Below are 131,211 nucleotides of genomic sequence, written 5' to 3' on the forward strand. Positions count from 1 at the left end.
TGTTTGCCACCATAATTATTATCATTTTCATATTCTTTCACCTTAGCTGTGCTTGTTTCTTACTATTCTGCTATATTAACTGCCATAACATATAAATCATATTCCCATTACAATAGATATTATTATAGTTACTGGAAGTGTGTCCGTCTCTGTGTCTTTCTTTGTCTCTCTCTGTCCATCAGTCTGTCTTTTCTCTCTTTCTCTCTTCTTTTCTTCCTCCCCAACCGGTCAAGACAGATGGACGTCCTCCACAGAGCTGGGTTTGTCCGACGTTCATGCCTGTTATAGGGAAGGTTTTTGATGCCACCGTACTCTACAGGGGAATTGTTGGGTCAATGTAAATCATAAATAAGTTATAGTGTAGAGTGTGGTCTATACCTAGTCTGTAAAGTGTCCTGAGATAACTTTTGTTATGATTTGGCACTATAAATAAAATTGCATTGAAGTGAATTAAATTGGGTAGTGAAGTAACAAGAAAGTCAAGTCTCTGAATAGTCAAAGGCAAATGCCAAGTCTTTATTATAGTAATGTTAATGTACCTGGGCCATTAAATGATGATATTTGGCTGACAGTGTGATGTGTAATTTTTTAGATCATTTCTAGATCATAACGTGTGACCTGTTCTCTTGAACACCCTATTTTGTTGCTCAACACTTCCTGTCATGTGGGTGGAGTCTCACCATCTAGAAAATGCTCAACACCACAGCCAACCACACGCATCTTTCTCTTACTGGTAAGTTTGCTTTTATAACTAAATAGTTACTCTTATAACGCTCTTTATTTTCTTTTTGATATTCTTATATAAAAAGTGATGTGTTTAAAACAAGTCTGATGGACAAAATACATTTTTATTTTAAATCATCAAAAGTCTTGTGAAGAACTTTATTTTATTTTATAGTTTCTTGTCAGAGAAGTCAGACTACAATATTGTAAAACAAAGAGTATGTAGCAACACGGCTGCTTTCTGACTGGGCGTTTGTATTAAGCATCATGAGGAAGACAAGCTTCTTGTTTTCTGAGAGGAAGTTGAAGACTGCTATAACGGCTCTCAGACACATTTGATGTACCATGAATTGTATTTTCAATACGATTTCTGATTCCAAAACAGTTTAATATTTCATGAATTGAATGTTTAACTCATGTAAGCTACATGCCATATCAGGCACGACAGGCAGGAAATAAATCTATTGGCATATAAAAAAAATTCCAATTTTAAATATGTATATAGAATATAAACTCAGTGTTTATATGATGTGAGCAAGATGTGAAATTTAATGATGCTGTGAATTTAGGTGTATATAGCTTTTTTATTTTTGATTAAATATATACTGTGTATATATATATATATATATATATTACACCTTTTCCATGAAGTACAAATTCAAAAAGAGAACTGGCACTTCTCTATGCCCCTCTGCTTTCACTTTAATGAGAAAGTAACAAAGTCTCCAAATATATCTGTTTCTTGACTAACCCAGCAGCTGCTCCTTTATTTAGAAGAATATATAACTAGTGGTAAGAGAATTGAGATAGTTAATTTGGTTAAAAATAGCAATGCCTTTTTGTAAATAAAAATCCAATATTTCAGTATTTAGTAAAATTGTTTTTAAAATGGATTAGAATTAACTGACTTATAAGGGCATTGTGTTCTGTTTTACAACGTAATCTCAAGGTCTCAAAATCTATAGTTTAAAGACCTTGATTATTACATACTCTCACATCCATACATACATATACTAATGTGTTAAATTAGATTGCTATACAGTAAACCTGTAAGACTCTTAATACCAGATTATTTTTCTCAACACAGCTTGACTCCAGCCCTCAGCTGAGTTGTTGCCACGCTGGGTCTCTCAAAACCACACCTAGAAGGAAAAAAAACGACTACTCTTCCCATACTGTATGTAAGCTCATCAATTATTTTTTTTTTTTTTTAATGTCTAATGAAAATGGAAAATGATGCTATCTTTTCTTCTATCTGGTACTTTCATACTTGAGTAATATACTTGAACACTAAGGGCAAATGTTTCTGTCTTTTTTCTTTCAAATAGCCCTGTCTTGATGTAGCAACAGCGGTATAATTAATAAAGAGCTTATGAGCACTTTTTTAGCAGAAAAGGGAAATGTACTGATGAAACGGCATTGTTCCCTTTTACCTTTTATGGTGCTGACAGTGTTGATACAGAGAGGAAAGCAAGCTTCTGTGAACAGGAAATCGTCAGTATAACAGTGTGTAGCCTGAGCTCTTACTGTGGGTGGAGGTTTCACACATACCAACAGAATAATAGTCATTTCCATATGCAATTTTATAATCACATTCTGTTTCAAGAACCTGTGATATTTTAGCATTAACATGACGTCATGTTTTTTTTTATAGGTGTAGTGAGTCACTTTTCATTGGTTAACCAGCTTTCCAAAGCACGGTTTTTGTTTTTTGATTAAACCATTGTATTTAAATGAGTGTTATGAGCAGTGGCAGCTGGCCCATAGAGGGTGCTAGTTTGTCGCCCCTCCTGCTTTACATCGAGATAATTTTTTTTTATTGATTTTATTTATTCATTATTTTCATCCTATGATTACAATTGTGTGGTCAATGAGAAGCTTATAATGCATTTTCTCCAATAATAACAGCAACGACTGCGTTGAAATATTTATTTGATCTCTCATCTCTTTCTGCTCAGCTGAGACGAGTCGGTTCTGAAGGGAGGAAAGCTGGTCTTGTGAGTTTACAGGTCTCAGACGAGATTGAGGGCGATTTTTGGAGCGCCCGTTGGTTCCACATGCACACTCATTAAGAGGCTTGCTGTGCTCTATGGACGATAAATGGGACCGAACCACTCCCTTAATCTCTCCCCAAGTCTCGCCTATTGTGTTTCTGATGGGTGATTGACAGCCTACATGTGACCTATGTGTCTGTTTACATTATATTGACACACAATCTTCTCACTGTTTCTGGCCGGGGCAGATTCAATTTTTCTGAGAGATTCCACTTTATTTATGGCAAAGCCCCCCCTGAAATAAATTCCACCAGCCGCCACTGATTATGAGTTTTTAACTCTTGCAGCAAATGTCCAAGATCTATTTCTTTATTTATTACATGCTTGGGGACTTTTGAGAGCTGCTGTTTTCTTCCGGGTATGATGTTTTTTTATGAAAACAGCTTACGGGGACGTGAAACTTCAAAATAAAGTTCCCCGACCCGGTTGTGTCCGTTCCTCGTCCTGGTGCCGCTGGAGGCAATGTGAGCAAGAGACAGCAGGCAGGCTTACCAGAACAAAGAAACACAGCAGGACAAGAAAACAAAAAATCAGGCATAACAGACCATTGCAGAAGAAACAACCACATCATGGACTGGGACAGGGGAAAAATCATTACATCAGAAACAAACAGATACAGAAGATAGATAAAGGAGGCCATAGAAATAAGGAGGCGTGAGGGCAACACCATGAACAGGGACGAGGGGACATACTTGCTCCCACACACCTGGGACACCATTCTCTGCCAGCGGCACCAGGGTGAGGAACCAATACTAGCCAGCTATCCCCAGAGCACAAGCCCTTTTTTCCAAAATAAATATATATATTTTTTTTTTTAAAAACATACAATTCCCCTCCATCAGGTCTCAGTCCTTCACACATACACACAGTTACTGTATATTCATCAGTTAGTGTATCTTACAGTAAATTTAGTCCAGAATATTGCGACATTACAAAAATAAAATTTAAATCAAATATTACAATGTGGATGTTTTGGTGAAGATTAACATCTGCAAAGGAAATGGAAAATGGAATGGAAACAAAAATTAAGTGCAACTTTAATAAAAATTTTAATAAAGCCCTTTATAACAGGGTGATGTGAAATTTCAAAATAAAAGTAGTTGGCTGTAGAAAAGGACAATACTTAAAGTCAGTCCAACAGTCCTGTGACTGCCAATAAAAATGCATCCTCTAGAAAGGTCAAATATAACTGAAAGCATAAAACACCTGATCTGCAAAATAACACTAGATTTAAAAAAAAACATCCTGGCAGGTGATGAACATCCAACCTGAGCACCGCATATCTGCTTGTTTGGAACAAGGACCACAACCAGATGTTTACAAAGAATACAGAATCATGCAAACCATGCTGCATCCAACACTCACACACACGCATTTATAAAATTGTATTTAAATTACCTACATCCAGTACGTACTGAAGCATAAACACTAATGTATGGTTTCATACATGGTTTCTACTCAATAATTTAAAGATGTGTAAGTAGTGTGCCACCTACAAGTTGAAAGATGTCCAACCCACAGAACAGTAGAAAGCTCTGATTGACTAAACATACGTAACAGATGGCCAATCTGAATGCTTCAAATGAAAGCTTAACTTATCAATATTTTTACATTAATAATAAATTACTATATGTAATGTGAAAGGTCAGTTAATTTTAAAGGAATCACAAAATGGAAACTGTAAATGTTAAAGCAGACAAATTGTGAGATGGTGCAGAGTTTGATCAGCAGACACATTAGTATGGATTAACAAAGTTTAATTTAATAGCCTTTTAATATTCATTTTGTGGTCCAATTTTGGAATTCAATAATCAATAATCATCTAGGCAACAATACATAAAACAGATATTTTGTCACTATTTTTACATCGATTTTAATGAGGCAAAGTTAATCAACCAGTTTGTAATCTCATCTCTCATCTCATCTTCATCCGCTTATCCGGGGTCGGGTCGCGGGGGCAGCAGCTTTAGCAGGGGAACCCAAACTTCCCTTTCCCGGGCCACATTAACCAGCTCTAACTGGGGGATCCCGAGGCGTTCCCAGGCCAGTGTGGAGATATAATCTCTCCACCTAGTCCTGGGTCTTCCCCGAGGCCTCCTCCCAGCTGGACGTGCCTGGAACACCTCCCTAGGGAGGCGCCCAGGGGGCATCCTTACTAGATGCCCGAACCACCTCAACTGGCTCCTTTCAACGCTAAGGAGCAGCGGCTCTACTCCGAGTTCCTCATGGATGAACTTCTCACCCTATCTCTAATGGAGACTCCAGCCACCCTCCTGAGAAAACCCATTTCAGCCGCTTGTACCCGCGACCTCGTTCTTTCGGTCATGACCCAGCTCTCATGACCATAGGTGAGGGTAGGAACGAAGATTGACCGGTAGATCGAGAGCTTTGCCTTCCGGCTCAGCTCTCTTTTCGTCACAACGGTGCGGTAGAGCGACTGCAACACCGCCCCCGCTGCTCCGATTCTCCGGCCAAACTCACGCTCCATCGTCCCCTCACTTGTGAACATGATCCTGAGGTACTTGAACTCCTTCACTTGGGGTAAGGACTCATTCCCTACCTGGAGTAAGCAATCCACCGGTTTCCTGCTAAGAGCCATGGCCTCAGATTTAGAGGTGCTGATCCTCATCCCAGCCGTTTCACACTCGGCTCTGAACCGATCCAGTGAGTGCTGAAGGTCACTGACCGACGATGCCATCAGGACCACATCATCTGCGAAAAGCAGAGACGAGATCCTCAGCCCACCGAACTGCAACCCCTCCCCACCATGACTACGCCTTGATATCCTGTCTATGAAAATCACGAACAGGATGGTGACAAAGCGCACCCCTGGCGGCGGCCAACCCCCACTGGAAACGAATCTGACTGACTGCCGAGGATCCGGACACAGCTCTCGCTTTGGGTGTACAGAGATTGGATGGCCCACAGAAGTGACCCCCTCACCCCATACTCCCGCAGCACCTCCCACAGTATCTCCCGAGGAACCCGGTCATATGCCTTCTCCAGATCCACAAAACACATGTAGACTGGATGAGCATACTCCCAGGCCCCCTCCAGGATACTTGCGAGAACGAAGAGCTGGTCCGTTGTTCCACGTCCAGGACGGAATCCACATTATTCCTCTTCAATCTGAGGTTCGACTATAGGACGAACCCTCCTTTCCAGCACTTTGGAGTAGACTTTACCAGGGAGGCTGAGTAGTGTGATACCCCTGTAGTTGGCACACACCCTCTGGTCCCCCTTTTTAAAAAAAGGAACCACCATCCCGGTCTGCCACTCCCTTGGCACTGTCCCAGACTTCCACGCAATGTTGAAGAGGCGTGTCAACCAAGACCGCCCCTCCAAACCCAAAGCTTTCAGCATTTTCTGGACGAATCTCATCAACCCCTGGGGTTGTACCAGTTTGTAATAGCTTTTTTTATTTCATCTATTTAATTGGTAATAATTAAACATCAAAAAAGTCTTTATGGCACACTGAAACCATTCTGGACAGAATTCCGAGACTTTTTGCAGCAGGATGGATCAAACAATGATGTTGTTTGCTTGTTATTTATTAAGGCGGTGGCTTTTCATCAAAAGCTGCTAGTTAGCTCGTAGTTAGCAACATTATCAACATAGCAAAGCTTACTTAATTTCCGCGTACTTTCTGGTATTATACATCACTTCCGTCAAGCCAGGGGCTTGTGTCAAGTGAAGGTCAGGGAACTTTCTTTTGAAGTTTCCCGGCCCGGTCAGCTGTTTTCATAAAACACGTCATACCTGAAGAAAACAGCAGCTCTGAGGAAGGCTGAAGTACAGCCGAAACTGTCAGCTAAGAAAAGGTAAGAGGACATCCTTACCACACGAAGAAACTTTCAAAATTGAATTGAATTGAATTGAATTGAATTGAATTGAATTGAATTGGGTAGTGAAGTCAAAAGAAAGTCAAGCCTCTGAATAGTAGTGATAAAAATGTACATATTTCATTGTTTTCAGAGTTGGGTGTGGCAAGCTGGCTTTCTAGCGCCCACTAGATTACTTAGACTTTAAACTCTTAGCTAAATAAATACAGAAAGTATAAAAAAAACAATAAACAGTAAGCAATAAACTCTAGAAAATTAAATCAGATAAGTTAAATGTATAGGAAATGTATAAGATCAAATATGTATGACTGTATATGACAGAAATGAGCTGCAAGATAAAACTATTGCACTTAAGTGGTTGATAAAGTTATTGCACAAAGAAGAAGAAGAAGAAGAAGATAAGTGTCCAGGTGTGTAGGAGTAGATTATTAATTGCACAGTGAGTGGCTCCTACTCCTTCCCTTCTGTCCTCTTTATTTCCTTCTCCCCCCGAGGGAGGAGTTGTAGAGGATGATGGCCTGATGGACAAAGGAGTTATTGAGCCTGTTAGTCCTACACATGGACAGGAGCAGCCTTCCTCTGAACAGGCTCTTTTGGCTGCTGATGACAGTGTGCAGGGGGTGGCTGGCATTGTCCATAATGTCCAGCAGTTTGTCCAGTGTCCTCCTCTCTGCCACCGTCACCAGCGAGTCTAGTTTCATGCTGACCACAGGGCCGGCCCGCCTGATCAGTTTATCCAGTCTGAAGGTGTCTTCATGGATATGCTGCCCCCACCTCCCTCCCTGCACACCACAGTGTAGAAGAGGACACTGGTGACCACAGACTGGTAAAACATCCACAGCAGTTTGCTGCAGATGTTGAAGGACCACAGTCTCCTCAGGAAGTACAACCTGCTTTGTTTCTTCCTGTACAGGTGGCTGGTGTGTGTTGTCCGACAGTGGACAGTTTATTGTCCAGCCACTGCCCAATTTGCCCGAGTCCACAGCCTCCACCTCAGCTCCGTCTAGCAGGACTGGTCGAGGTCTTGGTCTGGACCTCCCAAAATCAATGACCAGCTTCTTTGTCTTGGAGGTGTTGAGCTCTAGGTGGTTAGTGTGGCACCACAGAGCAAAGTAAAGCCCCTACTCCCAAATTAATTTAAATTAATGAAAATCAGTAGGCATGTATAACACATCCAGGCTTACAAAAAGTATCTTGGAGCAATATCCTTAACCTAAGAGGAAGTCGGTCACTATGAATTTTACCGGCATTTTCCAACAATTGTACATTGATTGATTGATAGATTGATGAACTCCTAGAGATTTCACCCGATTGACTTAATAATCAGTCAGTTCCATCTAAAGACCTTGGTGATCAAAAGTTACTCAAATCTTTCATTTTCTTTCTAACATGTGGTCGTGGCCGTGGAAATTGGTGTCTCGCCATAAAACAGAGAGTAGCTCTAACTTCAACATACATGTTTCAATCAACTCCAAATGTCTTATGCTTATGGCCTGAACACAGCCCCCATTCTGAACTTGGGGCTTATTTGAGGATATGCAAGGGCATCAAATGCAGAAATCTTTTGTAGGATGAAGACATAATACAACACTAGCCGCAGTTCCATTGACAATATTTCTTCAACTCGATTGAAATCATTCTGATTACAGATACCCACTTAACTGTTTACATGGTTGCTAAATTAAGGGATCAGATAAGATTTACCTAAGAGCATTTAATCAGAAAATAACTTTTTTGGCTTGCCGTGCACAGCTTTAACCAAATTAGCTTTAAGTTGGTTATTCGACAGATATTCCCTCAATTCCTTCAATTGCGACTTTACTGAGGATCGCCCAGGAGGAGGAGGAGGACAGTTATCACCTCCCAGATCCTCATACTGAATCACTGGTAACTGATTTAGGGGCCATCATTAAATAAGTTGACATAAATATATGAATACAAAAGAATCAGTTTTTTTCAATACCTTCCATGTCATGTGACCCACTGACTCCAAACCAGCATCAAATTTATTACTAAACTGGACAAATAAAATGTCCCACTTTTTATTGTATTTTAGTGCTTCCTCTATTTGACTTGCATCATAAGTTGTATTTTTTAAGAAGAGGTAGATTAGGCTGATTAATGGTATTTTGGTAAGTCCTATTTGGATACATTTTAAGGAGTTTTCGGGAACCATCACCTTATCGTGGTGGAGAGGTTTGTGTGTCCCTATGAAGCTGAGGGCTGTGTTGTCTGGAGCCTGGTGCTCCTGGTAGGGTCAACCATGGCAGGTGGTCTCAGGAGAGGGGCCGGACTAAGAATGGTTCGCAAAGACTCTATGGACGAACAAGGAAGAGGAAAAGAGACCCTGCCTGGAGGAAGCCCGGGGCCCCCGTGTGGAGCCAGGCCCAGATGGTGGACTCGCCAGCGAGCGCCTGGTGGCCAGGTTTGCCACGGAGCCCCCCCGGGTACAGCCCAAAAAAGTTATGTGGCACCTCCCCCCTCTCCATCCTGTGGGTCCACCACACACAGGAGGAACCGCTGGCTGGCTCTGGGGAGGTGGAATGGCGATCAGAGCCCAGAGAACCGGTGGACACTGTGGACGGTGCTGCAGTCAAGCACATCACAGACCTGCTTCAAAACTCCAAGCTCGAATGGCCAGATGTGCTCGATTATCTCTGTCCCAAAACGTCCTTTTCTCCCTGACTCTGCTCTCTGAGCGTGTCAGCTACCACTCTGTGTCCCGTCGCTTCCACCTGGAGAAAGGAAACATCCACGGGTTCTTCTTTTCTTTGGTGAAGAGATGCACATCCGGTGGCCGGTTGGCAGAGAGGCTGCAGACGCCCTTTTCCCACTCTGCAGAGTAGAGGAGGAGGAGCAGTAAGGTGTCCCTCGGGTTCTGGGAGTGTTTGGACACACCCACATCCTTATCCGCCTGCCTGTAGGGAAACATGACATGGAAAGCACCATGCCTGAGGTGAAGAGGATGAAGAAGGAGGTCCATCCCGACTGCTGGCTGAACTTGGAGCTCACATGCGACCGTGAGGGCTGGTTCCTACACTGCAGAATCAGTAATCGATTGGACTTGGACAGAGGCAGCGCTCTGAGGGACAAATTTATGCAGCATCCTGACTTGTTTTGAATTGTTAGAATTGTTGGGTCTATGTAAATCATAAATAAGCCATAGAGTGTGGTCTATACCTAGTCTTTAAAGTGTCCTGAGATAACTTTTGTTATGATTTGGCACTGCAAATAAAATTTAATTGAATTGAGTTGTTGCCTTCTGGCTCCTGCCTCGTGGCCAGAGCCGGCTACCTGCTAATGGCTCAGATTTTGAGTCCATACTCAGGAAGACAAGGACCGAGAGAGGTGCTCTTCAACAACATGCTGGAAGAAAATGTTCACATCCTGGATCAGGACATCCCCAACCTGAGAGGCAGATTTCAAAGGTTCAGGTATCTGGATATCGGAAACTATGATCGAGCAAGAGCTGATGTGCTGACCGCCTGCGTGTTGCACAATGTGGTTTTGGACATGGGACAAGAGGTGCGAGGAGAAGTTGAGAAAGAGGAAGCCCTAATCCAAGAAGCACATGATGTTCTTCAATGTAAATGTAAAGTTTTGTAAAATAAAGGTTTATTTTACCAGAGTCTCTGTCGTCTAGGTCTGTCTGTACAGATAAAATGCTCGTTATTAGAAAAAATATAGGATATGTTTGCTGTTAAAGCTTTTCAACTGTGGGATTTAACTGCAGTAAATCTTGGTTATCCAGTTAGTTATCACTCTGATTTACCAGAAGAAGAGATGACAAATTATGATATTGGCAGAAGACTACATTTTTCCAGAACAGTTTCAACCTGTTTTACATTTTACAAATTTAAAATAAAAATGTAATTACATAAAATACACTCTATAACTGTAGATGTATACTGTATGAGTGACAGTGTATTTTCTAGTGGAGAAAAGAAAAAAAAAGGAACTGAAATGTCACCTATCCGGAGGGGAAGGAGCTGGAGCTTGTGCGGGAGGTGGAGCGCTACCAGATAGATCTGGTGGGGCTTACCTCAATGCACAGTCTCAGTTCTGGAACCGTACACCTGGATTGGTTGGACCCTATTCTTCTCTGGAGTTTCCCAGGTTGTGAGGCGCTGGGCGGGTTCAGGGATAATCACAAATCCCCGGCTGAGCGCCACAGTGTTGGAGTTTACCCCGTTGGATGAGAGGGTCGCCTCCTTACGCCTGCGGGTGGTAGGGGGGAAAACTCTCACTGTTTTTTTTTGCATATGAGTAATCAGCCTTTTTGGAGACCCTAAATGGAGTCCAGCATGGGGCTCCAGTAGGGGACTCCATAGTTCTGCTGGGAGACTTCAACGCCCCCGTGGGCAATGATAGACACACCTGGAGAGGTGTGAGTGGGAGGAACGGCCTCCCTGCTGTAAATCCGAGCGGTCATCGGTTATTAGACTTCTGTGCTAGTCACGGATTGTCCATAACAAACACCATGTTCGAACATTAGGATGCTCATAAGTGTACTTGTTACTAGAGCACCCTAGGCCAAAGGTCAATGATCGATTTTGTGATCGTATCATCTGATCTGAGGCCGTATGTTTTGGACACCCGAGTGAAGAGAGGGGCAGAGCTGTCAACTGATCACCATCTGGTGATGAGTTGGGTCAGAGGATAGGGGAAGATTCTGGACGCACCAGGTAAGCCCAAACTAGTAGTGCAGGTGAACTGGGAACGTCTGGAGAACTCCAACCTAGGCTGAGCTTTTCTGGCGTCCCTGTGGAGGTTCGATGCATTGAACCGGAGTGGTCAAAGCTTCCATTGCTGAAGCTGGGGCGGTGAGTTGTGGCCTTAAGGTCTTAGGTGCGTCAAGGGGCGGTAACTCCCGAACACCGTGGTGGACACTGGTGGTCAGGTAAGCTGTCCAACTGAAGAAGGAGGTCCGAAGGGCTGCAGCCTCTGCCGTGTCAGAGGCAAAGCAGCAGGTGTGGGAGAACTTCAGAGAAGTAATGGAGAAGGACATTCGGGCGGCACCAAGGTTCTTCTGGAAAACCATTCGGCACCTCAGGAGGGGGAAACGGGGAACCATCCAAGCTGTTTACAGTAAGGACGGAACGCTGGTGATCTCAGCTGATGAGGTAATCGGGCAGTGGAAGGAGCACTTTGAGGAACTCTTTAATCGGACCAACATGCCCTCTTTTGTAGAGGCAGAGCTGGAGGCTGATGGGGGGGTCATTGGCAGAAGTCACTGAGGTAGTCAAACAACTCCACAGTGGCAAAGCCCCAGGGATTGATGAGATTCATTCAGAATTAAATGTGAATTAACTCAACTCGTTAAACTTTAGGATTTCTTTTACCTCGAAGTAGGGCACCACACCAAAATAAGACAGGATGTTTATTAAACTTTGGTGAAGGTTAAATACATTTATTTGGTTAACTAGCCAGGATAATACAGAATAGTGCGAAACTGAATAGATGAGTGACAAAGGGTAAAATGTGGATATAGAAAGTTTAAGACCAGAGTGATTCAGACCTAAGGGGCTGGGTTATAATATTACTGGCAGACTTAAACTGGCTCTTATTAGCCTATCAACAGAACTCGGATCAGAACTTAATTACCACCAACATTTTTAACCAGGAGTTGTAGTAAAAGGCCAACTGTCATGATCTACATCTTGGCAGTCCCTCCTCTCCATTGTGTCTGCTCTTTATTTGTTTTGATCCTCGTCTCTCCCTTTCCCTGTCAGTGTTGTGCATGGGCGTGGTCTTCTCTCTCCTGCAGGTGGAGCCAGGTGCCTCTCATCCCACTAATCAACCCCTCTATATATCCTCCGGATTTCCAGCCACTCGTTGCCAGTTCATACTCTCAGCCTGAGCGTTAAACTGGCTTGCCCGCCTGCCTGCTTGCTTCCATGCCTGTTCGTCTTCTCCTGCCACTGCCAGTCACTACAGCCACCCGACCTCCATCTTGATCACCTCGTTTTCACCCAGCATCACCAGCACTCCTTGTGGGACCCCGGGACCCCTCCTTGCACGCCATTACTTCTTCCTAGACCGTGGTATTGTCACCGGATCACAATAAATATCACCTTTAACTGAATCTCCTGAATTGAGTCTTGCATTTGGGTTCAGCCTGTGTTGTGCACCATAACACCAACCTTTCTTTGCCGTTGATATTACAGTCGCCCGGGTGTCTTACAGGACAGTTGCAAGGTCCCTAGGTCCGAGTCCCGGTGCTTGGCGGACCTGATGTCTGGTCTGTAGACTGGGTCGACTGCGCAATTGGGTCAGCGGGGCTTGTCTGCTCCCGTCCCGGCTTGGATTCCGGCTCTTCCAGTGGCTGCAGCTCTTCATGTGACTTGCCTCTGGCTGTTGTTTTGTGGTCAAAAAGAAGTTCTGACCGATTCTGTTGCTGATGTCGAGCAGAGTTCAATGTACCTTGCCGACCGAGCAACGTAACAAAGAACAGCACGAGGAGTTTTACTTATAATTATAAAAAGATAAAAACATATCGTGGAAAACTTATAAAGTTGCGAGATAAAAACAGATTAATAAACGAAAATACTTTAGTAAGGAAACAAAATATAACGTAATGTTTCTTGTGAACTCTTGAGAAACGAAGTTGAACAAAGGAAACAAAATCGGAAGATAACTGAATAGATAGGTGCGCAGCAAAAGCAGAAGAGAGGGAGATGAGGTAAGAGCAGAGTAAGAGAGTACACAGAGTAAGAGCAGTAAGAGAGTTGACACCTCTCTCTGTGATCCTTTATTCCCAGGGGCGCGGAAAGGGGGGTCTTGGGCTGCCCAACCCTCTGTGTTTGGAGTGAATTAACTGCTTTATATTCCAGCATTCTAACAGGGAAGATTAAACTATCTCTGGGTGATTTTCCGTTATTAATCTTTCTGATATCCAATTTAACCAAAATCTTTGACAGGCAGTTTTAACAGATAACCTTACTGAGTGAAGGGAAGTATTATTAAAACACAGAATATTCAGGAATTAGACAGATACTTTGCACTTCTGAAACCCCATAAATATAATTACAAACAAGATACAAATAATGCATACACAGTTACACATTTGAAAGAATGTCTTTGAACAGCCAGTTGCGATGAAACAGCGAACTTTAACTGTTTTTCCAACTTTCAAAGTTCTGTTTCTTGTCCTTACCACTGGATATCACTCTGTCTCCTGGGTGAAAAACCGACACTTGGTTCAATTTGCAGTCATAGGCCCAGTTGATTTACAAAGGGAGGGAGTCCTGGAGTGCTGGGTTTTAATAACCCTAGTAGGTGTTGAGGTTGTAGAACTTCCTTATCTTACATTGAAACAAGTACAAAAACGTCTTATCTCACACTCCCCTCCTTTGACGCTTAGCAGATGGTCAGAAGGGAGGATCAGAAATGCGTGTCCCAAAAAGGAGCAATTCACCTCGAGGTTCCTACACCAGGGTGGTGGTTTCCCTGTTACAAAACGGGGGACCCGGATAGTGTGTGACAATTACAGGGGTATCACACTACTCAGCATCCTCCCTCTACTCCAAGGTGCTGGAAAGGAGGGTTTGTCCTTAAGTTGAACATCAGATTGAAGAGGAACAATGCAGATTCCATCCTGGACGTGGAACAACAGACCAGCTCTTCACTCTCGCAAGGATCCTGGAGGGGGCCAGTATACATGTGCTTTGTGGATCTGGAGAAGGCATATGACCGGGTCCCTCGAGAGATACTGTGGGAGGTGCTGCGGGAGTATGGGGTAAGGGGGTCACTTCTGTGGCCATCCAATCTCTGTACACACAAAGGGAGAGAGTCAGATTTCGTTGCCGGTGGGGGTTGGCCCCTTGTCAGGGGTGCACTTTGTCACCAATCCTGTTTGAGATTTTCATGGACAGGATATCGAGGCGTAGTCGTGGTGGGGAGGAGTTGCAGTTCGGTGGGCTGAGGATCTTGTCTCTGCTTTTGAAGATGATTTGGTACTGATGGCATCGTCGGTCAGTGACCTTCAGCACTCACTGGATCAGTTTGCAGTCGAGTGTGAAACGGCTGGGATAAGGATCATGGCATGTCCAGCTGAGAGGAGGCCTCTGGGAAGACCCAGGACCAGGTGGAGAAATCATATCCCACTGGCCTGGGAACGCCTCGGGATCCCCTATTTAGAGCTGGTTAATGTGGCCCGGGAAAGTGAAGTTTGGGGTCCCCTGCTAGAGCTGCTGCCCCGCGACCTGACCCTAGATAAGTGGTTGAAGATGAGTGATGAGAGAGTGAGAGTTTTACCCACTGAAATCATTTACCATATTACTACCCATGAATTATTCAGTAATTCACCCCAAATCTGAGGTTGATATTATAAAAGTGTCAAGGTCAAGGCAAATTGCACTTTATCTAATATTGGTGTACAAATTTGAAATGACAAACATTTCTTATTCTGATTCAATATTGCTCTAGAGGAAAAACATGTCTGCATTTCTTTTTTTGTCAACAGAAAATGGATCAATGTGTACTGTTTCTTCTGCTCCTGCTTATGGGTCGAAATGGTAAGTTTTTACAAGTTAACGTCATAATATTTATATGAAAATCTTGAAACCCCAGCCCGCAAACTGGCGACTGGGCATGTATTCGCCCAGGAGTGTGTCGCATAGGTGTCAAGTAAGTACAAATACTTTGTTACCTTATTTAAGTTGAAATTTGGGGTATTTATACTTTACTGGAGTAATTAGTTTTCAGATGACTTTTTACTTCTACTCATTACATTTCCACGCAATAATCTGTACTTTCTACTCCTTACATTTTAAAAATCGCCTCGTTACTAGGGATTGCTATCGAAACCTGGTTCTAAATTTGCCCCGGGGCAAGATTTTAAAATACTGTACTATCGACAGGCTCTGGCATTATCGTTCCTGCTTAACTGTCCTCGCAATCCTCCTGAACAGACTCTGTGTTAGTCAGAGCCCTGTGCTCCTGTGCCGGGGGCAGGCCGGGGTCTCACTCACACACTGCATGTCTGACTCTCTCTCACACACAGCGCTAAAGAGATGGTGGAGAGGACTAAGCGGACTAAAGTGAGGCTTTATTTTACCAAAACTGACACATGTAGTGATGCTAATAAGTGCAACAAGGTTTTGCATGTAAAGAGACACGAGCAGCCTCTCAAAACATCTAAAAGTACATAATATTGAGACGGATAAACGCACCGTTTTATGACAGCCTAGCTTGCAACTCTCTGTTTCCCCATCCAACTCAGGTATGTTCAATTATGCTAGTGGTACATTATGCTAGTTTTTATACAGTCTATGGTCAGAGCCCATTATAAAAACACGGGAATAATAATGTGATGCCCATGTTACCACTTTATATTTTTGTTATGATTACATGTGAATTGTTAAACATGGCTGTTGATTTATGACATCATACTGATACTTCTTCAAAACTGTGCTGTTTTTTCTCTAAAAGACAACCGTTAAGTAGTACCTTTTAAAGTACTGGATCGATAAGCAGTATTGTTAGAAGTAGCAGTATTGTTTAAATCTTAACAATACCCATCCCTACTCATTACGCCTATTTCTTTTCTGCTTGTTTTCATCATGACTTGTCATCGTTCAAAAAACACACACATACAAAAAACCCCAACCAAGCACCAGCCAGAAGGAGCAGCCAACTCTTCTACAACCCTGGCCATACTTTGAAGAACTTTTTGAACTCCTTTCGAATGTGCTTCAAGCTCTGCACCCAAGTACAACGAGCTAATGGCTTTCAAAAATTCACCAACTTTAATATTAACATTTTAATATAACATGATAGTCATTATGGCCTTTAGAAAAATGTTTTTAGGGAGGTGGGGTAGTGCACTATAGACCCCTGTGGTGTGGCCTAAGCATTTGTCCTTAATAGCATTTTTTCCCCTTACATTACTTTTATACTTTAAATAGTTTTGAAACCATTCTACTTCTACAGAGTTATTTTTAAACCCTAGTATCTAAACTTGTAATGAACTTGAATGCTTTTGACAACTCTGGGCGGCGGCGCCTCTCCAGCCAAATGCATTTGTATTTTTGTAGCATTTAGTGAAGCATATTGTGCATGAAAAAACATGTGTCAACATCAAAATACAACCAATAGCAGACTTGATAAGTTCTGAGGTTTTAATCCTGAAGCACTATGTAGCATAGCCTACAAACACGAAAATGTGTCAGTGTTGTGATACACATTCAGTTACTTTCTGAACCTGTTTTTAAAACGCAGAGTAGAATGTAATTTATTTGTAACCTACTGCTGGACTGTGGCTGTAAAATTCAGACAATAGCAAGTTGTTATGATGATTTTAAAGCATACCATAATATCTTGACTGCATTACATGTACATCTATCATTTCTGTTCTAACGTTTCTTCCCATGCCTGTCCACTGGAGGAGAGCTGAACACCGGATTACCATGAGAAGTGTGTCTGAGCTGCTGCACAGACTGTAATACTGCCAGTCCATATTCATACTTTGGTGTAATGCTTTTGAAGTGCATTCAAATATTTGCTTCTGTATATGGTGGATTGTTCTCTAAGCCTTCTTATGTTATGGTGATGTTACATTGTCGCTTATTTCTTCCTCACCATGGATATCCCGGTGCTCTCACTTTGAAGTCTGGCCACAAATCTATGTTGTTCAACCTGTCAATGATATCACTTGTCCAGTCCTGGTTTTTATCAACATCCACTCTGGTTCAACCCTCGGTAACAACGGGGTATTTGATACGTAGAACTACCTTTATACTAGGGATGAGCGAGTACAGCATTATCTGTATCTGAGAGAGAGAGAGAGAGAGAGAGAGAGAGAGAGAGAAATACAAAATATATTGTGAAATGAGTGTGACTGTGAAGTAGACACAAATAAGATATATTTTAATTATTTGTTTTGACAGCACATTTTTTTAGTTTTAGATATTGTGCTTTATTAGTTTTAGCAATTATGCTGCTATTGCAATCTTCTGTGACTTGGATTTAGAGTCTGTTCTTTTCTTTTCAGGATTGTGTCAACAAGAGGAAGTTTGCTCAAAGTCAGTGATCATCTCCTGTGATGACTGTATAAGATCTGGGCCTTACTGTGTCTGGTGCCAACAGCTGGTGAGAAACAAAGTTTATATAAATGTCCCTATTGTCCCATGCTGGGATTTCCAAAGTGAGACACTGACTGAGGCTGGATGAAGTACATGTGCAGTCACACACACATACATACACACACACACACACACACATGTAGTTCCACTTTAATAACCAACATAACAGTCTTGTCTTACAGTGTCTTACAGTCTTGTAGTCTACATTATTAGGGGTGGGGGAGATCTGGAGTGAGTAAATTCCCTGCGAGATGATGATTCAAAATCTAATAGAATATAATTGTTTGGAACTGGATATTTAATTTTGCCAACTTTTGAAAGTCCAAGTATTAACAACTACTTTTTGAGACAGAAAACCAAACAAGCCACAAGACCTTAGCCAAAATGAAAATTGGGAAACTATTGATGAAGCCAATGTCAGCACAGCCAGCACACTTGAGCCTGCACTTTGGGAAGTGACCTCTGAGTGATCTCTGATATTACGGCCAATATCTCCAAAGTAATGTGAAGAAATTGACAGCGATGCAGAGGGGATTTCTGAAGCAGAAACAAGAATTTCAGCACGAGAGGATACTGCAGAACTGGTCCAGGGTAAGCTGAGAGCACTGGCAAGACAGGTGCTTGACATGAACAATCATATTGATCTGGAAAATCATGGAATAGGAAAGAACAGATTTCCAGACGAGCAGAGAGCGTTAATTCGACACAGTTCTGTGAATCCTGGACTCACACAAAAAGCACAAAATCCTCAACAGTCAAACTTAGAGGGACCAATCGTTCAGCAGCTCCAAAGCACCCCCCTTCAGCTAGACCACAACCCATTCTGGTAAAATTCCACAGCTTTTAGGACAAACAACGTGTGTTAAACACCTTGAGGGAGATGGGTAAAAACAACCCAGGCGCTAAACTATGGGCCAATGACTGTGATGATTTTCAAGACTTCTCAGCATCTGTTCTTTGCGAGCGGAAAAGCTTGCTTTGATATGGTGAAAACACGAATAAGGACCCTTGGTGCAAAATACAGCCAGCTCTACCCGGCGCTGCTTAAAGTCACCCACTGCGCTCCACCAAGAAGTTTCAGGACCCAGCTGCAGTAAAGGAATACATGGAGTCAATACATCAATGTATGATCCCTTGTTTGCTTGAAAATAGGTTTAATTTTATCAAAATAATATTTCCTGGTCATGGAGTGTCTTTAAATAGTGTGTTTTCTGTAAACCAATCTTGACCTTTGTAACCGACAATGACAAAAAGCATACAGCTAAACAAATGTGGCTGTTATCCCTGTTCAGGGATCAGTTTCCGACCAGACACTCTGCCCTAAATTGTGGGTCACAACCTGTTTAAAGCTCACGCTGAGGCCTGCCATCTCTCCAATGACAAGTACCGGGTCAAACAAAACGGAATTATGTCCATTACCATCAATTCTGACCGGTCAGAACCTAGAAATCCCTATAAGCAGGAAATATTAATGCACTCATACATTGAGTTTGAGCATGTTTTTCGCCGAAAAGTGTAACACCGCCGCTGCAGCAAAAGAGAGGGAGACGGCGTGGGAGAACATTGCTGTGGTAGCCTATGAATTTATTTCATTTAGGTGCATTCCCGTGGGGGAGAAGCGCACTTGGCAGCAGCTTAAGATGAAACATAAAAACATTGTTCAAACAGGTAAAACCTCGGCACATCTCATGGTGATACCTCATTTTTACAATGTAAAGTAAATATTACCGTAAGTGGCTGTTTTATACGTTGTATAAAAAACTCCCATTTGCAAAAAAACACATCTGCTGGGATGTTAGAGCATGACTCCGGTTGTTAATGTTGGAAATGTAAGGACGGATGAGGTTGTGTATGTAAATGATGGACTGTGACGTGAAATGAAACCGCTCAAAAATATTAATTGTCTGGAAAAGCAAGAACATCTATGCGCGGTCTGACAATCATCTCCCGACGAATATTTAATTCTCTGCGCAGTAATCCTGCACCTTCCTCTACGGGATCATTATCAAAGGGACATGCCATGCTAGTGAAAATAGTCACCATCTGATATAACTTCTAATGTAGGGCTACTGACTGATTATTGCAATGATTTTCTCAGAAAACAGACGGAGCTATAGCAGAACTTTACTATGTCAAAACTTGCCTGCTGACTGAATGAATGAGGAAATCAAATACTGTGTGTGGCTGAAAGAGGGTGGAGACAGAGAGAACATACTCGCGACCAGGTTAGGTTCATAGAGTATGTTACCATGGTAACTGACTAACTCTGGGAAACAGGCTAGAGTTACCCCTTTTTCTCTGGTTTGAGTTACCTTCCTTTATAAAACGGAAAACTCAGAGTTTCACTCATTTCAGGGTTAACAGACTCAGAGTTTTCACTAAACCTGCTTTGTGAAACGGACCCCAGAGCCGCCCAAATGTCTCAATCTTTTAATTGGCAGCCATTTGCTAAAATCATTTAAGTGGATTTTTGTCTTCATTAATGTACACACAGCACTCCATTTTGACAAAAATATGACATGGCCATAAGTATTCAGAGCCTTTGCTGTGACACTCGTATATTTAACTCAGGTGCTGTGCCTTTCCTTTTGATCATCCTTGAGATGGTTCTACACCTTAATTGGAGTCCAGCTGTGTTTAATTGAATTGATTGGACTTCATTGAGAAAGGTCTATTTATCTATTCATACTTGAATATATCTCTTGATTATTTAATCCAGCCATGATTATTGTGTGCTACATTCTAAAGATAATGTAGGGCAAATTATAACACTAATGATAATAAATTAACAGTTTTTATAAAAATCCACAGTTTCATGTGTTTTTGTCCATGCTAAATTTCTCAAACATGGTTTCATAAAATGGATTTTGTGCATACATTTTCAAGATAGCCAACTTCCTGTCAGTCGAAGGAAGGTAGCAGATAATTATCCTCTTCACCAAACAATTGGCAAGGGAAAATATTTAGAAGTGCACGAAAACCCCGCCATTCTACAATGAATGCGGAATCCGCTTCACAGAAGACCGGACATAAGCACCAGGCTTCAGGGGACAGCAGGGCTTCATTGACAGAAAGCACATCGTGGAAAAGGCGACATGTCTACCAGTTCTCTACTCATACCTGCAACAACCCTTCCTAAAAGGTACTTGAAGTGTTTAGCTACTAAAAACAGTTTGTCTTCCAAATCCAAAAGGTTATTGTAAATTTAATTCGATTAATTCAGCAAAAAAATTAAAGGGGAAAGAAAAGCAAATTTGGTCAAAGAACTATTCTCATATAATAGAAAGTTAAACTGGAGTGCAGAACATAAGGAAAAGATCAGTATTCTGCTATCGCGGTTAAATGAACATCGGAAACATACATAAGAGCCAGAGCCAAGTGGATTGAGGATGGAGAAAAAAAGATGTCCTATTTCTGTAACTTAGAAAAACATATAAAAGCGCGGTGCACTGAATGGCATACTGCTTAAAATAAGACCTACATAGAAAACGTACACCAACAACATAGTTAGTGAACTCAGAGTTTATTAAGAAAAGCTGTTTCACAAGCCTGTGCCTTACCAGTAGGTCCATGTTGACAGGTGTCTATTTCTAAGGTATAATAAAACAACATATTGAAAACAGTCATAATGTCATATGAAATCCTTTGGGAAATCACTATGTCCTGTGGTTTAACTGGTTTAAAGAGCTTCTCAATGGTGCTGTTCTGCATGTATGTAGTGGCCATAATGGAGAAAGGATCCTGAAAATTATCCAATGCAGCCAGTGTCTCCATATTTAAAAGCGATGTATGGTAATCTGTGCCAAACTGACACCAAAACAACCAGTCTCTATTGAAGATAGAGAAGAAGACATCTGTATTAACCTGTATAGACTGTATAAAAAATGGACATAGCCTATCCGTTGAGGTCTATTCTCTCAACTTGATCCAATCGTATACTCGCCTATGGGAGCTATCTTGTCAGGGCATTGACAAGATAGCTAGGCTAACAAACCACACTACTAGATAAACGGAAGTGGGAGTCAATGCTAATTTTTTTTTTCCGGGACTGGAAGGGAACGGGAGTCATTTTTCATTTTCACCATTTCACCATTTTTTTAGAGGGTAGAGACTGACACGTTTCCTGGAGTTAAGTGCAGGCAGCCAGCATTTATAATATATGATTTAAACTAATATTCAACACTTTACCATGCAAGCTTGATTCCTCAACACTAGTTGAGAGAAAACCACACAGCAGGAGCAGATCCAAGTAGATTCATTCATGTCTTCTTCTGGACGTACAGTACTTACTGGCAGATCCCCAGCACGCTTGAAAACAACAAAGAATTCACGCTCCCACTTTGAATTCAATTCAATTCAATTAAATTTTATTCATAGTGCCAAATCATAACAAAAGTTATCTCGGGACACTTTACAGAGTAGGTAAAGACCACACTCTATGACTTATTTATGATTTACATAGACCCCGTAGAGTTTGGTGGCAACGAAAACCTTCCCTATAACAGACAGGAATGTCGGACAGACCCAGCCCTTTGGAGGACGGCCATCTGTCTTGACCGGTTGGGTCGGATGAAAAGAAGAGAGAAAGAGAGAAAAGACGGACAGATGGACAGAGAGAGAGACAAGGACAGACACGAAGATGGAGAGACAGACACACTTCCAGAGATGCAAGCAACCAAAGAGTAACAGTAACTATAATAATATCTATAGTAATGCAGTTAATACAACAGAATAGTAGAAACAAGCACAGCTAAGGTGATAGAATATGACAATGATAACAATTGTGGAGGCAAACATGATTGATGATGAGTAGTGGCATAAGCAGCTACGATACAGCAAGACAAACCACTGATGGTGTTTTTATGGCTGCAAATTTTATAGTTTATTAGACTAGTGATAGTTTATATGACTAATAGTTATAGTAGTAGCAGGAAGCGTCATGCAGGACCATGGCATCAGGCACCAACACCACAACTCCGGGGAAGAAGTTGAATTAGTAACATGCATTGATGAGACATGAATGATACTGACAAGAGAGGAGTGAAGCTCAGAGTAGCTGGAAAAGGATTATCCCCCGGCAGATTAGGCCTATAGCAGCATCATTAAGCAGAACAAAATCATTTTAAAAATAGCAACATTGTTAAGGGATTGTAAACCCTAGCTGTAAGCTTTTCAAAAAGGAAAGTTTTAAGTTCACTCTTAAATATGGGGACAGTGTCTGCCTCCCGAAAATTACTTGGGAGTTGCTTCCAGTGGATAGGAGCTTGGTAGCTGAAGGCTCTGCCTCCAATTCTACTTTTGGAGACTAGGAAAAACAAGTAGCTCTGCATTCTCAAAGCGCAGCAATCTAGTCGGGTAATACGGTACTATGAGCTCTTTAAGATACGACAGAGCCTGACCAATAAGAGCTTTGTAGGTAAGAAGAAGGATTTTAAATTATATTCTAGATTTTACAGGTAGCCAGTGCAAAGAGGCTAATACAGGAGAAATATGTTCTCTTCCATTTGTTTTAGTTAGTACATGAGCTGCAGCATTTTAGACCAGCTGGAGACTCTTAACAGATTTATTGGAGCAGCCTGATAATAAGGAGTTGCAATATTCCAGCCTAGAAGTAACAAATGCATGGACTAGTTTTTCTGCATCTTTCTGAGACACAATGTTCCTAATTTCCACAATATAACGCGGGTGAAAATATGCAGTCCTTGTTGTTAGTTTTATGTGAGAATCGAAGGACATATCCTGATCAAAAATAGCACCCAGATTCCTTACTGTGGTGCTGGAGGACAACACAACATCATCCAGAGTAACAATATCTTTAGCTATTGAGTTTTAGAGGCCTTTGGGGCCAAGTACAATAACTTCAGTTTTTTCTGAGTTTAACATCAGAAAATCGCACGTCATCCAGCTTTTTATTTCCTTAATGCTCATTAAAGTTTAGATAACTGATCGGTTTCTTCTGGTTTGATCGACAAATACAATTGTGTATCATCAGCATAACAATGAAAATTTATGGAGTTCTTCCTTATAATATTTCCTAAGGGAAGCATATATAAGGTGAATAGAATTTTGTCTTCAAGCTTAAGTTTGCGACGAAGCCTTACGTTAAATACCAGTAGTCTATCCCCCACCTCCAGGATAGATGGAATCACCCGCTTATCAAAGCGGACCTTGTTCCTCTCCATGGATCGTGCAGCATTCCTTGCAGCAAGCTGATTTCTCTCCTGAAATCTTGATTCTAGACATATTGGCTGTGTGATGAGTCTGAAGTGGGGACAGTGGCAACCCAAATGCCAGATCTACCAAACATCAGCTCGTAGGGAGTAAACCCTGTTACTTTGTTGCTGGTGCAATTGCATGCATGCACTAAGAGCTTCACATACTCTTTCCACTTTGGCTTCTACTTGTGTTCAGACATCACCAGCATGCTCAGGACAGTCCGGTTAAGGCATTCCACAGGATTACCACAAGGGTTGTACGGTGTTATATGTGTCTTCTTAATGCCGGTAAGTTCACAGAGTTCTTTGATCAACCGGGATTCAAAGTTGCGACCTTGGTCTGCACAAAGACATTCTGGAATGTCATACTACACAATAAACTGTTCTGACAAGCACTTGGCTACAGTCTTTGCCTTTTGATTGGCCGTTACCATGGCCACATCAATCTTGGTGAAGTGATCCGTAAGAACCAGGATATCTTGTGTTGCTGGTGTCTGGTTTGAGTGACAGGAAATCCATACAAAACAGTTCCAATGGACGAGTGGTCCTGATGTTAACCAATGGAGCAGCCTTTTCAGGCAGGGCTTTCTGCTGAACACAACGCTCACAAGGTTGACGTTAGCCTCTACATCAGCAGCCATTCGAGGCCAGGTCTGTGTGAGATCGAGTGTCAGTTCAATCCCTAGAGATGACCCATGTCATTGTGAAGGAACGTCAAGACTGTTGGTCGTAGCTTTGTTGGCAACACCAGCTGAAATTAGACCTGCTCATCATCCTGTCTCCTCCGATACAAAACACCAACCTGGAGTCCCAAGGCAGTTCCACTCTCTGAGAAGATGAGCAACTACTGGAAGTGCCTCATTGTTGGGGGAGCTTTCTCCCCGGTCTCCAGCTGATGAATGACCTCTTGTATGCTGGGTCTGACCTCTGTTTGTCCTTGAGGTCCTGATGAGACAAAGATGAGATGACTGGCAGGCCATGTTGAGTCTCCGTAGCGTAGCCCACTAGTATGGCATCAGCAGAGGCTGAATCAAATGAGAGGTGGATTTGCACCTGACAACTCTGGCAGATGGCTTCCACCACGTCAGGTGCAACTTCCTCCAGATCACCAGGTTCAATAAGGTGTTGCTGAGTTAACTGGTGAATCAAGTCTGGTTAATTCTGGAACATCATCAAAGTAACTGCCATGTGGCCGGCGAGGTAGTGCATCGGCATCCATGTTCTGTTTGCCAGAACAATACTGCAACTTAAAGAGTATGTTGAAAGGGCAGCTAACCACTGGTGACTGGTAGCGTCCAACTTGGCTGTTGTGAGAATATATGCCAAAGGATTATTATCTGTGACAACAGTGAACATGGCTCCATACAAGTCATCATGGAACTTTTCTGTAACCGACCATTTAGATGCAAGGAACTCCAACTTATCCAGATACAGGAAATATTTCCTGCCACATGCCATCACACTGTACGATAACAGTTAAACTGTTCAGAACATTACAATCAGAAGCACCTTATGTTTTTTTTCTCACGATCTTTCCACTGCACCTTTTATTATTATATGTTTACATTTGCACTACAATCAGTCCGCTTATTTACACATTTTATTTTTAGGTATCTTCTATATTGTATTTTTATATTACTGCTTTGATGTGTGTGTGTGTGTGTGTGTGTGTGTGTGTGTGTGTGTGTGTGTGTGTGTGTGTGTGTGTGTGTGTGTGTGTGTGTGTGTGTGTGTGTGTGTGTGTGTGTGTAATGCTGCTGTTACACTGCAATTTCCCAGCTTGGGATCAATAAAGTATTTCTATTCTATTCTATTTTATTTGTGTGCTGGGTACCTGGTTTTGCTCATTGTCAGACCTTGGCTGGCGTAGGCTATCATTCTTAACCTCCCCTCCTGTTCCAGGTACAAAGCAGCACCTACCCCTGTAGTACTTGCATCAGTATGGAGGATATAGGACTGCTTCTGCAGGAGCAGAAGTGAGCTTTTTGATTAGTGCCTCAAATGCTTGCTGTCGCTCCTCAGTCCATCGTTTTCCAAACTGCATCTTGGGGTGGAAGATGTTTGCTTTGCTGGAGACAACTATTTTGGATTTCCGAGTGGCTGCATAACCTTAAGGGAGCTGGTTGAGCGGTTAGGCCAGGTTGGCGTAATTCCTGATGAAGCGTAGATAATATCCTGCAAATCCCTGAAAAGACCTCAATTCTTTCAGGTTAGTAGGAACTGGCCAGGAATTTTAGCCATTGAACTTTTCTGGGTCTGTCTCAATACCTTTCTCAGATACCACATGACCCAAGTATTGAGCAACGTTTGGAAGAATTTACACTTTACAGGATAAAGCTTGAGACCAAACTCCTTCAACCTGTGTAGAACTCTCAGTAGCCACCGTTGTTCCAGGGTGTCCGAGAATATGATCAGGTCATTGAGAAAAACAAGCACTTTCTTCAGGTTCAAATCACCTATGCGTTTTTCCATCAGATGTTGGAATGTTGCTGGGAGCATTCGTAATACCTTGCAGCATCCTGTTAAACTCCAAGAATCCGAGGGGTGTCACAAAAGCTGTCTTGGTCTTGTCCGCTTCATTCATTTCAAAATGGTAGTAGTCAGATTTTAAATCCAATACACTGAACCACAGAGTACCTGTCAATGCTGAAAATGACTCTTCCAGGTTGGGAAGGGCGTAGGCGTCTTTTATTATTTAGTCTGGAGACTTAACTTCCGGTAGTCAATACAAAGACAAACTTCATTGTTCTTCTTCTGAACAACACATCACGCAGAACAACAGGAACAGATCTAAGTGGCTGATCTTGAAGCGTTATCACACAGTTCACAACACAAAGGCAACCAGGCAGAGGGGTTTGCGGGGTGTACAACAATCACAATGTGGCCTTCAGAAGATGGTGGGATTTCAGCTGTGACATCCATGACAACCGTTTGACCAACAGGGATTGCCACAGGGGCTTGGTTGGCTAGTCTGACAACTCCCTTTGGGTTCTGCTGGTGACGTATTTGCAACAGCTTCAACTCTGACTCTGGCCGAACATCTGGAATGACAAGGCAAGGGTGGAGACAGTATACTCTGTATCCAGGAAACTTTGTGGAAAAGTTATGGCTGTTTCGATGTACCCAATGTATGGAACAGCTTGACCGGCTGTGCCTTCCACTTGGTGTGGTTGGATCGGTTGATCCAAGAAGGGCAGGTTGTAGTATGAGACTGGGATAGTAGTTACTTGTGATCCGGTGTCCAGGAGACATTGACACTATTGGCCAGCCATGTTCACAACGGCAGTACACCGCAAGCCAACTAGTCCATCAGGCAGGTGTGACACATACGAGGATGACTGGTTCAGCTCTGCACACTCCATAGTTTGGGACATTGTCTGTCCTCAATGGTGCCTGTTTGGCCCTTAACAGGAACCGCAGTTAGACTTAGACTTAGACTTCTCTTTATTCAACCTTTTGGATGACTCCCGCAAGGAAATTACGTTTCCAGCAGCTTACAAAAACACAAGGGAGGTATAAAAAATACAGTATAGGATAACCAATAAACTCTTGGCTAAATGAATACAGAAAGTATAAAAAAACGATAAACAGTAAGCAATAAACTCTTAGTCAAATATATATGAGGTAGATGTAAGAATACAGGTCAAATAAAATTCACAGAATGTTAAATCAGATAAGTTAAATGTAGAGGAATTGCATAAGATAAAAGATAAAGTATGTATGAATGTATATGACAGAAATGAGCAGTAAGATTAAATTATTGCACTTAAGTGGTGGATAAAGTAAAAAAAAGAAGATAAGTGTCCAGGTATGTAAGAGTAGATTATTAATTGCACAGTGAGTGGCTCCCACTCCTTCCCTTCTGTCCTCTTTATTTCCTCCTCCCCCCTGAGTGAGGTGTTGTAGAGGATGATGGCCCGAGGGACAAAGGAGTTCTTGAGCCTGCTGGTCCTACACTTGGGCAGGACCAGCCTTCCACTGAACAGGCTCCTCTGGTTGCACCACAGTGTAGAAGAGGACACTGGTGACCACAGACTGGTAAAACATCCACAGCAGTTTGCTGCAGATGTTGAAGGACCGCAGTCTCCTCAGGAAGCACAACCTGCTTCGTGTCTTCCTGTACAGGTGGCTGGTGTGTGTTGTCCAGTCCACTTTATGGTCCAGCCACAGCCTGAGGTATTTGTATGAGAACACAGCCTCCACCTCAGCTCCCTCTAGCAGGACTGGTCGGGGTCTTGGTCTAGATCTCCCAAAATCAATGACCAGCTCCTTCGTCTTGGAGGTGTTGAGCTGTAGGTGGTTAATGTGGCACCATAGAGCAAAGTCCCCCATCAGACTCCCATACTCCTCTCTGTCACCCCTGATACATCCCACAATGGCTGTGTCATCGGCTTACTTCTTTATGTGACACAGCTCCGAGTTGTAACTAGTGTTGTTTTGACAGCCTGTTTTACTTTTAGTTTTAGTCTAGTCTTTGTGTCAAGCTGTCATTTTAATTGCTGTTAGTTTTAGTCACGGTTATCTTCTTTTTAGTCTCGTCAAGTTTCAGTCGACTAAAAGTCTGAGCATTTTAGTCAGAATTGTCCATGATTATTTTCGTCTAGTTTAGTCCACGAAAACGTATGACATTTCAGTCTAGTTTTAGTCAAAGAAAATTGTATATTAGTCTCTTTTTAATAATGCAATTGCAATCAATATAATAAAAGTACCTAGTAGTATTGAAGAAACCAACATTTTCTTTTAGCCAAACCCATGCAAATATCTTTTGCTTACATGCATGTACGGGTCTAGAATATGTTATTTAAAGTCATGTTAAATCTTCAAGATGGCGCCGCGGATGGCTGCCCCGATTTGTTGGTGCGCTTTGTTTTGTCTTGTTTTGTTTGTAAACAGTGTTTTTTGTCTGGATTCACGGCTGTCTTTCACCAGAGAACCGCTCATGAACATTCGGGTAACAACTCCGCGGGATTTGTTTCCCGAATTTCTGGCTCCAACATCGGTTCTGGTGAACTTTTAGTCCAAGGTGCCCTCGCCTCTACAACTTTACGCCGTTGCAGGGGGAAACGAGCCGGTGCGCTCGTGCACCTTCGCCAGAGGGGAAGACGCACGCCGCTACATGGAATATTTCTCTCTAACGTGCGCTCACTGGGCAATAAAATGGACGAACTTCAGCTTCTGTTGAGGAGAGACAAGGACTTTAATTCATCCTCTGTTTTGTGCTTCACCGAGTCATGGCTGTGTGAGAACATCCCGGACCCTGCGCTACAGCTGGATGGATTCCAGCTTCACCGAGGGGACCGTGACACGCGGCTCTCTGGCAAAACAAAGGGTGGAGGTATTTGTTTCTACATCAACAGCGGCTGGTGCAACGACGTAACGGTGATACAGCGGCACTGTTCTCCCCTTACATTCCACATGTGGCCAACGTGCAGGACGCACAGCGCACGCTCGCCGACCAGATACTAGAAGTGGAGCAGACCAACCCTGACTCCTTAGTTATTGTCCTCAGGGATTTTAACAAAGGTAACCTCAGTCACGAATTGCCCAAATACAGACAGTTTATAAAATGTGCAACCAGGGAGGGGAACACTCTGGATCACTGTTACGCAACAGTCAGTAACGCCTATCACAACATCACCTGCGCTGGACTGGGACACTCTGACCACAACATGGTCCACCTGATTCCTGCCTACATACAAAGACTAAAACTCTCTAAACCTGTGGTGAGGACATCAAAGAAGTGGACCAGTGAAGCTGCAGAGGACTTAAAGGCGTGTCTGGACTGTACTGACTGGGTAGTTTTCAGGACTGCTTCCACCAGTCTGGATGAGTAAACAGAAGCTGTGACCTCATACATCAGCTTCTGTGAGGACTGCTGTGTACCAACACGCACCAGGGTGACTTATAACAATGACAAGCCCTGGTTCACACCCAGACTGCAACAGTTGAGGTCTGACAAGGAAAGGGCTTTCAAAAGTGGCAACAGAGCAGAGTACAAAGAGGCCAAGTACAGGTTTAGCAGGGCGGTGAGGGACGCTAAACAGCTGTACTCCAAGAAGCTACAACATCATTTCTCCTCTAACGACTCTGCCTCTGTCTGGAGGGGGCTCAGGCAGATCACCAACTACAAGCCAAGAGCCCCCCCTGCTGCTAATGATCAACGACTTGCCAAAAACCTCAACGACTTCTACTGTCGCTTTGAAGATCACCTGGACAGTACTCACACCACCCCCCACCACACTACCCACCAGCTCCAGCCCATCAGCCCTTCTCCCCCCACCACCACAATAGAGACTGTAAACCTCCTACCACCACAGCTGCCCCTCCCCACCCCCCTCCACCAACACCTCTGTCTGTCCTTGAGAGAGACGTTATCAGGCTCTTCAAGAGACAGAACCCCCGCAAAGCTGCTGGGCTAGATTCCATGTCGCCATCCTGCCTGAAGCCCTGTGCAGACCAGCTGTCTCCTCTGTTCACGGACATCTTCAACACCTCACTGGAGACATGCCGTGTGCCAGCTTGCTTCAAGGCCTCCACCATCATACCAGTCCCCAAAAAACCAGGACCCACTGGATTAAACGACTACAGACCTGTCGCCCTGACCTCTGTGGTCATGAAATCCTTTGAGCGCCTGGTTTTGTCCCACCTCAAATCCATCACAGACTCACTCCTGGACCCCCTGCAGTTTGCCTACAGAGCCAACAAGTCTGTAGACGATGCTGTTAACATGGCTACACACTTCATCCTCCAGCATCTAGACTCTGCAGGATCCTACGTCAGGATCCTGTTTGTGGACTTCAGCTCTGCATTCAACACAATCATCCCGGCTCGTCTGCAGGACAAGCTTTCTCAACTCAACGTGCCAGACTCCACCTGCAGGTGGATCACCGACTTTCTGACGGACAGGAAGCAGCATGTGAGGCTGGGAAGCCTCACCTCGGACTCCAGGACGATCAGCACCGGCTCTCCCCAGGGCTGTGTTCTTTCTCCCCTGCTCTTCTCCCTGTACACTAATAACTGCACCTCCAGTCACCAGTCCGTCAAGCTCCTTAAGTTCACGGATGACACCACCCTCATTGGACTCATCTCTGGTGGGGATGAGTCTGCCTACAGATGGGAGATCGACCAACCGGTGACTTGGTGCAGGGAGAACAACCTGGAGCTAAATGCTTCAAAAACAGTGGAGATGACTATAGACTTCAGGAAGAGCACAGCCCCACCCTCCCCCATCATCCTGTGTGACTCTCCAGTGGACACTGTGGAGTCCTTCCGCTTCCTGGGAACCATCATCTCCCAGGACCTCAGGTGGGAGCCAAACATCAGCTCCCTCATCAAGAAGATTCAGCAGAGGATGTACTTCCTGAGGCAGCTGAAGAAGTTCAATCTACCGCGGACAATGCTGGTCCATTTCTACACTGCCATCATCGAGTCCATCCTCACCTCCTCCTTCACCGCCTGGCACGCTGCTGCCTCTGCCAAGGACAGGTGCAGACTGCAGCGTATCATACGTTCTGCAAAAAAAAAGGTGATTGGCTGCAACCTTCCTTTCTGTCCCAGAACTCTACTCTTCAAGGACCCTGAGGAGAGCAGAGAAGATAGCTGCTGATCCCTCCCATCCTGGACACTATCTGTTTGAACCCCTCCCCTCTGGCCGGAGGCTGCGGTCCATCAGGACCAAAACCTCCCGCCACAAGAACAGTTTCTTCCCCTCTGCCATCAGGCTTTGGAATTCTGTTAAAGACACTTAACTGTCATTCGTTATATTAAGGTCATCTGGAACTCATACATTATATTAACGTACCCAAATCACAGGTATTATATAACCCCCCCCCCCCCCCCCCCGTTTTTCACTGGACACTTTAACTTGCACATTACTACCTGCACTGGTCATACAAATACAGTCACTTGTATTTCATGTATATAATTCAATGCCATATGTTTAATCTTGCTTGTGTTCATGTTTATATTTATGTGGGCACTGTCAAATCAAGTCAAATTCCTTGCAATGAAAAATGTCTGGCAATAAACCTGATTCTGATTCTGATTCTGATGTTGATGCCAAATTCAGTTCAGTATGATTGCTATGTGAATAACGAAACTATTGAAAGTATTTGGCCAACAAAGGATGCTTAGTGCACTTATAGAGTGAGTCAATCAGGTAGGAACTAAAAACCCACTTTACACTCTCACACGCGTTAACCCAGGTTACACTCTCTCACAAACAAATATACATACACGCGCTAGTCACACACATTTGTTCTCAGCTCGAGTGGCTAACCTCTAAATCTAGCATTAAAATCCGACACATTAACCGTAGCCTCATGAGTTGGCATGCGCATGAGCTTTCTAAAACAGAAAGTATCGTTACTTTATTGTCTTGACTTACCTAAATTTCATTATGGAATGCCCTTAGATTTCTCTTAGGATTCGTGGTGTTTTTTCCTGTGATATTGTGGCTGCATTTCTCCCCATCTTTTTCCACAACACTTTCAGTTTTCTTTTCCACGTCGATGTAATGAAAGTGTGTCCAAATGTCGTTTCTTCTTTTTCTCCCAAAGACAATTGGGGTCAGGCCGGCCATCGGCCCCTTTTCTCGGTGTCAGACTTTGTTTTCATTTTTCTTTCTTAGTTGGCATTAACGCTAACCCACAGCAGCTGCATCTTCTGAATCTAATAATGCCGTGTGTAGGGATTGAGGAAGTGACGTCGCCCAGACGCGACACACAGGAAACAGAAAAACTGAAAAATAATAATAATAACGTGACTAAACGAGACGAAACAACGTTATTTCGCCTTGTTTTGGTCAACGAAAATGAAGAGACATTTTAGCATAGTTTTTATTTTGTAAACCACATTTTGTCTAGTTTTTATTCGTCAACAACATTGTATTATATATTTAATTATAGTTATCGTCACATGACCAGAATTTACGTTCCATCTTCGTTGATGACAATATTTTGTCATAGTTTTCATTGACGAAAGCAACACTAGTTGTAACAGGGTGACGAGAAGAGGGGCCAGCACTGTGCCCTGAGGGGTTCCAGTGCTGCTGACCACAGTGTCAAACGTGGTGTCCTTCAGCCTGACGTACTGTGGCTTGTCAGTGAGGTAGTCTCTGACCCAGTCAACCAGATAGGGGTGTACTCCAATCCTTTTCCATTTGTCCTGAAGTATAGGGGGCTGGATGGTATTAAAGGCACTGGAGAAGTCATCCAAGAAGAGAATCCTCACTGTGCCACTTCCCTTATCTACCTGGGAGTGGACTCATGTAGAGGATGCAGCATGTAGAGGATGACATCCTCCACATCTAAATCTGGCTGGTACGCATACTGCAACCGCGGTCCTGGGCATGTTGTACCTGGGGTCTGAGGAAGCTGAGGAAGAGCCACTCCAACGTCTTCATCAGGTTTGAAGTGAATGCCACCAGTCGGAAGTCATTCAGCTCGCTTGGCCTGTTCTTCTTGGGAACCGGAGCGTTGCAGGATGTCTTCCACAGGTCTTCAGTAGTCTCGGACACACTTTGACTCGGTCTGTGGTGATGTGAGGCGGGGATTGTGTTGAGATGGAGGAGGATGGGGGTGAAGTTGTGGTTGGAGGGGGGGGGGTGTAGAGGGGAGAAGGAGAGATGGCTGCAGTGAGGGTGGGGGGGGGGGCAAGGGCTGGTTAAACCTGTTGAAGAAATCATTCAGCTTGTTCGCCCTTTCCATTGTCCCCCCTGTAGCTCTGGTCTTTGTATTGTATCCTCACACCTTCCCATACCTCCCTCATTTTGTTCTCCCTTAGCTTCTGCTCCACCTTTCTCCTGTAGCTGTCCATAGCTTTCCTCACATAGTGTTTAACCTCCTGCTGTGCTGCCTTCATGGCCTCCCTGTCCCTGCTCCTGAGGGCAGCCTTCTTCTTGTTGAGGACAGCCTTAATGTCCCGCTTTACCCATGGCTTGTTATTATGGTAACGGACAGTCTTGACAGGGGAGACCACGTCTGCGCAGAAGTTCAGGTACTCCGTCAGACAATGTGTCATCCCCTCTATGTCCTCACCGTGCGGGTTGATCAGCACATCCCAGACTGTGGTGTTGTAACAGTCTCTCAGGGCACTTTCCACCTCAGGGGACCACCTCCAAGTTGTCACAGTAAAGAGTAAAAAGTAGAAAGAAAGAGGTCAAAATAGGGTAAAAGAGCTCAAAACCGGGGAGCTACTGGAGAGGAAGCCGTCTCCTACAGCACCAGTGTGCTTTGTTAGTTTAAATGCTGAGTCCAATAAGGGGAAAGCCTGCATCTCTGCTGTCTTTCTGTAAATGCTTTTCTTTTTCTTGCGACAAGAGCTGGGTTGGGGGGGATTGTTGCACTGGAGTTTTATGTGATCATCTTCACCACAATGGAAACAGTAGCCAGGCTTTGGTCAAGAAGGCTAGTTTTGGGCTGATGGCATATCATTGGCTTACCAGTCTTTAGACCTCCATCTGATCTAGTGCTATTAGTGGCTTTTGGAACAGCAGGCTTTGTTTGACTTGCCTTGGCAGCAGTTAAAGTGGAAAACTGTAGTTGGATCTCAGCCAGCTGCTTTGTGAGTTGCTGGGTGATTGTGGTAATTGCAGAACACACACCTTTCTCTTCACTGTCGCTGACAGCATACTGGGGTTGTGCGCTGGCTTTTGGCTTGTTGGGGCCCAGATGCTGCTTCATCCTCAGCACTTTAGCAGCTTTGCCGTCTTCCTCAGTGCGAAGCAAGAGCAGCAACTCTGAGAATGAAGTTGGGTTCAACTTCCCCTGCTTGAGCTGCAGTTGAGCAATGAGAGCCATTTCAGCAGCCTCTGCAAAACTGATTGAGCAGATGCTGGCTGACCTCAGCCTCCAGGATCCCTTCCCGTTTATCAACCATCTTCAGTGCAACATGAAGTCTCTGAAGGTACACAGATTGTTTCTCTCCAGTATTTTGGAATTTGTCAATTCATTTTGCATAAAGTTCATCTCTGTCTTGCACTGCTCCATACGCAGAATCTACTGTTTTCAGATAGATGGCTGGTGATGTGTCAGGTTGGAGGTGCTTAACCATGCCAGCAGCAGGTGGCAGCAGACTTCTCCTTGAGCGGTGGCGATCAGAAACAGAAGGGTCTTGCAGATGCAGATCCACACCAGAGTGCCATGTGTCATAGTCGGTTTCATTCTGTGGCCGTGGCACCTTACCAGAGAAAGATCTGAGTCTCTGTGCCCAGTGGTGGAAGCCATTATCTTCATTCTTGACGATGTGCTCAATAGCATAGTGTTGTGCTTCTGGGGGATTGATCTCATGAGGAGCCATAGCGGGTGTAGCTGATCTAGGTCTGGCTCACGTTAGAAACTGTGGGCTCCTCCTTCCTGCTGGGAAAGGTGGTGGTGGGCAAAGTGAAGGTTGCAGCTGGTGGTGACGCCTAAGACACAGGAAGTGAAGAGACGGCGGAGACTTCTTCTCACCAGTAGGGAGGGGCTGCAGCCTAATGACAGAGTGACCAAGGTCAGACATTGCACTGGTTAAAACATCTGCAAAGTCCCTCCCCGTAAGCTTCGCAAGCTTGTCCAACTCCGGCAGGTAAGAATTAGTTGTCGCCTGCCCTACCTGTACAGAATATCGTCAAATCACAAATTTCATACGCTACCTTCGAGTCACCGTGTAGTGAGAGTAGGCTAAAATGCTTTGCAACACACTTACCGCAGCCCCAGAACTGAATTCTAAAACTGAGTGTTTGATTGAATGGGGAGTAGGGTTCATCTATTGTTACCATTTAGGAAATAGACCCATATTGTTTCAGAAAATCAATTACTTCTTCATCAGTTTCGGTATTTGTCATGCCTTCAAACATTACTGCATTAGGAACCTTAATCCCATCTTTATCAAAAATATCCATGATGAATGATTCTGATTGTCAAACAAAAAATAAATGTGTGTGTTCCAATACCTTACCAAAACCTCCTGGCTAGCTCATCAAATGATGTAGCATATGGTCATGAAAGCTGGTTTTCTCAGGAGGGTGGCTGGAGTCTCCCTTAGAAATAGGGTGAGAAGTTCAGCCATCCGTGAGGAACTCGGAGTAGAGCTGCTGCTCCTTTGCGTTGAAAGGAGCCAGTTGAGGTGGTTCGGGCATCTAGTAAGGATGCCCCCTGTTCCAGGCACGTCCAGCTTGGAGGAGGCCTCGGGGAAGACCCAGGACTAGGTGGAGAGATTATATTTGGCCTGGGAACGCCTCAGGATCCCCCAGTTAGAGCTGGTTAATGTGGCCCGGGAAAGGGAAGTTAGGGGTCCCCTGCTAAAGCTGCTGCCCCCGCGACCTGACCCCGGATAAGCAGTTGAAGATGAGATGAGATGAGATATATAAATGAACAGATTAAGTTAGGCTATGTAAAAAAGAAGATTTTAAATTCGACTCAAAAAGGAAATGGTGGAATGGAAACAACACACAGAGACAAAGTAGTTTGTTTAAATAGGCACCATGTATTAGAGAACAAATAAGGAAAACACAAAATTGCTATTAAATTAACTTTAAGAAAATATATAATTGTATTCAATTGAAAATAAATACTTAACTACTAGAGTTGGGGGAAAAAAGAAATGAAAATAACTCAAAAATTAACCCAATACCATGGGTTAATACCAGGGTTTGTACAGTTCAGCACTCGATGCTAAGTCCAATTGAGTCCATGTTGCCAGGGAATGTGACAGGGGGATGTGCTTTTGTGATAAGGAACAGAGGAGGAGATAGTATGTGGGAAGTGTGCGTTGCAAGGGTTCCTGGCTGACCCCAAGGAGCCTCCTACCCGACCCGGCAGGAGCAGAGTGAACTGGGGGGATCGCTGATCAGGTTTTCGGTCAAGACTCTTTGGTAGCTCACCACCACAATCAAATCCTCAGCATCATCTTCTTCATTGACACCTGGCCTACACAAAACAGGACCAGAGCAATAATAAATCCCATGTGTACACATCTCTATTATACTAATGTGGCAAAGTGTAACTACATTCAAATTAATACTAAATACTTAAGAAGTAAAGTGCATAAACAATTAATCAAAATCAATGCAGATACAGGCACCTTTTGTCAGCTCACCATAACAACCCTAATTATACATACATGCATAATTACACCATTTATCAACATTATCACAATCATCAACAGTCGGACTCGCCCCTGAAAGACTTAAGACTTGACTCAGACTCCAGATTTGAGACTTGTGCACAATCTTTTTATTGATGTACTTTTTGGAGCATTAACATCTGGAGCAGAATGTCATTCTCTCCCACAGAGATGTTTGAGAGAACATCACCTGCTGCTGCTGATGACAGGGGTGAAGTTAGCTCCGAGATGGCTATTCAGCGGCCCCACCCTGGTCCCAGCCTATCCACATATCCAACTAAAAGCTAACTTCACCCCAGTCTGCTGCTGCAGTTCCATTACCATTTGTCATATTGTTTGGCTTTAATGACTTCAGGCACAGCCCAAACAAAAGTATCACTGAAACTAATAACTGTTTTAAGCTCATTTATAATCTATCAACGTTATCTTGCTACTAATGTTAGCTTTGTGAGAGGTTAACTTTTAGATTGGTGTTTGTTAAATTACATATTCCTGAAAAGTGTTTTCTAACCGGTGCTAAACCGGCAGAAAACATGTTCATTATTAATGTCAGCTAAAGGCAAGTTTACGTTACAGGTTTATTGTAACCACATAATGTTAATGTTACTACGTTATTAACATTAACAATTACACTGCATTTGAGAGACCAGAGGAATTTTTATTTTTTTTAACAGGAAGAGCTCACTGACATTAAAAATCTCTTTTTTTCAGAGTGTCCTGGCCAAGACAACGTTTCTGACAAACACAATGAGCAGCCAATACATAATACATGACTATACTACAATAAAAAATATATCAAATAAGTGAAAACAGCAAATTTACATCAAAATCCACCACACAGTCAGATATATCTGCCTCCAAGTTATTTCAAACTTCTTTAATAGAATTCAATAGCAAAGAGCAGGACCTGGAGTTTCAGGTCTGTCTGTAATTAGTTCAAGTAAAGGGAGCAGCAGACCTTGTTTATTTACACTAGATTATAAGATATCTTTAGTTGGAACTTTGTGTAATTATATAATACGGTTGCACTTCAACTCTATATTATTACTTATTCAAACCATAAAAGGGTAGATTAGGACTTGCTGCTGCCCTCAGAGACTTGAGACTTGACTTCCCCTCAAATACTCCAGACTTGACTTGTACTTGCAAAAAGTGACTTGTGACCATGCTTGGAAATGCACAGTTGTCTTGCCCAGAGTCTTGCCAACACCGCCTGACCTTGGTCGGCACTTATTGGGGCCCTTGCTGCTTGCATCTTTAATTCACATTATTATGCGCCACAATATAAAATGTGGCATACAGTTTGTAAAAAAATGAAATTAACTTAAATAAAATTGAAAATTAGATTTTTTTGGAGCATATTAATCATTTGGATTAATCAATTAAATAGTCGATAATAGATTATAATACTTATTTAAAAAAAGACATTGGTGGCAGCCCTAAACTTTGTTACAACACAAATTTGATGTCTGTGAAGATCTTGGTACAGCATGGGCACGGACATAAAAACCTACAGTAACATTATACAGTATACACTCAGCTTTATTTAGTGTGTCCCACATCATACAGAATTACGTATAATCATGCCACTGAGGAGGAGGCAAAACAACCTGTAACCAGTGATGTTGAGGTATTCAATGCAGTGAGTCCCAGGGACATTCAGGGGATTCCCAATATATATAAATATATAAGTATATATATATATATATACTATTATATATATATATATATATATATATATATATATATATATCTGTGTATATATAGGTCATATATATATACTGTATATATATTTGATGTGTTAAACTCCCATTTGGTGTTATATGGTTTTAATTATGGTTATATACATATTAATGAAAATTAGACAAAATATTAAAAAAAAAATTGAAAATAAATTAAAATATTATACAAATGCCTGAGTTGCTTATAGATAACTCCAAAAGTTATCACTGAGTTACAACTCAGTACTAGAGACAGAAATATCTCTTCTCTCACCTGCCTCTCACCTGACTCTCAAGTGCACTGCATCCTGTGAAATATATATAAAAAATATTCCAATGTATATTGAGTGTATATATATATATATATATATAGTTGTGTGTGTGTGTGAGTGTGAGTGTGAGTGTGAGTGTGAGTGTGAGTGTGAGTGTGAGTGTGAGTGTGTGTGTGTGTGTGTGTGTGTGTGTGTGTGTGTGTGTGTGTGTGTGTGTGTGGTGTGCGCAACAATTGTAAATGTAATAGTTCAACTTTTTGGGAAATGTGCTTATTCTCTTTACTTCTGAGCTCAGAGGAGCAACTTCTAAAATGAGAACAGCTGGGCCAGCTTATAGGTCAGTCCACCTTAAGTGAGGCCTGGACAATAGTTGTTGCAACCTTTTGGGCTAACCCCCCTTCACACTAATGAGCAAGTGGCAATCTAGACAGAGGAACTTGGCTTGGGTCTTGAAGCGCTGTAACATTTATTCTACTCTCTCTCTCTCTCTCTCTCTCTCTCCTCTCTCTCTCTCTCTCTCTCTCTCTCTCTCTCTCTCTCTTCTTCTCTCTCTCTCTCTCTCTCTCTCTCTCTTCTCTCTCCTCTCTCTCTCTTCTCTCTCTCTCTCTCTCTCTTGCTCGCTCTCAGAATTTCACCAAAGCAGGAGAGCAGGAAGCAGTACGCTGTGACACCCAAGCTCAGTGATAGAAAGAGGATGCAAGATGGATGAAATCATCTCCCCAAAGAAACAACCTAACCATTGTCAAGAAAGATCCACTGTCTGTGTCATTCAACCAACAGGAGCCTGTCCAGCTGAGTCCACAGAAGATTAGTCTGAGACTGCGACCCGGTTAGTGGGATCAATTAATAGTTAATGCTGACCTTTAACAACTGAAGGAATGTATTGTTTGGTTTCCACATCAGAATAAAACTAATGAAGTGACCTGTTGGTTCCAGGGTCATTGTCTGGATTTGTCATTGGAATGTTTGCAATTTAAAAAATAGTCAGACATTTAAAAAAAAAATTACAATGTTTTCATGTATTTCAATATAGAATAGTATATAGTATTTAAAAATGACTGCTATGATTCATTAATTTTATCTAGCATGATTTTCCCACATAGAAAGTTTAAAAAAAAAAGAAGATGGGACTGGAAGCATTTCTGAACGGAATATGCATACATTAGCATTGTATCTTTTCTTTCTTTTGTGTTTACAGGGCTTCCTACTACATTCAGTGTTTCTTTTAAAAGAGTTCAAGGTTATCCAGTTGATCTCTACTACCTGATGGACCTGTCTAACTCTATGAAAGATGACTTGGAAAATGTCAAAGAACTGGGACAAGATCTTTTTGCAGCTTTGAATAAAATCACTGAACATGCTGAAATAGGTAATGAGACTGCAATCTTAATCCTGATTAATTGAATGATCTAAAATTCTTATATTTTTTATAACCCTTTAGAATACAGCCACAGCTTATAGTGCAATTATCTTTAACAAATCAAGTAGGTATTTTAAGTTTTTATAAATCTTAAGCATCAATTTAGTTATTGCTAGCGGGGTATGGTAGTAGTTTTATAACAAGAGAGCAAAAGTGGGAAAAATAGTGTGACAGTACTGTTTTATTGAAATTTGTTATTGTATACAGTGGTGATCTAAATTAGAGAACAAATTATTAATTCTTGATTTATTCTGAAATACTGTTTTTGTTTTTAGTCCATAATTCTATAGAATATCAGATGTGGTTATACCACTAGCATGGTTCTGGCATGTTTTGTAAATAACCAAGGCACTTCAACAAAAACCTTTTGTGAAAAAAAACAGTGAGCAAAATACAGAGAACAGTAACCATTGTTTCAGAAGAGAAGATTTCAAAAATGTTTTCTTCGGGCTATAGGTGTCAAGAGTCGGTTCTGTCAGTACCCTCCTCTCTCCCTTTTTGTGTGAGTTTGTCTCCCTCTGTCTGTCTTTCCCTGCATGTGTCTCCCTCTTGTTGTCGTCTAGGTCCGGTAGGCGTGTTTCCCCCAAGCTGCAGCTAGTTACACTAAATCACCTAAGGACTACTTAAACCCAGAGCTGACAGGCATGCAGCGCCTGACTGTTGTATTCCTTCAATGGTAAACTATTCCCCCCGGATTGTCATTCCTAACTCGTTTGTGGTTTTCACGCTCCCCGTCGATAAGTATATTTAATCGTTGTTTGTATTTTGTTTCTCCATAGTTTCCCGTGTTCCTGTTTCCTCGTCCGTCTCCCTGATCATCCATCGTCTCCTCGTTCCTGTTTTTCCTCGACCGTCTCGTTATTAGTATTCCTGTTACCCTGTAGTGTTTTACGTTTTTTTTGTAGTTATTATTAACTTTTGTTTGTACTTTTATTCCGTGTCCATGTCTGCATTCGGTCCAGTCTTTTTGTGTTATCTCTGTACCGTTCATGACGGAACGGTCCTGCCATAACATGGACCCCGTGGACATTGATCCCCCGGGTTTTTCCGTTCGTCACGCGGTCACCTCCCAGGGAGTACTGCTTGGTAAACATTCACTGACGCTGCAAGGAATCATGGAGAGTCTTGGTCAGTTAACGGCCTGCTTAACTCGTTTGGAGACACAGGTAGGACCTCTCCTTGCTGCTCCGGTGAATGCTGAGTCACCCGCTACTACTGTGAGTACTCTCCTCCCTCGTGAGCCCTATGTTCTGGCACCAGAGCGTTATTGTGGTACACTGGGTGAATGCAGGATTCTTCTGTTCCAATGCTCTCTGGTTTTTGGTCAGCAGCCTCTCACATATGCTAACGATAGCACCAAGATAGCCTATGTGCTTGGTTTGTTGTCCGGTAGGGCTCGAGTCTGGGGAGCTGCGTTTTGGAATAATCCCCTGACTCGGCAGGCCACTTTCCAACAGTTCTCCAGTGAGATTATGTCTGTTTATGATCATCCTGTCTCTAATTGCAATTCCGGCAATCAGTTGCTGGACCTACGCCAGGGGTTCGCTTGTGCTGCAGATTACTCTGTTGAATTTCGTACTCTAGCGGCAGAATTAGGATGGCTCTTCAGAGTGTATTCTTTAAGGGGATAAATGAGGAGGTTAAGGACAGTTAAGTGGGAAGATCTGAGACTGCTAACCTTCAGGAGCTTATTAGCCTCGCCATTAAGATTGACAACCGTCGCCGTGAGAGGCGCCGTGAGAGGCGCCGTGAGAGGCGCCGTGAGAGGCGCCGTGAGAGACGGTCAGGTCCCCCAGTTACGCCAGGTTCCCTCATTAGTTCCCCTGTGTCTACTCCCTATGTACCTGTGAGCAACCGGGTTCCCCTGTCCTCTGCTCCAGTCCAGGAGGAACCCATGCAGCTAGGTCGTAGCCATTTGACTGAACGTGAGCGGCGCTTTAGAGGTAGATTATGTATTTACTGTGGAGCTTTGACTCATCAGATAGCCAACTGTCCTATGAAACTGCCAGACTCACCAGTCTCAGACGGGGTTCTGGTGAGTCGTTCAGTTGTTCCTAATATTTCCCGTCAACTTATTAACCTGGACGTAGTATTGAGTTGTGAGGGCGGGGAATTTTCCCTTCAAGCATTAATTAAATCTAGGGCTGACACTAACATTATTGACTCGGAATTTGTGAGATCCAGTGCTATCCCTGTGAACCAGCTCGAGACACCATTAATGGTAAATAGTCTCAGTGGGAGCGATCTCGCTCAGATCTCCGCGGAGACTTTGCCTTTAATCATGTCTCTTGCTCGGAGTCAATTGCCTTCCACATTATGCCGTCAACTAATGCCCCGTGGTTCTTGGTCTCCCCTGGCTTATCACTCCCAACCTGGTTATTGACTGGTTAACTGGTAGGGTTGTGAGTTGGAGCAGCAATTGCCATTCTTCTTGTCTTCGTTCAGCTCCTCCTAGATGTCCCAGTAACCCCAGTTCCTCACTACCTGAACCTGCTGACTTGTCTTCCGTGCCTCCCGTGTATCACGATATCGCAGAGGTATTTAGCAAGGCTAAGGCGTTATCCTTACCTCCCCACCGTCCTTATGATTGTCCCATTGAATTGCTGCCCGGGTCAACTTTTCCTACAAGTCGTCTCTATAACCTCTCAGGTTCACGTTCGTCAGGTTCTCCAGCGTCGCTAGGAAAATCGTCTCTATGTTAAGGCCAAGAAATGAGAGTTCCACGTTTCCTCTGTGACATTTTTGGGGTATATCCCGGGTATATATCTATATATATGGGCATATATATCGTTCATGACAATAGGATTCAAAAATGAATAGGAAGTGTAGAGCACACAGCTTTGAATGACTCCAACACATCTGTGCCCACAGGACATCACTAGTTTCTCACACTGCTCTGTTTCCCACACAACATGCAAAGGCAAGTCTAGCCTTTTTATTCTTTCCGCTGATGAGAGGTTTGGTCACTGCAGAGTGGGCTTTCAGTCCAAAAAGTCTTAAACAGTGAGACACTGTGTGCAGAGACAGATCTTTGCCCTGTTCAGCACTGAACCTAAGACCATCTCCAGCTGCAGCGTTGAACTGACTCCCCATTGAGAGTCTTGCATAATCCTTTCCTCTCGTACACTTGTTTTACGTGGATGACCGGCCTTTTTGAGGGGCTTAAAGGAATCTGTGTCCTTGTAAAGTTTCACTATTCTTGAAGTCAAGGACTGTGGACGCTCAACCTCTCTCCGATGGCTGAGAGGATCATCCCTTTGGTCTTCATCTGGACAACCTGCTGTCTCAGGTTTTCAGTCACCTTAGCTTGCCATCTTGCAAAGTAAGTAGGAGAGATGCCAGGTAAATAGGATGTGTCCAACAATGAAGTAAATTGTCACCAGGTGCTAGATTAACACCAATAACTAGGAGGGATCTAAAAGTGTTCTCTAATTTTGCTCACTGTTTTTTTTTCACAAAATAAAGGTTTTGGTTGGTTATTTGCTTGGTTACTTAAAAACATGCTTGTGCAGCAGTGGTATAGCCATGGCTGATATTCTATCAAATTCTGAACAATAAAAAATAACAGTAGTTCAGAATAAATCAAGTATTAATAATTAGTTCTCTAATTTTGATCTCCAGTGTGTGTTCCCCTCTTTCACTCATGTTCCCACATCACCAGTTTTCTTGTGAATGATGTGATTTTATCTGCCAGCTGTAGAAGGGGTGTGTTGCTGCCCTGCATCTGGAGATTTAGTTCATTGAGTTTCTGAAACATGTGGTAGGCAAGTTTCATGAGCAAGTTATTAGTTCAGGAACTCGTTCATATTTTGGGCGAATGTGAACTGAACGTACTTTATTACTGCCTGATGAACGTTACTGTGAACACGTTCATTCTGCTAACCTTTTAAGGTTTGTGCGAGCAAATAAAAAATCAAGTCCCAAATCTCATTAGTTCGTACAGTAGCAGCTCGGTTAAACCTGGCAGTGCAGTATATTGTCAGAGACCTGCAGCCTTTGAGTAAAGTGGATAGCCTAGCTTTCATAAACTTAATTAAGGGGTTGCAACCATTCAAAAAGGTGCCATCGTTTATAAGTTAAAACTGTTAAAATAATTGTTGTCTGTGGTTCTATATGTGCCGTGGCAATCATTTTGAAAAAGAATAGCTCGCAGCAACATATTAAAAAAAAGAACTATGAACTAGTTAATTTTTAAATTTGTGAACTGAACTTTGAACTAGTTCATGTAGAGAGTAAACTTTCCCAACACTGGGCGGATCCCATTTTCTGGGATTTGACAGGTCTTGTTTAAATCTAGTTTACAGTAGCAATGATGTCCTTTATAATATCATTCAGCTCAGGACTCAGCTGTATAGATGCTAGCGCCTCTCTGTGAATCATACAGTGGATCCACTGAACATTGGGGGAGAAATGCTTGATTAGTGCTTGCAGCCCTCTCCGTTTCCCAGCCATTCATTTGCAGTGGCTCTGGTAGATACGCGTTTGCAAAAACGCAAATCCTCCCTCAAATCTTGGCCATCAATAAATCTGATGAATGTTATGAATATACAGTCTTTGTTACTGTGTGTAGCTTTATCCATCTGTAGAGCAAAATGGTTGTCTCGTATTTTGTCATTAAACTGCTCCTCTATGTCTCTTGACATGTCAATGCACCTAGCAAGTATTGTCTTGAATAGTCTTTAGTTTGCTGGTTGTTGTGTCAACTATCATAGTTGAGGCTATATCAATAGCGACAGGTAGTATTAATTCCTTAGCTATTTTTGCAGTTTTTTAAACTGAGCAACTCTGTAAGAGGCATGTTGAGCATTTGCAGGCAAAGAAGCTGCTTTAGTAAAGCAACTCTGTTGAGCATGACAGTTGACTAGTTTTTTCTGAAGAAATCAATGGCCTTCTCTTTGTTTTTGGGATGTGAAGTCTCCAATAGCATCTTAACTTGTTCAGCTTCATACTCTCACAAGCTAATTACACAGCACAACGCAGTCTCTTATGCAATGTACTGTACATCTGGTGTGGATTCATATTCCGCTTTACGTTTACCTGGCAGTACCTCAACAAACTTGTCCATGATTTGCTAGTGCAGAAAAATGCATAATTTATATATAGTCGATTTGTTCTAGTCAGCACACGAGCTGCAGCATTTTGGACATATTGGCATATAATGCTGTAACACATCATCTGAAAAAAGACACACATAAGATTAAATTAAACTGACCACATCCAAACACTGGGAATCAATCATGCAGAAAAAATTGTCAAGTCTAGACTTTTCAGAAATCTGCAGTAGTTCTTGGACAACAGGACTCTACAGCCCAACAACAAAGTCGACATCAGACAATGTTGAAGCGGCCAGAGTCACAGGGGGACCTGCACTGAACAAAACACCTGACAAGCCTGTGCGTCATCAATGATTTCAGCACAACAGAACATATTCTCTAGAAACCTTGTCCTTTACTACATTGTTGTGGCTGTAACATGCTTGCCGAGCAAAACTGTGAATAGGCAACAACATCAACTTCTTTTCTCCTAGACAGAAAATTTTACCTTTTTGTCGTCTTTATGTCTTCATGGCAGTTTTGTCAAACCCCAGACATGTCTTGTTTTGCAAAGCTTGAAATGGAAATTACAGACATATCAAGCATATCAGCAGTGGTTTACAACAGTGGGATTTTGCACATTGGAATGGCTTAGGGAAACTGAGTTATGGAGCACAAAGTCGTGAAAACAAATCACCTGCTTTAGAGTTTTGCAAAGAACTAACACAAACAGCTCACTGACAACTGGATTTGGGTACATGACTAAGGAGAGATGGTCTGATTCATTCACGCTTTTTCTTTCAAAAAGTAACCAGTGGAGATTTTTACAATTTCTTCCCCTGAGACAACAGCATCAAAAAGAGGATGTGGAGACTGATCACATTTTTGCCCATCAATAAGATGCTTGAATAACATAAATAGCCAGAGCCAGAGGAGAAGCAACAGGAAAGAACCATCAGAGCTGGAGAAGAAGCAACAGGTGGGGAGATGTTAAACAATCAGAACTCCTGCTTTCCCCTCTCAGACATTATGCAATAGCACAAACAGAAAACATCTCCAGATATCTCCACTCCAAATCTTCCGGATGTTAAGAAAGAATCCCATTAGGACTGACTAGCACTTTGCCCCCAGCCAAAATGAAATGTACCCCTTTAATGGGAAACTGTGGACTATCTCCTACCACTACGTGCCCCTTAACCAAACCTGAGTCAAGGTGAATAGCATGGACAGGTACCCCCACAAACTGCAATATAAACCCCCAGACCAATGCATGAGAGTTAACAGGACTTTTCTGACAATAGCAACACACACCACCCAGGATTACTGACTGTGAGGCTGCAGAGTCTCTCAGGATGGTAACAGGGATTTTGGGGTCTCCATCTGTCAGAATACAGAACCTTTCAAAATAAAATAGACCATATACAGAAAGTTCAGGCTTAAATGAAATGGGCTGAATGGAGAACATAAGTTGACAGGGCACAGTTTCTGTTTTTAACAGGCTAACTGACTTAATTTTTATTCAAGGCTAAACAGTTAATCACACTTTTTTGCAGTATCTTTTGTTGGCAACCACACTGCCTAATTAAGGTGCTCTTCCAGGACGAGGCATATGGTAATATGAACGCAAAAAAAAGACTGTCCAGCTTAGTAAATTTAATAGTTATTAATAGTAATTCTGATGGTCTTAGTAAGTCTGATGGTCTTAGTAAGTCTGCCATTGCACACCTTTAACTTCCATCAGACTTACTCAGCAATTTTTCCTAACCTGTATTTTTGTTTTATTTTGCCTAACAATGTTGTAATGGTAAAATGATGATTTTATCTGCAGCTTAGCAGCTTGGTATATATATATGAATAAGAACAACTATATAATAAGCCTGTGAATATTCTCATTTGTCCAGGTCATTGTTATCCCCAAAGCAATTCCAGTCAAAAGCCAGGCTGGGACTGGTCTAACTAGGGAGATCCAGGTATTTCACCTTTCACAAGGCTGATGATGTCACTTGAATCCTTTGTGCTCCAAGTGCCAACGGCCGTCGTTAGAGTGACAGTCTTTGGCAGGAAGTAGGTTTCGACTTTGTTAGTGCTCTATTGGGTCACGAGTCGTTGGAGTCACAGGAAGCCACACCAGATAGTTGGACCAGTCCAGGCCCGGTCAGATGCCTACATGAACTGATGAAGCCTCTTGGCTGAGAGGTGAAACGTCTTACTAGACAAATAACCAAGTCCAGTTGCTTTTGACTGAAATTGCTTTGGAGATGCCAATGACCTGGACAAATGAGAACATTCACAGGCTTATTGCATGCCAATTTGGGTCGGCAAACCTTAAAATGGTTTGGTAACATGAAAGGTTGGCTCAGAAAATTGCAGATTACAGAAACCACCTACGGTTTACTCTGAGATGCAAACAACAAAGGCTTACACAAATTATTCTATGCTTGAATTCCACTATGAGAGGGCATAGCGTGGAGATTATCATAGAAAAGGCTCAAAACCAACTTCCCAATGAGCGAATACGACAGATCAATTTCACTATTGAAGGGCTAAAATAGAAAACGGACCTCTCACTACAGAAACTGTATCTGTTTCTATCATGGAGAAAAGTTGTGGATTTCACCCAGAAAGCCCAACTACCTGAACACAACAAGAGAAAAGAAAGACAAACAAACAAATTTCACAATTTGCAATCCCAGAATATTTGCAAAAACACAGAAATACTCATTTGGAGGCAAAAACCTGACACTCCAGCACAGAAAGACACACATAACAGATGGGTTAAGAATTTGTTGTACAGATCTTACACACCCAGAGAGGTCTTAGCCGCTGGCTTGAACTTTGCCATGTCTCCAAAAGAGCTGCCCATAGTGGAGTTGATTACAGATACAGTATATGCAATAAAGAAAAACTACCCTACTGGAACTGAGGCTGAACAGCTAAGGTTAAAAGTGTCAGCAACCTTGTCCAAAGCTAAGGTCCCCCCGCCCAACCTTACCATCAAGGAGAGAAAAGCAGTAACAACACTAAGCAAAGACCACAACATCACAATCCTTCCAGCAGACAAGGGTAGATGCACAGTTGTTCTCATTGACTGATTACAAGGCAAGATCTCTGCACTACTTAGTGCCTAGAACACTTACAAAACTCTGAAACGTGACCCTAACAGCAACTACAAAAATAAGGGGTCATTGACAAATCACAATATTACAGGCTCTATCCCCAGGATTAACCCCCTGCTTATAGGGACTCCCAAAAATCCATACAGAAGGGACTCCACTCAGGCCCATTGTCAGCAGCATAAACTCGGTCACTTACAACATTGCACATAGCCAATATCCTGGCCCCCCTGGTGGGTAACACCCCACACCACATCCAAAACTCCATAGACTTTGTGAACAAAGTCTGAGACTTAAAAATGGATTCAGATGAAACCATGGTATCCACTTTTATCCCAACCATGGAGGCTCTGGCCACAGTAAGAGAGTGACTCACACAGGACAATTCCTTACACAACCGACCAAATCTCAAACCAGGCCACGTTTGCCAACTTCTGGATTTTTGCCTGATCACCACATATTTCCAGTTTAATGGCCCTTTTACAGACAAAAACACGGCTGTGCCATGGGTTCACCAGTATCCCCTATTGTGGCAAATCTATACATGGAGGAGGAAGAGGGCAAGGCTTTGAACTCCTTCAAAGGAATAACACTGAGCCATTGATTCAGATATGTGGATGACACATGGGTTAAAATCAAATCCAAAGATGTGCAAACTTTTACCGAACATATAAACTCAGTGGACAGACACATCAAGTTCATCAGAAAAGAAGTCAAGGACAACAGTTTGTCTTTCTTAGACTGTGATGTCCATATGGAGAATGACAGGAGTCTCCACATTGGGGTATACAGAAAACCAACTCACACAGATCAATATCTACTGTTTGACTCCCACCACCCCCTGGAACACAAGCTTGGAGTTATCAGAACCCTTCAACACAGAGCTGATAACGTACCCACCAGCTCACAGGTCTAAGGGAAAGAATGCAAGCACCTGAGAGGCGCCCTCATAACTTGTGGTTACCCCAGCTGGACCTGGAAAAACGGCCGCTGCTTCCAGGAAAACAACCAAAGTGGTTGAAAAAAACAAAAAACAAGAGAAACAACATAGTTATCCCGTATGTGGCTGGGGTATCAGAGAAACTCAGGAGGATCTTCAACAAACACTGCATCCCTGTGTATTTCAAACCCAGTAACACACTAAGACAGAGACTAGTACATCCCAAAGACAGAACACCAGACACCCACAAAGCAATCTGGTTCATGCTGCCCAATGCAACAAGGAATGCAAAGATCTCTACATTGGAGAAACAAAACAACCACTGCATAAACGCATGGACTCTGCTGGCCACTTACATCTCAAGGAGAAAGCCCACTCCTTTGATGAAAACAATGTCCACATCCTGGACAGAGAGGACAGATGGTTTGAAAGATGAGTAAAAGAAGCCACTAGGCAAAAGTAGAGAAACCATCGTTAAACAGAGGAGGAGGTCTGAGACACCACTTATCTCCAATTTACAATGCTGCCATTTCATCCCTTTCCAGGAGATTCAACAATCTAACCTCAAAGAACAATTGTTCACAAATAGCCTCCTGTGACTCCAACGACGTGTTGTTATGACCCAATAGATCAATAACAAAGTTAAAACTTCCCAGCAACAACTGTCAATCCAATGGCGGTCATTTGCACGTGGAGCATAAAGGGTTCCAGTGACATCATAGGCCTTGTGAAAGGTGTGAAATACCTGGATCTCCACACCAGATAGTTGGACCAGGCCCAGCCTGGTCAGATGTGTAAATTAACTGATGAAGCCTCTTGGATGAGAGGTGAAATGTTTTCCTAGACAAATAACCAAGTCCAGTTGCATTTCACTGAAATTGCTTTGGGGATAACTATATAATAAATTCTGCCTGACGCAATTCCAGTATAGACAGGAGGAAACTGAATGGAGGGCTAGGCCACTTCCCTCCATCCATCGCTTTCCACCGCCTCAGTAAATGTGTAAAGTCAGAAACAAATTAAATGTATTGTTGTTGATTCAAAGTCAATAGTCAATAAATAAAGGCATTCAGATACATTCACAAGAGAATTACACTTCAGACACACAAGTTGCTCCGCCGAAACTAGCCCAGATGTGAAAAGACCCTGTGTACAATGGCCGTTATTACCACTACTCCCTCCTATGTACTTACCAGTAAGTATTTTGTTGCCATCCGTTTCAATAACTACAGGGTTTGGTGCCTTTGTTGACAAGACAGTCCTTCCTTACACCAACACTAACAAGGAGAAACTGCTGAAGCCATGTGATGAAAAGGACCAGCAGTGCCAGGCTGCTTTTGGCTACCGACATGTCCTTAGTATGACACCAAGAGAAGATGAATTCCAAAAAAAAGTGACTGAGCAGTTCATTTCTGGGAACTTGGACTCCCCAGAAGGAAGTCTTGATGCCATGATGCAGGCTGCTGTGTGTGGGGTAAGGACTCGACCAAAGATATTACTATGTACTGTGAGTAACACAAGGAAAGCAAGCATAGGTTGTTTTGTTTTTTTTAAAGATTATTTTTTTTGGCAGTTTTCAAGCCTTTATTAAATAGGACAGACAGGAAATGGGTCGAGAGAGAAAGAGGGGGAGACATGCAGCCACAGACCACAGACCGCTGCTTCAAAGACCTTCAGCCTCTTTACATGGGGCAACTGCTCTAACTACTGTGCCACTGGCTGCCCCTTGTTTTATTTTTTAATGTAATGGATGCTCAGAGCATGTTTTATGTCAACATAAGGAGAAAAACTATATATTGAACATAACATATTTCACCTGCTTTTCCAACAATATCTGTTCTTATCACCTAAAGCTTTTTTAAGGTCCTGTTTAAGTTTGTTTACGGTTAGGGATAAGTAGTTGTCCTAATCTGGCTAAATATGTTTGGATGTTAACTGTTTAAAATTAAATTTCTTTTTTTTTCCAGCCCTGAACCTAATAACATACATGTTTAACTAATCAAAATGTGTAATGGTCAATCTTTCTTAATGCCAAATACACATGAGTAATAAGTCTGAAAGTAACAGTGTACTGAGTTTTAAGCCTAGTATTAGCAAATACATGAAATGTAGCCACATGGCTTCAATTCTAGTAGCATGAGCACACTGAGAATGCTAATGAAGCAAGCTAACTACCGTCACCGTTTGATAAGATCTATTGGTTTGTTATATTATGCTAGCAGGAGTTAGCAAACGTCTATACGGTATCAGTGAAGTGAGTGCCCTCGCTCCCCTCTCCTTGCCCGTATCATTGTTTTCTTACTTCATGGTACTTTTCGCTAATGAAGCAAGCTAACTACGTCACCATTTAGTAAGATTGATTTGTTTGTTATATTATGCTAGCAGGATTTAGCACGTGTTGATACGGTATCAGTGAAGTGAGTGCTCTCACCCCCCACCCCACTGTGTCATTGTCACACAGTGGGGCCAGAAATTTAAGTTGATGTCGGCATTTCTCTGGGCTGGACTGCTCGGCAGTGCAAACTTTGGATCCTTGGGTGATTTCCACACTTGTCCAGGTTTACAATCTCCAATACCCGGCCCGGGTCAAGAAAATGACCCGGCAAAAAAACCTATCCCTAGTTCAGGAGTTATGTGCTCTCCTGACCAGAGGTGCAATCGAGCCTGTGGACCCCCTGCTTAAGCCGGGGGGGTTCTATTCAACTTACTTCCTGGTCACAAAGAAATGCGCCGGGCTTCAGCCAGTCCCTCGATCTAATGGGACTCAACAAGTTTCTAAAAATCTTGCCGTTTTACGTTTCGCACAGCAGATGTCCTTCATGACCTTGCTGAAGGAGACTGGTTCACCTCAGTCGACTTGAAGGATGCATATTTTCATGTTTCTATTGTGCCTCATCACAGGAAGTTTCTGCGTTTTGCTTTCCAAGGCAGTCATTTTCAGTTCAGGATACTCCTGTTCGGACTCTGTCTCCCCACAGGTATTCACCAGGTGCATCGCGGCAGCTCTTTCGCCTCTACAATTGAAGATCCTGCCATACCTCAACAATTGGTTAATTTGTGCGCCGACCCGGCTTCAGGCCGCCTAGGACACAGCTTGCCTTCTCTCTCATGTGTCTCAGCTCGGTCTGAGGGTGCACTGGGAGAAGAGCTCTTTGATTCCCTCACAGACCATAACCTTCATCGGTGTGGATCTGGACACTGGACACAAATTGGTGGCCGCCTTGACTGTTAATCCCTTGGGCTTGCTGTCACTACGCCCACTGCAGAGATGGAGATGGATGAACAGCTTCCATTTGTACGCCAAGTGGCACAGACACAGGAGGCATAGAGTGTCAGAGCAGTGCCTTCATGCCCTATTGCCATGGAGGGATGAGTCATACTTGACGAGAGGTGTGCCCATGGGCTCTGTTCCATTTTGTTGCAAACTCGTCATGATGGATGCCTGCTTCTCCGGATGGGGCGCGGTCTGGTGGTCTGCTCAAGACTGCACAGAGCATGCCAATGAGCTAGAGCTACAGGCTGTGCTCCTAGAACACAAGCACTTCCTGCCATATCTGAGGGACAAGCATGTGCTTGTCCGGTCGGACAACACTGTGGCGGTTTTTCATATAAACCATCAAGGGGCACCAGATTACTGCAGGTGTCCCAGGCTCTTCTAAAATGGGCAGCCCCTTGCCTGACCAGCCTACGAGTGGCGTATTTACCGGGAGATCGGAATCAGCTCGCGGACTTCCTCTCCCGTCGCAGGCCTCCTTTAGGAGAGTGGCGGCTTCATCCAGAGGTGGCGCACAACATTTGGGGTCTCTTCGTCAGAGCAGAGGTGGACCTCTTTGCCTCGGAGGAGTCAGCCCACTGCCTATTCTGGTTCTCCTTAATGGAAGCGACTAGCCCTCTGGGTCAGGATGCTCTGGCCCATGCATGGGGTTATAGCCTTCTCTATGCCTTCCCACCGCTCACCCTGATCTTCCAAACGCTTCTCAGGGTGCTTCATCAGTTCATCATTCAATGCTTCCTGTGATCAGTGGCCCCATTCTGGCCTGCCAGGACCTAGTTTCCCCGGCTCCACAAACTTCAATGCAGGACAACCTGGTGCCTCTTGTCGCAGCTGGGGGGACAGATTTGGCATCCCAACCCTTGCCTCCTTCAGCTGTGGGATTGGGCCTTGTAGGGCCCAATCTGCTGCTAAGCGATTGCATAGAGCCTGTCAGGAAAATTATTTTGAGCGCCAGAGCGCCCTCTACCCATCTGCAGTGTCAGAAAAGGCGGAAACTATTTTCTAACTGGTGTTCAGTTGAGAATGTTCATCCAGTGCACTGCTCTGTGCCTACCATTCTTAAGTTTTTGCAATCGCTCCTAGATGATGATCGGTCTCCTTCTACACTGAGGGCGTACTCACACTGTCCTTCTGGCCGGGGCCAAAACCGTTTTTTCAGCTAGAGCCTAGTACCTTTAAGCAGTGTGAGTGCACCCGTTCCGCGCATAACTGCGGCCAGCGGGCCGTCCACGTGTACGAGCACGAGCACGAGCACGAGCCCTACGGCAGTAGCGTTATGTCCGCCTGTTCGGAAATGTAAATAGAAGGACGGACCATGCGCGGACATTTAACAACAACAACAATGGCGTGAAAGGTTCACGTTGGTGTGATGCAGAGGTGGAGTGTTTACTGCAGATTTGGTCGGATGAAAATATTCAAAAACAGTCGACAAGACGCACAAAAACTCAGAGGTCTGTGGAAAGATTTGTAAACAAAGCCACACACACACACGATCATTGCGTGTGATGTGTTACGGCGTGATGACATATGGACAGCAAGAAGCATTGGCCGGCCCTGGCAGTGTGAGTACAAACGGGGCTGGGGCACGGGGGGAGAGGGAGGGGGGACAAGTACCCTAAAGCCCGGGTCGCGGTGCGGAAGGACAGTGTGAGTACGCTCTGAGGGTGTATGTTGCTGCTATTTCGTCGCAGCACGCCAGAATTGACAATGACACAGTGGGAAGCCACAGGCTGGTGTCCCTTTTCTTGAAAGGGGGACTGAGATTACGCCCTCCTAGCGCCCCTAGAGCTCCTGCATGGGACCTTCCCCTGGTGTTGGACGCCCTATGCTTAACACCTTTTGACCGTTGGCACAGGCAGAGCTGAGGTCATTGTTTGCCAAAACTGCCTTCCTACTGGCCATCACTTCAGCGAAGCATGTAGGTGAGCTGCACGCCTTGTTTGTGAGCAATTCATGCTTGAGGTGGAACTCAGATGGCTCTGGCGTTACTTTGTGGCCAAACATGGCTTTTCTTCCTTAAGTGCTGGCATGCTCGCACCTCAACCAGCCTATCCGACTGGCATGATTTGAACCCCATCACCCCATTAGGTGAGGGGGGTGATTACTCTGAGCTCCTGTGCCTGGTTCGGGCCCTTAGAGCCTATGTAGACGGTACTATAGGCAAGAGGCTGTCCGATCAGCTCTTTATCTGTCACAGTAGACCTAGGAAGTTGGCAATAGAATCACACAGTAATCCTTGATTTTTAGTCATCATCATCATCATTATATTTCAAGTGAAGTGTAGAAAATCTTATGCATTTAATGTCCTGGTGAAGGAAACAACACTTATTCAGTGAGAATGGCTTGACGTTTTCTTGCTTAAAATGTCCCTTAAACATATTTTTGTTAAGGACAAAATCGGTTGGCGGAACAGCAGCACTAGACTGATTGTACTGACCACTGATGCTGGATTCCACATGGCTGGCGATGGAAAATTAGCTGGAATATTGGAACCCAATAATGAACAGTGCCATATGGAAAACAATCTTTACACCAAGAGCAATGAAATGGTATGTATGAAATCACATTAAAAAAAAAAGTCAATAGTCATAAGGTTTGCATTGCCATGTCATCGTAACGATGGGTTTTCATTGTCGGCGTTTATATATATTTATATATATATTGCGATATATATATATATATATATATCTCAATATATATATAAATATATATAAATATATATAAATCAAGATTCCTGCACTAACGTTAGTTTCTCTGAAATTGATCACCTTGTTGACAGTGTTGCAGGCTCACTACGAACAACACCCGACTCTGTTGCTCCTTTAAATAAGAAGATAATGAAACAGAGGAAGTTGTATAACTCCGTGGTATAACTCACAAACCTGTGAATTAAAACAAGTATCGCAAAAATTGGAAAGTAAATGGTGCCCTGCTAAATTGGAGGAATCTCGCTTAGTTTGGCATGAAAGTCTAAAAATATATAGGAAGGCTCTCCGTAATGCAGCCTATTACTCATCTTTAATAGAGGAGAACAATCCTAGATTTCTTTTCAGCACTGTAGCCAGGTTGACACAGCTCTATTGAGTCATGTAATTCCTATAACCCTCAGTAGTAACGACTTCATGACCTAATGACTAATGACTAATGACCTAATGACCTAATGACCTAATGACCTAATGACAAAAAAACTATTAAAGACAAAATCAACTCGCTTGGCACCAATTTTTCTTCAAACCCAGGAACCTAAGAAACAACTGTACGACCACATATATTCTTGGACTGCTTTTCTATAGTTGACCTTAAGAAATTAACCTCTACTATTTCAGCATCAAAACCTTCTACTTGTCTCCTAGACTCTATTCCAATTAGGTTACTTAAAGAAGTGTTACCTTTAGTTAGCACTCCTGTATTAGATATGATTAACATTTCTTTATCAGCAGGTTATGTACCACAGTCTTTTAAAGTAGCTGTAATTAAACCTCTTCTTAAAAAGCCTAGTCTTGATCCTGAGGTACTAGCCAACTACTGCATAAATCTTACCTTCCTTTTCTCTCTAAGATCCCCAAGAAATTAGTCGCCAATCAGCTGAGTGACATTTTACATAATGATGAGTTATTTGAGGACTTCCAGTCAGGTTTTAGAGCAAATTGTAGCACTGAAACAACACTGGTAAAATTACTAACAACCTTCTAATAGCTTCAGACAAAGGACTTGTCTCTGCACTTGTTTTACTAGATCTTACTGCGGCCTTCAACACTATTGACCTTCGCATCCTGCTACAGAAACTGGAGCATCTAATTTCCATTAAGGGAACCGCATTAAGATGTTTCAAGTCTTATTTATCTGATGGAGCTCAGTTTGTACATGTTAACGACAAATCCTCCATGCACACTAAGGTTAGTCACGGAGTCCCACAGGGTTCTGTCCTTGGACCGATTCTATTCACCTTATATATGCTTCCCTTAGGAAATATTATAAGGAAGCACACATGCTGATGAAACACAATTGTATTTGTTGATCAAACCAGAAGAAACCAATCAGTTAGCTAAACTTCAAATGTGCATTAAGGAAATAAAAAACCTAGATGACCGGCAATTATCTGATGTTAAACTCAAATAAAACTTAAGTTATCATACTTGGCCCCGAAGGCCTCCAAAACTCAATAGCTAAAGATATTGTTACTCTGGATGATGTTGTGTTGTCCTCCAGCCCCACAGTAAGGAATCAGGGTGTTATTTTTGATCAGGCTATGTCCTTCGATTCTCACATAAAACTAACAACAATGACTGCATATTTTCACCTGCATAATATTGCAAAAATTAGGAACATTGGCCCTCATTTATCAATCTTGCGTGAAATCGGGGGCAGATCGGAGCGCAGAATTGGTCGTACTACAGGACCCACGTGTGATTTATGAAACATTCGTATCAGACCAATCTCAGCGTATGAATGAGCGGGCCTTGATAAATGAGGTGGCTGAATTCGATCGTCATTAACATGTTACACCCTTAAATATTCCTGGTTCAGAGGCCTCGCCCACTGAGGTCAAACGTGGAAAGTAGAAACACTGGTAAGAAAAGAAACTTTTCCGACACACAGATCGGCATCCTGACATCCGAGATGGAGCAAAATAAAGATGTGCTTTTGGCAGTCTTAAGAGTGGAATAAAAGGGGCCCATAAAAACGCTGGGCCCCACTGAGACCCGTGTGCGTGTGTGCGCACTGCTGAACCTGCGCTCCTGCTCTGTAGCGGGGTTTGCCAGCGGGGTTATTAGGTATTCCGTGAGAGGATAACCTTTGTCCCCTAGAAGAACCATACCAAAATGTTAATCATCTGATACCTTGTTTCATTTAATGCAATTTATCGAGGGTAGCCACTAACCGAGGAGCTAGCTTTGGCTTTGCAGTGCGCCTTGCTGCAGCCGCGAGCCAACACATTCATTAATTCATTCATCTTCAACCGTTTGTCCCTGTCGGGTTCGCGGGGGGCTGGAGCCGAGCTGTTTTGAAATAGAAAAAAATCGTGAAATTTGCTCAGACCAGACGTGAGATTTGATCTTAGCTCCCGCTCACGTCCAAATTGATAAATGCCGAAGTTTGCCAGGAAATGGTCGTATGCGTGTTTTTCTGCTGTACGTTCGTTTGATAAATGAGGGCCATTGTGTCTCAGAAAGATGCAGAAAAACTAGTCCATGCATTTGTTACTTCTAGGCTGGACTACTGTAACTCCTTATTATCAGGCTGCTCCAATAACTCTGTTGAGAGTGTCCAGTTGGTCCAAAATGCTGCAGCTCGTGTACTAACTAGAAACAAATCGAAGAGATTTCTCCTGTATTAGCTTCTTTGCACTGGCTACCTGTAAAATCTAGAATATAATTTAAAATTCTTCTCCTTACCTACAAAGCTCCAAAAGTAGAATGGGAGGCAGAGCCTTCAGCTACCAAGCTCCTCTCCTGTTGAACCAACTCCCAAGTGTTATTCGGGAGGTAGACACTGTCCCCATTTAAGAGTAAACTTAAACTTAAACTTAAACTTTGGACTTTGTACTGAATTTGATTGCTTTGTGGACTGATTTGACCCTGTTTCTTTCGTCCTATCTGTGAAACCTGATTTTAGAGGCGTAACCTGGTCTTTTACAAAATGTCAGTGATTTCTCTGATTGTGTGCAGGACTACCCATCTGTTGGACAACTAGCTATGCAGTTGGAAAAAAACAATATTCAACCCATATTTGCAGTGACAAAAAATGTGGAGATTGTGTACAAAGTAAGTAAAATCTCCCTTTAATTTCTGTACCTTATTTTATTTATTTATAGAGAAGACATTATATTCTTTCTCAAATGGATTATAGGTTAACATTGTGTTTTATTCCAGCAACTCTCTCAAATGATTCCAAAATCAGAGGTGGGAGTTCTGTCTTCAGATTCTAAAAATGTTGTTGAATTGATTGAGAGCGCCTATAACGTAAGTTTGTGACTGACAAATGTTGCTACTTTCTTCCCTGTATGTCTATACTGTATGTATGTGAAACTGTCTTTTGTGTCCAATAGCTTTTTTTCTCACAATTTTGTAATATTTTTGTTTATATTTCACAACTCTCTTAAATGTGTAATCCATGACAGAGGTTGTCCTCCAAAGTAACCTTGACCCATGACAATCTCCCAGACAATGTAAGAGTTGTCTACACCCCTAAATGTGATCACGTAGGACCAGCAGGTGACGGGGTTTGTGACAATGTACGAGTGGGACAAGAGGTCAGTTCTTTTTGAATTTAAAAAAAAAATGTTTCATGGTGAATTTCATATATTGGATGCAAAAGGCTATCCCAGTATTACGTTTTCACTGTTTTTTGACCTCAGATTCAGGAAATGATGCACTAAAATTAGTACGGGGGGGGGGGGGGGGGTTGTGAAGAATGTTGATGTCATTTTTACCTCTGATCCAAGTTTTTCTCTACTGTTGGATTTACCTTTTATCACCTCTGACTCTTCAACCCTAACTCCTCTTTCCAGATTACTTTTGATGTCACAGTGAAAGCTGACTTATGCATGGAGGACAAGTCTTTCACTATTAGACCATTGGGCATTAAGGACACGTTGACAGTGACCTTATCCACAGATTGTGAGTGTCAGTGTAAAGACCCACAGAACATTAGCCATCCACACTGCAAGGGCAAGGGAAGAGTCAGCTGTGGTATTTGCAGGTGAGCTTTACATCTTTTAGTTTTTTATCTTGAGTCACAATTATCCTTAGCAAATATTTAAAGAAGGATTTAAGGAGCCATCAATGGCTACCTAACCTCAACAAACCGTACTATGGTTGCATGCGTGTTTTTTTTCATTGTCAAGTTTGTTTATATAGCCCAAAATCGCATGAAATTAACTGATGGGCTTCACAAACCAATATTGAAGATTGAAGTGGGCAATCATATCAACATAGTAAAAGTGGGTTTAAAAAGAGTGTATAGAGCATCATCAGGAGTAACAGTAAGACTGTTACTTATAAGAGCCAGCAGCGGGTCCCAAGTTTTGTGGAATTTTGTCAAAGATCCCCTCTGTGAAAACCTTAACTTCTCTAACCGTAGACATTGTAAAATTTCACATATCCAACTATTGAGTCGGTGGAGACACATTTTTCCATTTAAGGAGAATGTCAGGTCTGGCGAACAGGGTGGTAAGGGCCACGACATGTTGTGTAGTAATTGGCAGATTTTTAGACGGAGGAAAACCAAAAAGAGCAATCAGGGAATTGGGTTCCAAATTTAAGAGCCCGTGTGAGGGTTTGAAATATATCGGACCAATATTCATTTAGCGTGGTCGGCTGGGGATAGCGGTTACAAGCATCACTGTGACTAGGATATATCTTAGCCAATTTACCATTGGTGAAATGGGCTCTATGAAGCACATTCCACTAATAGGCCGTACCTGGCACAAATCGAGGATGAGTGGACCAGTTTTAGAATGTCCCTCCACTGGTTCTCAGTAATGTCTATCCCCAAATCCTTTAACCATGCATTTTAGGCGATACAGTGGGGACTGGGCTCAGAAGAGCAATCTTATTATAAATGACAGATATCAGTCGTTTGTGTTGTACGTTGAGAGCCATTGGTCCATCTCAGCTTCATGGGGGCGATTTGGAAAATGTGGGAATTGCCTTTGGACAAAATGTCTCATTTAAAGGTAACAAAAGAAGTGGTTATCAGGCAGGCTGTATTTGTCTAACATAAATGCAAAGGATGCAAAAACACCTTCGTCATACAGGTCTTTTAGCGTTTTGAGGCCCTTATCCGGCCATATGCGGTATGCAGGGTCAGTACAGGAAGGGAGAAAGTTATTCAAAACTGCGGCAAGGATTGAATTACTTTGCAAGCCATACTGCTTCCTGAACTGGATCCAAATATTAATAGTATTGGTGACAACCGGATTAGGTGAGATCTTATGAGTGAGCTGTGAGCAAATCGTAGAGTGCAAAGAGCAGGAGGAACATGTTATCTAAGTATGCCAATATAAAATGTTATTAATGTTGCAGGCCCAGAAGTAGTGGTGAAAATTACATATTGCTAGTCCCCCTTCAGGTTTATGGAGTTTAAGAATATGTTTTTTTATACGGGCTGGTTTATTCTGCCAAATAAAAGCGTTAAGCTGTTGATCTTGATTAGTAAAATATGATTTATTAAGACAAATCGGGAGGTGTTGAAAAAGATACAGGGTCTGCCCATCTAGACAAGTCTGACTTGCATTTTTCTTATAGCTGGAAGTTCTTTCAGAGAAGGTTCCTGAAGGAACTGGTGATAAACACCCCCAAATACTTGAACCCCTTGTCAGCTGTTTAAAGGGGAATATGGATTGTGGGAGTGATCTTGATCTCTTCTCACTTTTCTGAATATTCAACTTATACCCCGATAGGTGCCCAAACTGATCCTGAACTGATAAAACGGGGGGAGGGAGGATGTGGCGTTTGAAATAAATAAGGTCATCGGCATATAAGGAAAGTTTGTGGACTAGACCAAAAATTCAAAAATTCTAAATTCCTCCAAAATGAAAAAAAGAAAGCCCCTCTCCACCCGGTCAAAGGCTTTCTTTGCATCTTGTGTGGGAGTGTCCAACCTCGGTGAGAATATGATGTTGACAAGCCTTCTAGTGTTGAAGATCGGGTGTCTCCCTAATGTGAAGCCTGTCTGGTCCAGTGAAATTATTGATGACATCACACTTTGGAGGCGTAGGGTGAGGACCTTAGCAAGGATCTTACAATCTACGTTTAAATGTGAGTCCGGTCTGTAGCTGCCACATAAGGTTGAATCCCTGTCTTTTTTCAGGAGCAATGAAATAGATGCCTCATACAAGGTTGCTGGCAGGCTGCCTTCAGTAAATGAGTCATTGAACATTCTCACAAGGACGGGAGCCAATAGCATCAAGTATGCCTTAAAGAACTCGACTATAAAACCATGGGGACCAGGAGATTTCCTGTTTTGCATGGATTGATCGCTTCATGCCCCTCCAACAGAGAGATGGGTCTGCCGAGTTTCCTAGAGATATTTATATCAATCTGAGGGTAGGTTAAACAGTTCAAAGGATTAGGGGTCGCTGAAGTAATTGGGCTGCATTCAGAAGTTTAAAGTGCGGTGTAGAAGTCAGAAAAATACTTATTGATAATCATTGGATCAGAAGTGTGGCTACCGTCCGAGAGTTGAATTTTAGAGATCAGTCTAGATGGTAGCTGCGCAGACCTGCTGTGCCAGGAGTCCCCCTGCCTTATCTTCCTGCTCAAAAACGCTTTGGTTGGATTGTCGCAGCTGTCTTTTCACTTTGCGTGTCATTAAGAGGCCGTATTCTTAATGCAGTAGTAGCCGGTAAAGAGGTGGAGTAAGTTCCATCTAGTTTTACCAGTTCCTCTGCAATTTCCACCAGCCTAGCCCATTCAGCTCTTCTCATTTGAGAAATATAGGATATCACCCATTCCCGAAAAGTAGCTTTAAGGGCTTCCCACAAAATGCCACTGCTCACATCAGGGGTGTCATTAAACTCTACGTAAGAGCGGATTTGAGTCGGAACAAAATCTTTAAACTTACTATTCAACAGTACGTGTGAGCTGAACCTCCATGGTGAACGTGGAATTGTATCCTGTGGAAAACTAATGTCCACTGTAGTAAGAGCATGGTCAGAAGTGACTATTAACTAACTAACGATAAAACGTTAATTCAAAAACATCAGAAAATATCAGAAAACACCAGATCTCGAGTAAACATGTCCACAGTGTGTTAAAATGTCCACTTAGCGATTTCTGTCCAAAACTCTTAGCAGACAGAACATCAGCAGCCCATCAGGACTTTAACTGCTAGTGCTGCGATCCAAAAATAAACTCAGGCCAGTCCGGAGCTGGTTAAAGCACAGCTATACAGTTGGCACCACACCACCTCACGGTTATCCAGATAGCATGACAGTGGCTCGTTTGTGATGAAATCAGCAGCCTCCCGCGCTCATCAGGTCTCTTCTGTGCGGGTGGATGTTATAAAGGCTTTCACCTCGGTGACCAAAGAGAGCCTTTTCCTCCCTCTGTCCTTCATCACGATGTCCTTCAGCCCCCTGATCTTTTACAGTCTGCCTGGTTGCATAATGACATATTTAGGCGGTGTATCCGTCTAACAGGACAATATTACTATTTGTCGTGACTTTCGGGATCTTGTGTGAAAATATTATTAAAAGTTGTGGGAGCGAGACTCAGCGTGTGTCTACTCCATCTCAGCCAAACCGGAAGTCCATAATTTGTAACTTTAAAGAACGTCGTGTGAATTACTAAAAAAGTGGGAAATGTGAAGTGATGGATGAGAAAATAAGTTTGGGCTCACAAAATGTTCTATAATAAAATGCATCATAGGTAGAATAGAGGGGACGTTTTCATTGTGGTCTGGTTACAGTTTATACTTTTCTTTGCTAATTCTAGTTTTTATCGAACTTGTCCTTATTCAGTTGCAGTGAAGGCTCCATTGGTCAGTTCTGCGAGTGCTCTATTGGCGATAAAGACGAGCGTACCCTGCGAGCATCCTGTCAGAGGCAGAATGGGACTGAGTGTGAGGGTCGAGGAGACTGTGTGTGTGGCAGGTGCCTGTGCCACACCACAGAGAGTGGAAGCAGTTACCATGGAGACTTCTGCGAATGTGATGATGAACACTGTGAGAAGTTCCAAAACAAACTATGTGGAGGTAAAGTCTTTTTCAAAATATCTGCATTTTAAAATGTTAAGCATGAAACACACTGCCGGTGATGCTGGGATTGTGGGTCATACAGCTCCGGGTATTTTGCCACACACAGGATCAACACGGAGCAAAAGTGACAGCAAGAGGTGAAAAGAGGAAATATCTCCAGCATGGGGCCAGAGTATAATGGGAGCGAATGGGGATTTTCAGCTAAAAAAACTATTTTTCCCATCATGGTTTAGCAGATTAATTGTTTTTTCGCCAAATCAGTCTGTATATTTAAGATATGACATACAGGTTAAATGCATTTTCTACATTTGTAAAGCATTATATCATTATATTTTGAAACCTGCTTTGTCTACATACATGTTCACTAGCTAACTCATTCTATCTTGCCTTGCAGAGTGATTGCTATGTAACAAAGGGATAGGGAGGGGTACCTTTTATTATTGTTTGTGGATTGTAAATGAGAGAAAATTCTGTTTGCTCCAGCTGTCAGTGTATTAGACTTATACAGAACAGAATGAGGTATAAACAAACAATATGTATTTAATAGAATATTGTCTGACATCAACACCTGTTTAGAAGAAGTAGTCTAGACTGAGTCATAATTTCGTTATCACACAATGACTGACATATTGTCACATTATAATCATCTTTCTCTCAAAATAGACTAAATAATGTTATTGGAACTAAATAAATTATAATGTATTGCATAGTTGATGTTATAGGTCCCTTTTAAAATCATGTAATATCTTATAATTATATCACATTATAATACAAAGATGTCTGGTAAAAAGCAATTAAGCATCCTCTCGTTCACTCCTTTTTAAATGGGAGACCACACCACAAATGATGACACCAGTCAATCTCTCTCTCTCTCTCTCTCTCTTTCTCTCTCTCTCTCTCTCGCACTCTTTCTCTCTCTATATATATATATATCTTTCACTTACTCTCACTCACACATATGTGTACACTTATAACATTATTCATTATTGGTATGCGAGAAAGGCTGCAGAGATACAAATATGAGCCCACACAAAATGAGCAACCAAGTCTACAGAATAAAATGTTGACATTGTATGTCTCTGCAAACCAAAGATATGTTTCAATATGAATGTTACTGAACCACTGTATTCTCCCGTTCTCCCATATGACATTTTTGACATAGGCCACCAGGAAGCTCTTAGTATTTTTTATTCTATGAATTCTCATTCATTTTGTGAAATCTGTATTTCTTAGTATCTGCTTTCAAAATTAGTTGACACCCACCATGTCTGCAAAGAAAGTGGAAATATGTGGAGGAATGACCTAAAACGTTATCACAACTAATAATATATTTGGCAAATACCTTTATTGATAAGCCTTTTACTGATTACGAGAAAATCCGAAGAGAACAACCTACATGTCGATATTATGAATTTCAATCAAATTTTACTGTTTCCATAAGACATTTTTTCATTCAATATTACTTATTCTCATAAAAACCATGGATGGAAAAACCATCATGGATGGAAACATGACTTCTGTCTCTCTCTGTCTCTCAACGCCTACTTACACTTGGCATTCGCACCGTGCCCAAGCACAAGTCACAGCTAAGGTCTAGTCAATTTAACGAGTATAGGTATGACCACAAGCAATTGTCCTGGCATTAATTTATATACAACTGTTCCCTGTGACAGATTTGGGTTTGCGGAAATGCAAGGTTTACTGCAGATTTGGTGCAGCGTCGCATTGCAATGACATCAATCAGTACATGTGCCGTGTTATGACATTGTGACTCATATGCAAGAAGCAATCGTGCCTTAGCCCGGACCTTTTGAGACCGTGTCAGTGCAGGCTGGGCTGGGCAGTGGAGGAGGAGGGAGGAGCAACATCAAAAATGTGTTTGTTTATTTATATGTAAATTCTACCCTTTGTTCCTTTTCAGTAAAATGATCTGTGACCTTGTCGTACTAACTAGGTGTCTTTTCTAGGGACTTGACCAATGTTCTCTCAATGGCCAGCAGAGCTAGGCTGCTTAAATAGCCTTGTCTTGTGTTGCGGGTGTAAGACTTGAGCCGCTTTAAACAGGAGAAGCTCCTCTCTACACCTGCAGATGTAGAGACTGTTTCATTATGTTTTGCTACTTGAATGCGAGCACCTTCATTTATTGCATGTTCAACCTTGACTACGTGTATGTGCTGCGTCTTCCTCGTTGGCGAAGGTGCACGAGCGCGCCAGCTCATTTCCCCTTGCGTCGGCGTGAGGCCACAAAGGTTAGCGCACCTTTGGCCAGAATATCCATTAAAATAGCCGTGGGTGAAAGAAACTCAGGAAACAAACTTCCTGGGATTGTTCCCCTAACGTTTATGAGCTCCTCTTTGGTGAGAGTGAGCCTTGTAGCGGAGCAAAAAACAGTGGCCCTCATTTATCAATCTTGCGTGAAAACGGGTGCAGATCTGAGTGCAGAATCGGTCGTACGACAGGACACACGTGGGATTTATGAAACATTCATATCTGACCAATCTAAGCGTACGAATGAGCGGGCCTTGATAAATGCGGCGGCTGAATTTGATTGTCATTAACATGTTACGCCCTTAAATATTCCTGGTTAGGAGGCCTCGCCCACTGAGGTCAAACATGGAGAGAAGAATCACTGGTAAGAAAATAAACTTTTCCGACACAGAGATCGGCATCCTGACATCCGAGATGGAGCAAAATAAAGATTTGCTTTTTGGCAGTCTTAAGAGGGGCCCATAAAAACGCTGTATGGAAAAGAATAACGGAGGCAGTCAACCCGAAGCAGCGCTCCAATGTGACCCGTGTGCGTGTGTGCGCACTGTTGAACCTGCGCTCCTGCTATGTAGCAGGGTTTGCCAGCGGGATTATTAGGTATTCCGTTAGAGGATAACCTTTGTCACCAAGAAGAACCATACCAAAATGTTAATCATCTGATACCTTGTTTGATTTAATGCAATTTATCGAGGGTAGCCACTTACCAAGGATATGACTTTTGGCTCTGCAGTGCAGTCATTAATTAATTCATTCATCTTCAACCGCTTGTCCCTGTCGGGGTCACAGGGGGCTGGAGCCAAGCTGTTTTGAAATACAAAAGAATTGTGTGTCCCCACCTGGCCACCACATTTAACAGCAATAGCTTGGCATCACAAATCATCTGTACATTTATCGAGTGGTAGTTTTTGCGATTGATGAATGCGTAATCATTCATGGATGGTGCCTTCAGACGCACATGAGTACAATCAATTGCTCCAACCACAATTTTTTTTTAAAATTCGTTTTAAGAATCCATTTTGATCTGTTCTTAATATATGACTGCTTATGCTTAATGACAGCTGAGGTTTGTTAATTATTTGCAGCCAGATTTTGCTGTGCTGCACTGCAAATCCACAGGCTCAAATTTGCATACACGATCTCAGACCTGACGTGAGATTTGATCGTAGCTCCCGCTCACGTCCAAATTGATAAATGCCGAAGTTTGCGTGGAAATGGTCGTACGCACGTTTTTCTGCCGTACCTTCATTTGATAAATGAGGGCCAGTGTTTGTACACAAAACAAGACAAAACAATGCGCACCAACAAATCGAGCCGGCCGTCCGTGGCGAAATCTTGGTATCTTAACCACTGGAAATAAATTAAAAAATAATGTAGTCAAACACAAGGGCCCTATATGCATGCAGTTTATAATGTGTTTGTTCATACTGTTATAGAGATGATTCAACTTTATTGCTTGTTATTTATGAGTCTGCAGGTGAATTGCATTTTGTACTACAGAGGTGTTTATAAGTCCAGTTTTAGCTGAGATGGGTTCATAGCATTATATGTCTGACATTATTATATTATCATTGAGGTCAGAGGGACTAGTGGCGTTGTATCTGACTGCATTATACTCAGTGCTGTTATTTTACTCTTATGTTACATCATATGAGTGTAGTGGATATAATGTATCTGTTTACTATGTACAGTTAACAGTTCATGCTAGATATCAGAGTAAATGGACATTATGGACACAATGTTCTGAATCTACAACACTGTAGCTCTATAACTTTAGGTGCATCTGATCCTACATTAACGTTACCGGCAGTTTCTCCATAAACCTTATAAACTGACGTTAACACACTAACATTGCTGTAACAACGTTGCTTGCCTGATATCTCCGTTTTAACTGACTCTGATGACAAATGGTTAAATTGAATGTAAAACTACAGAAAAAAGAAACAGATTCAGGAAAACTAAAACTGTTCAAACCTACAACTTCTTATGATTATACAGTGGACAGCGAGAACGACTCTCTTCTCATACGTAATAAGAAGCGTTTGATGTTGATGATGATGTTGAAAAAAATAGTTTTTTTAGAAGTGATGCTCAAACACTTTCACCTCCTATTTCTGCCCATATGTTTTGTACAACATAAAAAATCCTGCATTAACTTTTCAAAAGGTCTTTTAAGAGATAAGTTAAATGTAAATTTATCTAAAAAAATTAACCTGCAAGTTGCACTTTAAACCCGGCACAGATCAATTGGACCAAATGTGAGTGTTCCCTCTCTCCCCCCCTACAGGTTAAGGTTAGATGGCCACCCACCATAGTCTTGAGCTGTGCTGTCAAAATAAAGGCAAAAATGCCAAAAACATAACCTTAAAAATAAATATCCCTCTTTAGCTTATCTTTCAGTTGCTGACCCTATTCAGAGGCTCAGGAGCCACTTGCAGATACTTTATATCAATTCCTGACGCTACCCTGCATATGCAGGTAGTGTGCACACACAATTTGAAGTTAGCAAGTTTATCTCAACTCTAACTCTCCTCTCCATTCCTCACAACTTGTAGGAAACGGTAAATGCAACTGTGGAAGATGTGAATGCAATGCAGACTACGAGGGCTCAGCCTGTCAGTGTAGGGTGTCTGAGGAGGGCTGTCGTACCCTAAACGACACTGTGTGCTATGGTAGAGGCTCCTGCAGGTGTAACCGCTGTGAGTGTAAAGAGGGATACCAGCATCCACGATGCCAGACATGCCTCGGCTGCCCAGACCCTTGTCGAACCAAACTGTAAGGAGTCCAAACTTATAGACAACTATTACTTTCAAATTGTTGGTGGAGTCGTGATTGATTTTTCCCTTTGTGTCTAAGGAAGTTTGTGAAATATTTTATTATTTTGGGCTACTTTACCTATTTATTTATTTATTTACCTATGTTTTAACATCTTAAATCACATTTCCTATCACTGTATTAATGATGTAACATCACTGTTCCTTTACTTGATTATTTTTTATTGTGTCCAGTCTAAGGTTGTAACTATTTTCTTTCGTCATTTAGTTTGTTGTTTGTTTCATTTTTGTGGTGTATATTATTGTGGAGTAGTTAGTTTAGGACCCCCTTGAAAACAAGATGATACATCTTAAGGGGTTAATCCTGAGGTAATATATTTTCTGAGTTTTCATCAAATAATTTTTATGTGTTCATAAATCAACAAAGAAGTTCCACTTCTAACCAAAATATAATCGTAATCTTGTTTGCAGGAGCTGCATTGAATGCCTTGGCTTTGACACAGGTCCCTTTAAAAAAAACTGCAGTGTGGCTTGCAGCATGAGCATTTATCATGATATGGTAGATCAGCTCACCATACAAAGCAAGAAGTGCCAGCAGAGGGACACGGAGGGCTGCTGGATCAAATTTAATCTGGAACAGTTGGTCGGGGAGGACAAGTATAAAGCTGAAATTCTGAAACAGAGAGGTAAGCTTCTGAGGAAATACAGAAAACTTTTCAGAGCTGTTAAACGCTTCAATTTAAGAACAATTTCTTCAATGCTGTTTACAATGGTTCTGCCATTTGGAAACAATGAACAGGACTAAGACTCTGCTAGGAGCTTTTTGAGGCTGTCCTTCAACAGCTGTGCATTGAGCTAAATGCTAAAACCGGCATCTTAGGGCGCACTCACTGTCCATTCATACTGTACCATGCCCAAGGACGCTTCACGGCTAAAATCTAGTTTGTTTGACCAGTGTGAGTACAACTGTATCGCGCCCAGGCAAGGCACGCTTAGAGAGGTGGGCTTTTGTAAAGCACAGATGCACATGCATGAGTGTCTGTACGTGTACAAGCACCAGCGTGAGTATTGAGGGCAGTCCTGAGACTATTAATATGTATCTGTTCTCTGCGATGGACATAAAAAAATATGCCGCCAAACGGTTGACTGGATTGATGCGGAGGTGGAGTGTTTACTGCAGATCTGTTCAGATGAAAATATTAAAAAACAAAACAAAATCTCCAAGGGCTGATGACGTATAAACAGAAGGCATTCGAGCCGGGGGGTTGGGGACAATCACCCAAGTCCCCAACACAGCGACTTCCAGGTTGATCCAATACAGAACTGCCAATAACTGCAGTTCTCAGAGTGTCCACTAGTAGTAGTTTGCACAATAGAGCAATTTCTCGTTGACCCCCATGTTAAACAGGTTATTCAAAGCATAATTAAACCTATTTAAGGCCTGGTACAAAAAAACATTCTAGTCTGTATGTTTAGACATTCTAGTCCGTATGTTAGCATATTTATTAGCATGCTAATTCCATCATCACTGTGGTCATTCGTGTGGTGTTGTTTCCATAAGTGACTAGATGGTTTGCTCTTAGATCAACTGTACCAACAGATGGTTTAGGAATCAGAATCAGAAAACAACGTGTTAGCTCTTTTATGCTAATTAAATAGTTTAGTTTACGTTAATAAACATGCACAATGAATTGCAGTATAGCCTACCATCGATGGCACATACACTAGATGCTAATCTGGAGCAGCAGGAGGATTAGGGCCGTTTTACAGTTCATAAGCATGGTACTGTGGTGAATATCAGTTTAAATCATATGTCATAAATTCTGCCTGCACACTCCCAGAGCTGGTGTGTTTCCCACTAGAGACAAAGGAGTGCCTGCACTGGACTCACGAAGCTGGTGTAACCTCTGCTAGAGACACGAGAAATTAAAATGACTCCTGTTCTCCCCCGTTTATGAGTTAGCCTAACGTTGGCTCCCTGGCGGTGGTGCTAATGTTGCTAGTTCAGTATATGTCAGGTAACGTCAGCAAGATGGAAGTATCTACCTCCTCCCAACGACACATCAATGCCCTTTTTTGGTAAAAGGAAATGACGAGGCGTTAAAGTCTGACAAGAGGGCGGCTCCCAGAGGCGAGTACGATTGGATCAAGTTGAGAGAACGGACCTCAACAGAGACGCTACGCCCATTTTTTATACATATCACCCTAAAGAATGGGACACGGTACGAATTGACATTGTGAGTGCATCCTTACATGACAATGCTTACATGTTGATGTTAATGTTTAGATGTTATTATAATGTTTCTCGTGTTCAAACATTCTAACATCTGATAATTATTAGCACTTTACCACAAAGTACAGCTGCAAGACTGATGGGAAGGTTAGCAGGTAATTGGTCATAAACTAAAATACAGATTTAAATGTTGACCTGAGGATGGCACTCAAGTCCGAAGATTACTTTAGCTATTCAAAATCAACCTGAGGGGAATACATATATTTGAACCAAGTATGGCAACTTGTTATTGAGACATTTCAGTCAAAACTGCACTAGCATGGCTATAAACATACACTTTTCTCCATTTGAGTCATTTAATGTATAGTTTAACCTTAAGGATATGTGTAAAACTTTTTGTAAACTATCCTTTGACCAGACTGTCCGGAACCACCCAGCATCACTGCAATCATAGGAGGCTCCATTGCATCTGTGGCTCTCATTGGAATCCTGCTACTGATGCTCATCAAGCTACTTATCTACATGAAGGACCTGAAAGAGTTCAAGAAATTTGAAAATGAAAAGAAGAAATCTAAGTGGGCAGAGGTGAGATGATTTATATGAATGTTTTTTTTTTTTAAATAATCACTTTTAACAAAAATAGCCAAAAAATAATCACATCAACATTTTAAGAAATAAAGCTTTCATAGTGTAATTATTTATGCCACACTCTTACATGACGTGTAGAGAAGCATGCCTCCTTTCAGGTTTGAATGGCAAGCTACATAATCAACTTTCTAGAAAAAGATTCAGTTTGGACCACTCTGCTGTACAACATTGTAGGTAGAAGGCTGATAATCAGAACAGATGGCGGCGCACAGGTTTAAACTAGGGCTCTACGGTATGCAGAAAAAAACAGAAATATAACAGAGAAATGCCTAAAAACTGCTGTATGGATGTTCAACCAAGAGGGTAAAGAACTAGAACTATGTATTAACAAGCTGCCGGGTCCAAAAACTGACCCTTTATGAGGCCGAAAATGGATACAGGCGTAAGCGCATTGCTAACACATAATGGGAATTACCATTAATGCAGAAATGGAAATTAACTTCACGAATATATCATCGTAACAATACCAATAATTCTTAAATCTATTATTACTGCTGCAACAACAAGGAAAATAATTACTGCTTATTCCGTTAGATGTTGTTGTTCTTTTGTATCATTGCAATGTTTACTGTCTTACATGTCTGATAACCTCTGGACACAGAGCGGGACTGTGACAAGCTGTCTAATATGCAAAAGTCATTAAAAGCAGCACAAAGCAGACTTGTCAGTAACCTACAGAGAACAAAAACAAACTATCATCCTAGCTGTGTCAGCTACTGCCATTTACAAGTAAACAAGCAAACAGATAACATAAACAAATGAAAGATGCTAACTACACTGACCATTCTCTGCTAGTCAGTTATTTTGCTACCCAACAGTAACTTCATCTGAGTCTTGAGCTGACTGATTTCAGGCCCCAAGCACCCCACAGAGCTCCACCAGCTGTTAAAGCACATACTCGTACAATAGTCCAATGAGGCTTTTTACCTACGGCACATAGCAGAGCTCCATGAACGGCGTGTGATAACGAGCCGTTGAAAATGATCGGGAGCAATCATTTTTGCACTTTGTATATTTTTTCCACGAGCGAGATGATTCTGATAAATGATAAAATATGCACCCCTGCTTGGCAAGCCTTTTGATACCCCTGCCCCTCTTCTTGCTGTTCACCTTGATCTATACATGATGAAACGGAACAAACTCTGCCCATCTACTGTGTTTATTAAAAAGTTTATTATCACTGTTTTTTGTCGTTGAAATCACGTACTTGTTCTGCACATTTATCAGTAAACAAGCAGAGGAGCAAAATGAGTCTTGCAGAGAAATAAGTTCCTGGTGGAAACTGTCACAGGGCTACTTGTCACAGGGCTACTTGCCCGTCTCTGGATATATTGGTGCTTAGCAGGGCACAATGAAAACTTTCTGTAAGCTCCAACTGTGAAGCTGAATCTCGATGTTTCTAACATCGTCTGGATGCGCACTGGTCTTTCATTTAACAAGCACAAGCAGTGGTGGGCAGGGCATGAAGCTATATCCATTTCTCAATGATGAAGAAAGAATAGATGTGTTACTAGCCAATTTGTAATAATTAAAAAAAAAAAGTTAAACTCAATACTAATCATAGCAGAGTATTTTAAGATATTTTTAAAATCAGAATGTAAGCCGATTACATCACAGAAATTTGACCTTGCGATATATAGTGCATTGCAGAGAAAGAATACACATAATTTAGCAAGAACAACTAAATAAAAAAAGACTTTAAAATGTACACGAACAGCGGTAGAAACATGGGTGTGCGTCGACCCACTTCATAAAATGTAAACGTATCTGTTCTGTGAGATGAACAAGTGACGGTCGCCACAACGCTACTTATCTCACTCTCTGTTGAGCAGTGCAGCATGTTGTGGGGGCGCTTTTAGATGGCGAGCACAATAAAAATGTGACACTGAATTTAAACAGCACATTGTCATTTCTATATCTATTATTGATTTACCATGTGCGGCCACAGTGCTCCTAGTGAAAAAAGTTTGTCTGGAGCCCTGTGATGGAATGTATACACCGACCAGCGTGAATGAGGTGAACATATAGGCAATAGAAGGGTTTGCAGTTGATGATGTAGGTTTCTAGAGCAGGAGAACAATATTTTAGCATCACTGTTACATCTTTACACAAGCCACTGTGGATGTAGAAACAGATACCTTCACCTTTAGTTTTTCCAGAAAGCTCTTTGTCACAGTCCGCTCTGAACAGCTTGAAGCCTGCCAGCTGCAGTGCAGAGTTCGGTATGGATCCACATTTCCAACTGTCAGTGAAGCACAAAACAGAAGAAGAGGAAAAGTCTCTGTTCTTTCTCAACAGTAGCTGAAGTTCGTTCAGTGGACTTTTAGTTAAACAATAAGGGCCTCAAGGCAGTTATTATTACCAGGGCGTTCATGGTACAACAACAGACTAAAACCAGGCTTTCCCTTGACTTTATGAGAGACCAACCTTTGTTTGTGCCAGGCCGCTATGTCCTTCTATATTTTGGAGATGAACACATGAGCCTCACCCATCTAAGAGCATCAGTGAGATTGGGTGTGGATTCATAATTTTCTTTTTTTATGTGGTGTGAAATCTTGATCTTCATTGACTCCAGACAGGATTAAAAAACCTCATTGATAAAAACAAAATAATCATTGTGATTTTCCTGTTGCCAGGCTGACAACCCACTGTTCCAGAATGCCACCACCCATGTGACCAACCCAACCTTCACTGGAGAATGAGGACTACCACTACAGAACAGCGCTCATACAGCATACACAGCTTTGGCAATAGGTCTGAGTCATATGTGTATTTTAGTAATATAATTTTTAAAGCTATCTGCAAATGTCAACAATTATAGATGAATTTACTGGCACTTATGTTGTCCTGCTTACTTTATGCAGATTTTTGTATGATAGCTTACGAAATCACGATAGGAAGTTGGCCCCAAAACTGCGACTGGAAGTGGGCTGCAATGGTTTTACGTTAAGGAAACAAAAGGTGTTGGTTATGTTCTGGCACCAAAACTCCTGTTATCTGACCGGTTAAATTTAGACAACAAAAGGTGATAGTTAGACAACAAAAGGTGATAGTTAGTGTTAGGCACCAGAACAACTTGGATAGGATTAGAAAAAAAAGGTTGTGGTTTGGGTTAGGGGACACAAACTCCAGTGAAAGTCCTGTTACAAATTTTCATAGTTTTTAAAAGTAATGAATTTCATGTAATACTTGTGTAAATTGGGTACATCATAACGCTGACACATAGTTCAAAGCAGTTTCTCTTTAAATGTGGCACATGCTTGTGATTTCTAAGAGGACTATCTCGAAATGTATACCTGGAAGCAAAATTAATAAACAAAGGTCAGAAAATAAAACATTTTCACAATTCTTTTGTTATTTTAAATGTCATAGGCTAAGCAAGATTTACAAGCGGCAGTAATTGATGTTTCTGTCCAACAGACAACAATAAATTCAATGTCCATTGCATTTCATTCCAATGTCCATTTAGCTATAGTTTTGGTCTTTACTAACTCCTGAGAAAAGTATTTGGCTGTTGTGCTCCTGAAAGCTCCACTATATTCACCAGCTAGTGGCTAACTATCTATCTGCTGTTCGGTGCTGAGCAGGCAGTGTTTCTTTTCTTCTTGTGCCTGGTGTGATATTATATATATATATATATATATATATATATATATATATATATATATATATATGTAATATACAATATACTGGGCTTGAACTCTGCCATGACACCAAAAGAGGTACCCGCTGTGGAGTTGATTACGGCTACAGAATCTGCTATAAAGAAAAACAACCTTAATGGAACTGAGGCTGAACAGCTAAGGTTAAAAGTGTCAGCAGTGTTGTCCCAAGCTATGGTCCCACCAGCCAACCTCACCATTGAGGAGAGAAAATCAGTAACAGCACTGAGCAAATACCACAGCATCACAATCCTTCCAGCAGACAAGGGTAGATGCACAGTTGTTCTCAATACAACTGATTATCAGGCAAAGATCTCTGCATTACTCAGTGACTCTAACACTTATGAAACTCTGAAACGAGACCCTACCAGCGATTACAAAAAGAAGGTTATAGAGTGTCTACAGCAACTACAGAAAGAAGGATTTATTAGCAAATCACAATATTACAGGCTTTACCCCCAGGACTCAACCCCCTGCTTATATCGACTCCCAAAAATCCATAAAGTAGGGGCCCCTCTCAGGCCCATTGTCCGCAGCATAAACTCGGTCACTTACAACATTACAAAGCACGTTGCCAATATTCTGGCACCACTGGTGCACAACACCCCGCGCCACATCCATAACTCCATAGACTTTGTGAACAAAGTCCGAGACCTAAAAATGGATCCAGATGAAACCATGGTGTCCTAGGACGTGACTTCCTTGTTCACCTGTATTCCAACCATGGAGGCCTTGGCCACAGTAAGAGAGCGGCTCACGCAGGACATCTCCTTAAACAACCGAACAAATCTAAAACCAGACCACATTTGCCAACTTCTGGAGTTGTGCCTGAATACCACATATTTCCAGTTTATTGGCATTTTTTACAGGCAGAAACAGGGCTGTTCCATGGATTCACCAGTATCCCCTATTGTGGCAAATCTGTACATAGAGGAGGTAGAGGACAAGGCTTTGAACTCCTTCAAAGAAGTGACCCCCAGCCATTGGTTCAGATATGTGGATGACACATGGGTTAAAATCAAATCCAAAGAGGTGCAATCTTTTTCTGAACATATAAACTCTGTGGACAGAAACCTCAAGTTCACCAGAGAAGACGTCAAGGACAATAGTTTGCCTTTCTTAGACTGAGACGTCCATATGGAGAATGACAGGAGCCTCCACATTGGGGTATACAGAAAACCCACTCACACAGACCAATATCTACTGTTTGACTCTCACCACCCTTTGGAACACAAGCTTGGAGTTATCGGAACACTGGAGCATAGAGCTGATAATGTACGCACCAGCTCAGAGGCCCAGGGGGAAGAACGCAAGCACCTGAGAGGCACCCTCGCAACTTGTGGCTACCCCAGCTGGACCTTTGTGGAAACGGTAGCTTTTTCCAGAAAGAAAACCAAAGTGGTTGAGAAAGATAAAGAAAACAAGAGGAACAGCATAGTCATTCCGTATTTGGCTGGGATATCAGAGAAACTCAGGAGGATCTTCAACAAACACTGCATCCCTGTGTATTTCAAACCCGGTAACACACTCAGACAGAGACTAGTACATCCTAAGGACAGAACACCAGACACCCACAAAAGCAATCTGGTTTATGCTGTCCAATGCAACGAGGAATGCAAAGATCTCTATATTGGAGAAACAAAACAACCCCTGCATAAACGCATGGCCCAACACAGGAGACCTAACTCCTCAGGCCTGGACTCTGCTGTCCACTTACACCTCAAGGAGAAAGCCCACTCCTTTGATGACAACAATATCCAAAGAGTAAAAGAAGCCATCTATGTAAAAGTAGAGAAACCATCGCTAAACAGAGGAGGAGGTCTGAGACACCACTTATCTCCAATTTACAATGCTGCCCTTTCATCCCTTCCCAGGAGATCCAACAATCCAACCTCAAAGAACAACTGTTCACAAAAGGCCTCCTGTGACTCCAACGACTGTCGTTTAGACTCAGTAGAGCACTAACAAAGTCGAAACCAACTTCCCACCAACGACTGCCACTCTAACGACGGTCGTTGGCACGTGGAGCACAAAGGGTCTCAGTGATATCACCGGCTTTGTGAGAGGTTTAACATTGGGTCTCACACTAGTTAGTTGGACCAGTCCCAGCCTGGTCAGATGCGTACATGAACTGATGAAGCCTCTTGGATGAGAGTTCAAACGTCTTCCTAGACAAATAACCAAGTCCTGTTGCTTTTGACTGAAATTACTTTGAGGATACTGTAACTGAGTTTCATTTTGAATGGTGCAACATTCAGATTAATTGTGGTTCATTGTTTACATACCTATTATCAGGCTGCTCCAATAAGTCTGTTAAGAGTCTCCAGTTGGTCCATGCTGCAGCTCGTGTACTAACTAAAACAAATCGAAGAGAACATGTCTCTCCTATATTAGCTTCTTTCCACTGGCTATCTGTAAAATCTAGAATAGAAATTAAAATCATTCTCCTTACCTACAAAGCTCTTATTGGTCAGGCTCCGTCGTATCTTAAAGAGCTCATAGTAGCGTATTACCCGACTAGATCGCTGCGCTCTGAGATTGCAGGGCTACTTGTCATTCCTAGAGTCTCCAAAAGTAGAATGGGAGGCAGAGCCTTCAGCTACCAAACTCCTCTCCTGTGGAACAAACTCGAAGTGTTGTTCGGGAGGTAGACACCGTCCCCATATTTAAGAGTAAACTTAAAACTTTCCTCTCTGATAAAGCTTACAGCTAGGGCTTACAAGCCCTTAGCTATATTGTTATTGGCATTCAACTTCTCTTAGAGCCTGCATGTACAGAGCCTAAGCGGATTTTGTCATGCTTAATGATGCTGCTGTAGGCTTAGTCTGTCGGGGGATAATACTGTTCCTGATACTTTGAGCTTCTCTCCTCTCTGTCTGTGTCATTCATGTCACATAATTGCATGTTACTAATTTAACTTCTTCCAAGGAGTTGTTGGTGCTTTGCCGTCTCACAGGTCTCTGCTGGTCGTGGTGGTGCCTGCTGCCGTGGTCCTGTGTGACACTTCCTGTTACTATTATCACTATTAGTCATATATACTATCAGTAGTCTCATAAATTATAAAATTTGTAGCCATAAAAACACCATCCGTGGTATGTCTTGCTGTATCGCAGCTGTTATTACCACTACTCATCATTGATCATGTTTGCCACCATAATTTATATCATTGTCATATTCTATCACCTTAGCTGTGCTTGTTTATACTATTCTACTATATTAACTGCCATTACATATAAGTCATATTCACATTACTGTAGATATTATTATAGTTACTGTTACCTTTGTGGTTGCTTGCATCTCTGGAAGTGTGTCTTTCTGTCTGTTTGTCTTTGTCTCTCTATGTCCATTTGTCCGTCTTTACTCTCTTTTTCTCTCCTTTTCTTCCTCCCCAACTGGTCAAGACAGATGGCCACTCTCCACAGAGCTGGGTCTGTCTAACATCCTGTCTGTTATACGGAAGGTTTTCGTTGCCACCGTACTCTACGGGGGAATTGTTAGGTCTATGTAAATCACAAATAAGTCATAGAGTGTGGTCTGTACCTACTCTGTTAAGTGTCCTGAGCTAACTTTTGTTAAGATTTGACACTATAAATGAAATGGAATTGAATACATAGACAATATATGTTGTTTCTATACTCTGTTCAAACAAAGGTTACATTAATTTTTACAAACAGGAAAATCATATCATAAATCATATTCCATCAGTCTGTGTTAAAGCACAATCACTTTTCTGGATGTCTGCATGGCGTGACAATCTTTCTGCCAAAATCAAACCCAGACTGGCCTACATGGTGCTTCAAACGTTTTCATCAGAAATTACTCCCTCCAAACAATACATGACACAGGATTCTGTGTTGGATGTCAGTTATCTGCTGGAACATGGAGGTATTAGATGGCAGGTCAACTATTTTGCCTCTTTCCACATTGAGAGAACCCTTCCCTTTCTGAATCAGCATCCCCTGATTCAGTGCCATCTATACCAGGGAGTCAGACTCAAGAGCCAGGGAGTGTGTCAGGGTCAGGGAATCCAAGGCCACAAAAAAGGCAACGGTGTGAGCTGCTAGAGATGGAAGAGGAAATGGAAGAAGCCAGCTTAGACGAGACCACGGAGGAGAAGCTCCTGACTTTATTAGAAAAAAAATACAGAAAGAAATGTTTGTTTTGAATAATAGAATTGTTTTCCAAACACAGGGGTAGCTGTGGCTGAGAGGTAAAGCGGGTCATCCTCCATTCAAGAGATTGGTGGTGAGATTGGTGGTGTGTGAATGGTTAGATTAGATAGTATGTAGAAATGGGTGAATGTCTGTGTGAATGGGTGAATGTGACAAGGAGTGTGAAAGCGCCTTGAGTGGTCAGAAGAATAAAAAGGTGCTATATAAGTACAAGTCTATTTACCATTTAAATTGATGACCACTGACTGATGAAACTAAATTCTACAAAGCAAATTCTGATAAATTAAACCTTCCTCAACTTGTTCATGTTATGTTGACAAAAGCTGTATTTTTTTATGATTAACATTTTAGTGATTTTTTATTTCACTTTAAACAGACATAAGAATATAAGCAGAAATGGAAAAAAGGACAGCAAAGGACAATATACAACCATAAAAAAGACAAAGCAATAATTACAACTAGACTTGCAAGCAGATATCAACGGGGTCCAAGCCCCCCGTGCAACTCCTTTGTGGGGCCTTGTGACCCCTGGAGGTGATGCAATTCGGATCCGCAGGTCCATGGGGCACGACGCAATACACAGCTTGAGTGCAGTACAGTACACCAAATTTTGCAGAAGAGCGCCAGCTTGTGGCCGATTGAACTCAGATTTTGCACAGATTCCCAGTGCGGCATAGGAAATTACTTTTCCAAGTTTTGTGTTAATCAGAGACATTATTGCAAAGTAATGCGACACTTCCTGTTTTGACTACAGTGTACAGGAAGTCTTTCCTCTATAACTGCCACATTGTTTGGATTATGTAAATACTTTTGACAACTGTTAATTTAAAGGGTTGAAAGATTATGTGTACAAAGTTTCATGCTGATCGGCCTAGGAGAAGTTTGCAAAAGGTTTTGAATATGTTTTGCCTGGTATGTGTACTTTTCAATTTTGCGCAACAGTACCAACTAATGTCTAATTGACTGCTTTGAGCTACAATGGTGAATTAACAATTTAAGTTTAATGGTAATCGAACTAATTATTGCAAAGATATATGATACGATATACTACCACATACAGGAAGATGTTCCTTTATAACTTGCACATTTTTTGGACTTTTACAATTCAATAGATCGCAGCGAGGAAGCTGCTCTACTACAAACAAAACCCTGACCCAGTATCAGGTCAATTCTTTTGATAACTTTTTATCAAATGGTTGAAGGATAATTCCTGCAAAGTTTCTTGGTGATCTGACTCTCAGATTAGGAAGTTTGAAAAAATATGTTTTCCATTTTTTGTGAACTAAACAACCTGAGCAATCGCCGCCAGAGCAGCAAGATGGGCCTAGCACTCAAAGTGACGATGTTCCCCAAGCTGAACATGGCAAAAGAAGCAGTTGCTAGGTGGCTAGATGCCTTAAAGAGAACACGTGGATGTAAGAAATCTAAATTTGCAATACACAATGTTGGAGGACAATATCCATTTTCCTTGATTATAGTGCCATCTTGTTGTGGACATGTCATTTTTGTTGTGTTTTGTTGGGGCACCAGTCTATAACTCCCTTATAAATTTTGTTTCCATAACTTTGTACGGTTAATGATCCACCATGAGTGATAAGCAAAACAGCTCCACCTACTGGCAGATTGAAGTCACATTTATCTCAAAGCATCAGGAGCATTAGAAACTATTGTTCTCAGTTTCTTGTTAATTTGACTTATAATTGCGAAGATACGCTGAATTCTGCATAACAGCGCTACCTAGTGGTTGGTTAGTGTCAAATTCTGTAGAAGGCCTTGTCAATACATGGGAAACTAGATTACCAGGTTTTGTGTTTGGGGCACATTTTGGGGAATATAGAATATAATTACTGTTACCAAGCTGGGAAATTGCAGTCTAACAACAGCATTACACACAGACACATCAAAACAGTAATTTAAAAAGACAATATAAAAGATACCTAGAAAAATAAAATGTCTGTCTAATTGTAGTGCATATACGCAAACTTCTGACTACTTCTTGTAGACCTTTCTATTTTTATAATACATTGTTCTACCATAAATTGGTGACCCCGGACGTTCGATCAGTTTGGACCTGCTCGCTGGGATGACGGCTGAGCTCACCATTGCAGGGATTGTGCAAAAGGCACCAAAAAGGTAGGAACTTTTTTCCTGTCTCGCACAGTTGTATGCCTGTTGAGCGTTTTTGAGGTTCATTCCAAGTTGAACAGGCTGAGTCAGCAGGGAGGCCTCTGGCTGTCTTGTGTGTTCCTGCATGAAGGAAAGCTGCTGTAATTCTTTTAAATTTGCTATGATATAACAAGAATTTGAAACCTAGCAATTAGCTATAGGCCCAAATAGCATAGCTACCTGAAAGGCTAATCTAAGTGTTAGCATTTAAAATTGATTACAGCTATTGCCATAGCCTAGCTTAGCATAACTAGCATAGCTAAGGCTAAGCTAATTAGCATGGATCTAAAAAACTAGCACATTAAATTGGACTTTGGGTATAACCATAGACAAGCTTAGCATAAGTAGCATAGCTAAGGCTAAGCTAATTAGCATTGAGCTAAAAATAACTAGCATATGAAATTAGACTATGGGTATTGCCATAGCCCAGCTTAGCATAACAAATATAGCTAAGATTGAACTATGTTGTCAATTAATTATGAATTAAAGCTAAATAATTAACGGTTCAATTGATCACTTAAATCGAGCTTATCATAACCAAGGTAAGCTAGGCCTAAATTTACCACCAGTACAACATAGAAATAGCATTCACCTCTGCAAAAGTGCTATCAAAGATTAGCATCGCCATAATAACACAGCAACACAACAATGACTGCACGACCAATTGAGATAATGGGGGCCAAATACCCAGAATACATTAAGGATATCCCAAGATTATCAAAGAAATGGGCCAAGCGCACGGAAATAAATGCTGGCACCATGGCCGAAGGAGGGCACATTTGATGTGGGAGCTTGCGAGGACATGGAGGGACAAATAAAATACTACAAACCAAAAGATGGGAGTAAAAAAGGAAAGGGAAAAGAGGGCTTGAATAAAATTTTTTGAACTTGTTCAAAACAGAAGGTGAAAGATACAGAGAGAAATTCAGAGAGAACGTGATAAATCAAAGTCAAATAAAAAAAGATCTGTACAAACAGCAGGCTGCAGGAATCTACCCCAGCCTAGCTGGCACAATTAAAGTTACTGGAGACTTTGACTTGCTCAAAGAACACACCGACCTGTGACGACACACAACCCTAATTGCCAATCAGGCCTGGTGCCAAAATTTTGCAGCACAGAGAAAAGGACATCCATATTGGACTGCTACAAGGACCTAGATACAAGCAAAGCAGGACAGTCCTACTGGCTGAACCTGGATACTGCAGGCACTGATACATACAGAATTGAATCGATCAACAAAGACTTGGAGGGAGACATACTGTAGATGTTTACTATGACAAAGCATGGGACAGACAGACAAATGGAGAATACCAACAGTGGCCAGAGGTTTCCCAGCCACCAAAAATCGACAGACCACAGACAAGAGAATTTGACCTTAGATACAGACCAAACATACGTTAACCAGACAGATATGAGGCAGGCCAATATCCAATTTTAATAAAAGGCACTCAGGGGCATTATGTGCCGTGGCAAACAGTTGACCTTGCAGGTCTCGTCTCAAGGCTGCCTGACATTCACGAAGGAGCCAGCAAATGGATAAGAGCATTTGAAGAGGAAACTGTGGGGAAAATGCTGGCCCTCGTTGACATAAAAGCGATATGGGCAAGATGTTTTGGGGCAGCGGCAATGGAGAACCTTTTCAAACACACCGCTATGGGTGGATGTTAGATCCCAGAGCAGATGGAACCGAGTTCAACACATATTGACCCCAATGTGGACGGAGCTGCAAAGTGAATACCCCACGAGAGTTGCTCCAAAGGCTCTTAAGGGGGAGTTGCTCTCAGAGACTGAGAACCCAGCCACGTACATCACAAGGCAGATGAAAAGGTGGAAGCAGGAAACTGAGGAGGAGATTGAGAGCAGCCTAGTGCTGATGACATTGTTCAGGAAATCCATTGTGGAGTCCATGCCAGCCCCAGTCCAGAGTAAGCTGGAAGAGGTGGTAGGGCTGACATCAATGTCACACCAACAGTTTTGGGACAATGTGGTACAGAAAAACATCGTAAAGACATAAAAAGGGAAGGGGAAGCTGACAAAAACTGATACGGAAACTGATACAGTTACAACTCAACGAGCTGCAAGAGTCCAAAGTTTGCCACACACCTCCCCATGTAAGACAGTTTTGTCGAGACAGTAGGATTCTCAGGACAAAAGCAGCTAATTCAAATGACGACTCCAGTGAAAATAACCACAGAAAACTAAGAAATTAAAATCCCAATTCTGGTTGCGAAACAAACACCTGTCAATTTGATTGGAAGGGATGTATTGTGTAAAAATAAACATGACAATTTTGGGTTTGTCAAAAAATATGCAAAGTTCAGTAGAAAACTCCCTGGACGGTCAAATGGCCGTTCAATCTAGTACAAGTACAACTTTTGATACAAAAAGAAGCGGCTGAGGATGAACGAGACATTTGGAGAAGGCGAGGCGCAACAATGAGCGAACAAGGGTTATGGAGGTCACAAGATGGTTTGCTGGTGGCTCCAGTGACGATGTTGTCCATGTTAATTTCTGAAGTGCACAGTCTAGATCCCTGTGCAAGGGGGGAAGTGATGAGGAAAATTCGACAACAAGGTTACTGGTTGCCTTATATGCAAGCAATGGTAAACGAGGTGTTAAACCAATGTGAAATATGTGTTCAAAATAATGTAAAGAAAGGTGTGAAAACACCTGTTGGACATATTCCAGTACCAGAAGGTCCATTTAAACATCTAGTTATGAACTTTGTCGATATGATAAAATCAGTTCAAAGCAAAAGATACATGCTTGTGATAATAAATGATTCAGCAGATGGGTTGAAGCTACACCATCAAAAGACTTAAGCACTGAAACTGTTGTCAAGTTTCTGATAAGAGAAGTAATCCCGCGATTTGGGGTTCCATCAGAAATCAGCTCTGACAATGGGTCTGCGTTTGTGCAGAAAGTTGCAAAAGGTATCCTACAACAGTTGAGAATCAAACCACGTTTAGGAGCAGTGTATCATCCGCAAAGCCAAGGAATGGTTGAGCGAGTAAATGGAACCCTGAAGGCTAAGCTAAACAAATTCTGTGCCGCCACTAAGCTGAACTGGGTAGATGCTTTACCACTAGCACTAATGAGCTATCGCATGCAAACACATAGAATAACGCATTTAACACCGGATGAAATGCTAACAGGTCAACCTTTGCCAGAACCGCAGCTAAGAGGTCCTTTTAAAGGACCACCGCTTGAACAATTGCAAAATGAGCTGAAAGCATATATGAAATATCTAACTATGATCCATAGAACTATCTACACACAGGAAAGAGCACAAGAGGAGAGCCTGGAGCAGAAGAGGGAGTGGCCAGTGATACCGGGAGACTTGGTGTGGATCAAGGTGTTCCAGAGGAAGTGGCATCAACCGCGTTGGGAAGGACCGTACCAGGTGGTCAGGGCCACGCCGACAGCTATCCAGGTCGAAGGGAGCACTACGTGGTATCATCAGAACCACTGCACAAAAACGTGAACAAAGGATGAACGGAACCCAACAGCAGAAGTGGGACATGAAAAATGTGGTAAAACTGACTCTGACATTCCTGTGTGTTCAGAGGTGGATGACTGTGGAGAGCAGAACCGTGCCAAGCCAGGTATCGATAAGCGAGATTCCACAGAAAGAAGGAGTCGGAGAAGAGGAAATGCAGAAACCCAGACAGGGAACCACCAGTCTAAAACAGATGAGTATGATGCAAAACTAAACAGTCTGTGCCATCTGCTAGCATTGTCAGATAGAAATAAATGTACAAACCCATTTAAGCGCCTAACACAGGAAAGCATACAAATGCGAAAGAAAAGACAGTGTCACGAACGGTTCAGGAATAACTCAAAAGGTGGACCCAATGCAGACACAGACAAAGAGTAAAGTTACAAAACAAACGTTTAATATAAAGAACGGACAAAACGCAAAAACACTACAGAGTATACAAACACAAAGACTAACTAAACACCGGAATAACAGGAACAGGAAGATGACGGAAGATCAGGGAGACGGACGGGAAACGGGAACACGGGAAACTACGGAGAAAAACAGAAAACAAACACGATTAATCAACTTACTACGGGGAGCGTGAAAACCACAACGAGAAAAGGAATAGTTTTACCAATACAGGGTCAACGATGGTCCGGCGCTGCATGCCTGTCAGCTTCAGGTATTTAAGGTGTTGGGGTAATCAGCATAAAAGGCTGCAGCTTGGGGGAACGCCTACCGGACCTACACAGAGACGAGGGAGAGAACATGCAGGGAAACACAGACAGGGGGAGACAAACTCACACATGACGGAAGAGAGGAGGGTACTGACAGAACCAGATCATGACAGACAGATTCATACAACATGAATTTGGGAAAATAAAATAATACTTCCAGAACAATTTACAAAGCCAGATCAGAAATATAGTACATTGTGCATGTGAAATTCGGGGAGACAAACCTGTGTGGTATAGACGGAGGAGAAGAAGGCAGCCGATGGGGGTTAGATCAGTGTCAGTTCAACATAATTAAAGGGCAGGAACTGACAATACAAGTTAAGTTGGGTAGACAATGGGACCCAAATTATGAACACAAAGCCCATATTAAAAAAATGAACAAACCCAAATGAGGGCTATATGGGGAGACACAAATCTAGAAAGGGTGACCGACGCAGAGGTACCAGAGAGGTTAAAAGGGAACGAACTACTTATAACAGAGGTGGTAACAGGAGGTAGATTAAGACTACACATCCCAACAAAACAAACAGGTTTGGTAGAAGGAAGAGAGGTGACGATTTCAGAAATCCTCAAAGATGAAATTAGGCAAGTTATATGTGGGTGAATGTCAGATAAGTTAGGAGCGTCAGTCTGAGACTATGGGGCAGTAAAATGCGCGCCGGTAGTGCGAGAGGCGTTGTGTGGGTGGATCATGAAAGTAGATAATGCAAGACACAAATGAAAAGAAGTCTAATGGAGGACAGGGAAGTGTATTTGGATGTTATAGGACAACCATGAGGAATTCCATATGAGTTTAAGGCCCGACATAAAGCTATGAACAAATTGAAGGAGCTGCAGGCTGAAATGACAAAAAATGCTGGCAGAGATTCATGTGAGTGGAGAGGAATAGAAGCAATAGCCGGAGAGTGGGGAGAGTTATGTATAAAAGCTATTGCGATCATTTTCATAGTGTTAATTATTTAGAAATCTCTAGCATCCCTACACATGTGGATCCAGGGAATGTTGTATAAGCGGGAAGTGGAGGATATAAAACTACAAATGGCTTAACTGGAGTTGGTCAACTGAACTACTACCCAGGGCAAATTAATTATGAAATATCTGCATGGTTTCTGATTCTTTCTTTTTCTCTTTTGGAGCAGTATCGAGGATGGTGAAATGGACACAAACTAACTGAGAGAGAGCTCATCAGGACTGTGCCGTGAGACATCCTCTCTCGCTGGAATATTGCACTACTGAATCTTGCTATTGGCGGAGTCGGCGACTTCAAGGACGGATGATGGGCGATGCCGACACATGCACCCACGTATTAACCCACATATTATTCTATTATTGTTTAAGACTGTACAAGAATGTTTATGAATTCCATATGTGTATTCTATCCAATATTAGAGTGTAAGTCACAGTATAAAGGTTACATCATAATCATACACCAGAGAATAGTTACAGGCTTTATGGTAACAAGACAATCAAAGACAAATCACAAATAGTGACTTCAGGAGGGATATGGTATGGTGGATGTAAACACACACACAGATTAGATGGTTATAATCAGCAGATCACAGCGGATGAACTGCACAGTTGAGAGTCAGGAAAGAGGAAAGTAGTGCTTTTATTCATTATACTTAGTTAGGTTAAGATTCATTTTCATTCATCATACTTAGTTAGGTTAAGATTCATTTTCATTCATTATACTTAGTTAGGTTAAGATTCATTTTCATTCATTATATTTAGTTAGGTTAAGATTCATTTTTCATTCTATTTTCATGTTTTGATTCAACACAACTGCACAATGCAGGCAAGCGCTAATCTAAAGTTGCTCAGGCTCACACTACATTTGATGATTTCAGTAGATAGTTTTACTGGTAATGACACTATATCATGATTGCATTTATAATTTACAGTTTTACAGTTTATAATTTACAGTTTTTATTGTTTCATTTACAAATGTTTTATCACTGGTTAATTTTTATCACATGCTAAAAGATTGGCGTGAAGAAATCAATGCAGCCGTTGCTCGCGCACAGCACAGTCGCCCATTATCTATGTATGTCAAACCAGAGGCCATGGGGACTGTGCAGGACTTTTCTCCTCCATAGAATGATGAGATGATCAAGATTGATTACATGATGACGAAATGAAGGCCGGAGGTTTTTCACCTGCATGAGCCGCGGATGGCGAATTGATACTGAATACTTTAATGAGGGTTATGAACCATCACAGGAGGGATATGTGGAAAAAAAAACATGATTGAGATAGTGAATAACTATCGAGGTCACTGTGTACTGGGGACATAGGCCTGATAAGCACACATTCTGTTTAGAGAATAATAGAACTGTATTTGGGCATGATGACGTCTGGACACAAAGTAGACTCTACTGATTGTAAATGTATTGGTGTGTATTGGAAAGACCTGATGGGGCGTGTAAACGTTGTCAGCACAAGAACATCAGTATAAGAGGGGAAGTTCTGTTAAGAGACACTTGGAATTTAGGAATTTAGGAACTTTTTGATGAGTGTGTAAAAACTTGATTCAATAAATTCCCCTTGATAGCTGTGAGACGTCTCTGCTGACTCCTTCTTGTAGACCTTTCTATTTTTATAATACATTGTTCTACCATATCACCAAAATCCATTAACATGACCTAATAATCACATTAATTGTATATGTCAAATAAAGACTGTCCTTGTAATGATTAAACAAGCTGGAAAGGAACAAAGCTTGATAAAATAAATTAAACCAAAGTAATTTTATAGTCACGGGGGTAAAACGTTTAAACATAATAATTAATAACATTAAATAGTTTGATATTATTTTATATGGTTGAAAATATGTAGTCTGATATGTGGCAGCCATTTTTTGAAAATTATGTTTTCCACCGTTTCTGTGGAATGACCCGGCTATAAAGGAAAGAATTAACATATTGTACCAAGCTAATGTATGGATAAGCTTCGTTAGCACATTCGCTATATAGCTATCTAGTTAGCAAATGTTGAGTAGGGTAAGAGTAACGCAAGTTAAATGTTTTTGTCAATGCAGCTGTTTTTTTTTTAGTTTATTTTGAAATACTTGCTTGTATTTTGAAACGATCAAAACCTGAAGTAGCGCCCATTAGCTCTGTAAGCTTCACACAGAGGCCCGGGAGCACCTCTAGCGGTGATGTTACCAGCTAGTTTGTTTTTTCTTTTTATTACTCCACGCTTCGTGGTATGTGCTACAACCTTGTATATGTTGCTATGAGAAGTGTAAGCTGAATAATCATATTTCTTCTGTGCCTCTTTTGTTGATTGAGAAGCAAGCTAAAGTGGTCAACATTACCCTGTATTATTTTATCTGTATTAGCTAAAGTGCTAAGCAATGCTATTTCTGTAATGATTGTAATAACTAATTATGTTTTTTATTTTGTCTACCTGAACTTTAGTTCTACAGTGTTAATAAACATCTGTAAAAGGAACCAGAGTCCCGCATCCAATCAATGGGTGGCATAGTTTAAGCGTCATAACAACAATCATCTGAAATAAAACTTTGACCTGATTTCACTCCTTATTACATGTGAATAAGACTTCGACATCTAACACTCACCGACATATTGAACTTTCGACTCTGCACGAATCCTTCTCAACCACAACCGTCACAGGGATCCTTATATTGTATGGTGGGTGGGGTTGGCCCTTCCAATCCGCAGGCTGCGGCAGTTACCTTCTCGGGAGGATAGGGAGAGTAAGGAAGGAAATCAGGGGAAATGAGGGGAGGAAGGAGGGAAGGAAGGAAGGAAGGAAGGGAAGAAGGGGTGAGAAAAGGAGGAAGTGAGGAAGTAAGAAACGAAAGAAGCAAGGAGAAAGGAAGGAAGGAAATCAGGGGGAATGAGGGGAGGCAGGAATGAAGTGAGGAAGGAAGGAAGGGAGAGAGGAAGGGAGGGAAGGAAGGAATGCAGGATGGAAGGGAAATAGGGTGCAGGAAGTATGGGGAGAGAAAGGAAGGAAATGAGGGGAGGAAGGAAGGAAGGAAGAGAGACAGGAAGGGAGGGAGGAAGGGGTGAGAAAGGGAGGAAGGAAGTGATGAAGTAAGACACGAAAGAAGCAAGCAATAAGGAAGGAAGGAAATCGGGGGAATGAGCGAAGGAAGGCATGTAGTGAGAAAGGAAAATTACTTTTTCATGACTTTTTTCATGACTTCATTTATAACTTTTCCTTACTGATGTAATGATGCTTAATTCTTTCAAATAAAGTTACATTTTAATTTTCTCATGTAATATACGACTTTGGGATATATAGCTCAGGAGTATGTTGGGTAGATCAACCGAGATATACTGTAGTTTCCGCAGTAGCAGTCTTCTTCCAAACAGCGTCATGTCTCCTCATGTTAAGTGTTTTCTTACATTTGTCAACATTATCTTGAATTTTCTTTTTCTCCCTGATATCAGGGCATCTGATTATCCAAATTCTGAGGTATTCGGTATATGTACATGTATAACATATAACATGTATAATATATAATGAAGTGTCTGAACAGTTGTGGAGGCTTATGAGTTCACATCAATCAAGGTTCAACCAGAGGCCTGGGGTCCGTTTCACAAAGTAGGTTTAGTGAAAACTCTGAGTCTGTTAACCCTGAAATGAGGGAAACTCTGAGTTTTCCGTTTCACAAAGGGAGGTAACTCAAACCAGAGAAAGAGGGGTAACTCTAGCCTGTTTCACAAAGAGAGGTAACTTAACCTCTCGGTCAGTTACCATGGTAACATGCTCTCTGAACCTAACCTGGTCGGGACTAGGTTTTCCTCAACAAACCTCGAGTTTCTTTCTGTTTCCGCCCTCTTTCAGCCACACACGGTATTTGATTTCCTCATTCATGTAGTCAGCAGGCGAGTTTTGACGTAGTATAGTTCTGTCGTCTGTTTTTTCAGAAATTCATTGCAAAAAACAGTCATTATAAGTTATATTAGGTGGCGACTATTTCCACTACCATGGCATGTCCTCTTGATAATGATCCCGTGGATGAAGGTAAATGGTAAATGGACTTGTACTTCACAGTGTTTGTCACATTCACCCATTCACACAGACATTCACACACATGGCAGTGGACATCTACATACCATCTAATTTGACCTAACCATTCACACCATATTCACACACCCATGCGCAGCACGGGGAGCAATTTGGGGTTCAGTGTCTTGCTCAAGGACACTTCGACATGTGGGCCGGGGGGAGATGGGGATCGAACCACCAATCTCTCGATCAGAGGACGACCCACTCTGCCACCAAGCCACAGCCGAAGGTGCAGCATTACTGCTAGATGTTCTTGCATTTCCAGGCAATTATCTTTTTGAGCGGTACAGTTTCACGTGTTGCGCTGCGTTTTTTTGCAAAAGGGAGTTTTTTTATACAACGTATAAAAATCAGTCATTAGGCCTACATCATTAGAAGTTATATTAGGTGGTGACTATTTCCACTACCATGGAATGTCCTTTTGATAACGATCCCGTGGATGAAGGTGCAGCATTACTTCACAGAAAATGAAATATTCGTAGGGAGATGATTATCAGGCCGCGCATAGACGTCCTTGCATTTTCAGCGGTACTGTAGTTGTTGTGCCGTATTCAGCACCCCTGCCGTGAAATGCACCCCCTCGCATTATAGGTGATATTCTGGATCAGAAGGCTGTTGTTTCGACCTATAGAGGTAGTTTATACATATATAAAATATATCCTGGTAACCCACAACGGCTAACATTGGTTACTTACAGTCTTTAAACTATCTTAAAGAGTTTAAAATCACAAACTTGGATAATAGCGAACACAAAACAACACCTTTTTGTATGTTCTGTGGAAATATAATGCAGCCATAATTACAAAATGAATGAAGTGGATCTTTTGAGCAAGTTTAATGTATTTGACTTATTCATTTCATTCATTCATTCATCTTCAACCACTTGGGTCGGGGTCGCGGGGGTGCTGGAGCCGATCCCAGCTGACATCGGGCGTGAGGCGGGGTACACCCTGGACAGGACGCCAGTCTATCACAGGGCACATAGAGACGCACAAAGACAGACAACCATTCACACCTACGGGCAATTTTTTTTTTAGAGCCATCAATTAACCTAACACGTGCATGTCTTTGGACTGTGGGAGGAAACCGGAGAACCCGGAGGAAACCTGTATATAAACTACTCCTATAGGTCGAAACAACAGCCTTCTGATCCAGAATATCACCTATCACCAGGGTTTCTGAATACAGCATAACACCTTTCATGTCACAGTCCCTCTTTTACACATACAACCTCATCCGTCCTTACATTTCCAACATTAACAACCAAAGTCATGCTCTCATATCCCAGCAGATAATGGCCCTCATTTATCAAACGAACGTACGGCAGAAAAACGTGCGTACGACCATTTCCACGCAAACTTCGGCATTTATCAATTTGCACGTGAGCGGGAGCTACGATCAAATCTCACGTCTGGTCTGAGATCGTGTGCGCAAATTTCAGCCTGTGTATTTGCGGTGCAGCACAAATAATGAACAAACCTCAGCTGTCATTAAGCATAAGCAGTCACATATTAAGAACAGATCAAAACGGATTCTTAAAAACGAATTTAAAAAAAAAGTTGTGGTTGGAGCAAGTGATTGTACTCATTTGCGTCTGAAGGCACCATCCATGAATGATTACGCATTCATCAATCGCAAAAACTACCACTCGATAAATGTACAGGTGATTTGTGATGCCAGGCTGTCGCTTTTAAGCATGTGCCCGGTGGCCAGGGGGACACACACGATTCTTTTATATTTCAAAACAGCTCGGCTCCAGCCCCCGGCGACCCCGACAGGGACAAGCGGTTGAATATGAATGAATGTGTTGGCGCGCGGCTGCAGGAATGCGCACTGCAGAGCCAAAGTCATCTCCTCGGTTAGTGACTACCCTCAATAAATTGCATTAAATCAAACAAGGTATCAGATGATTAACATTTTGGTATGATTCTTCTAGGTTATCTCTAACGGAATACCTAATAACCCCGCTGACAAACCCTGCTACAGAGCAGGAGCGCAGGTTCAGTAGTGCGCGCAGATGCACACGGTCACAGTTGAGCTCTGCTTCGGGTTGACTGCCTCCGTTATTCTTTTCCATACAGCGTGTTAATGGGCCCCTTTTATTCCACTCTTAAGACTGCCAAAAAGCACATCTTTATTTTGCTCCATCTCGGATGCCATGATGCTGATCTGTGTGTCGGAAAAGTTTCTTTTCTTATCTGTGTTTCTTGTCTCCATGTTTGACCTCAGTGGGCGATGCCTCCGAACCAGGAATATTTAAGGGCGTAACATGTTAATGACGGTCGAATTCAGCCGCCGCATTTATCAAGGCCCGCTCATTCGTAAGCTGAGATTAGTCAGATACGAATGTTTCATAAATCACACGTGGGTCCTGTCATACGATCAATTCTGCGCTCAGATCTGCGCACGTTTTCACGCAAGATTGATAAATGAGGCCTATTGTGTGTTGCGCTGCGTTTTTTGCAAATGGGAGTTTTTTATACAACGTATAAAACAGCCACTTACGGTAATATTTACTTTACAATGTAAAACATTTTTTTTATGTTTCATCTTAAGCTGCTGCCAAGTGCGCTTCTCCCCCGTGGGAATGCACCTAAATGAAATAAACTAATAGACTCAAGCAGTTCCCCCTGTGATATTATTGTGATTTCAAAGGACTACATTTAAACTTACACACTGACCTGAGCAGCAATGTTCTCCCACGCCATCTCCCTCTCTTTTGCTGCTGCAGCGGTGTTACACTTTCGGCGAAAAACCTGCTCAAACTCCCGTATGAGCACATTAATATTTCCAGTTCCAGTGGTAGCGTAGCCCTCTCCTTCCCCGTTGCCATGGTGACTTGTTGAATCAGGGCTCCATTGATGCTGTCTTTTTTTACTTGTGGTGCACGCGCTTAACTCCAGGTCAAACTACTCCGAGTTGATCAAACTTATGCAAATCTGCTGTTCTGGAACCGAAAACTCAAGAGTTTCCTATCTCAGAGTAGATCAACTCAGAGTTCAGGGTTAGACTCAGAGTTTGTTGAACCTGCTTTGTGAACGGACCACTGGTCTGTAATATCTGGCCACTGGATGCAAACATCACACTTCTGCAGAGACAACATATTTTTCAAATCATTAAGGTTCTCCTCCATGTTAGATTACATACCTTCAAGTTTAGCACATGATGTCTTCGCTACTAACGGCCCAATACATCTTCTCTTGGGGGGAAGTTTAACCTGATGACATGAACCCCTGAGAAAAGACAGAAAAACGAACGAACTTAACATTTTTCAAATAGGAAATATGAAACTGATCATTTGAAAAGCATTTTAATAAAAAGCTCTTGCTCACTTTTAAAAGGCATGGAGGCAATGAATAAAACTTATAGTAACAGTCGGGAAAAATATAATCAAACATACATGACGTTCATATCTCATATTCAAGACTAGGTATGGGTGCTCTTTTGTCAGTTTGCCATCCAGCAAGTGTGTTCCACATACTTATATATAGATACATATATCAGATACCTATACATATATATAATAGTAATATCAAACGTAAAAATATCTCTTAAATCCAAATGAGTAAAAAAAATAACATTACGCCTTTGCAAATTTAATAAATTAACTCCAGTGAAAGAGAACAGAAAATTTTTACTCAAGTAAAACCACTGCTACATTACTGAAATATTGCTAACCTATAAGTAAAACCACTGGTGTTACAAAAAATAAGTAAAAGTGCCTAGTATTCTTCTCAAAAACTACTCAGAGTATTAGTTACTTTTTAACTGGTGATGTTTAATGCTTCATCAATAGCAGTCATTTTTTCAAATGGGGTTTTTGTTTCTCCAAATAAAAATACTCTCCTGTTCTGTTCTGCGCAGTGGCAGAAGCCTACTCAGTAGAAGCAGGCTTAATTCGTCCCCCATCGTCTCCAGCAGGGGCAGGGTTTTTCTTCTTAAAGAAGAAAGATGGGTCCTTGAGACCCTACATCGACTACAGCCCACTTAATGACATCACTATTGTAGTAGAACAATGTATTGTAAAAATAAAAAGGTCGACAAGAATGTGTCAGCAGAGATGTCTCACAGCCATCAGGGGGAATTTACTGAATCATCGGTTGACAATAGTCTTAACCACACTTTCATCACAGTATTCCAAGTGTCTCTTAACACAGCTCCCCACCCTTATCACAGATGCCCAGGAAGCAGAGTCGCAGTCTTACACACCTCTCTGCGCTCCTTGAGGAGCATTTTCCAGCTCAGCATAGTATACAAACGCTGTGTGCCCCACGACCATTTAAATTAACCAGATCTAAAATGAACAGAAGAGGAGCTACACAGTAAAACCTGATACAAATCAACACAAAATCTGCAATAATTCAACAAAATCATAAAATGTGGACTTTTAAACATCAGATCTCTGTCATCTAAAGCTGTTTTAGTAAATGATGTGATATCAGATAATCATATTGATTTACTCTATCTGACCGAAACCTGGCTGTGTCCTGAAGAATATGTTAGCCTTAATGAATCCACTCCTCCCAGTCATATTAATATTCATATTCCTCGAGGCAGTGGTCGAGGAGGAGGCGTTGAAGCTATTTATGACTCAGGCCTATTAATCAACCCTAAACCTAAACTACATTATAATTCATTTGAAAGTCTTAGATTCTTTGTCTTTCAGATTCAACCTGGAAAACTGTGCAGCCAATTATACTTATTATTAAGTTATAGTGTACCGTGCTCCTGGCCCGTACTCTGAATTTCTATCTGAATTCTCAGAGTTTCTGTCAAACTTAGTCCTTAAATCTAAAAAAGAAATCATTGTAGGAGATATATTATTAATATTAATTTAGATTAGATTCAATTGGTGTTAGTCAGAATGTATATAAACCTACTCACGGTTTTAATCACACCCTCGACCTTGTTTTGGCTTATGGTGTGGAAATCAATAACTTAATAGTCTTTCAACAGAATCCTATTTTATCAGACCATTATTTAATAACTTTTGAATTCATATTACAGCACCACTCACCTCTGGGCAAAAGTTTCTACACTAGATGTTTATCTGATAGTGCTGTAATTAGATTTAAGGAAGCGATCTGCATTTAATTGAATGCCTTATCCTGATATTCCAGATTCCTGTACTAACGTTGGTTCTCTGAAATTGATGACCTTGTTGACAGTGTTGCAGGCTCACTATGAACAACACTCTACTCTTTTGCTCCTTTAAAAAAGAAAATAATGAACTACAGGAAGTTAGCTCCGTGGTATAACTCACAAACCCGTGAATTAAAACAAGTTGCGTAAATTGGAAAGTAAATGGCACTCCACTAAATTGGAGGAATCTTGCTTAGTTTGGCAAGAAAGTCTAAAAATATAAAGGAAGGCCCTCCGTAATGCCAGAGCAGCTCATCTTTAATAGAGTTAAAGTAGAGATAAGGAACAATCCTAGATTTCCACAGCTCTATTGAGCCATGTATTCCTATAACCCTCAGTAGTAACGACTTCATGACCTTCTTTAATGACAAAATTATAATTATTAGAGACAAAATCAGCTCGCTTGGCACGATTTTTTCTTCAAACCCAGGAAGCTTAGAAAGAACTGTACCACCTAATATATTCTGTGACTGCTTTTCTACAGTTGACCTTAACAAATTAACCTCTACTATTTCCGCATCGAAGTCCTCTACTTGTCTCCTTGACTCTATTCTGAAGAATTAATAATCATGTGTTAGCGTGTGTATTAGAAATGATTAATGAGAGTGTGATAATCAATGATTGAAGAATTAATAATCATGTGTTAGCGTGTGTATTAGTAATGATTAATAAGAATGTGATAAGTGTGATTATTAGGTATGATTTAAAAGTGTGATAGTGATTATTAGTCTAAGCTCAAACTTTTCTGCTTCCAGCAAAGCAGACAAACTTTTGGCTCAAGCTTTTCTGCTCTTTCTGCACACAAACTTTTGGCAGTCAATCAAGGTCACAAAGACAATGAACTAGCCAGCTTGCACAAACGCACCTGGCAAACTAGTTGAGATTAGAGGATTGCTGTCTGTGCTGTGCTTCCTTAACTGATAAAGAAGAAGATTCCTGTGGAAACAGATGATCCTCCGACGCACGGGGAGGAAGATGGAGGCTGGAGCAGTGGCTACTTCTGAAATACATGTATGCACGCACAAGCAGACACATAACCACGCCTTTGTAACAAGCATAAATTCTGGAGTTTTTAGAATAGATATCGGAACTTCTTGCCTCTGATCCTGGGTACTGTGTTGCACACAGTTACTCTAGATAGAGAATAGAACATTTCTCCAGACGTCTGTTTCTTTCGATGTCCTCCTGCTAATAAATGCTGCAGGCGCACTAAACTACCAACGACTCTGCTGACTCCAGAAAGCCTCCTGTAGAATTTGAATTACGCAGTATATGCTCTGGGAGGTCCTTCTGATGTGACTAACGTATTGTGTGTAAAATTCCTACAGAGAAACTTGGTGACCCCGGACGTGATTCTAACAAGGAGGCTAAGGTAAAAGGAGCTGCAGAGGTTGGACCGGTGACCAAGCGGAGTCCCTGGGAACCTCCTGGGACCTACTAAACTTCTCCACAAGGGCGCCCACCACTAAGAAAGGAAAGCAGTCACCTATTCTTCTTAAGAAGTAAAGACTGTGATTCTGCCTATAATCTAAATTGGTGGAGAAAGTCAGTATGTTTCCTAGAGGTTAATTCGATCAAAATTTAGCCGGTGACTGACAATTTGAAAGGCCTGGTAAACTGATTTGGAATCAGTATAAGAGTAAAAGGTAAAGGAGTGTTGGGATCTTAAATCCCGACAGGTCCTAGGCGCATAAACAGTGCTCAGTAAGACGTTCAGGGAACGCAGAAAGGCCGGAGGCTGTAGAGACCCTCGAATATACATTAGGCATTAAGGACTAAAAGCGCCACAGGGGGATAGCCCTTAGGTGAGCCTAGAAAGCCACCGACTTGTAGGTCTGGGAGCTAGGTTCTGGGAACCAAAAAAAATTGTAGGTCTGGGACCTAAGGTTCTGGGAACCAAAGAAAATTGTAGGTCTGGGACCTAAGGTTCTGGGAACCAAAGTATAAGATATACCTAAAAGTTGTGATTATTTGTGGGATTGTTGTGTGGGAGGTTTCGAGGATAATAGAGAACACAAACAGCTAAAAGTGTGAGTAGGTTTCTGTGATGGTGGATACACCCTCCTCTGGAGCCGCTGATAGTGAAACACTGTCATTAGAAGCTTGTTGCAGACATCACAGAAAAGCCTGACGATTAAACTCACCACTGGTCTTCTCTTATCTGGGGGTACATAAATAACGGGGCTTTGACACTCGGCTTTTGGTCTTTAAAACTGGTGATTTATTGTCTCACTCCGCTCTATCACGGTAGAGTAGAAGCTTGAGGGGGGGGGGGGGGGGGGGTCACTGGGGACTAGATCCAATGACCGGATAATGAGTGTGTGTGAATAAAGAATAAATAAATACCTGTGAATAGTACTTTAACAGCTGAAATAACTATCGCAGGCCCTGTAGCGTCCCCGGCTGATTGATGGTCGGACTCTTTAACTGATCGTTCACAAGTGTTTATTTTTGGGCAAAATAGATGATACCGTTGCTCCATTAAATCTTTTGACACCTTGAAGACTCTGAACACAACATGAACACACCGTGAACACACCGTAAGATCTATGGAATAAAACAAAAATAATATGTTACCATCTATGTAATATCATGTTCAACAATATCAAAATAGTGTGTTTTTAACCTATTACAGAAAATGAATCGTCATTTACAATCATGAAGTATCCCTTTTAACCTATTTTATCTTAATTACAAACTCAGAATAGAGTGCAATAAACAAACATATTTAACTTAAAAAATGATATTATAACTGTCAGTTTGCAACTTTAACTTCCAAAGATTGTTAATGCACACAAAGATAATGCTGTATTTATTAAATACTAGCAAGCAGTGTAATGAAATAATTGTCTCCTTCAGAAAGACAGATGCTCTGAATCACGCCAAAACAGCGTTACTGATAGCTTAAAATAGACTTGTATAAAACGATGCAAAGCAACACAAGGACATCCCGTTTTGATAACGCATTAAACACCACATTAAAACAAAATGATGACAAACCTTGTGCCCTTATCAGCCAGGTGCTAAACAAACTTGTCAGTTTACATTTCCTTAAGTTTTTGCACTTTTGATAGACCCGTTTGCAATACACTTAACTTCCTGTAAAGCTGTCCTTTTTTTCTCTTTTCCGGTTACACTCTATCAAAATAAAAGCACAGGCCTAAAAACAGGAAGTAACGGTAAAAATAAACAAATTTTAAGAGATTTCTCATGAAAATGCAACTTCACATTTTGGGAATAGGATGTGCTATATTAAAGGTAATTTACAGGCCCAGGATTAGTAGTCAGGATAAAAAGAAACATGAGACTGGATTGACAGATTTGAAGGAATATTTAAAGACGTGTAAAGGTTGGGATGGAGGCGAGCCGGAGAATATGGTTAAAATTATCCAGTTAGAGGAGGACAGAGCACGTGAAGAAGTAGTGGGAAACAGAAATAATGGACCTAGTAGGTTGTGGCATAAGAGAAAGAAGGAGGAGAAGAAATAGGAGAAGAGGGAGGAGCGAAGAGCAGATTTGCATATGGCCGAATGGCAGCTGAGGTAGACAGAAGAGGAGAGACAGTGGGTGGAGGAAAAACAGCATGAGAAGGAGAGACAGTATGAGGAAGAGAAAAAGTATGAAAGAGAACATGGGAAGTCAGGAATACTAGGAGAAGAGTTAGAGGGAGAAATAGAGGGAGCAGCAACAAGGACAAAACTTCCGTTTAATGAAAAAGCACCTACCCCTTAGACGCAGACACAAAGCTGGAAAACCCAAACCTGAGACTGACTTAACTAACTCAGACCACTCTGACTATGACTGTAGAAGCCAGAAAAGCGACAAACACGGGAGAAAGAGAGAGGGATTTAAAAACAAACACGTAAATCTAAAAATCAGTATGATGAGTTCTGACTCGGAGGGGGAGGTGAAGAGAATTAGAAGATGAGTTACGACTTCTGGCACAGCATGGAGCAGACGGACCAGTAGCGTTTAGAACACGTGGTAAATCTCACATGATGCCTCTAGTACGCTCAAAAGGGACAGGACCACCGATATACAAACCATTTAGTTGCAGACAAAAGAACACATGAATGCACAACTACCACCGCTCAGTGACGGAGCTGGAATATGGTTACAGAAATTAGCTGGTCTAACTGTAGGCACAGAGCTCACCATGAATGAATGAATTAATTTTATTTTTGGTTATACATCAGATGTTTAATAAAATGACATAATATTTTGACAATTTCAACCAAAAAAATGATTGGGCTGAAGCAACTTGCTTTTATTAGCCCACCCTAACATCACAGTTCTAACTGTTTAAACACAACATATTTACTTATGATTAAACAAATATTTGATTAAAAGTATATTTAATCATACCTAAATAAATTAAATCATTTACTTGCGTTATATACATTTAAACATATTATACATATAAACATAAATACACATACTCACAAAGCAAAAATCAAGATCTGCAAAATCAAAATTCATATTTGCTTAAATAACGTTTACTTTTTTCTCATTTCCATGTATTCAATAATCAAAAGGAATAACATTATCCTTTTTTTTAAATTATTTATCTATTTTTCTCTTTTCCAATTATAACATTTATACATATGCATTAATTATTTCAAATTTCAAGGTCGTTTTAAATATCAGTCGTATTGTAATTACTTTCAGTTTATCATTTAGGTCATTCCACATTTTTACACCAATAACGGACACGCATCTTTGTCTAATGTTAGTTCTTGCTTTTCTTGTTTCAAATCGAAGCAGTCCTCTTAAATTATATCAATTGTTTCTTAATTTAAATAAATATTGAATACCTGTAGGAAGATTTTTTACAGCTCTGAATAAGATGTCAAGTATTTTTAGCTTGACTATATCCGTAAATTTTAAAATATTAGATTTTATGAAAAGCTCCTTAGTAGAGTCACGGTATCCCACCATAGGTGATGTGAGAGGATTAAGATTCAAGAAGCTTTATTTATCCAGAGGGAAGTTATTGTGCAACAGTTTCAATACAAAGATGGGAAAGGATCAGAGTGACAATAAGCTAACATAATCAAATAAAATGAGCTAACATCAAATAAATCAAACAATAACTAAGTGTGACAGAGTGCAACAGACATTGTGGTTAAGCATAGGTTTATACAATATACAACAATACACACTGTGCAGTTTAGCAGCATATTGAAATAAAATAAGTACAAACTAAATAAGTGATAAGGAGCGATAATTGAAACAGTGTTAAAAATGTAGCAGCATTTCCTACAGAACTAAGAATTAATTGGACAGAAATACGGATTAGGGACAACAGACCAATTAGATTTAGATGCAGGAAAGACTGGCAGGAAAGGTCAGGAACAAACCCAGGGTCAGATCCACTGCAGGGATCGATGTTTAAAGCCGCCGTTATGAAAGGAACAGATAAGGAAGTGCAGGCAAAGATGGAGGATGACCCCAGAGCAGACACAGAGCCATTACACATATGGATGAGGACACTTCAACATCACATGCGTAGAGCAGATGAAAGAAAGGCTGCGAGCAAAACAGAGATAGAGAATTTGAAAATACAACTGACCAAATTACAGTTAGCAAAAGCCAGAGAGGAAGGCACAATCCACAAACAAGCAGCTAAAGCAAATGTAGCCCTGTACAAAAATCATATAAGTTACAGAGCATAAAAAGTAATTAACAGTATAATAATGTGCTTTATTAAAAAAGTTCATAAATAAATAGAGTTTATAATAGTTAAAAACTGTTAAAATGTGTTCTGGTTAAAAGCATAAATATAATATGTACAGTTTAATAAATAAGACTATTTACGGTTAAAAGATAAATTCATATAAAGGTCTTTAAGTTCGGTAAATCTGTAAAATATCTGTGATCTGAGATAAAAAGAGAGAGGAAGAAGCCGTGTTTATGTGTAACCTAACCTGTTACCTGTCAATCATTTCATTCCTGTTTTACCTTTGGTGGTTAAAACTCACGAGACAATCAGAGTAAAGTCACAGTGCAAGGGGCGGGACTAGTGCCGCAGGTTAGTGTGGGAATTAGGAGCACGCGCGAAAAAAGGACCAGAAGCTATCGACCAGAGAGCTAAAGAGAGGAGGCATCGTGTTGTGTGGGAAGCATTAAGTTTTATCGTGGAGGTCGACTACTCGTGGTCCTGATATAAACTTCTGTGTGACCTGCAAGGGGTGAATATAATGTGTATGCCTGTATTTTGTGCTATATCTAACTGTTATAGTGAACCGAGACTGAATGTGTAACGAGGTTAGCGACGTGCTAGCTAGCGGTAGCATTCAGTGCTAATGTGCCTGCATATCGTAGCTTTTGCATTGTGATATTTCTGAAGCTAAAGCTAAGCTAATGCTAATTCGCCATGAAATAGCTTTTGATATTGTGGCTCAATTCGGATGATATGCTTTAAGGAGACGGACGTTGGAGAGAGAGACGGGTTTCCAGCCGATGGCCCTGCTGTGTGTGTGTGTTCTTCTGCCCTGTTCTGCGTTCGGCTGTGTCGTGCAGAGTCCTGCTGCTGCTGTGTGTTTTTTCCTTCGCTACGCCATTGCCCGCGAGTGTGTGTTTGGATCACTGCCACCGCCATTGCCATTATCATCGTGAGACTTTCATCCCCCATTCCCCTTCTACCCCTACTAACTAAAACTCTGGAATCATGAGTACTAACATACACATGCACGTGCTTTTATTTTGTGCTCAGCTTTGAGTGAAGCGGCCATTTCAGTTTTTAGGCCCCACCGCACACAAGCTTCAAAAAACACGCCTGCAACGGGTTTAACTCCCATTTAAAGTGTGTTTCATATGAGTGTGTGGGCCCACAGGTACAATTGTTGAGGTTTTGTGTTGTTGTTGTGGATAATTCTGTGTTTTTTTATTTTATATATCTTTCCTAAAAATCATTCACTCTTATTTCATTTTCTGTAAATAAATACCTGTGAAAGGACTATCTTTGCATGTTAAAGTACAGTTGTGGTGGTCATTATTAGTAAAGTAATAAACATTATTAAAGGTAAACATTCTAAAAGTAACATAAAAAAAGTTGTATTTTCCTACAACGAGCCCAGGCCCAGTCTCATAGTATTAACCACTCTAGCTTTATTTTTAACTACATTGGACCTGGGTTACATAAAATGGAGGCACTGCTGGGATTATTTAACATAAATTGAGATTTATTAAGGTAAAATAAATTAGACAAGTAAAAGTAACTTGACCCCACAACTTTAGTGCATTAGTATAAAAGTAACGTGCTAAACAGTACAATAATGGCAGTCCAAACAAGCAGTCCATCACAACGTGAGCTTATTAACTGGTGCATAGGAGAATCAGTAGACTTAAAGCATGCCCTCCTGTTATATGGAGTGCCTGAAAGTGCTTCGAGAGGAGACATTGAAGATACAGCAGGGACCATCAAAGCCTTGGGAAAAGTGACAGTTAGAGGCAAAATGTTTCACCCTCAACAACAATCGCTGATGGTGTTATGTGAGTGTCGTGAAGAGATCGACCCCTCTAAAATCCCACCTGAGATAATGCCTGTAAGTTAAGGAAGTGGTTGGAAAACTACACAGAGCCTCAGTCTGATAACTTTGAAGAGAAGCTACTTACCTTTTTGCAGAGTAAAGGGAGAACCTTAGAGGACATCCAAGGTCTATGTCCCCATTCTACAGAGACCAAAGAGAGTAACAGCAACCCTGAAGACATCATCTGTGCAGTCGGTGATGTTATGAGCAGAACAAACAAGCAACCTGACAGTCAACCATACAGACGTCTGCGGACATTCTCCGGGATCAGTCCCACCCCCGCTGGAGAAGAGACCCTAGACAACTGGTTGGAGCAAGCAACACTCTTAGTAGAGGAAGGTGAGTGTTCAGACAAAGAGAAACGACGTCGGATACTGGAAAGTCTCAAAGGGCCCGCCTTTGAAATCATTCAAGCTGTCCGCCAGACTCAACCTGATGCTAGCCCACGTGAGTACATACAGGCTATAGAGAGCATTTTTGGTACAGTAGAGTCCCCAGAAGAACTATACCTGTCATTTAGAGCCCTCCACCAACAGCTTGGTGAGCGTCTGTCTGAGTTCCTACTAAGAGTAGAGAGATCCCTTGTCAAAGTAGTACAGGGAGGTGGTTTACCTGTTAGCGCTGCCAACAGCGCTCGTTTAGAGCAGCTACTTAGAGGGTCCACCTCTGAACTCATGTTGCTTCAGTTGAAAATTAGGGAGCGGAGTAGTAATCCCCCTACATTCTTGAACCTGTTAAGAGAAGTGATGGAAGAGGAAGGTCGCCAGTCAGCTAGACAAAGCCAAGTGTCACACCTGCGTCCTCAGCGTGTACGCACCGTCCAAGCTGAAAAAGAGAAAGAACCTGAATCAGTCTCTAAGAGTGAACTGCAAGCTCAGATTCAAGAATTGAGAGCGCAGTAAGAGCAGAGAAGCAACCTACAACCTCAGCCACCATCTGATGAGCTCTTTAAAGGTCCTAAAGAGAAACAAAAACAGAGAAATGAGTCACAGAGTGAACTGCAATCACTAAGGAAACAAGTGAAAGCCCTAGAAAGTAAAATGAGTGTAATGACAGTAAAATACACATCAGACCCCCCACGAGAACACGCACTCCAGCCCCACCGATACAAAGCAGCTACAGGTCACAAGCCCGCTCAGCCCAGAGTCTTCTCTCACCGACAAGACAATGATGAGTTTTTCTGTTATCGGTGTGGAGAAAATGACCATATAGCCACCAGATGTACTGCCCCTGAGAATCTTCAAAAAGTCATCAGAAAGGCCAAGAAACCAACAACAAACCCCCGTGCTGGTTGGAACCAACACATCTCTGTTCTGCCGCCTATGGGAACTGGTGAAGACAAAAGGTGACAAGAACACTGTGCACTCAATGAGAATTCAGTCTGTTTACGCCCCAGTCAAAGCACAAGAGCAGTTAACTAAGAATGAAGTATTGGGACAGATAAAGTGGAAAGGACCTGGTTCACTCTCCATTGCTCCAGGTGCAAAGTACTATGCAACGTGCAAAGTGGAAAGACAGAGTGCCCCGTCCAAAGAGCTTGTACTGATTGATGCACCCACTGCCCAGTTACTCCCCGCCGGTCTGCTGGTACAGCCTGGTGTGCTCTCAGACGCCGACATAGACAACAACAGTTTCACTGTCCTCATTCAGAATGAGTCCAAAAAGACAACTTCCATCCCAGTTGAGACCGTGGTTGCTGAGATGTACGCTGTGGACACAGTTACCCCAGTCCAGCCTTCCGACCTCACAGCTGAAACCATAGACCCAAGTCTCTTCAATTTCGGAGACTCCCCCATCCCCGAAGAGTGGAAGAGTCGACTTCAGCAGAAGTTGGCTGAGAGGCGGAATGTTTTCTCACTTCATGAGTGGGATGTTGGTCGCGCCAAGGGTGTTGAACACCACATACGCCTGCATGACAACAGACCCTTCAGGGAAAGGTCAAGGAGACTAGCCCCTGCAGACATAGACGCCGTGCGGCGGCACATACAACAACTACTGGCCGCTGGCATTATCACCGAGTCCCGTAGCCCCTACGCCTCACCGATCGTCGTAGTCCGCAAAAAGAATGGGAGTATCAGAATCTGTATCGACTACAGAACTCTTAACAACCGCACCACACCAGACCAGTACACAATGCCACGCATCGACGACGCCTTGGATTCTCTATCAGGCAGCCAATGGTTCTCAGTCCTAGATTTGCGCAGTGGCTACTACCAGATAGAGATGGCTCCGGAGGACAAAGAAAAGACAGCGTTTATTTGCCCTCTCGGTTTCTATCAATTTGAGCGCATGCCGCAAGGAATCACAGGAGCCCCGGCAACGTTTCAGCGCTTAATGGAAAAAGCTGTTGGGGATATGCATCTCCTGGAAGCTCTCGTGTACTTGGATGATATCACCATTTTCGGCAAGACACTTGAAGAGCATGAGCAACGCCTTTTCAAAGTACTGGATCGACTGGAGGAGGTCGGATTGAAGGTTTCTATTGACAAATGTCAATTCTGCCAGCCCGAGGTTAAGTGTGTGGGTCACATTGTTTCCGCTAATGGAATAGCTACTGATCCAGACAAAGTGGAAGTAGTCAAGCATTGGAAAGAGCCCACTCACCTGAAACCGCTTAGGTCCTTTCTCGGATTCTGCAGTTATTATAGAAGATTCATTGCAAATTATTCTGCTATTGTCCGTCCTCTCTCCGAGCTCACCAAGGGTTATGCAAAGTCTATTTCAAGCCATCAGAGCCCTTCGGAGAGCGGTGGATTCAAGCCTGCCAGGATGCTTTTGAGCGTATACGTGACTGTTTGATCAATGCCCCAGTGTTAGCATTCACTGACCCCACAAAGACGTACATCTTACATGTGGACGCCAGTATGAATGGCCTAGGCGCTGTCTTGAACCAGGAATATCCTGAGGGCCTCAGACCAGTAGCCTTCGCCAGTCGGAAGCTTAAAGATTCAGAACACAACTATCCAGTCCATCAGTTGGAATTTCTGGCATTAAAATGGGCTGTCGTGGACAAGTTTCACGATTACTTGTATGGAGCTAAGTTTACTGTATGAACTGACAACAACCCATTAACATATGTGTTGACCTCTGCCAAACTCAGTGCAGTCGGACATCGTTGGCTCGCCGCCCTTGCCACCTACAATTTCACCATCCAATATCGAGCTGGGAGGCACAATATCGATGCTGACTTGTTGTCTCGACAATACACTCCAGAGGAGGCTAAAGAGTGGACTAGTGTTCCACCTGCTGGCATCAAAGCCCTCTGCAAAAGAGCCTGCATCAGTGAAGAGGCGGAGGAGCCCGACAGATTGGTGGATCAGCTGGGAGCTCCTGCTGCCGCTGTACCAGAAGCCTACGTGTTTCCAGTGAACCTCAGCATGAATGTGCTGGACCAGCTAAGTCCAAAAGATATCCAGACATCACAAGACATGGACCCAACAATTGGACCATTAAAGAAAGCACTGGAGAAAAATAAAGGACTGACTCGTTAAAAAAATGACTCACCTGAGTCTGTGTTGCTCCTACGTGAAAGCCGCAAGTTGGAGTTAACAGATGGATTACTCTACAGAGTAAAAGAAAAAATGTGTGGAAAACAGATCAAACAACTGGTCTTACCAGCAAGACACCGCCCAATGGTGTTGAGATCTCTACATGATGAGTGCGGACACATGGGAATGGAACGCACCACCGAACTGATCAAGGACAGATTTTATTGGCCGCGGAAGACAGCTGAGGTCGAGCAGTACATTCGAACCTGTGGTAGATGTATCTCCAGGAAGACACTTCCTCAGCATGCCTCACCCTTGAACCAAATAACAAGTGATGGCCCTTTAGATTTAGTGTGTATTGACTTTTTGCAGATAGAGCCTGACTCTAAAGGTGTTGCTAATGTGTTAGTAGTGACAGACCATTATACACGTTACGCACAAGCATTTGCTACAAAAGATCAAAAGGCTATCACCGTTGCAAGAGTGTTGTGGGAGAAGTATTTTGTGCACTACGGCCTACCTGCACGGATACACTCGGATCAAGGCCGAGATTTCGAAACTCGCCTGATTAAAGAACTCTTGCCCATGCTTGGGGTCCGGAAGTCAAGAACATCCCCATACCACCCTCAAGGGGACGCACAACCAGAAAGGTTCAATCGAACACTCTTAGCAATGCTTGGTACCCTTGACACTGTAAAGAAACAATCTTGGAGTCAACATATCACCTACCTGGTACATGCATATAATTGCAAAAAAAACGATTCCACGGGATACTCACCGTATCAACTCATGTTCGGAAGAGACGCAAGGTTACCCATTGACATCTGTTTTGGAATCTCGCCAAATGGCGACAGTGGAACCTCCTACCAACAGTACGTCACTAGGATGAGGAAAGAGTTGCAAAAAGCTTACCAGTTGGCATCTGACGCTGCTACAAAGAATCATCTGAAAAACAAAGCACGCTATGACCACCGTGTGAGAGACTTACCTTTGGAGAAAGGAGACAGAATTCTCATTCAGAATGTGGGTCTCAAAGGAAAGCATAAGCTCCAAGATCGATGGAAATCGACACCATATGTTGTTGTGGAAAAGTTGCCTTACCTGCCTGTTTACAAGGTCAAACCAGAGCATGGTACAGGTGTTGTGAAAACTCTCCATCGAGACCACCTGTTGCCCATCGGTTACATGGTCAGGTTGTCAAACCCATCAGAGGACACAAACTCTGTTCGGAGACCTGTAACACAAGCTCAACTTACCCGGAAACGTCAACCAACCAAGTCTGAAGAAAGTGACACGGAATCGTCAGACTCAGAGTTTGAAACTGTCCACAATCCTCCAGATTTTGATGTGGATGAAGTTAGGAGACAAGTGGAAATGATAAATCAAAGATCTGTGGAGAATAAGGAGAGTCAGAGTTCGGAGGAAAGTGAAAGCTCTGAAGAGGATGAAAAATCTGAAGAGGAAATCTGTGAAGCTACAGAGAATCAACAACTTACAGAAACAGAGTATGAGGAACCGCCTGAAGGTGCTGCACCTCCTCTGTCAGACGCTGATGTTGCAGAGACAAATACTGAATCTGTGGAAGAAGATTTACAAGATTCAGAAGAGGGAGAAAGCTCACCTCTGTGAAACAGAACCAGACATGGCAAAGCTGCTAAAAGCGCTAGAAGTGAAAGTGAAAGGTCTTCTACAGTCCTGAAATCTCTGAGAAAACCAAAGCCATCCATGAGATTCACTTATGAGAAACCTGGTCATCCATCTTGTGAACCAGTTACTATCATGCACCATGGCATGGTCATCCAACTCAAGTTAAACACTCCAGACAAAGACAAAGAACCAAGAAAAAAGTCCAAAACATCCAAAAGGTACATGGAAGAAGAGAAAAGGAATCACCCTTCCAAGTTGAAGAGAGACAAAAGGTGTGATGAGGACATCTACACATTCAGAAGAGGGAGGGTGTAGCCCTGTACAAAAATCATATAAGTTACAGAGCATAAAAAGTAATTAACAGTATAATAATGTGCTTTATTAAAAAAGTTCATAAATAAATAGAGTTTATAATAGTTAAAAACTGTTAAAATGTGTTCTGGTTAAAAGCATAAATATAATATGTACAGTTTAATAAATAAGACTATTAACAGTTAAAAGATAAATTCATATAAAGGTCTTTAAGTTCGGTAAATCTGTAAAATATCTGTGATCCGAGATAAAAAGAGAGAGGAAGAAGCCGTGTTTATGTGTAACCTAACCTGTTACCTGTCAATCATTTCATTCCTGTTTTACCTTTGGTGGTTAAAACTCATGAGACCTGTACAAAAATCATATAAGTTACAAAGCATAAAAAGTAATTAACAGTATAATAATGTGCTTTATTAAAAAAGTTAATAAATAAATAGAGTTTATAATAGTTAAAAACTGTTAAAATGTGTTCTGGTTAAAAGCATAAATATAATATGTACAGTTTAATAAAAAGGACTATTTACGGTTAAAAGATAAATTCATATAAAGGTCTTTAAGTTCGGTAAATCTGTAAAATATCTGTGATCCGAGATAAAAAGAGAGAGGAAGAAGCCGTGTTTATGTTTAACCTAACCTGTTACCTGTCAATCATTTCATTCCTGTTTTACCTTTGGTGGTTAAAACTCACGAGACAATCAGAGTAAAGTCACAGTGCAAGGGGCGGGACTAGTGCCGCAGGTTAGTGTGGGAATTAGGAGCACGCGCGAAAAAAGGACCAGAAGCTATCGACCAGAGAGCTAAAGAGAGGAGGCATCGTGTTGTGTGGGAAGCATTAAGTTTTATCGTGGAGGTCGACTACTCGTGGTCCTGATATAAACTTCTGTGTGACCTGCAAGAGGTGAATATAATGTGTATGCCTGTATTTTGTGCTATATCTAACTGTTATAGTGAACCGAGACTGAATGTGTAACGAGGTTAGCGACGTGCTAGCTAGCGGTAGCATTCAGTGCTCATGTGCCTGCATATCGTAGCTTTTGCATTGTGATATTTCTGAAGCTAAAGCTAAGCTAATGCTAATTCGCCATGAAATAGCTTTTGATATTGTGGCTCAATTCGGATGATATGCTTTAAGGAGACGGACGTTGGAGAGAGAGACGGGTTTCCAGCCGATGGCCCTGCTGTGTGTGTGTGTTCTTCTGCCCTGTTCTGCGTTCGGCTGTGTCGTGCAGAGTCCTGCTGCTGCTGTGTGTTTTTTCCTTCGCTACGCCATTGCCCACGAGTGTGTGTTTGGATCACTGCCACCGCCATTGCCATTATCATCGTGAGACTTTCATCCCCCATTCCCCTTCTACCCCTACTAACTAAATCTCTGGAATCGTGAGTACTAACATACATATGCACGTGCTTTTATTTTGTGCTCAGCTTTGAGTGAAGCGGCCATTTCAGTTTTTAGGCCCCACCGCACACAAGCTTCAAAAAACATGCCTGCAGCGGGTTTAACTCCCATTTAAAGTGTGTTTCATATGAGTGTGTGGGCCCACAGGTACAATTGTTGAGGTTTTGTGTTGTTGTTGTGGATAATTATGTGTTTTTTTATTTTATATATCTTTCCTAAAAATCATTCACTCTTATTTCATTTTCTGTAAATAGAACCTGTGAAAGGACTATTTTTGCATGTTAAAGTACAGTTGTGGTGGTCATTATTAGTAAAGTAATAAACATTATTAAAGGTACACATTCTAAAAGTAACATAAAAAAAGTTGTATTTTCCTACGAGCCCAGGCCCAGTCTCATAGTATTAACCACTCTAGCTTTATTTTTTAACTACATGGGACCTGGGTTACACAAAGACACAAGCACAAATGAGCCAACAACAGGGGGAGCCAACGCCAATGGGAATCCCCAGTTCCAGTTGCCCCAGTTGCAGGCCAATTTTATACGGGACCCCCTCCCCAGGGACCATGGAACCTGCCAGGACCATGGGGTCCCACCACAATCACATTATAGAGGAGGAAGAGGACAAGGCTTTAATCCTCGAGGAGGTTATGGAAGGGGCAGGGGCGGATCACCGGGGGCTAGGGACAATGGGTGTTTCGTGTGTGGAGGTCATGGATATTGGGCACGAGACTGTCCACAAAACCAGGACCACCACCACAGCAACAACAACAGCATGTGCCACCGTAACCACAACTGGCCCCAGGTAACCATTTGTCCCAAGGCACCTGGTATCCAGACCAATACTAGGGGTGCCCAGGGTCAAGGGCAAGGGGAGAGGCTGACGCCTTGCTACGGGGAGAAGTGAACGAACGAAAAGTGGACTTTTTAGTCGATACAGGAGCAACACATTCGACTCTGATACAACCTCAGTTCGGTCAACAGCTCTCCAAATATTCCATAGACCTTGTGGGATTTAGAGGACAGCCAATGCCACTCCCTTTCACAGAACCCCTCCCCACTAAAAAGCTGGTTACCAGTTTCATCAAAGCTATGAATATTCGCCACAATGCCCAATCTCAATGCTAGGAAGAGATGTCCTAGTTAGATTGGAAGCATCTATCCTATGCTGCCCACAGGGGGTGCAAGTTAATTTCCCTAATGGGGTAAAAATAGACTGTTTTTACAGTCAGAGACACTTACTTCAAGATGTAATAATGGACAATGGATCCTAGGGGAAGATCCTGATCAGCAGCAACAGTCGGCCAACGTTTACTGGGCTTGATTGAAAGAAGACCCAGACCTGCCAATTAACAATGTTTTGAAACTGTATCAACAATGGAAACCGTGGATTCACTCAGTGCACCCATATCAACCGGTCCCTGACGTTCCCCACTGTACTCTTCTCTATGACCGCACCCAAACTGAAGAAGTGTATGAGGAAAGATTTAGGGAAGTGGACGGTTCCCCTTGGACACTGACTTCGGACTGTATATATATATCAAAGAAAGGAGTAGTAGAACAAGTCCTGCTCACTGCAGAACAGGCAAAGCGGTACAACATGGGTGACACTGCAGCACCCCATATTAGCTTAGCATTAGGAGCAGGAAGTCAAACCAAAGATTTAGGGCCCATGGTAAAAACCGCCTCGAAGTTACAGGACTGGGAACAAACCACAATCCTGGCAGTCACATACTCTAAAGAAGGACAGGTCAAGATCACTCATCACACCACCTCGCAGTCAGAATTTGAGAAAAAGGTAATCACACGAACACATGGCAGGGAAAGTACAGATCATGAACAGACAGAAACCATGTTAGGAAGAATACCTAGCACAGTGTGGGCACAGGGAAAGAATGACCTAGGGCGATGTGAACCGCCAGAGCCACCCAGATTTAGGGTAAAACCAGGACCGCCGGTGTGGGTACCCCAGTACCCCACAAATGCAAAAGCCAAGAAAAACACCTAGTGGCAGGGCATCCACTCTTTTTTTTCAATTTTGACCAAGCATAGTGTAATAGCGTTACAGGCAGTGGTTATCAAAGATCAGGGAAAGTTTGAGACACTACGTACAGGAGAAGTGACAGACTCTGCATATGCCAGTGCAGCGGTCTATTGTCAGGACTCCTTTAGGTCGAAACAACAGCCCTCTGATCCAGAACATCACCTATAATGCGAGGGGGTGCATTTCACAGCAGGGGTGCTGAATACGGCATAACACCTGTCCAACAGTGCGCACACGCGCACACGGGTCTCAGTGGAGCGCTGCTTCGGGTTGACTGCCTCCGTTATTCTTTTCCATAGAGCGTTTTTATGGGCCCCTTTTATTCCACTCTTAAGACTGCCCAAAAGCACATCTTTATTTGGCTCCATGTCGGATGTCAAGATGCCAATATGTGTGTCGGAAAAGTTTATTTTCTTCCCAGCGTTTCTCCTCTCCATGTTTGACCTCAGTGGGCGAGGCCTTCGAAACAGGAATGTTTAAGGGCGTAACATGTTAATGACGATTGAATTCAGCCGCCGCATTTATCATTGCCTGCTCATTCGTACGCTGAGATTGGTCAGATACGAATGTTTCCTGTTGTACGACCAATTCTATGCTCAGATCTGTGCCTGTTTTCATGCAAGATTGATAAATGAGGCCCATTGTGTCTCAGAAAGATGCAGAAAAACTAGTCCATGCATTTGCTATTTCTAGGCTGGACTATTGCAACTCATTATTATCAGGCTGCTCCAATGAGTCTGTTAAAAGTCTCCAGCTGCTCCAAAATGCTGCAGCTCGTGTACTAACTAAAACAAATCGAAGAGAACCTATTTCTCCTGTATTAGCTTCTTTGCACTGGCTACCTGTAAAATCTACTATAGAATTAAAAATCCTTCTTCTTACCTACAAAGCTCTTAATGGTCAGTCTCCGTCGTATCTTAAAGAGCTCATAGTACCATATTACCCGACTAGATCGCTGCGCTCTGAGAATGCAGGGCTACTTGTCGTTCCTAGAACGGGAGGCAGAGCCTTCAGCTACCAAGCTCATCTCCTGTGGAACAAACTCCCAAGTGTTATTCGGGAGGTAGACACTGTCCCCATATTTAAGAGTAAACTTAAAACTTTCCTTTTTGATAAAGCTTACAGCTAGGGCTTACAATTCCTTAACAATATTGTTATTCTTAAAATTATTTCGTTCTGCTTAATGATGCTGCTATAGGCCTAGTCTGCCGGGGGATCATCCTGTTCCTGATACTCTGAGCTTCTCTCCTCTCTGTTTGTATCATTCACGTCTCATAGTTATGTTACTAATTCAACTTCTTACCCGGAGTTGTTTGTGCTTTGTCGTCTCACAGGTCTCTGCTGATCGTGGTGGTGCCTGCTGCCGGGGTCCTGCATGACGCTTCCTGCTACTACTATAACTATTAGTCATATATACTATCACTAGTCTAATAAACTATAAAATTTGTAGCCATTAAAACACCATCAGTGGTATGTCTCGCTGTAATCGTACCTGCTATTGCCATTACTCATCATCGATCATTTTTTCCACCATAATTATTATCATTGTCATATTCTTTCACCTTAGCAGTGCTTGTTTCTACTATTCTGCTGTATAAACTGCAATAACATATAAGTCATATTCACATTACTATAGATATTATTATAGTTACTGTTACTCTTTGGTTGCTTGCATCTCTGGAAGTGTGTCTATCCTTGTCTCTCTCTGTCCATCTGTCCGTCTTTTCTCTCTTTCTCTCTCCCTTTCTTCCTCCCCAACCGGTCAAGACAGATGGCCGTCCTCCACAGAGCTGGGTCTGTCCGACATTCCTGCCTGTTATAGGGAAGGTTTTCGTTGCCACCGTACTCTACGGGGGAAATGTTGTTTTACCTATTCTGTAAAGTGTCCTGAGATAACTTTTGTTATGATTTGGCACTATAAATAAAATTGAATTGCATTGAATTGAATTGAATTATACTGAGGGTTGTGTGTTGACAAAGTTTACTTTCCCCCTCTGGTTTCACAATACACATTCATACATTGACCATCAGTTGTGTCTACTTTATGTCCAGTCGTCATCAAACAGCAGCTCATCAGGCCTATATTCCCTGTTGTGAAATAGTAGTTGTGAAATAGTTTCCTGTTATTCACTTTCTCAGTCTCCTTCTCAGTTTCTTCCACATATCCCTACTGTGAGGGTTCCTAAACCCTGATTAAAGTGTCGTCAGAAATCAATTCGCCATCCACGGCTCATGCAGGTGAAAAACCTCCGGCCATCATTTCTTCATCATATAATCATTCTTGATGATTTCATAATTTTAAGGAGGAGAAAAGTCCTGCATAGTCCCCATTGGCCTCTGTTTTGACATAACATAGATTATCGGAGATTGTGCTAGCCGCGAGCAGCGGCTGTGTTTATTTCTTCAGGTTAATCGTTTAGCATGTGATAAAAATGAACTAGTGATAAATAATTTGTAATCTTGGTGAACAAACCAAAGTAAGCTCTTATCTTAAATGTTAAATGACAATATTGACCATATAGTTGTGGGTTGTAATACTGTAAAAATGTAGGATTATAAACTATAAATGATAAATGAAAAATCACGACAGTGTTATTACCTGTTAAACTATCAACTGAGTTACAAATGCAGTGTAAGCCTGAGCAACTGTAGATAAGCGCTTGCCTGAGTTGTGTTAAATCAAAACATGAAATCAGAATATATATATATATATATTTATGTATTATAAATATATTTATATATATACACATATATATATTTATAGATACACACCTGAAAATGAATCTTAAACATTGTAGTCATGAATGAAAACACGACTTTCCTCTTTCCTGATTGGAACACTCACTTTCAACTGTACAGATCATCCGCTGTAATCTGGCGATTATAACCATCTAATCTCAGTGTTTAAATCCACCAGACCATATCCCTACTGAAATCACTATTTGTGATTTACCTCGATTGTCTTAATTAACATAAAACATGTAACTATTCTCTGGTGTATGATTATGATGTAACCTTTAGAAAGCGACTTACACTCTAATATTGGATAGCATATGAAATTCATGAGCATTGTTCATCTCATCTCATCTCATCTCATCTTAAACCGCTTATCCGGGGTCTGGTCGCTGGGGCAGCAGCTTTAGCAGGGGACCCCAAACTTCCCTTTCCCGGACCACATTAACCAGCTCTAACTGGGGGATACCGAGGCATTCCCAGGCCAGTGTGGAGATATAATCTCTCCACCTAGTCCTGGGTCTTCCCTGATGCCTTCTCCCAGCTGGACGTGCCTAGAACGCCTCCCTAGGGAGGCGCCCAGGGGGCATCCTTACTAGATGCCCGAACCGACTCAACTGGCTCCTTTCAATGCAAAGGAGCAGCAGCTCTACTTCGAGTTCCTCACGGATGGCTGAACTTCTCACCCTATCTCTAAGGGAGAGATCTCTCCAGCCACCCTCCTAAGAAAACCCATTTCGGCCGTTTGTACCCGCGACCTCGTTCTTTCGGTCATGACCCAGCTTTCATGACCATAGGTTAGGGTAGGAACGAAGATTGACCGGTAGTTCGAGAGCTTTGCCTTCCGGCTCAGCTCTCTTTTCGTCACAACGGTGTGGTAGAGCGACTGCAACACCGCCCCCGCTGCTCTGATTCCCCGGCCAAACTCACGCTCCATCGTCCCCTCACTCGTGAACATGATCCTGAGGTACTTGAAGATAGGTACTGCTGGAAATGCAAGGACGTCTATGCGCGGTCTGATAATCATCTCCCGACGAATATTTAATTCTCTGTGCAGTAATGCTGCACCTTCATCCAATGGATGGTTATCAAAAGGACATGCCATGGTAGTGGAAATAGTCACCACCTAATATAACTTCTAATGTAGGCCTACTGACTCCCTTTTGCAAAAAAACGCAGCGCAACACACAATATCTGCTGTGATATGAGAGCATGACTTTGGTTGTTAATGTTGGAAATGTAAGGACGGTTGAGGTTGTGTATGTAAAAAAAAAAGATAATTGCCTGGAAATGCAAGAACATCTATAATCAATAGTTTGATAATCATCTCCCGATGAATATTTAATTCTCTGCGCAGTAATGCTGCACCTTCATCCACGGGATCATTATCAAAAGGACATGCCATGGTGGTGGAAATAGTCGCCACCTAATATAACTTATAATGACTGATTTTTGCAATGAATTTCTGAAAAAAAACAGACGACAGAACAATACTACGCCAAAACTCGCCTGCTGACTACATGAATGAGGAAATCAAATACTGTGTGTGGCTGAAAGAGGGCCGAGATAGAGAGAAACTCAAGGTTTGTTGAGAAAGGTTAGGTTCCCGACCAGTTTAGGTTCAGAGAGCATTTTACCATGGTAACCGACCAAGAGTTTAAGTTACCTCTCTTTGTGAAACAGGCTAGAGTTACCCCTCTTTCCCTGGTTTGAGTTACCTCCCTTTGTGAAACTGAAAACTCAGAGTTTCCCTCATTTCAGGGTTAACAGACTCAGAGTTTTCTCTAAACCTGCTTTGTGAAACAGGCCCCTGGCTGAAAGATTATCCAAAAATAGTGTATGTGTGATAAGATCTAACCATCTTCGTATGGAAAGATCAGCATGAGTGAACAATAAGCCCATTGAAAGTAAAAGCACATCCCAGTGAGTCAATAGAAAAATGGGAAACAAAATGGGAAAGTTAAAATTTTTACAGATCCTGCTAAATATATAGCAGATAAAGGTGTAAATGTGGTTGAGAGGTTCAATTTTGGCATTACTAGACTAAGGGAGTTTTTTGGGTTTTTTTTTTGTCTTTTATTAGGCACATGTTTAGGTACATATATAGAGTGAAGAGGGTAAAGTGATGAGAGAGAGAAGAAAGAAGGGAAGATGGATTGTTAGGATAATGAATGAAAGAGAAGGACGGAGGAAAGCAAACTCAGTTATAGGAAGACAAGAAATTAAAGAAATAAGTATGTGTGACAGTAAGAGAAGAAGTGAATGAAAGAATGAGGAGCAGAGATTAGGGATAAAAGACAGGGCCTCCTCATGCTGTCTCCAGGCTGTCGTCCCCTCCATCAAGCCTATATGCATGTTCCAACAGCCCAGAAGGACTCTGACAATGAAGGGGAGGGGTGACTGACTGCATCTGATGTGTCAGTTTTCACAACACAAGTGACTGGGGAAAACAGACTGAAACAAGGAAAAAAGCTAGGATTGCTTCTCCCGAAAATTCTCTCTCCAAACAGCAACTTCCTTTTGACTACTGGCCTTAAGAAAAGGAAACAGAGAGGATGTCCACCGCACCAGATATTTCAGTTGATTTGAACACTGTGTTCCTGTGTTCAGGACGTGACCTAAAAGATTGCAAGGAGGTGGGAGCTGGATTGGTGTGAACTCTGATGGGCTAACATTCGACCAGCCATTTGGTTCACTATACCAGCAGAATGGGGCACAGAATCTTGGACAAAGTTGGCCTCATCAAGACAACATCAGAAGGAAAGAAAGAAGGAGACTGGGACAAGATACAGAGGAGTCCTGGTTGCGTTTTCTGCCTGGGGTTTTCATGTTTCCAGTGAACAGGCCATACAGACAGCGTAGGAAGGTCAGAGCATTTGAAAATTACAAATTAGGAATTAAAGATAAAAACATTCACACTAGATGACACTGTTGAAGTAAGAATGAACATGTTCAACACATACATACACTTGCATATACATATAGGAACAGTTATTAAGAACAAGTATTGGTGTCAATAGGGAACTGCTGAGGCAAACAGCCTGTACTGACTTAAACTGACCTACCTGATCGAGCTCTGATTGTTTCTTTTTAATTTTTGCATGATAGTTAACAACATAATTAACATCTGGCCGTATTGTATTTTCGAAGTGTGCACGTTCTGCATGGTACTCATTGTCACACTGTTTTATGTCAGCCTGAAGTGCTGTACTGTCTTAATTTGTGAGCGTTTGATCCTACAGCTAAAGATGGAGAACCATTCTTTGATGGAAATGTTTAACAGTGGATCAAAACCATCGGACGCATTGTTTGATACATAGTGTCTAACGTTTTTATTTTTCCCTCTTGTTATATTCGAAGAGTTAAAAGGTAACCTATACTAATGTTTGCAGTGTGTAGTCAAAGAAAGAGTTAGTTGATGATATTGTGTTATTTCCAAAAAATGATTTTACACTTTGTGTCAAAAAGGGGAAATATGGGTAGTAACCAGAGATTTCCTTCTTTCTTTGTAAGTGTTTTTTTAGTTTATAATGTAAATCCTTGAATAACATAACAGTCAAGCTGAGAATGAGTGCTGGGGGGATTGTGTAGAAGGAGTCACATGGGTTGCAAATGGTGACATTTGGTGGTCATAAAACACTGATAACATCCACTGGGGTTATAAACATTGGGTAGTGTATTTTTGTTACTTTGATGTCCTTGTGTTTGTAAGGTGCTTTGATGTAAGGGTATATCTGCTGAAGTGATTTGGAGGTAAGGGAGAGATCGTTTGAGACCTGTTTGAGGTAGTTCTCTCCTGTATGCATGCAGTTTAGTAAAGACATGATTTGAGAAACACTGAGGACTCCAGAGAATTTCTTTCACAGTGCGCTGGTCTGAAGGGAAGTAACACCTAACAGGTCCTCACAGAATGTTTTCTGGTCTTTGTTGAAGAACCTGACAACTGAGCATTGTCAGACACATCAGGGGACTCCTCTACAGCCAAGCCTACACATGGTGCCTCATGGATGGCTTCATTTAGCTGGGCCAGTACATCCTGTGGTAATACCTCACTTTTCTTTGTAGCTGATGATGCTGACATAGGTATTTGCTTTATTTTTACACAGCTCTTCTTTCTGTTTTCCTTAATGTAAGATTTCAGCTACAGAACTCATTCACTCCTTGACACCCCCCGGTCCGGCACTGTGTAAAGCGGCAGCCAGCAACAGTTGCTCTCTCTCCTCTCCGCACTTTTTTGCTATTTTATCTTATTTTACTGTCTTTTTATTAGTGCTTTTTTCCTGTAAGTCGTCGCTAGCACCAACAGCGCTAATGCCGCGAGTCTTCGGCCTTACTATCTGCCAAGGGAGTTTTCACATGTGATCGTCCTGGTTGTTTACATTCCTCCGACTGCAAACGCGGCTCGCGCGAGTGACGTCATCCACACCCTCTTCGCGGGCCTTCAGACACGGCACCCAGACGCATTCATTGCAATATCTGGGGACTTCAACCACATCACTCTGGCTGCAACACTGCCCACTTTCAAGCAGTTTGTGGACTGTCCCACCAGGGAAAACAAGACACTGGACCTACTGTATGCTAATGTTAAGAAGGCTTACAGCTCCACTGCCTTTCCTCCCCTTGAAAGATCAGACCACAACCTCATCCACCTGCAGCCCCTGTATAAGCCCCAAGTCCAGCGGCTTCCTGTGACCACCAGGACTGTGAGGAGATGGTCACAGGAGACCGATGAAGCTTTACAGGGCTGCTTTGAACTTACAGACTGTGATTTGCTCTGTAATTCACATGGAGAGGACCTTGATGATCTCACGGACTGCATAACAGGATACATCAATTTCTGTGTGGACAGCGTTGTTCCTACAGTGACTGTACGCTGTTTCCCAAATAACAAGCCGTGGGTCACCAGAGACATCGAGGTCCTCCTGAATGCGAAGAAGAGGGCCTTCAGAGAAGGGGACAGAGAGCAGATGAGGCAGTTCCAGAGGGAGCTTAAGGAGAGGATCCAACAGGGCAAAGACACCTACAGGAGGAAGCTGGAGCACAAACTCACACAAACTGTGTGGAGCGGCATGAGGAGCATCACTGGCTACAAACCATCTGGTAGCCAGACAGTAGAAGGTGGTACTGAACGTGCCAATGAGCTGTATCTGTTCTTCAACAGATTTGATGAAAGAGCTCTGGACCCCCCCCCCACGGCTCCTCCACAACCATCCACCTCCAAACCTCCAGCCCTGCTGACAACCCCCCCTCCCCTTCAATTCCGTCCTGATTTTGCCCTACCTGTCCCCTCCCCCCCGCCATCACCTCTCTCCACCCCCACCAACACACATAGCAGACAGACCTTCACTGCAGAGCAGGTGAGGAAGGAGCTGTGCAGACTCCGCCCAGGCAAGGCAGCAGGTCCCGACGGTGTCAGCCCGAGGGTCCTCAAAGCATGTGCGACCCAGCTGTGTGGAGTCCTGCAGTACATATTCAACCTCAGCCTGAGTCTTGAGAAGGTCCCTGTGCTGTGGAAGACATCCTGCCTGGTACCAGCACCTCCGAAGACTACAGACCGGTGGCGCTGACGTCGCACCTGATGGTCCAGGCTGGTCCTTTCACTTCTTCGGCCCCTGGTCAGCTCATCACTGGACCCTCTACAGTTTGCCTACCAGCCGAGACTAGGTGTGGAGGACGCTATCGTCTTGCTGCTCAACCGTGCCTGCGCCTACCTGGACAGACCGGGAACCACAGTGAGAATCTTGTTCATGGACTTCTCCAGTGCGTTCAATACCATCCGGCCTGCTCTGCTGGGACGTAAGCTGACGGCGATGCAGGTGGACCCTCCCCTGGTTTCCTGGATTACGGATTACTTGACGGGTCGACCACAGTATGTCAGACTGCAGGACGGAGTGTCTGACACTGTGGTCAGCAGCACTGGAGCTCCACAGGGAACTTTTCTTTCCCCCTTTCTGTTCACCCTGTACACCTCAGACTTTCAGTTCCTCTCTGAGTCCTGCCACCTGCAGAAGTTTGCTGACGATTCTGCATTTGTTGGCTGTGTCAGTGAGGGTAAGGAGGAGGAATACAGGGGCGTTGTGGACTCCTTCGTCGACTGGTGTGCGGCTAATCACCTGATTCTAAAAGCCACCAAGACTAAGGAGCTAGTGGTGGATTTCGGCAGGAGTAAATCTACCCCCACACCCATCTCCATCAACGGCGTGACAGTGGATGTTGTCCAGGATTACAAATACCTTGGAGTATACCTGGATAACAAACTGGACTGGTCCAAGAACACTGAGGCTGTCTACAAGAAGGGCTAGAGTCGTCTCTATTTCCTGAGGAGGCTCCGGTCATTCAATGTATGTAACACCATGCTGAGGATGTTCTATCAGTCGGTGGTAGCCAGTGCCATCTTCTTTGCTGTTGTGTGCTGGGGCAGCAGACTGAGGGCAGCAGACGCCAAGAGAATCTGTAAGATCATCAGGAAGGCTGGCTCCGTCCTGGAGGTCACACTGGACTCTTTGGTGGCGGTGTCTAAGAGGAGTCTAAACTGCACAGTTGTACTGTCACTTATTTCAGTAAGAAATGCTGCTACATTTTTACACTGTCACTTTATACCACCACTACATCACTTTATTTAGTGGTACTGTAACTACTGCTGCTACACTTTTCACTGTCACTTTATATCACCACTACATCACTTTATTTTGTGGTACTGTAACTTACTGCTGCTACACTTTACTGTGCTTTACTGTAACCTAGTTCTGTAGGAAATGCTGCTGAATTTCACTGTGGTTTACTGTAACGTATCTCAGTAAAATGCTGCTACACTGTACTTACTTCAGTAAGAAAGGCTGCTACACTTCACTGTGCCATACTGTCACTTAGTTCTGTAGGAAATGCTGCTATATTTTTAACACTGTTTTCACTTATCACTCCTACTCACTTATTTAGTTTGTACTTATTATATTTCAATCTGCTGCTAAACTGCACGCTGCATATTGTTGTATAATGTATATACCTACACATAACTATGTCATTAACTGAATAACAACTGAGATCTCCAGGTTGCGGGCCTTTGTGTAACTTAAATGTTCACACCTTCTCTGCAGGGGTCCAAGCTCCCACCTCTTCTCTTTGTCTCTCTCTCACACACACACACACACACACACACACACACACACACCCACACCCACACTAACACACACACACAAACACACACATTTGCTGTTAGCTTTAGTTAGTTTATTGTGTTTTATTTGTTGCATTTATTAATTTGTTAATAATTGTTTGTGTTTACCATATGTCTGTTTATTTATTATTTCACAAAGATGAATGAGCCAGCCTCTACTAAGAAAATAACTTTTAAATCCTTCAACTAATTGAGTCAAGGCCCTACATTTGATTGGTTCTCCGTGTGAAGTTTTAATAAATTAGAGTAATTCATTTTTAGTAATTTTCTTTATTAATTTTCTTTATCAAATATTTCATTTGATAGTCACACTATTGATCCAATTAAACCCAAAGTACCTACACTACCGAACCAGTTGGTTCTTGTGCTGGGGTGTGTAGTCTTAATCTCCCTCCTGCTACCACCTCTGTCCTAAGCAGTTTGTTCCCTTCCAACTCCTCCGGTATCTCTGCGTCTGTACCCTGTCTAAATTTATCTCTTCCCATATAGCGCTCATTTGGGTTAGTTCAGTTATTTTAATATAGGCTCTCTAGTCATAATTTGGGTCCCATTGTCTTCCCAATCTAAATTGTATTACCAGTTCCTGCCCTTTATTATTCTGATCTGACCTCCATCGGCTGCCTTCTTTTCCTCCGTCTATACCACACAGGTTTGTGTCCCCCACTTTCACACGCACAACGTACTCATATCTCTGATCTGGCCGCAATCAAATTTAAATGCTAACACGTATCTTAGCTTTACTGGTAGCTATACTATCTGGATCTGTAGCTAACTGCTAGGCCCTCTTGGCTGGTGCTATCTGTTGCACTCTTAGCCACTCCTGGCAGAAATGACGTCTGACAAAAATTTTAACTGTGCAACGTTTGCTTCAAAATGGCGATTGAATTTAACAATCACACCTAACTCCTAAATTTCAATTGCGCCACAACTTCAAAATGGCGATTGATAGCGCAACCACACCCACTTCTGATGTTCATATGCGCCACTGCTTCAAAATGGCGATTGGCTTTTATAGCCGCACCCAACTCCTGAATTTCAACTGCGCCACAACTTCAAAATTACAACGCCCGCAAAACCCCAGTTGTTTCAATTCACAGTATGTCTTTACACAATTATTTACTCTGCTATTTTCCTCTGAAATTGGATCACCAAAGCCACATGAACTTTGTAAGCCAGCTACTCAACCTGTAAGGAGCAGTTAGCACATATCACAAACCTCTAGAGTCCCTCTATGTCTGCCAAAACACACTTTAGACGTCTCTCTCTCACACACACACACACACACACACACACACACACACACAGGCCTCTCAACACTCACACACACACACACAGTCTTTTTACAGTCTCTTCTCAGTCAGTGAGAGACTGGGTCATTGTGATTAACCTGTTCAGTCAAAGATTTTCTAGAATTCAGTTTATAGATTTATATATATATATATATATATATATATATATATTTATTTATAGATTATAGATAGATTTTTACAGATTTATACATAGATTTTATTTATTTACTTTTTTTTCTGATGTTATTTTGACACTTTTTCCTGTTTAGAAAATAGTTCTTTCGTTTCAGGTCACTTGCCCTTCCTTCTGTGTCACCGGTCTGCTGTGTTCCCTGATTACCTGATTGTGTCCACCTGTGTCACCCTCCCTCATGTGTATATAGTCTACGTCTTCCCCTGTCCTGTTGCCACAGTATATTGTCTGTTTGTGTACTTCCAGCGATTACCACAGCCTTGTCAAGGAATAAAGCCTGCATTTATCGTACCCTGACTGCATTTGAGTCCTCCTCTGCCGAGGCCTAACAGCTGCATGTCCAGATAAAGAACTCTGCATCACAAGGAGAGAAAGAATGCCTTTTGTCTTTTGTTTTAAAGCCTAAAACATTAAAACTGTGATTACTGTCACAGTATATAACGAATGATAGTGAGGAAAGTACAATGGATGCTGAGATCACCATGAGTGTATTGGTTATAGTATTACATGGAGCTTGGAATGCTGCTACTGGAGAGGGCCAAATAAGCTATGAATGTTCAAAGAATTGACATAAAAAGCATTTTAATTAATGTCGCATTTATTTCATAGAATATGGATAATGCCAAAAAGTTGGAATAGTGCAATCATTTTGCCATTAAATAAACCTGGATACCATCTCTGTAAATGGATGGAGAAAATTGTAGTTAGAAAACTTCACTATTTTCAACATAGAGGACTTTTTGCTACGTATCAAAATAGTCCGGTCAACTATGGATGCTGTAGTTAAAGTCAACAATGAGATGGAGAAAACCATGAAAATTAAGGAGATAATGATCATTGTGTGAAACATTCATTCATCTGCGTGGGGGGGCTCGAGCCGATCCCAGCTGACATCGGGCGTGAGGCCGGGTACACCCTGGACATGACGCCAGTCTATCACAGGGCAAATAGAGACAAACAACCACTCACACTCACACCTATGGTCAATTTAGAGTCATCAATGACGGTGCACGAATTGGACTGTGGGAGGAAGCCGGAGAACCCCGGAGAAAACCCACACAGCCACGGGGAGAACAGGCAAACTCCACAAAGACGGGCCCCGGGCCTCTCGCTGTGAGGGAACAGTGCTAACCACCACACCACCGTGTCACCTAGAAACATGTGAAGGGTTAAAATGATGGCAAAGAAAAAAAATCAGATGTGACTTAACAAATTGCTTCTGCTGCAGAAAGACTTCTAGGCTCCAAAGGAAATACTCTCAGAACATAGCAGAACAAAGGTCAAATGGAAGTCAACATCTAGGCTTAGATGATAATGACGAAGAAGAAATGGGAAGTACATATGGGGACTATGATGGTGATTAGTGTACTCTGCATTAAGTTTTACATAATGCAATGGCATGCTAGGGGTCTTATTGCTTATGGACAAGAATTTAAAAAAATGGTAGATGGGTTTGAAGAAAAAACAGAAATGATTTTCATTAAAGAAACTTGGTTGAAACCGAGACTTGATTTAATAACACCGGGATATGAATGTAAAATGAAATACAGAGAGAATACAGCAGGAGGGGGGTGTGCAACTTTCATAAGAAATAGAATTCAGTACAGAAGAATAGAAATTAATACAGTATTAAAATTTGTCATCAAGTATGGACTGACAGAGGGAAATCACCTTTGTCAATTTGTATAACCACTGCATTAAATAACAGGTTAATCATTTTCAGGAAATTGTGGCACAAATTAGTGTACTGGTGGTGTAGGTTGGGACACATGGGAAATTTGTAGAAGATTTTGACAAAAAACAGCTAGTTAAGCCAGCCAGTTAGTTAAATGATGGTTGTCCTACATGGTTTAGAACAAGTCAGGCAGTGTCTTCCTCCATAGATTACAATTGCATCAGCAGAGTTAGTAGGTGGGAGACAATGGATCTGTATGCAGAGGGAATTGATCATGTTTGTAACCCTGATAACCTACTCTTATTGGGTAATAGTTGCTCTAGGTTTGGGAGGAGCTAAGTAAAATAACGCCCACACATGAAAACACAAGACAAGATAGAGTTTAGGCTTTCATTCTTAGTCTCAAAAGTGTGGAAAAGTCCTAACACTGAAAATAAAATGTTTCCCTTTTTAACAATTTGAGGTATTCAATAGTGGCCACTTTAATTTGCACAATATTTAATACACAAAACCTCTGCATACACAGTGCAGTTGAAATCCAATAAAATGTCTCTCTGTTGTGTACTTAAATGTTCGTGGTCCTTTAAAGAAGTTCTCTGTGCGGTCACAAGTTGAAATGTCTTCTATTCAGAAAGAAAGGTAATTTAGTTTGTCATTTAGTCAACAAAATAAAATAGTCAAGTTTGAAGTTGTCTTCGTAAGTCTACCATACAGGTGAGTTTCAAATGGTGGAAGAAAGGGTAGGTGATCCTTTTCCCAGGTTAACCCAATATCCACGTCAACTCCTCTGAAGAGAAAGTAATCAGGTCCAAGGTTGGCTCACCATCTCCTTTGTCAAGGAGAATTCTTAATCCTATCCAAATCCAAATCAAGTGATCCAAGGAAAAAAACCTAGCCTGTACAAAACAAGGCTATTACTTCTTATGTCATGACATCAGCTATGGCCAAAATTAATATTCTAACTCTCAAAAATACAATCAAACTCTGTAGTAATCGACTCATGAATTTATAGCTTTTTTAAAAAAAAAAAAACATGAATTCTGGTCATTCTCTTAAACAATTGTGAAATACACTTTTTTTAAACCTCTGTTTAGGTCAAACTATTGTCTCCTTTAACATGCTACATATTACTATTAACACCAACAGTGCACAATGAGAAAGCTAAACTGCACATAGCATATAACACACTTAAATGTACAGAACTAAAGAAATCCAGCATTAAAGTAAAATAATATAACTACCCCTCAAAATTCTGCCCTCTGACTATCTTTCACTAGAATGCTGCTTGGACTGCAGCATTACTTTCACGTAGTATCAAGAAAACACACACTCTCTGTGACACAGCATGTGAAAAAACACACCAGCTAATACTTAGCAGCATTAGCCATGTATCGTCGGGTAACATAGTTTACTATTATTAGCCTTAGCCCAACTCCCTGAAACTCAGCAAGACTGTGCTAGAAGCCGTTTACCTCCGGTACACAGGTTGCCCTTCCGTCTTCAACAAAAAATGTCAAAAAACATAAAACTGTCATTTTAATCTCTTTTATAGTTCAACTCGTTTCTTAATTCAATTCCTTCTGTGTTTTTTTTTCACTCAATGCCGTGTAGAACTATCCTTTTTTTTTCATGGAGGTGAAACTGTTTTTTCCCATCTAATCAGGAATCTGCATCCCTTGACATAAACAGTGAGTGATTCAATGCAGGCTGACAGTGATTGACATACTATTCAGCAAATAGGAATAGTGGAAATACCTTTGTTAGAGAGTAAGTGTAACCAAACCGTAGAACCACATAGTTTACTACCAACCCAGGATTTATTTATATGTATCTGGGACTGAAATACACCTCACCTCAAATATCTAACAGAAATACAGTTTACGCACATTTCCTTCAAACAACTCAAAATGCCCACCGTGAGTGGCAACATTGCAAAAGACAGTAAAATGAACAGTTATGAGAACACTTGAATAATCTGTCTGAGTCAATTGTCCTTCAGTTTAGGGAGTATTTATCCTGTAAACTAATAAAATAAAAATAAAAAAAGAATCACAGATCAGGTGTTTAATAAGAGTCTTTCAATTGTCCTGTCAAAAATAAAAAAAAACAAATGGCTGGCCAGAAAAAAAAAAAAAAAAAATTAGAGACAATCTTTTTATTTATGTTGATGTATGTATATGCCTCTCTGGGAACCATCACCTTATCGTGTCGGAGAGGCTTGTGTGTCCCTGTGAACCTGAGGGTTGTGTTGTCTGGAGCCTAGTGCTCCTGGTAGGGTCTCCCATGGCAAAGTGGTCTCAGGCGAGGGGCCGGTCTAAGAATGGTTCACAAAGACTTAATGGACAAACAACGAAGAGGAACAGAGACCCTGCCCGGAGGAAGCCCAGGGCCACCGTCTGGAGCCAGGCCCAGACGGAGGGCTCGCTGGCGAGCACCTGATGGCCTGGTTTGCCACGGAGCCCGGCCGGGCACAGCCCGAAAAAGTGACTTGGCACCTCCTTCCTCTCCATCCTGTGGGCCCACCACTCGCAGGAGGAACCACTTGGGTTGGGTGCGCTGCTCTTGAAGCTGGCTCTTGGGACGTGGAATGTCACCTCTTTGTCGGGGAAGGAGCCGAAGCATGTGCGGGAGGTGGAGCGCTACCAGTTAGATCTGGTGGGGCTTACCTCCACACACAGTCTTGGTTCTGGAACCTTACTCCTGGATAGGGGTTGGACCCTATTCTTCTCTGGAGTTGCCCAGGGTGTGAGGTGCCAGACGGGTGTGGGGATACTCACAAACCCCCTGCTGAGCGCGGCGGTGTTGGAGTTCACCCCTGTGGACGAGAGGGTCGCCTCCTCACGCCTGTGGGTGGTACGGGGGAAAACTCTGACTGTTGTTTGTGCATATGCACCGAACAGCAGTTCAGAGTATTCGGCCTTCTTGGAGACCCTGAATGGAGTCCTGCATGGGGCTCCGGTAGGGGACACCATAGTTATGCTGGGAGACTTCAACGCCCACATGGGCAATAATGGAGACACCTGGAGAGGAAGGAGTAGTTTGGAGAAGTCATGGAGAAGGACTTTCGGGCGGCACCAACGTGCTTCTGGAAAACCTTTCGACTTCTCAGGAGGGGGAAACGGGGAACCGTCCAAGCTGTTTACAGCTGGGAGGAGGCCTCGGGGAAGACCCAGGACTAGGTGGAGAGATTATATCTCCACGCTGGCCAGGGAATGCCTTGGGATCCCCCAGTTAGAGCTGGTTAATGTGGCCCGGGAAAGGGAAGTTTGGGGTCCCCTGCTAAAGCTGCTGCCCCAGCGACCGGACCCCGGATAAGCGGAAGAAGATGAGATGAGATGAGATGTATGTTTATGTAATTTGTGCAAGGGGGGCCTGGGAATATGTCTGTGTGTTTTCCTGAAGCATGGTCAAGGGGGTGAGGAAGACGAAGATTATCGATACATTTATTGAGAATACTCAATCTCATAATCTGAACATGAGTCAAGGCACTACACATGCTACTGCAGAGTTTGGGTGTTATTTTGAGCAGTATTAGTGGTTAAAAAAGCTGTTTTAATGCCTTCACTTTGCTGCCGCGTGCTAATCAGTGTTAACCGCATTGGGCTGTTTGCTGTCCTGAATATCTCTGTAATAGTTTGTCAAAATTTATCTCAATGTCTTACTTGATGAGTGTAGGTACTTTAGGTTAATTGAATCAAAAGTGTAACTATCAAATGATATATTTGATGAAGAAAATTAATAAAGAAAAATTACTAAATATGAATAACTTCAATTTATTAAAACTTCACACGGTGAACCAATAAAATGTAGGGCCTTGACTCACGTTCAGATTATGAGATTGAGTATTCTCAATAAATTTATCGTTAATCAAGTAAATATTACTTATCACCAATAATTATCAAAGATAATAATAAAAATTACTCTAGTCGAACCAGAGTTCCTCAGGGCACCACCGTCATAGACGGAGTGACAACTAATATTAAAGTCTCATTTAATATATTGAACTACTTATTAAGGGTTGAACACCGATAAATGTAAATGTCTAATTAATTGAAGGATTTAAAAGTTCTTTTCTTAGTAGAGGCTGGCTCATTCATCTTTGTGTAATATTAAATAAACAGACATATGGTAAACACAAACATTTATTAACACATAAATAAATGCAACAAACAAAACATAATAAATTAACTAAACCTAACAGAAAATTTGTGTGTGCCTTTGTTTGTGACCATGCCTCAGCGACAGGCTTTGGGCCTAGTTCTCAAAATCAAACTGAAAGTTCGAGTTAATCCAGAAATGAACAATCATCTTTAGGGTGCCGGTTGCACCTACATGAGTGTATTTGCCAAAAAGACCCTGGGATGATTTTACACCAGAATTTCACTTTACGTCTCAATTATAAAAGGGCTAATTTGGTGAGGTCTGAGGACGATGTGAATATGAGTTTTTCAAAAAATTTTGAGAAAGGTGTAGATGAGTAGAATAGTTCTGTAACCAAGGTATTGTGGTCAGCTGCAGTCCAGAATATTCCGAAGAAAAAAGTTCCTTTAAGAGGATAAATTGTTCCATGGTGGACGGAATAATGTAACTTTGCAGTCCGAGCTAGAAATAGGGCATATAAAAGGTTAAGAAAAGATCTATTAAAGAGCTATGCTATTGAGTATAAGAGACTCAGAGCTAAGGCTAGACGTGTTATCAAGGAGGCAAGGAGACATTTGAATGGTAAGTTAGGACCAAATACACCCACAAAAAAGATTTGGAGTCTTGTTCATAGAATGACAGACGTGTTGCAATGTGATGGAGCTGAAGCTGTAAATAACAATGAAAAAACAAATATGTTAGTTAAACAATTCCATAAAGTACATTGTTCTAACAATGTACGTAAGTGAAGTATTAGGGAAGCAACTGGATAAACTGCAAATAAAGAGTGATAATTCTCATCACTCACTCCCACTTCTCACAAGGAGAGTTAAAAAAAAAGCTACTCATCAGGGAAAAAATACATCTCCAGGTAGGGACGGACTGGAGTATCAATTATTTAAACATTCTGGAGAACTGATGGGGAGGAAGGGCTTGCCTAAATTAAAGGTATGTGGAAGAGTGGATGTCTTCCTACATCACCTTAACATGCGGTAATTGTTCCAATTGTGAAACCTGGAAAGCAATTAGATAACCCTAGTGCATAGACCAATTGCCTTGACCCCTGTCTTGTGCAAAATTATGGAACGTATGATAATGGATAGACTTGTGGATAAACCGGAGAAAAGTGGGTATTGTGTGACTCACCAGAGTGGATTTAGGCAGGGGCGTTCAACAATGGATGCTGTTTTAAGTTTAGAAATGGATATAAAGAAAGCTATCGCAAATTAGGAAGCCATTGTAGGAGTCTTTCTGGATATTGAAAAAGCTTCCCTCTAAAGCATGACTCTAAAGCATTCCCTCTAAAGTGTGACATGCTTTAGAAGGGCTATTCATTGCATTTTATGATGCTGGAATCAGAGGGAGAATGTTTAACTGGATCAAATTTTTATGTAACCGGTCAATTCAAGTGACGATTGAAAATAAACTATCAGATGAGTTTAAGGTGGAGAATGGAACCCCTCAAGGAAGCATGGTAAGTCCAGTTATTTTAATCTTCTAGTTAATGGCATGAGTGGGAGAAGAATTTGGTTTTTCGTTATTTGCAGATGATGGGGCTATCTGGAAGCAAGGGAGGAACCTCCCCTACCTGTTTAACCAAATTTAAGGTGCTTTAGACAAAGTGACTGAGAGGGCTAGCGATTGCGGTTTTAAAATATCGTTGGATAAACTAAATATATGGTGTCTGGACACAGCAAATACAATTGTACAATAACAATATTGAAAAAGTTTTAAGTATTAAATTGTTTGGTTGAAGTGTGGGAAAATAA

The 131,211-nt window shown here is 42.1% G+C and overlaps 1 protein-coding gene and 1 pseudogene across 2 annotated transcripts; both read left to right on the forward strand.

Moving 5' to 3' along the window:
* The first annotated feature begins 681 nt into the window (after positions 1-681).
* On the forward strand, positions 682-74,736 carry LOC310958671 (integrin beta-2-like). The gene is given in 19 exon segments (XM_083929715.1): positions 682-733; positions 1,811-1,900; positions 15,084-15,135; positions 17,613-17,710; positions 39,643-39,694; positions 39,697-39,740; positions 39,742-39,844; positions 40,214-40,384; positions 50,754-50,995; positions 55,186-55,344; positions 58,465-58,560; positions 58,669-58,758; positions 58,917-59,048; positions 59,307-59,497; positions 63,261-63,493; positions 68,317-68,536; positions 69,007-69,221; positions 71,187-71,353; positions 74,053-74,736. Coding segments are annotated over 17 exon segments (2,328 nt in total). The 5' UTR covers positions 682-733; positions 1,811-1,900; positions 15,084-15,086; the 3' UTR covers positions 74,119-74,736.
* On the forward strand, positions 9,253-12,479 carry LOC310956739 (annotated as a pseudogene). The gene is made up of 3 exons: positions 9,253-9,731; positions 9,872-10,205; positions 12,352-12,479. The product of its transcript is annotated as an uncharacterized misc_RNA (transcript).
* Positions 74,737-131,211: the final 56,475 nt, after the last annotated feature.

Source organism: Echiichthys vipera, assembly GCF_963691815.1.
Source record: "Echiichthys vipera genome assembly, chromosome: 2".
In the NCBI taxonomy this organism is placed as follows: Eukaryota; Metazoa; Chordata; class Actinopteri; order Perciformes; family Trachinidae; genus Echiichthys; species Echiichthys vipera.